Below are 126511 nucleotides of genomic sequence, written 5' to 3' on the forward strand. Positions count from 1 at the left end.
AGGGTTGACAGACGTTTGGACTTCCTCAGAGTCAAACAGGCCATGTTCTCTCTGTATGTAAGTTTTTGGTTGATTGTGTTCACAGTGGCTGAAATCAGTTTTCTCAGACGGGTGGCTGGCCTCTCCCTTAGAGAGAGGATGAGAAGTCATCCTCGACGGGACTCAAGAGTTGAGCCGCTGCTACTTGGAAAGGAGCCAGCTTAGGTGGTTCTAGCATCTGTAGTACGGATGCCTCCTGAGCGTCTCCCTAATAGAGAGGTCCTTGCTGCACGTCCCACTGGGAGGAGACCCCCTGGCCCCCAAGGACCAGATGGGGGGGATTATATCGCCACACTGGCCTTGGAACGCCTCGGGATCCCCCAGGAGGAAGTGGCTGATGTTGCTCGGGAAAGGGAAGTCTGGAGCTCTCTGCTGGAACTGTTGCCCCCGCGACCCGACTCCGGATAAGCGGTTAAAGATGGATGGATGTGTTTACATGTCTACATAATGCTTTCTGTTGAATGCAGTGTCACCGAGCCCAAGAAAAATTTACCCCAAAGGGTTTGAAACCTGGGTGTTAACAGTTGCAATGACTTCTGTCAGTCGGGAGAGGACAGAAAACATATTTAAGCACAGCCGTTAGCGTATTTCATACAGGAGATTTGTCTCCAGACTCCAGTAGAGCACTGGTTCTAAACGTTTTTAGATTGATTTTTTACCTCTGAGACCCAGTCCACACTGTCAAATGTTAACCCATTAAGACCTGGAACTGTGTCATTTTTAGATTTGAGCTAAAAAGCATTATTTTACACTTTAGGCTATTCAAAAATAGCAGATCTACAAGCTCATAGCGCGGCACCGAGTGCCGCGCTACGAGCTTGTAGATCTGCTATTTTTGAAAAATCGTGAAAATGTGTGCAAATCTTTGAATATATATATTTTTAAGGCGAACATTTTTAACTCAAATCTTTGCTTCTGGGGGGTCCCTGGAACAAGATATTTTGATGGGGGTCCGCAGCCAAAAACATATAATTTTGGGGGTCCTTGACATGAAAAAGATTGAGAACCACTGATATAGAAACATACGTTTTTCAGAATACTGTTGGGATTTAGGAGACATGTAGAATCGGCTTCAGGTCTCAATGGGTTAATTAAACTCTCAGAGTGTACAAATGGAACCTATAGGCCAGGTTCAGAAAGAAGTTGTTCTGCAATCATCATGATAACGACAGGGTGGCTTTAATCTATAGCGGGGGAGGGGGGGGGGTCACATGATGTATTGTCCCTATAGCAACTACACACGCGTGTGCTGCTGCTGGGTGACAAGTTTCCCTAGCAACCGGCATGAAGAAATCACGGGACTGACAGGTATATACCATTAACATATCCTATCAACAGAGAGAGACAGAGAGAGGGAGGGGGGGGAGAGGGAGGGGGAGAGAGAGAGAGAGAGAGAGAGAGAGAGAGAGAGAGAGAGAGAGAGGATTACAACCACCTTAATGACTACAAATCATTATGTGCATTCCTGCACTGTTCGTCATCACTTCCAATTTCACTTGTTTATCCTGTATCCTGTATGAGTTCTCTCTCCTGATTGGATACAATTTGTATCCCCGACCTGAAAATGCCTTTTCTGTCTATGAGACAGGGAGACCCCCTGTTAATGAACAAACACTCTATTATGATTGGTATCAGAATCTAGAGCCAATTAACGTTTGTCCTGCCATGGCCAGATGTATTTGATATTTTGCTCTCTAATATGGTGTACATTATTCGGCAGTGGCTCAGGGGTAGAGTGGCCGGGGAGAGTGAACTGGAAAACCGCAAGGTTCCCAGTTCGATCCCGGGCTGGGGCGCTCCCCTAGAGTTAGTGTCGAAGTGTCCTTGAGCAAGACGCTGAACCCCTAATTGCTCCCGATGAGCAGGTTGGTGCCTTGCATGGTTTCCTCCGCCATCGGTGTATGTGTGTGTGAATGGGTTAATGGCACAATCGATGTAAAGCGCTTTGGATAAAAGCGCTATATAAATGCACCATTTACCATTAGAGAGCACTTGCGGCCGCCATATTATATTCGGTCGCCCAATTACTTTGAATGGTGTGCTCGTTCACGATACAGTTGCCGGTATCGATAATGTTGTAGTAATGGGTTATTAGGCGGGCTTTTTAATATGTTATAGAGCTGTACGTTTTTCCTTGAAAATACATGATTTCAATGTTCCCTATTGACACCACAGTAGGGTATTTGGACAGAATTGGCCCAGTTGTATGAGTGTAATTACTGAGTCTTTAACCACTTAAGGCCTATTTTATATGATGTGTCGCATGGCAAAAAAATTGCAGATGGAGAGAGAGAGAGGAAAAGTGTGTGAAAGGCACAAACAAAGCCCTGGCGTTTCACTTTGTGTTTGCTTATTGAATCCAGATGTGTGTGTTTATGTAGTTTGTGATGAATTACTATAATTCAACAAATCATTGTAATTGCATGGGAGAAGGAGACGTGGCAGAGAGAGAGAGAGAGAAGGGGGGGGCGAGAGAGAGAGGCAGGCAGGCAGGCAGGCAGGCAGACAGACAGACAGACAGACAGACAGACAGACAGACAGACAGACAGACAGACAGACAGACAGACAGACAGACAGACAGACAGACAGACAAGGAGAGGTAAGAGGTAAAAATTTAATATAGAGGCAGAGTGATAGAAGTTTCTCTGACACAACAGGGTGATCTGCACAATGGAGAGAGAGAAAGACAGGTAGACAGAAAGAGAGAGTGAGACAGAACAAATGGAAATAGAACAAAGACAAGGGGGAAACCATAAAATCATCAAAGAGCCGAGAGAACAAGGGACAGATGGGGAGAAAAGAAGTGTATATATGTTTTTTTCAAAGAGCCATCTGTCACCATGTTTCCAATTAACCACTTAACCCTGCATCAGACTTTGTCGTACAATAGTGGCGCACAAAAATAGCAAAAAAAATGCCGTAGATCGGCTATTTTTTGCTATTTTAAAAGAATGTCACATTGAATAATGGTATTGATTTGAAGTCATATATCACCCAGCTCTAAAACAAACTAACAACAGGATACAGGGGACATGATGACACATGATTACAGCAGCAACCAGGTGCAATATGATGCAATGTGTGTGAGAATAGGAACACTAGCTACTGAGAAGTCAGTGGTGGAAGAACTACTGGGATGTTTGACTTATTAACCCATTAAGACCGGGAAAGGATCTGTGTCATTTTAGATTTTAACCACCTTAACCATTATTGTATACTTTGGCTATTAAGTCAAAGTAGCAGTACCATAATATGAAAACACTGTTACAAGTAAAAGTCCTGCATTCAAAATTACAGTATCAAAGTAAAAGAACAATTGAAAATAGCTGAAGTATAAAATAAGGCTTTTACAGTAAGTGGTTAATGCATGTTTTGTATTACTAATCTAATTCTAAACAGCCCAATAAGGAGTAAAAAGAACACATTTGGCTCTGAGATGTAGTGGAGTAGAAGTTTGAAGTATCACGAGAAATATAAATACTCAAGTAAATGTACCTCAAGATTTTACATAAAGCTGGACGATGTAACTTTCCTCTTCTACCCCGGATTTGAACCCGGTTTCCAGCGCAAGTGCTGACATTTTTACCCTTGAGAGTGTTTGTAGAGCCTGCCTGCTTGCTCAGGGGATAAATGTAATCTTGACCTTCATGTCAGTATTTATGTCAGAACCTGTGTCTAGGTGAGACATGACCTTTGACACGATCTAAATGTCTCAATAGAAGAGCAGGGAGACAAAATACAACCACCCCAAAAGTATAAGTTATAACATACTCTACCATACAGATTGGACAAAATGTAATTTATTCATAAAGAAAGTTGGATAGTGCCGCTTTAAGTACACTACAGTAGAGAGTAAAGGTACTTAGTTACTTCCCACCACTGCTAAAAGTGATGTTAAATAAATAATTATATGAAATAGCTGCAGTGGCAAAGTGTAAATTGCTGTGAGAACAGTATGACAAACACCCCTGGGGGTGTAAACCCTGCCTGAACAAACATCATGCTGTTGTTCTTTCCCAGAGCCATAATGATCGAAAAAGTTGCCTGATCTCTGTCCAATTATTGTTCAGCAACTGGCGGATAAAGTAAACAAAGAATATTCATTATAATAGTGACCTCTTGGTCTTGTTTTCATTACATTAATTTGTCGCACCTGTGCGACATGGCAGAGATCGAGAGAAGACAGAGAGGTTGCCCTTTAGCAGTGGTGTGTTCTAGGTTTTTTCGGAGGGCGTACTATAATTATTCCCCCCCCACACGCACGGCACGTGCACGCGCACATGCGCGCGTATGTGCGCGGTCGCCGAATTAAATAACCACTCTATTGTCAAGTGGTTAATGTGTGAAGTACTTCGAAACTCCAATGGCCAGTGGCCATTATCACCTCAAGACAATAGTCAAACATAAGCCTTCACCTCAGTGTCCAAACTGAGTATGGAAGTATTCACACTATTTTGGGATTTATTGGTGAAAGGAGGAGAACGTCAATGCAAATTATCCTCGGTGAAGCCCAGCACAGCTCCACAACACCGTGGTCACTCCGGTAGGCTGCACTCTTGAGTTTATGTTTACCAAACCAAATAGAAAGACAGGAAACCAAGGGCAAGAGAGAGAAAGGAGAGATAGGGGTTGGATTTGAACCCGGGTCCTTACACTCACAAGTTAACTACTAGACCATACCAGTCGGGGGATATGAGCACACAAAGTGCGTCATGGTCCGGTATATTGTAAAATCAATGTTAATTTAACTCTCAGAGTTACATACCCATAAGGGTCCATTTGGTTCCATTTGTACACTCTCATGAGTTACTGACCCATTAGGGTCCATTTGGTTCCCAACTATCTACCATTTAACTGGGGACCCCCTGGAACTCCCTCAAGGACCCCTGGGGGTCCCCGGACCCCACTTTGAGAACCACTGGGCCTACAGCTCTCCATCGATAGGCAAAGGCTGAATGACCCCCAGTCTCCTAACTCCTTCAGGAAGAAGCTGTGGAGAAGGCCTGTTGTTTAGCCAGAAAGTTGGTCTCTGTGTCAAACACACTGATCTGATGTTGTATACCTCTGGTCAACCGTACCTCCAAATACAAACATCTTTGTCCCGATGGTGAGGATGGCAGAGTGATGTGATGAAACAGGTGACAGAGAGACAGATGAAGCTCTCCATACATGACTATAAAAGGGACACTGACTGACTGATGGGTACAACAGGCATAACCAGAGGAGCATGCATGCGTTCCCAACGGACATTGTTCCCTTGGGCATCGTTCGCAACGGGCATCGGACTAGTAGCGGAAATTGTAATCTACAAGCATTCCATCGTAACACGTGAGCTTGTAGATCTGGTATTTTTGCTAAGTTCGAAAATTTTACAAATTTAACTAATTATAAAAATGTGGCAAAAATACGCACACCCCTATGTGTGTGCGTATCAGTGTTAAACTGAACTGAATTCTGAGATCAAGCGAAAGAAAAAGACACGAAACAAATACAGTAAACAGACCAAAAACATATCCAGAGAGAGAGAGAGAGAGAAGAGAGAGAGAGAGAGAGAAGAGGCGAGAGAGAGCGAGCCTGAGGGAAGACCCCCTCCTGTTGTTGTAAAGGTCATCTGGCGCAACACCATGGAGTGAGAAGCAGAGGGGGGTCGACGCATGATGTGTGGAGTCAAGCAGAACGCTGAACGTTGAGTCAGTGATACCTCCCTCCCAGCTGCAGTTTGTTCTGTCAGTGTGATTCTACAAATGGCTTCTAAATCCTAACAGTTTGTCTGAAAACTAAATGTTGCTATATCAGTGGTGCTCAAACCTTTTCATGTGAAGGACCCCCAAAATGATATGTATTTGGTCGCGGATCCACATTTCAAAATATGCTGTTCCAGGGACCCCCAGAAGCAAAGACTTGAGTTAAAAATGTTCGCTTTAGATATACATTTGAAAGGATTTGCACAAATCTTCGTGATTTTTCAAAAATAGCAGATCTACAAGTAAATATATATTTTTTTCCATTTCCTGAAAAGTAGTTGTTTTTGGACATACAAGGTTTCCTGCCGACAGCAACGATATGTAATGTCATCATTCTACATCAGCCTGTGGAGCTTTCTCCAGCGCACACTGCTCTACAGCGCTTTATAACAAGTGTAAACCATCAGATTTTAGTGATGTCGCTCGCCGGCACATCACATCTTTCACACTGCCTGAGTTTGTTGCCCCCCCTGAGATCGATACAGTTCCATTTAATTAAGTAGAGTTAAATTGAATCATCAGTTTCACGTGTCAGGTGTGTGTGTGTGTGGGGCGGTGGGGGGTGTACCGGAACGATCCCTCTTGATTCTGGTAAATTGACTCGCTCTGTCTTACTCACGGTCCAAATTGTGTCTGTCAGGCCTCCAGTTCACGCACGGTAAAATGTGTTCTTTGTAACTCCGAGAATGACTCTGAGGATCCTTAAGCCATTCAATATGGGGAACGCATCTCTGTCATATTTAGATTTCTTTGGCTATTCAAAAATAGCAGATATACAAGCTCATAGCGCGGCACCGAGTGCCACACTATGAGCTTGTAGATCTGCTATTTTTGAAAAATCTGGAAGATTTGTGCAAATCTTTACAAAATGTCTTCTAAATCCTAACAGTTTCTTTATTTTTTTAAACGTATGTTGCTATATCAGTGGTTCTCAAACGTTTTCATGTCAAGGACCACCCAAAATGAAATGTTTGTCCGATCCCCATCAAAATGTGTTGTTCCAGGGACCCCCCCAGAAGCAAAGATTTGAGTAAAAAAGTTTGTCTAAAAAAAATGTATGTATTCAAAGATTTGCACAAATGTTCAAGATTTTTCAAAAACAGCCGATCTACAAGCTCATAGCGCGGCACTCGGTGCAGCGCTATGAGCTTGTAGATCTGCTATTTTTGAATATCCTATAAGCATAAGATAATGGTTATAGCTCAAACCTATAATGACACAGATGCGTTCCCGGATTGAATGGGTTAACACTGAGGATTTTACCATGTACCATCTCTTGGGTTGACCCGCACCTGACTGCTCTGACACGCACACACACACACACACACACACGCACGCACCTATGCACACGCACGCACGTGCACACACACACCAGCAGAGCATCAAAGCGGGCTTAATATTACCCAGCTTTTTGGACGATTTCCAGGCAAATGATATACCTTTCCTTTTAGCTATTAAGCTATTATATTGACCCTGCTTCTTCAAAGACAGCCAGGTCTGGCTGCCATCTCAATCCATTCTACAATTCATACATAATACATTTTTAATGAGATATGTGAAATAAGAGTTGAGCCTAGGCCTACTTGAATTCACCATTATTACGTCTAGCCTGACAACCCTTTAGGTCACATAGAGGGTATAGAACCCTGACCGATGGGAGGTTTCTGGGAGTCTGACGTCATTGTTTGTGTCCTGGAGTCACTGGAATGAGTGTTTAAATATTCATAAACTGACAGTAAAATGAGATTATGGTATAATAGGTCTATCCATCTAGAATTTCAAATAATCACAAATAACCCTGAGCTCATACTAAGGTAGGAAAACGGTCAATATGAGTGTGTCTCTCTCTCTCTCTCTCTCTCTCTCTCTCTCTCTCTCTCTCTCTCTCTCTCTCTCTCTCTCTCTCTCTCATATTCTGTCTCTCTCTTTCTGTTTCTCTCTCTCTCTCTCTCTGTCTCTCTCTCTCTCTCTCTCTCTCTCTCTCTCTCTCTCTCTCTCTCTCTCTCTCTCTCTCTCTCTCTCTCTCTCTCTCTCTCTCTCTCTCTGGCTTCTAGTGTTACATATTTGATTAGACAGTATTGTCCCTGCCTGGTAACACAATAGATAATTAATTATCTAGTGCAATATTCTGAATAATAGGAAAACCAGTCTTGTATAATACTATTATTCATCAAGATCCTATTACACCCCCTCAGGGTGACCACTACAAAAAAAGAGGACTGTTTAATGCTTAAAGGGCCACTTCACCCATTTTCAACCTATATTCATATAAACGGTCCTCACTAAAGCTCATAAGATGGCACCATTTCTGTCTACTCACTCTGTGTTTCAGAGTAGGGCTGTGGACAGTGCAGAAACCTGCCTACCAGCCAACACCAAGCTGGCACTCAGTGGCCTCTGGAGGTCGACAACAAAAACCTGTCAGTCAGTGTGTCCTGGGCCAATGATGAACCTTTATTCAATGTATTGTGGTGTTATATTATGTAAATGTATTCACAAGTTATGCAATCACTTTGTCCAGAAATGCACATTCTGAGCCAAAGGCTGATGACCCCGAGCAAGTCCCTGCCATCAGCTGGACCTTCATACTGACCTTGTAAACCTGAAATTGGAATATTCTATATCAAGAACTAGGGCTGAGCGATAATATGACTTCAAATCAGTATCACTATTATTTCAAACTTTCGCCTCAATTACAATTAATGAATGTTTTATTTTTAAATAGTGAAAATAGCAGATCTACAAGCTCATAAAGTGAGCTTGTAGATCGGCTATATTCACTACCCCACCTTTGAAGAACGAAGTATAATACAGATTTAAGTGGATTTAATCACACTAATCAATTTAGTCTATTTTTTTTTTAATCGTTGATACTGTAGGCTATATCAACAAATTCTATATTATAAGAAAAAGAAAATGCTTCTTGATTATTCGATTAACCTACTTGACCTTAAGTCGACTTAAGTCGGTTATTGGATCTAAACATCTTTTTTTTGGTTAATTGCCCAGGAGGAGCGCACATCAGTACCTATAGTTTGCCTGCTCACCAGCTCATACAATCCCACAAATATGGCACCAGGTCATGCTCCACATATCTAAAACATCCAGAAATGTTCTCTTTTCCCAGTATCTCCTGAGTGTCACCCATTATAACTGGCAACCGAGCCACTGGAAAGCAGCTGGTGGTGGTTGCTGCTGCAATGCCTCTGACAGTTGTGTTACCAAGCAAGGTTAAGTATTGCGTTTGGCACCGTGGGCAGAGTGTGACATAACCATGGCAAAGGGTGAGCCAAGAGGCAACGAACAGGCTCATAATTTGCAAGTAACTTCACAAGGTGGTACATCATGTCCTTGAAATACTACTCCCTGCCTAACGAGATACCTTGCAGCAGCGGCAGCCAATCTTTTCTCCAGACAGTGCCTCACCTCTTTCTGCGTTTTAGACCATGGCTATGCACTTGATATTTATGTGTGTGTGAACTGGATTTTTGCTCTTGTGAATTGGTTGTAACTGCATGATGATGGTGTGCTTTGCTGGCTTGGTGGCAACTAAAGCTTTTCCAATGATTGAGCCCTTTGTGCAGAAGGGTCATTATTTTTTTCATTTTTCATGGTGTGTTCTTTCTTTCTAGTTCTGAAGTATGGATACTGACTGTACCAGTAATGGCTGGTATGGCTCAAGGGTGATACTTAAATGTATCAATGGAAGAGTAGGGAAACCCCATCCAACCACTGCAGATGTGTTATATTGAATTTGACCGATGCACACCTCAAGTATCTTACTGACAGGTGTGGCGGTGAGACCAAATATTTAAAAAAATATGACCCAGCCACGCCTGGGGGTTCCAATCCACCGGGGTGCATTTGGGTTTGTCGAGCGTCTCTATACGAACACAACTGGCCCGTGTTCGGGGGAGGGAAGCCAGTGGGGGCTCCTCACTGGCAGGTGAGCCAGTAGTGGACAATACACAGAAATGTGTGTGGGGAGGAATCAATTTGCATAACGACTACATTTGGGAGAAAAAGCTGGTAAAAAAATAGGGGAAAGGGCGAGTGATCCCGCACACTGATCTTGCAAAAAAATAAAAAAAAATAATGATCAACGTTTCCTTGATGACAGGACAAAATGGTTGTTTTTTTTGTACTGATGAACATCTAAGGCAGTGGTTCCCAAACTGGGGGTCGTAATGCTTACAATTCCAAGTGCTTGTCAGGGTGGGGGTCTCGGCCTGAAAAGTTGGGGAACCCTAAGGTATACTTTATTTGCAAGTTCATGTGTAGCCTGCCTACTCTGCACATTGCATAGGCCTGCTCTGCACATTGGTCAAATATAGTGATTTATTCATTAAAAATAAGTCCCAGATTGTAGCTTTATTAATGCCTGAAGCCTCCAAGGTCCATGTTGATCTCCTTCAACCAGCCCTATCTTGATTTCTAAGTTTCCTGTGTAATAAAATAATAGACCCTGTAGGCTATTGATGAATGAGACAGCCTACTTACATACGTTTTAACTTGGGGTCCCAATTATTTTTTAGTTTTAAAAAGCTATTTAGTGAATAGGATCTAATGAAACCAACCTGTTCTGATGTACGTTTTTTCTCTCCCTCCTATAATCTTTTCTGGTGGCATTGGCATGATAAACGTGTTGGGATGAAAATAATCCCCTTATGCTGCTGTGCACTGTGTAGGCAGGCACCAAGTGTAAGTTGTGTGAACCATTGGTTCTCAACGTGGGGTCAGGGGACCCCCAGGGGTCCTTGAGGGGAGTTTCAGGGGGTACTCCCCAGCTAAAGTAGTTGACATATAGCATCACAATAATTGTAACCGCATTATCCGTTTATATTTTGGCTATTCAAAAATAGCAGATGCATGAGCTTGTACATCTGCTATTTTGAATTTTTTTTTTTTTTTTAATAATTTTGAATGTTTTAAATACATAGACCTACATCTTCTCTTCTGGGGGTCCCTGGCTCAAAACCTTTTCAGATGGGGTTTCCGCGGCCAAATAGATATCAGTTTTGGGGTCCTTGACAATGACTTGAACCACTGGCGTGAACAGACTAAAGTTTAGCCCCTGGATGAATGAGCTACTGCTACATAGAATGTGAACTGACCACTCTGACAGTGATCAGCTCTCTGCCTCCCCCGTGTCTGGCAGCAGGATAAAGCACGTGATGTGGTGTGTGCCCCCCTCCCTGTCAGCCAATCAAACACTAGCAAGCCTAAATTGGTCGTCTTGGAGACATTAGCCACTGGGAGAGAGAGCAGCACATCTGAATGATCTCTAGCCTAACCATGACTTCACTCCAAAACACAATGCCAGCGAGATCTCCCCACATGTATTTGGTAGGGACTACAAGGGACATGTCCCTAACTAATGTCCATGCACAGTAGAAGATTCAGGCCCTCAATGGAAACAAGCCATAGTGCTTTCTGGTTTATTGATCCTTTTAGCATCTTTGTATAAAACTGTACCTCTGTTCTGTTTTTGGCGAACTGTTAATAATTGATATCAATCAATCAATCAATCAATCAATCAATCAATCAAGCAATCAATCAATCAATCAATCAATCAATCAATCAATCAATCAATCAATCAATCCATTGTTTGTTAATGTATCCATTTGTCAGAGTGTACAAACTAGTAGCCTACCGAAATGGACCATTTTGTACACTCTCAGAGTTAAAATAACACTTGGGGTTTTACTATAAGCAGCCTATGCTATGCTATGCCAACGGATACAGGATAGGTGGGCACTATAGGGACATCTGACATCTCGATGAAAAATTGGCTATTTTGTCCAAATGGCATTACTTAAGACCATTTTTCAAATATTATTTGAATATGGATTTCCCTGTATCCCCAGGTCACATAAATACTGACTCACCTTTTTAGAAAAGCAGAGTTTTCCCTCAGTGTCAGTGTTCCATTACGCACCGGAGGGGGGATGGATGGCACGTCCACGTGGGTGGGTGGGGGTCACCTTGGGGGGGCTAATAATTCCTTTGAATTCCCATGCTGGTCCGGATTAAACTGATCTCCCTGTTAAAGCCACACACCAGCCCTATACGATCGTCGACTGTAGGAAAAAAAACGATCTTTATAAGATCCTTTAAAAAACAAAGACTCAGTTTACTTTCCATGAAAAGCGTTATAGTTCCACAATAAAGCCTTCAGATCCACGTTGAAACCATCTTCTCTCACATCTTGATAACAACAACACTGATAACAACTGCACGGTCAGATCGCTCCAGCCATTGTTATTATTATATAAGTGGTTTATCTTTTACAACATCTAAACGTAAAATATGTTTATCTTTCCCATAAAAAAAAAAACAATAATACAATAATAATCGTTTGCGGGCAAAACAATGCGCGCGGGGCGTAAAGATCGAACACGCTCCTTCAATCACCTCGGATGATCGTCCGCTAAAAAAGCGCAACACGGGGCTAAAATAGACTAGGCTATGTCTATAAGTTTGGGTAATATTAATTTCCACGTAAAAGTTTGACGGCGAGAACTCCAAAAACACCAGGGGAAAAAAAACACGATCCGTTAATATTCCAGTATTCCCAGAAGTCTATCCCCCAAAAAAAAGGACAAGAACTTGACCCAACTTCCCAAAGAATACTCCAATTCTTGTTGATGTCTGTTGTCCTGGGTTGTATGGTGTTGACAGTTGTAATGTAGTTGGTTTGTAGCCTGTAGTCTCTACGAATAATAATGTCTCCTTTTCTCATGTGGAGAGAGAGAATCCGTTCATCCATCTACAATGACGTTAACCGCGCTGCCGTGCTTCCCATGAGTGGGAGGGGTGGGGGTGGGGGTGGGGGGAGAGAGAGAGAGAGAGAAAGAGAGAGAGAGAGAGAGAGAGAGAGAGAGAGAGAGAGAGAGAGAGAGAGAGAGAGAGAGAGAGAGAGAGACACACACACACACACACACACACACACACACACACACACACACACACACACACACACACACACACAGAGAGAGAGAGAGAGAGAGAATGTAAATAATGGATATCTATGTTATTATGAAGCAGTATAAAACGCTGTTTTCTTTAGCCTACAACACTTTTAAAACTAGCATGCAATGAGAGAGAGAGAGAGAGAGAGAGAGAGAGAGAGAGAGAGGGTGGGTGTGTGTGTGTGTGTGTGTGTGTGTGTGTGTGTGTGTGTGTGTGTGTGTGTGTGTGTGTGTGTGTGTGTGTGTGTGTGTGTGTGTGTGCGCGCGCGTGTGTGTGTGTGCGTGCATGTGTTTCTCATGTTTATGAATTGTGTATTTTTTTCTTTAGACTGGAATCAAAGCCCTGAGGGTAGATTGCACACACACACACACACACACACACACACACACACACACACACACACACACACACACACACACACACACACACACACACACACACACACACACACACACACAGAGGAGTGGGCAGTGTGCAGATGCATGCATAGCAAAGATGTTGCAGATGTTGGTGTGTAATTTCCTGTATTTACACTCTGGAACACGTTCAACTGAGATGGGAGAGAGAGAGAGAGAGAGAGAGAGAGAGAGAGAGAGAGAGAGAGAGAGAGATAGAGAGAGAGAGAAGAGAGAGAGAGAGAGAGAGAGAGAGAGAGAGAGAGAGAGAGAGAGAGAGAGAGAGAGAGAGAGACACACACACACACACACACACACACACACACACACACACACACACACACACACACAGAGAGAGAGAGAGAGAGAGAATGTAAATAATGGATATCTATGTTATTATGAAGCAGTATAAAACGCTGTTTTCTTTAGCCTACAACACTTTTAAAACTAGCATGCAATGAGAGAGAGAGAGAGAGAGAGAGAGAGAGAGAGAGAGGGTGGGTGTGTGAGAGAGAGAGAGAATTCAGATTACTCCTTTTCACCGACAACCTTGTTCATCATGCTGTCAAGAATCTACAGCAAAACTTGGCTCTGCTTTAAAAGTAGCCTAGGGTTTGAGAGATCATTTCCACTGGAGATTTTTACTTTTCTGAAAATTAACTGAAAGTGTACAAAAGGCCAGTAATCATTGCCCTCAGACTATATTTGTTACTTATTTTATGTTGTGGCATGTTCAGGCATTCTTAATTGGCTGATATCACCATGAACTCATGTCACCGTGACCCACAGGCCAGGTGTGGTCAATTAGGCCTCCTGTTTGATCAGTGCCTGCAGCCTGATTAGAGCCTGCTGTATGAATACGGTTGCACCATTCAATGTTAGTCCTCTGTTGGCAGGGACAGCGGCAGGGGGTTTTGGGGGGGCACAAGCACCCCCTGGCGAAGGCCTAGCCCCCCCCTAAGCACCCCCTGCCACAAACCCAATTTTTAAGAAAAATATTTATGGAATAAATAAATAAAATATATATAAATATGTGAAAAATTATTGACTGACTTCTATGTTACCGAATGATGGATCATGCTGATAAATGATCTTTGCTAGCCTATGCGTTGTGTGATGTTGTTTCAAGGTCTCTTGTGCGCTTAGCCGGTAGCCCAGACCCATAGAGAGAGAGAGAGTTATGACACGCTTTGATCTCGCCTCAGAGCGGGCTTTGGGCTCTGTAGCCTGTAGTTCCAAACAATGGAACTTCCATGGAACTTATCACGCTGGCTAACCTGGCAGGCTTAGCCTTGCCCATGATTGGTTTGCGATTACAACACATGGTTTCAAAAAATCTGTGGGAAGTTGAAGGTGGATTGAAAACTGAAGCCCCATCACAACAACAACACGTTCTAGTGCATGCTTAAGCTTAAGTGTGTTACTAGTGTAATTAAACGATATCATGGACATTAGAACATTTCTAATCCAGAAAAGGCGAGTGAGAGTGGAGGATGATGACGGCGGGGAAACCGCGGCGGCGGCCCCCGTTCCACAGAGCAGCAATGAGGAAGAGGGAGATATAAACACGGCCTTCGAGGACTGGGAGGAGGACGCTGTAATCCCAAATATAGAGGATAATGAGGACACAAACTCGGATGAAGAGGAGGAGGAGGGTGACAACGAGGAAGAGGGGGTAACGTTGACTTTAGTGGTGTCTTCTGCAGAAGAGTCAGAGTCAGAGAGCGACCAGGAACAGCCGAGGACGACAGAGAGAAACCTGCCTGAAAATGTAGCCAGAGTAGCAGCAGCTGGAGCTTTTACTGTCAGGGCGCCGGCGCAACCAGCTACTTCCACCACTAGTGGAAAGAAACCTGTCGGCCCTGTGGATTTAAGCCAGGATCCAGCTGAGGGGCCGAGGCGACCTCAATTAAGCTCTTACCCCTCTAGAAAATTTGGATCTCAAGCAAGGGCGTTTACTAGCTCACAGTTGATGCTGGGTCTCGGGCGTAGCACCAAATTCTGGGCCCTGGGGACAAAGATTCACTGTGGGCCCCCCTATGATTTTTTTTTCTTTAAAAAAGACCAAACATTTTTTTTTTTTTTTTTTTTTTTGGGGGGGGGGGGGGCCCTAGTAACTCAGTCCCACTTACACCCCCCCTGTTACGCCCCTGTGGGTCTGTAGTTCACAAGCTGTTTGTCGAGAAGCAGCGACAACTGGAGCCCACCAAACAGGTCGTGGAACTGAAAAGATTATCAGACACGCGATGGGCCTGTCAGTACTCTATTCTGTGGGCAATAAAAAAAACTCTGCCTGCTATCACAGAGACTCTGGCAGATGTGAGCGAACAGTCAGATGCTCAAAGAGCAACTGAAGCAAACGCACTCATTGGAATGATTAACGGACAGTTTGTTCTGCATGTCACTATGCTGGAAAGCATCTTCAGACTCACAAAAACCCTATCCGATCACCTACAGTCTACAGATCTGGAGCTGGCAGCTGCCAATGATCTGGTCTGTTCAGTTATCGATACCCTAAGCGAGAGACGCAGCATTGAATCGTGGAATGCAATATGGGAATCTGCCGGTGGAATGTGCACGTCACTGGGCATTGAAATGCAGAGACCACCACCGGTGAGGAAAAGAGTTAGAGCACAACCACGTCAGCTGCAGGACTTTGTGGTGGACAGCCAAGCAAGGGCAAAGAGAGGTTTTAGAAATGTCAGATGACTAATTGCTGCCACTGTTACTTCCCAGTAATCGACCGATTGGTGAGTGAATTGAACAGACGCTTTTCGTCTGAGACCTGTCACATTCTGAAAGGCGCAACAGCCCTCAACCCGAAACACAAGACATTCATGGATAAAGATTGCATTCGTCCAATGGCTCAACACTATGGGATAACGGAGGAAAACCTATCCGCAGAACTTCACCAGGGAAAACGACTAATTGAAAAGAAAAGACAAAATGGGCATGTCGTTAACACCACCCATGATGTGCTGGTGCTATTAAAGCCATACAAAGAGTCGCTTGAGGACTTCTGCAGACTTGTGTGCATCTCAATGACACTGCCCGTCACATCAGCTGCGTGTGAGAGGAGTTTTTCTTGCTTACGCCGACTAAAGACCTATCTGAGGAACAGAAGTGGAGATGCTCGAACCAGCAACCTGGGAGTACTGGCCATCAGTTCCATAAGGACCAAAGCATTGGACGTCGACGCTGTGATTGACCGCTTTGCTGCAAACCACAACAGCAGGCGGATCGTTCTCCTGTGACTGGTGAGTACATAATTAAAATAGGTATACAATGTAACTAGCAGCTAAAGTTTTCAGGTAATTGTAGTGGAGTAAAAGTACAACATTATTGGAGAAAAGTTGTTTTCGTTTCCTTCCCTTGCTGTTAGCCACAAATTGATTGGTTTAAATGACATGATGTTTGCATAGATACACGGGCAGCATTTAGCCTGTGTGTGAGTTGTGTATATTCCTGTGTCCATGGCAACCTAAGGTGGCGTAGTAGTATTTGATTCTAGCCTGTGCTACTGTTGTTTTTGCTCACAGTATTTTGTAAATCCACTTATGTGGTGTCCTCGTTTACATTCTAAGGTGGTAACTGTTTTTTTGTGTGTGTGTGTGACTGTGTGTGTGTGTGTGTGTGTATGTGTGTGTGTGTGTGTGTGTGTGTGTGTGTGTATGTATGCAGTGGTGGCTTATCCAACGGGCTTGAGGTGCTGAAGCACAGGGCACCAACCTTGGGTGCCCCCCCATAGCCCTGTCAGAATTATCTGGAGCCGTCACTGTCTGTTGGAGAAGCATCTCAGTTGTTAAAGTTCTGTTTGTTTTCCCCCTTGGATATTTTTTGTTACCTAGTGTGAGTGCAACTAATTGTAAGTATTTGTGTTACATGTCTTCAATCACTTTGCTATTTGTTTATGCAAATGTTGTTTTGAGTTTTATATTAATATTTCATGTAGCCAGAGGATGTGGGTGTGAATAATACATCTTCATTGAACGGACAGTTTTGTGTTTTTAATTGACACTCTGTGGAGGTTGCCACCGGTTGAGCAATCAGCTCCTAAGTTTAATTATTAAAATAGAACATTCTTTACAGAAAGATAAGACATATCCCAGTTAGTACCTGGCTTAAAATACTCCAATCACAGCAATTGAGGCAGTAGCGCTATATGACAGTGAGGTTTGTGGTCTTCTAACAAAAGTGGAAACTGGGGACAACATCCAATCGATAGCCTGCATGCAGAGATAAAAGTCTCCACAATGCGTACAGAGCAAAATTAGGCCAATACCCTCTGATATAAATAAATGAACAAATAAACCGATTACATTTTGGAAACGCCTCAAAATGAGTGAGCCTAAAATCATCAAATCCCTCGATGGTTGGATTTCATGAAAGGAAGCCAAGAGATCAACATATAGAAGAGTCAGTCAACTGGTCCTATGTTGCTCAACAGACTAACATTAGACCCTCCTAACATCACGAATAATAACCCCTGCTACCAGTTGTTCCTGGAGACCATAGAACAGCTGATTTCATACAGACAGACTGTTCTACACTTTAACCAACTCAACCTGTCGACCAGGCCAGGAATTTCAGGGAGGCCACGAAGGCCATGGCCGTCGTTGGCCCTCAGTTTGGCCTTGTGCCCCTTTAAAAAAGACCAGGAGACCTGGTTCTGCCAGAATGAAGTCCTAGTATGTAACACACCTACAAACCACTTTATAACTGAAGTTCATGATGTCATGAATAGTTCGTGACGAAAGGGGACGAAAGGGGGACAGACTTTTTTGGCTGGGGCCGGGGGACAAAGTGACCATGCCCATGTATGGAGAAAACAGATACAAAGCCTCATGTAAGCCAGACCCCCTGGGTCTGGCAAAAATGGCATGCCCTGAGGCCACAGTGGCCTTAATGGCCCAGCTGACTGCACCACCTTGTCCTCTGTCTCTTTCTTGTCGATATGGAGACACCAGTGTCTCTTTCTTTCCAGTGTCTTTTGTTGAGATTCTGAATTCTTAACTCCCCTGAGTCCCCATCTTTAAACCAATCCAGTGACTTTGATTGGTGCAGGGCTGAGCATGGATCAGATTGTAAATACCATCATTTATTTATTTCACTGCAGATAGTCTACATATTAAATTTTAAATCATCCTTAACCCTTAAATTCAATTAATTATTTCAATGGACTAAAATCTTGTTTTATTTGATGGCCCTCCTGCCCTGGCATTTGGCCTTTGTGCCCTCAAAACACCAAAGGCTATTACATTGGCCTTGCCTCTGAAATGTCAAAATTCCAGGCCTGCTGTCAACACTTAAACAAGTGTGTCAAACAACACTAAAACTTTCAAGAAAGGTAGAAAGAGATAGAGAGAGAGAGAGAAAGAAATTACAGGTCAGATATCAATGTATAGTAGGTAGTGCATGAATAATTTTTACATAATAGGTCCATGGTTGGGATTAGTCAGTGTAAATTGCAGTAGATGTAATAATAGATATACACTGTAGGCTGTGGTGTGTGTGGCTAAAATAGTGGGATGAGGCAGTGGAATAGCAGCAGATGTAATATATGTGCATATGGTGCATGGTTTAAGGAAAATATCAATCCTCATTATTAATGAATATAATACTTCAAGAATAGTGTCTAAGAGGCTCTCAAAGTGTGTTAATACAGCATCACAATCATTTTAACCCCTTTATCCATATTTTATACGTTGGCCATTAAAAAATAGCAGATCTACAAGCTTGCAGCGCATCACATTGTGCCCCGCTGCGACCTTGTACATCTGCTATTCTTGAACATTTTTTAAAAATCTTAAAAGTGTTTGAAAAATGTTGAATCATTTTTGCATTCTTCTCTTCTGGGGGTCCCCCATCTGAATATTTTCAGATGGGGGTCCGCGGTCAAATATCAATTTGGGGGTCCTTGTTTAAGAACTACTGGTGTAAGAGACACTGTAAGAAGTCTTTTAGATTGCTTTTTGAGGGGTTAGTACTCTAGGAGAACAGAGGAGGACACAGGTCAGTGAAGAGGGTTGGACGTGTAAAGGGCCTTGAGGTACTTTTTGAGCTATGCTGCGCACAAAGCTGTAAGCTTGATGTTTCTTCTACAGTCAACTTTAGTTTTATGCCTTCACCCTGCATGGCTATGAGGAAGAATTGTGGTAGAAATATATTATATTGTGATGGTTGTTTATATCCAACCTTCACTTCTAGTACCTTGCGTTGTTCATCTTTGTGCTTTATGATATTTTGCAGCTTGTAAGAGCCAAGATTTCCCGCTTCACAGGCCTGATAGCTATTGTTTTGGTACAGCCTGTCTTGTTATGGTTCCGCTTGTCCTTGTAGCAGCTAGAGTATGCTGTAACTAGGATCTGATCCCTGTGATCGTCGGCAGAACTTCTTTACCACCGAGATGAGTGTTATTGTACTTCTCCCCATGATATCATGTATAACCATCACCACCTAGAATATTGTCTCCGACTCCTCTTGCCTCATCAATTGATGAGACCGATTGATCAAGAATTCCACGACAGTTACTAGTATAATTTTCACTGTGGCAGAATATTGGCACTGTCAGGCAGAAACGTATCTTTGTTTCATCATGTTTGTTATTTCCTCCTCATAAATGAATGCCCTTTTTTAAACTTCATCATACAGTGTTGCACAAAATCTACAAGCTTAGCACAATTATGCATAGCGTCACAATTATTTTCTTAGAATTAGAAAATTTACCAAAATGTGCCCGCCAAGTTGAAAGTGGTTAAGTCTGTCTGTGGGTTTTATTTAACCAATTAAAAGTATAAAAACGAGCCCGTGCCTATACATAATAACTATATTGGATCCATTGGAAAAGCAACGGTTTTGGTTTTGGATACACAAGGTTTCCACCCAACAGCGACAGAGTCTAACCCACAGTGAATGAGAACAAACGGAGAAAAACCTCCACAATGTCCAGCCTCGGTGAACACAGCCTTGCCATAGAGAAAGACACATATAAGGCTTGGCTGGCCAGACAGGCTGTGTCCTCACTGCTCAAGGAGACAGAACTCCACTCCTTGAACATAATTTGACAAATGAAAAGATATTTGAACAGAATGCCACCTCAAATTCACAAAAATAACAAAGAACTGCAGACACATTTTGACTCTGCCCAGACAGACCCTTAATTATTAGGTGAGAAAGATGAATGTACAAGGTTGGCAGCAATTATAGCATTAACATGTTTTTTAGCTTGTTATGATATGTTATCTTTTTTGTTTCATTAGATACGTTATTAATGCTTTGGCAGTATTCAAATACTTGGGGAGAGAGAGAGAGAGAGAGAGAGAGAGAGAGAGAGAGAGAGAGAGAGAGGGATTGTTGTACTGGAAGTTTATCAGTGGTACCACGTATCCAAAATGTGTTGATGCATTCTCTGCAAATCACTCTGCATAACAACAGTGTCTGTCAGCCGTACAACTATGTAAACTGTAATCAATAGGAGAGGAGAGAGAGTCTTGTAAGAATGTTGTTTCTTAAATTGGGGTCTAGGAATGATGGACAGATAAGGACTTGGTAATGACCCATGGGTAATTTTAGGCCTGGGAGGGAGTAAGGAAATTGTTAAAATTAGTTTGTTTTCCTTACTGTTTATAGTCGGCTCATCTTTTGGGTAATTTTTCACTTTCTTTCTTTCTTCCATTCTCGGTTCTGTCTCTCTGCTCTGCTCTGTCTCTCCTCTTTAATTTACTGCCTACAGCAGTGCATCTTGAACACATCATGACGCTGTCTTTGCGTGAGCGTCTGCATCTGATGCACGACAGCTGTGACAAACACACCCCCCTAAAGACACGCACACATGCGCGTGCGCGCACACACACACACACACACACACACACACACACACACACACACACACACACACACACACACACACACACACACACACCACGCACACCACTACAACAGTAATCGTGTTGCCCCTGCCAGGTCACCATGCTGTTAAATCAGCTATGTCGTTATTAATTCTGAGTGGCTGTCATTCCTTCAATCTGTACTTTCTCTCTGTTATGCACCCCCCCCCCCCCCCCCCTCTCTCTCTCTCTCTCTCTCTCTCTCTCTCTCTCTCTCTCTCCCATTATCTGTTCACTCTACTCAGCCTGAGTGCATCATGGTGCCGCAGGCCAGCTTTTGCCGTGACAAGCATGTGAAGTTACGTCCTTCCAATGATCCCAAATGAACATTGAATTGGTTTCAGAGGACGTCAAATTGAGTTTGAACGTGGGAGCCGCAGTCGTTTTCCCCGTGCCCTTGCGTGCCTCCGCTCTGTGTTGCTGTGTTTCAGAGTCGGTCGGTTTTACAGACTGCCTGTGGTTGAAAACAACGGCACTTGAACTGATTCAAGAGGGTGCTTATGAGTCGGCTCACTCAGTGGGATGATTCAGGCTGGCGGGCCTTGTTTGGGACCTCTTTTTAACCTTTTGTACAGCCTGATTCATGCTTTGTTGCACGATGAAATGAGAATAGCCGATCACAACGTGTCACAGCGTGTCACTATGTGAGCTTGTTGCCTTTATTTGCCTTGATTACGATTAATGAACGATTATTAAAAAAATCATATATATAGCGAAAACATCTCGTCGTGATGAGCCCACATGGGCTAGCTTGTCGCGATGTGACATGTTGTGAGCTTGTAGATTGACTATTTACACAATTTTTGTATGGCATGATTGGCATCATTGTACAACAAAGTATAATACTAATCGATTTAGTCGATTCTAATAGCCTACGTTTTTTGTGCCGATTCGTTAATATATCGTCTCTGTCGGGTGGAAACCTCATATGTCCAAAACTGTTCGTTTTCACGATTCAAGTTCAAAAGTATCAAAAGTAGCAGATCTACAAGCTCAAAACACGTCGCTTCGCACCGCTTTTCAAGCTTGTAGATCTACTACTTTTGATACTTTTGTGAGACGCTGCAGTGTGATCAATTAGGGTGTTAATTTACGAAAAAACACTAAAAGTTAAAGTGTGGAGATAAGAGGTTTCTGGCCAACAGCAACAATATAATAGGAATTCTCTTGATTATTCAATTAACCATACGTGAGCAAGATTTTGTCGGTTACTGGTTCTAAATTATGAATTATTACTCTCTCTTAGTTATACTGCAGCTATACCCTTTGCTGTCTGCTGTGCTTCCTCTGACATCCAGATTTCCACTGCGGGATCAAACAATAAATCAATCTGTCTATCCAGCCAGGTTTAGACCCAGACACAGAATATCTGCCTCTGACTGACTGAAACATCTGCCAGTCTTTCCTGTCACGTCAATGTCAAGAACAATGACAGATTGACTGGACGTCGACTAGACTAGACAACTGTGTGCGTGCGTGCGTGCGTGCGTGCGTGCGTGCGTGCGTGCGTGCGTGCGTGCGTGCGTGCGTGCGTGCGTGCAGTGCAGTGCAGTGCAGTGCATGTGGTGGGGGGGTATGTCTTATCTCGTGGCAGCACAGTTAAAAAGTGCCTCTAAAATCCACCTAAACTGGTATGGAAATTCTATTGTGTGACTCCTCTCTCCAAAACACATTTATATCATAGGTCCTGCTGACAAACTCATTAGCAACTATAACAATGGAGATGTCATTTTGTCACACATGCGCGTATACATATTCACATGCCCACACACCTGCTGTTAAGGGCTGATATGCTACAGTGAAGACAGCTGTTGACACCACAGCCACCATGCTGTCAACGAAGTGTGTGTGTGTGTGTGTGTGTGTGTGTGTGTGTGTGTGTGTGTGTGTGTGTGTGTGTGTGTGTGTGTGTGTGTGTGTGTGTGTGTGTGTGTGTGTGTGTGTGTGTGTGTGTGTGCGCGTGTGCGTGCGCGGGTGTGTTACCATAACTTGTACTAGATCTACTAAGTTTAGTAAGTTGCTACTTTTGTATAACTTGTACTAGATCTACTAAGTTTAGTAAGTTGCTACTTTTGTATTTAGTATTCTAGTATACAGTATACTGCTGGTCCACTATACTGTATACTAAATGTACCAGATACTATTACATCTAGCATACTAGATCTAGTAGCCTACCATATTTAGCAAGCTAGATCAAATCAACTATTGCAGAACTTTGGCACACCAGGTGAAAGTGTCTTTGTGACCTGGTGTGTAAGAGGTGAAGCACACAATGATTAACCAGAATCAATGAAAGCACCCACCACACACACTGCCTTGCTTGCACAGTATTAAATCACATTTACAATATTGAGCGGAGTCCCTACAGGGCTCTAACACTGCTCTCTTTTTTGTTTTAGCTGAAAATAGCATATCTAAAAGCTTAGAACGCGGCGCAAATGCAACGCGTTGTAAGCTTGAGGATCTGCTATTTTCTGCTGGGATTCAAGTGGCATCTTTTGGTGTTTGAAGAAGGTCTTGGTGACCCGATAAAGTTAATATCTTGTACTGTACAAGTCAGGCAGTGTGCAAAATCAAATCAACTAAAAGCATCATTTTGGGAGTTAGTTAAGGTGTGTGTGTGTGTGTGTGTGTGTGTGTGTGTGTGTGTGTGTGTGTGTGTGTGTGTGTGTGTGTGTGTGTGTGTGTGTGTGTGTGTGTGTGTGTGTGGGTGGGTGGGTGGGTGGGTGGGTGGGTGGGTGGGTGTGTGTGTGTGTGTGGGTGGATGGATGGGGAGCTACTGTACATATGGTGGATAGAGAGCAAGAGAACGAGGCTCTCATCTATTTTGAGTTGATTGAAATTTGAATAGCACGTCTGTGTATCCACGTTGTTGATGTCTTAAGTGAACACACTGACACACACACACACACACACACACACACACACACACACACACACACACACACACACACACACACACACACACACACACACACACACACACACACACACACACACACACAGCCTACTGCACTACAAAAGGACGGACACACAGACGAGTCTTTCTTCACTGAGAGAGACAGAGAAGAGCAGAACAGAGGAGAGAAGAGAGGGATGGCAGGTTAGAGATACAGATGACAGGTTCACATCACAAAGGAAAGATGCAGACAGAGAAGAAAACATTCTCAGAGCAAAAGCCAAAATGTGTTCTTAAAATATTTCCCACGTCTCCTCAAGGCTTTGGTGAGAGTTATCAGGACAATTAGGGTGTGAAGGAAGGAAGGAGATAAAACAGAGATAGTCATCAGTAGATGTCTGTCACACACGCAGAGAGAGAGAGAGAGGGAGAGAGAGAGAGAGAGAGAGAGAGAGAGAGGGGGGGGGGGGGATAAGTTGTAATGCTGATGCCTGCCCCCTGTCCCCCGCCCTGCCTTTCCAGCTCCCGGTCACCATGGTAACAATGATGCAGGTTGCCGTGGCAATATAAGCTGAGCTGTCCATCTGTACGCACACACACACACACACACACACACACACACACACACACACACACACACACAGATGCATACACACGTAGGCTGTGACGCTACAGAGTTGTATTTGGAGTTTCTCGGCTAATTATGGACATGTTGAACCGTCGTCATCGTTCAGCAACATCTCCATCACTTCCTGTGGGGAGAAAACAATCTCTCTATCAAACACACAGAACCACCAGACTTTGTCAACGAATCACTTTGTTGATTCTGCAGTATGTACGAATCGATCCACTTAAGCCCTATTTTATACTTACATACAGCGGTGTTGCAATGGTGTCGCGATGCACCCCTAGTTCATTCAATCAATATGTACTGTGTGGACTATGTACCATCTTGTTTCCCTTCTCACACGTGATTAAAATGTAGAGTCTGGCCGTTGAACGTTACTGACTGGTAGACATTTCTGAGGAAAAATAAATCCCTGAATCTTAATTACCTGCCCTCGCCCACTTTTCCCACATGATAGATTTTATTTTATTGGATAGATTTTCTGTTTCCTAATATACTATATTGACGATCCTTTGGTACAATGGGGATTTGTGTTAAATCTGATGGGCTTTTCTCCAGCTGTCTCTTGCAAATGTCGGAACAGGGTTCTCTTCATTCCTGTATATCATCATCAGATATCCAACTCAGTGTCGTGCAGCCACACCCTCGTCTCTGGTCCCAGTTGGAAGAGGCCATCCTCATAAGGTGGTGTAATACAGGGGTGGTGATTATGTGGTCGGCAGTCTGCTCAAGAAGGCCCGACTTAGTCTAGGAAGAAGGCCCTATACTTCTTCATAGACGATTTGAAGCAGCCGACCCCATTACGGGGTCCATTGCCAGCATGGTAGATCATGGTATATCTTCTCCTTCGTCGCCATCGCCATCTTCATCTCCCGGGTGCAGTATTTTAAGGATGGATACGCGTGGGCCCAGCCAGCTCCTGCCTCCAGGATGTCGCCAGCCATGCAATGTAGAACAGGTCCTCAGTGATAGAACTGAGCCTCTCTTGTGTTGCCTTGTATTGTAGGGTCTGCTTGGGTGCAATGTTTTTGTTGTAGTGTCATGCTGGATGTTCCAGTCATGTTTCTGGGCTTTCCTTGCTAGGGTGAGGGTGGCTGCCTATCTATTGTCGGAGGCCGGCCGGGGTAATTCCCGCTATATTACACAGGGGTAGGCTTCAGGCAGCCAGTTATGATCCGGAGGGCATTTTTAATGGCAGAATCAACCTTCTTACCATTCGTTAATTCTGAGGGCCTAAGGGCCGAAACGTCAATGAAATTACTGCACATGGAGCCGGAGTGTGCGACTCTGAGGCTCCCCAGGCCGTACCAGCGAGGTGACGGATAAATGAGACCCTTGATGTCACTTTGGCCTCACTTCTTCTAGGTGTTGTTTGTAGGACATTGTCTATCCAGGAGTACTTAGGGGCTTGCTGTTCCTATGTGCTGCTTTGTTGTTTTTTCATGTGAAGCACATTGTGTTTTAATTTAAAAAGATACTGGACTTGACTGGACTAAGTCTTGGTCGACTTAAACCAAACCACCAGACCAATTAATTGCCTATGAGGGGGGACGGGCTAATCAGGAGCTGCCCTGTGTATTCATGAGACATATCTAATTCCTCTGGCCTCTCTTCTCAAACATTTTCATGTCAAGGACCTTCAAATTGCACCAGGATCAGCCATGAGAGAAGATTTGTATTTATTTTTATTTATTTTCAAAACTATAGGCTGTTTTCTAAATTTTAATATAAAACCTTTTTTGAAATTAGCTGATCTACAAGCTCACAACGGGTCACACGCGAGTGACGCGACGCATTGTGAGCCTGTAGATCGGTTATTTTCAAATAGCCGAAGAATAAAATAGTTAAATATGAAGTGCTTAAATTGCTCCTCATTTTGCTGGGGACCCTCTGGAACCCCCCCCTCAAGGACCTCTGGGGGTCCCCGGTCCCAACTTTGAGAACCACTGCTCTACTGGTACTACTAGCAAGGCCCTTGTTGATACTTATGCACTAATATAGCTATGATGCCATCTAGTGGCCAAATGATGTCAAACTAAAATGTATTTGACAATTATTTTAGTGTTGGGCTTCTCCCTTGAGATGAAAGAGTGAACAAATTAGTGCAAGTTGAGGAACTGAACTGTAGGCCTACTAAGTATTAAAGAAAGTAATGAAAGCTTGGAAGGTAGGTAAAAATGGAGAAGGGAAGGACATTGACGGAGAAATATAGTCTGTAAAATTGGACGATAAAAACGACATCCTTTCCTTGCCACTTTTCATAGTATTTCTGGTCTGAACAGAGATGGAATGGAACAACAGAGTGTGTGTGTGTGTGTGTGTGTGTGTGTGTGTGTGTGTGTGCGTGTGCGTGTGCGTGTGTGTGTGTGTGTGTGTTTAAAAGGGACATGTCGCCATGTTGGAGGAATTACATCAAATGGAAAGATTTTCTTTGTCCGCGTTTGCAGAAGCAATAATTTTGGCAATATCTATTGTGCGATCAGCAACAAATTGGATAAAAGAGCTGTGTGTGTGTGTGTGTGTGTGTGTGTGTGTGTGTGTGTGTGTGTGTGTGTGTGTGTGTGTGTGTGTGTGTGTGTGTGTGTGTGTGTGTGTGGAGGGGGTGTGTGTGTGTGTGAGAGTGTGTCAGACAGATCGGTTCACCTGAATAGGCCTATATTATCCCCTCCATGGGATTTACTTGTTAGTAGTAATCCCATTCCCACTAATCCTGGCCGTAGCCCCACACACACACACACACACACACACACACACACACACACACACACACACACACACACACACACACACACACACACACACACACACACACACACACACACACACACACACACACACACACACACACACTTCACAGTTCACACACACAGAAGGGCTACTCATGTATTCTCTTAGCAGCCATTCATGTTGTTGGACTACTGCTGCCGTTGTTTTGGATTCACCCTCATAAAACGCCATGGGCCGCTCTCCCTCAAGACCGCTCCCAGTGACACCTGGGTAAGGACGTTGTGTGTAGAACGTAGAAGGCTATTGTAGAGTAGATATTTGATGTCCCGGAGGGGACAGCTTGCCCGTGGATCAGCCCGTGACTCTGAGAAGCTGAGAGAGATGGAATTACTTTGCAGTGGTGTAAAGTAACTAAGTACATTTACTCAAGTACTGTACCAAATTAGGTTCCAAATTAGGTTCCATTGTGTTTTAGACATTCACTACAGCTACGAAGCTTATGTTGTTGCAGTTCATTGTTATTATTAACCACATAAGCCTTTAACTCTTTTAGCGGCAATAGCCGATGGCCGAAATACTGCTAGTTTCTATATTTTCAAAATGACAAATATTTCTGAAAACAAGATTTCTGAATCTTTCCCATTTCACCTAATAATGACATGCCCATGGCTTTCAACGCCAGGTGGAAGGTTAGCTATCTAAGGTGTTTATTTACTGTAACTCTCTGAGGGCATTAACAACAGCTCAGCCTCTTTCCTGCTTTCAGACACACCCACTTCCTCATGGCTTTCTGGACATAGATTCCAAATTAGGTTCCATCGTGTTTTAGACATCTGCTACAGCTACGAAGCTAAGAAGACGCGATTTCACAATACAGTTCAACATGACTCTAATCAGATTACTATACATGTGGATTCTTACTGTTTTGTCAATTGAATTGAATTAAATTAAATTAAATTAAATTAAATTAAATTAAGTTAAATTAAATTCAATTCAATTCAATTCAATTCAATTCAATTCTAGTGCCAAATCACAACACGGTTTCTCAAGACCCTTTACACAGCAGAGACCCAATGTTTACCTCCCTGAACAAGCATTTAGCGACAGTGGGACAGAGAGGGGGAGATGGAAAATAATAATGCAATACAGCGTGATAAGAATGGATATGCTATTGGCTACAACGAGATTTCCTGATTTATGTGAGCTGAGCTTGAGAATGGGGGCCATCCACAGAAATTCAAATTTAATTCAAGCACTCTTTTCCTTTGCTCCCTTGCTACAAGTGGAAAGTAACTTTAAAGAGATGCATGCAGGAAGCGGGAGGGGAGGAGACAAGGGAGCGAGCTGGCAGGGGTAACTTTGGGACACAGCTCATACACAACAGCTGAGCATCCATCAAAACACAGAACGGTTTCTCCTCACTAATGGGGCAATGATCTAACAACGGATGGCTTACACGTGTCAAACTGCCAGCGTCTCCTGTTAAAGGAGAATGTACGGCAAGTATTTTTAGGCAGGTTTTCCGCCACTAATGGGACTGGAGGCAACATCACAGCATTGATGCTTGTTGGCAGAAATAAATAAATAGATCATTTTTGTGAGGATTTCTCTCACTTCTCACTTGCATAAGTGGATCATTAGTTGACATCCTGGGATGTATGTATCGTGAAGTAAAAACAAAAGATTCTCTGTGAAATATTATTATTATTTTAAGTCAACAAGAGACTATTAATAGATTCAGTTAAAGTAATGAATTGCTGGTGAAGGCTGCATCTTTAGTTTTTTGGATTGTCATACATCTGAGACAACTGACATCCCATTGAACTGCTGGTGCAGCAGAATAGCTGTTCTAGGACAAGCCCTCCAGTGGTGTCTCTCGATCCTCCATACATCTGTCCAGCTCGACGGCAGTACTTTCTGCCCCTGGACTGTATGTTTCCTTAGTGAGTCCACGTAGGTGTGGTACGCAAACATGATTGTTGCCTGTGTGTTTTCTCCCATAGCAAGTTTGCTGCTGGGAGCTCCCAGTGATCATACTGGGTACATAACAAAACAAATCCTGTGTGCTCTACACCTCAAAACTGATGTGTTGATGATTCTACTGTGTAAGCACCCTAAGTGCCCTTGGGAACCGTTGTGTGAGTGGTCCCCTGGGGGTCATGAGTCATGACACTAGTACAGTGTCACATGATGTACAAGCAAACCCCGGCGGCAGTGGCTCAGGGGTAGAGTGGCCGGTAGAGCGGCCGGATGGCAACCACGAGGTTCCCAGTTTGATCCCGGGCTCCCTTGAGCAAGACACTGAACCCCTAATTGCTCCTGATGAGCAGGTTGGTGCCTTGCATGGTTTCCTCCACCATCGGTGTATGAATGTGCGTGTGTGAATGGGTGAATGTAATGTATAATCTATGTAAAACGCTTTGGATAAAGGCGCTATATAAATGCACCATTTACCATTTACCCCCTGGACATGACCCTGGTATGTCACAGGGACTTACCCCCAATCCAACCCTTGATGCTGGGTGCCAAGCAGGGATACATTGGGTACCATTGGTGTAGTCTTACTCTTTAGAATGAATCTGGTATAGATTGAACGAATCCCCGTCCAACCAATCTATGGGCGGACACTCTTACCATGAGGAAACTGGGCTGGTTAAATGACTGAGTACTGTTCAGTAAATCTTGACGTGATCTTGTGATTTCTGCACGTTTATATTCTAGATTCCCGACAGCTAACATACACCTAGAAAGTTCCTGTAGGCCGTAGAGGAAAGTGGTGGAAAGAAGGGACTGTTTCTGGACTGACCCAAATGTCTGGACGCTGTTTGTCGACTCCTTCATATCCTGTCCTCTCCTCTCCTCACAGGTCGTCCTGCAGAACCTCTTGATGTGCATGGTGGTCTTTTACTCTCTGTACTACATTGTGGTCAGTCTCTGCATTGGAGTGCTCAGGTACAGTATAATATTATGCACGCATACATGCACGTACACAGACCCACTCACAAATGCACATGCGTAATGGTGTGAACTTTGGTATGCCTAAAAGCTGCAATTCGTATGCTTTATCTCCTACCCGGGAATCGAACCCCAGTGGGAGACAGACCAAACATCTATACCGCTCATTCATGAGCCAATCCCCGCTTGCCCAAGGGATATATTGTGCTTATTGTCAGACACCAGGGTGTGAACGTCTCAATGTTAGGAGTAAGGAGACCATCTCCAACCACTGCAGGTGTAGTTATAAAGTATACAGATTGGTTAAAACATTGTATTAATTGAAATAAGTTACGGATTGCAGTGTTAATATATTGAAACATCCTACAGTAATCCTATACTGTAAAATGTAACACTGTGGTGGAAATCTGTGTACCCAGACTGTGCATCTCTGTACCAAAGACGATTTGATATCACCTCTTGTAAAAGGGTCTCATTTAGGGCTGAAACTATCTTGTTGATTTATCTAGCCTGTTTTCTTAGCGATTATTCTATTGATTACTTTTGCAATTAATCGAATAATTGAGATTTGTATACTTCATTTTCTTCTTTATATTTCTTGATGTGCAAACATTTTGAATTGATTTTTTAATAATCTAGTAAATCAATTAACCACTTAAAGTTACTTTGTTGTACTGTACAAGTGTGTTACGGAGATCTACGAGCACAAAACACAATGCAATTGTGGGCTTGTAGATCTGCTATTTAAATCGGCCGATTTTCACTTCAAATTACTCTTGTTCCCCTTACGCACAAGATCGGTATCGGCCGATCGTGAGAGGAAAAAAACTGTGAACGGGATCGGACCCAAAAAATCGGAGCAGCCCTACTTTACTCCAAAAACCTAAAAACAACAATTTGTTAGAAACGAACAAGATTAGTTATCCCAAGTTTCTGCAGGTACTCATGGATGATGGTTTTGTGTGTGTGTGTGTGTGTGTGTGTCTATACAGAGTGCACGAGGTTGACAGCTTACTAGTGGCTCCATTTGACTACACAACACAGCCGTCATGGCAGAACCCCAAGTACCTGGGTGAGTTGGGACCTTCTGATTGGTCGCTTGGTCCAGTCATTTTAAACCCTTTTCATTTCGAGCAAAAGCAAACCCACAGTTTGATATGAATCAGACCACCGATACGATCTCTGGGACCGCAATCTTACACTGTAAAAATGAATTAACTCTGAGTGTGCAAATGGAACCAAATGGACCCGATAGGCTTAGTAGATGATTGATCATTGATAGATGAATGTTTAAAACATCAGTGGACCGTGTTGGAAAGAGTTTATTCTAACTCAAATGTGCATGTATGCATATGTTGCACTTGTATCAGAATCAGAGAATCAGAATCAGCTTTATTTGTCACGTGACGTCAATTTTACATGTGGTTTACATGTGTAAAGAAGTGGGTGACTTTGTGTGTGATCCATACTTTGTTTGTATTCCGTGAGAAGAGAGAGGATAGAGGTCGAGTGAGAGCACAAGGGAACAAGATATATAAAGATACAGATAGCATATGTGAGCCTATAGCCTACACTGTATGTTTAAAAGAAATGGCAAACGTATGAGGTATAGATTTAGTTAACCAGAGAGGGATGATAGTCTAGGAGGCTAAGGGTTCATGTGGCTAAATTATTCTCTGGCTTGTGACCTCTGTCCCTCCACAGTCAGTGTCATATCCATGGAGGTCACCTATGTAGTGGGTGGCCTGCTGTTTGCCTGGATCGTGGAGGAGTGGGTGTGGGACTACGCCATTACTGTCACGCTGGTGCATATAGCAATGACTGTGGCAGGTGAGAGGCACGCACGCACGCACACACACGTGCACACGCACACACGCACGCGCACACATGCACACGCACACACACACACACACACACACACACACACACACACACACACACACACACACACACACACACACACACACACACATTACCCTCTAGGCTACTTGTGAGGATATCATAACTTTGGGATGCCAATTTTATAAATGCCATTTGTTTTTGGCAATTTTTTTTTAACCGAAGCCTGAGATATGTTATGTGCCGGTGTTGTCACACACTGAAATTAGTCAATCTACAAGCTCACAATGCATCACAGTGCGATGCATTGTGAGCTTGTAGATCGACTATTGTCTGTTCTTTTTGGTGTGTGACACCGGGAGGCAACTAAGTATAAATCATGCATAACTCCAACTCCAACCCTAACCCATAAACTTAACCTCTTATACTGTATAGTAATACAAGTGTGTACTTGTTCACACATATGCATACACACTCAAACACATGCATGTGCATGCATACTCATACATGCAGTATGTATACACTCTTCATGTTGAGTACAAACACATGTGCTAGAGGTAAACAATGAACTGGGTCTGCCAATGTAGTAGAAGTCATTAATGTGTTCCACTTTTCCTCCCAAAATAAATCCCACGCTTACAGTACGAGCTAAACCTGTTGCCTGCACAGTAGCTACAGTACACACTACATACAGTAGCCTACTAACCTCCATATAGCCTGCAGATTGTTTGCTACAGTAATTGCTAATGCTAATTACACGCCCACATAGTGTAGTATTCCTGCTTTGGGCACACCCACTTACGTACAGTACGCATGCACGCACACTGATACAAAGTGGATCAAGAGAAGGGAACAGCTGATAGGATTTGCAGCCCTGACCCTTATGTAAATTGTTGGCACACACACATGCACGCACGCACGCACACACACACACACACACACACACACACACACACACACACACACACACACACACACACACACACACACACACACACACACACACACACACACACGCAGACAGGATGGGATATGCTGTAAATGATATTATTTGTTGTCTCTGTGTCCACAGTGATGTCAGACTTCCCTTCTGCTGAGCACTGGTGGATAGCTCTGGGTAAGACTGTCTCTCTGTCTGTCTGTCTGTCTGTCTGCCTGTCTGTCTGGCCTGCCTGTCTGTCTGTCTGTCTGTCTGTCTGTCTGTCTGTATAATTTTTGGGTTATGGACCTATTATTTTTTATGGGTTGCGAGTAAATATCCCTTTTTTAAATTTCCTATTTTCACAATTTTTGAATTAGGGCTTGTGTGTTCAATTCACTTGTTTCCATTGTGGTCCACTCTATAAAAACGCTCAACACAGAATAAACAAAAACAGAACAACAGCGCAAATATGGACTAATAAATAAAACAGTTTTTTTTTAATAAATAAAACCGATTAGAATTAGAATTTTGGTGGAGCCATTAACATTCCACTGTGTGGTGGCTGTATAAATAAAAAGCATTTTTACCCTTGAGCGTCCTAAATTTGGGGGGTACGAGGTCAGGTACTCCACCCCCTGGTGGAGAACCTGTGAACATCTCTCACTCAAGAGAAAATAGCTGATCAAGTACCTGGGCACAGTACCATTAAGGATCTTTAAAACAAGGCACAATGATAGGTGTGAGACTCTCTCTTCCACTCTAAACGTGTGTTCTGTCCTCCTGTCTCCTCCAGGCTCAGGTCTGGTCATGATGATACTCGGAGGGCAGCTCCTGGCCTACAAGCTCTTCAATAACAACTTTGTCTATCCAACCGAACTGGAGAACTTCTGATAGATGGACCACTGATAGCTTATCCACACGTTTCCTAGGGCATGGTGGGCATCACTTCCTGTCGATTTGATCGCTGATCAAATCGACAGGAAGTTGATCAAATCGACAGGAAGTGATGCCCACCATGCCCTAGGAAACTTGTGGATACAGCCTTCAACCTGCTGGAGGGCTGGTGGGTGGGACGGGGTGGGGATCTCATTACTAGCCACTAGCCAGCCAAGTCTCAAACTGCTGAAAAACAACAACAGATGAGACAGTTTAACACACAAGACGTATAGCCTACATTTAACCACTCCCCAGCGTCCATATTCTGGGGTGAATATTCAGCGAAAATAGCTGATCTACAAAGCGTGAGATGGTAGATCGGCTATTTTCGGCAAGACTTTGGGGTAGAGGTTTTACTAGCAGGCTAGAATCCTGCAGGATTCTGGTTGGTTAACTATTTTTACATTTTTGGCTGGCTAACTGGTTAAGTCCACTTCACCTACTGTAATCTTTTATTTTGTGACAACGTTCTGTATATAAAAGTAGCAATAAAAGACCTTAGCCTGTTGGTTAATAAGCTGACAACCAAATTGTAATTAATAGCTGAAGAGTTGTGTCTGAACACCTTTTTTTCCATTGAAGATCAGTGAGACAGCGTGTTAATTGGCCAAAGATATAGTTAAACCATCATCATGCCCATAAACAGACAGCTCAACCTTTTGACTAACAACTTTTAAGGACAACAATGATCTTAGCGTTGAGAAACCTTTAAAACAGATCTCGTATTTTAATGTTTGATAATCCTGTACAGTCAAAGATATTGTTTTATATTCTGTTTTTACACCATACATAAGCTATGTACTGTATTCTTGCAGGCTGATTTTACACAAGAATAAAATAGAACCTTCAACTCTCTATGGCTCGGTTCTGACATCCTCATTGTGATCTATGTGTAGGAAGAGACCATGTGGAATCTTAACAGTAACAATTTGGCTGCATTCCTACTGAGAATGAATCTGATAGACAGAAATTATGAATTGAACTTTAAGCCACGTGTGGTCAAAGATTTTAATGTTTTTGGGCCATGATTAAATCCAGTCTTACTCATTGGTCAAGATAAGATCTGCCTGTTGACATGGAAAGAAACCACATGCAGTCTTACCTTCTATTTCTAATGGACATCTGAGCTGTGAAAACAATCTTAATTCTTCATATTGATAATGATAAAGTATGGTAAATGGACTGCACTAGTTCTAGTCTTCCTGACTACTCAAATGCTATTTAAAATATCCAATCCAATCCACTTTATTTATATAGCACATTTTAGAACTTTTTCAAGGTTTCCAAAGTGCTGTATAGAAAATCTATAAAAATATACTTCACATTCAACCCATACACACACAGTACACACTCACACACACCAGCATGCTCATCGGGAGCAGTTAGGGGTGCAGTGTCTTGCTCAAGGACACTTTGACACACAGCCAGGAGAAGCCAAGCCAGGAATCAAACCTTCTGTTTTCCGCATTCATGTCTAATTTAGTTGTAACTGTAATTGTATTCTTGCTCTGTAAAGCACTTTGAGCTGCATTTCATGTCATGAAAGGTGCTATACAAATAAGGTTTATTATTATTATTATAATGGCAGCCTCTGTTTATACTGTATAGCTGTGATTTAGCGTAGGCCTACTGTATATTACTGTATATTCTCCATTTGTACAATAAACATCTTGAAAAAACAATATGTGTTTATATGTTTGTTTTGTTTTGTATGTAGGCCTGCTATGTGTGCATGTATTGGCCTTGCCCATTCAGTTGCCTGTGTGTGTGTGTGTGTGTGTGTGTGTGTGTGTGTGTGTGTGTGTGTGTGTGTGTGTGTGTGTGTGCGTGTGCGAGCGCGCGTGCGTGCACACGCTCTTGTGTGTGTGTGATGTGTGTCGCATCATCACAACGGTAAGAGGATAGGTGGGCACCTCAGTGTTAAATTGCCATTTTTTTCCAAAATGTTAAAAAATAAAATATTTGGAAACAGTTTTTAAGTAAAGTATACATGATTAGAACATGCTTAAACATTCGACAATTAAGGTCTAATATTTCCACAATTGCTACAAAACCTTTATATCCAGTCGTTTTGGGGCATAAACAAGAAGTTGAAGGATAAAATTATGTCTCATGATGTACCATGCATCACATCATGTATACTTTACATTACTTAAGACCATTTTTCTCATATATATATATATATATTTTTTTTTACATTTTGGACAAAATAGCCAATTTTACATCGAGGTGCCCAGTTACCCTATAGTGCCCACCTATGCTGTATTCCCCAGTTCATATATGATTATTTTGGGGGGTTGTGGTGGCCTGAAAAGGTTGAGAACCACTGCCCTTGTACACCATCAAGTAGTTTCCTTGAAATTAAAAAGTCTGAGAAGCCCTGTACCCTATTGTTTGCCAACAGTGGGTACATTGTTGGCGTTCTGATGGGCCTTATAATAGAGCAATGTATGTGCAAATGTTCTGACAAACAATACCCCATAATGATAATAAAATAATAATAATAATAATAATAATAATAATAATAATAATAATAATAAAAATAATAAAAATAATAACAATAATACAAATAATATTAATAATAATAATAATAATTATAATTATTTGTATTATTATTATGATTATGATTATTTATGTTGTTATAGTTGACTTGTTGTTGTTGCAGTTATTTATTATTTAATGTGGGCCTATCTATAGTGCACTGAAATGTGGCTGGCTGTATGAATAACTGGATTTAAATTCCTACATTCCACATGGTCAGTCAGTGATAAACAGACAGGTACGGGTACCCCATGATGTCATGATGGATGTTGGTCACCTGACATGTGTGTTGTTGACTCCTGACCTGGCCCCAGTGGAAGTGCTTCCTCCTCCTCAGCTGGTTGTGTGTGTGTGATTGATTCCACCTGTTGTACAGTTGTGATCTAGACACTACTGTAGGCCTACTGTAGTTTACACTGTAGCAGCAAACATGGCTTATATTCTAAACGCCTTGACATCACTGAATGGGTTCAGGCCACGCATGCAGGTAAAGTTTAACCACAGACACCTGTTTGTCGTTGAGGTTTTGTGATCTGATGACACATGGTCATTAACGCGATGGATTAATCCTCATGTCGCTTGAAAGAACACTACAATAGCTTGTAAATGTGTTCTTTTTAACGGGCGACATGGATGTACTGTTAGCCTTGGATCAAGACTATCTACTATAGATGTATTTTATCGAGTCTGACTTTTACTTTCGTATCTATGATAGTCTTGGTCTCTACCCCCCTACTAGTCACTGTACATCCGCGAGCAAAGCCCGTACTTCTCCGTACATGTACAAAACAATGATATTAAGTGCTGACCCTGTAGCTACGGATGTTAACTCGACATTAGGTACCCGTGTGCACTGTATTAGCTCGTATTTTGCAATAAATTTGTGTTTTAATCCCGTGTGTGTCGGATTCTGTCGGAAGCTCAATAGGTGGTAGTGGCGGGGCGCATCAGGTGAAAGCCGGTATTACACTCAATGTAAACACGAAGAAAACGAGGGGGGGGAAATGGCGTTCAGCCACAGACGTGATTAAAACACTTCTTTATTGAAAACTAGTGACTAATAGAGTGCACACTGATTCCGGATGCCGAGTTAACTTTTGGGGCTACCGGTTAAGCACTTTATATTTAGCATTTTTGTCATGTTTGGAGAAATACGGACTTTACTGGTGAAAGTCCAGGGCACTCTGGGGGGTACTAGCCAAGACCATTATATGCAAATGTCGATAAAATGCACAGTATAATGTTCTTGATCCAAGGCTAGGATTACTGTAACAATTCAGCTAAATGTTTTCATCATCCCCTCTTGTCTATGCGTGGCTTCCCCCAAGTTCAACTTGTGATTCAAAAATGTTAACTTGAGTAAAAACACATGGCCATACGTGCATTTTGGTAATTAAGGAAGTTGGTCGACCTTTAAAGACATTTTTAATCAAGCTGTGTACATGGAGTTTTATACATACTGTAGTAGTTTTGACTTGGGTGAGGCTTGAGTGTGACTGTAAACTAAACTAAAGCAGTGATATTCTCAAGACTTTTGAATAACAACAAGCCCCGATTTGATATGCATAAGGCCATGGACCCCCATTTGGTAATATTTCCTTATTATGTTTCATCTCTGAGAGAGTGACCCCAATTTTATTGTTAGACAATAGGCATGTTTTGGTCTGATATGGTCTGTCACTTGGTCCAGAATATTCCTTTACTGTCTGTCAGTGTCTATCTAGTACAGTATATAGAGACAACAGTGAATTCAAATTGATCAAAATTATATATTTTTGTACAATATCTGGTTGTTTTTAGATAACTATAAATCATTTAGCTGTTGACCCCCTGGAACACCCTCAAGGACCCCCGGGGGTCCCTGGAGCCTGGACCCCATGTTGAGAACCACTAAACTAAAGCAGTGGTTCTCAAAGTAGGGTCCGCCGCCGTCCGCGGTCTTTCAGGGGGTTCCAGCAGGGGGTCCCAAGCAAAATTTGTTAATATGGCATCACAATCGGTTTAACCCCTATCAAAAATATCTAATTTAGATGTCCTTTTAATTTATACAAATATTCTCTTCTGGGTGTCCCTGGCACCAGAATATTCAGATGCTGGTGCGCGGCCAAATACATATAATAATTAATAATATATATATATAATAATTTTGGGGGTCCTTTTGATATGAAAACGTTTTGAGAACCAGTGAACTAAAGGATTTCTTGCCGTTAGACTCCATTCGACCGGCTGGCTCAGCAGATGGAGGATGTGATTGGAGACGGAGGAATACTGAAGGAGGTGATTCAGTCTGGAGGAGGACCGCCTGCACCTGCAAATGCCTCAGTATTAGGTATGTGCATATTATGCTTACATCCTTACATCCCTATCTGTATTTTCACTGTAACCTTGATAGGCCTGTCACGATCAAGACATTTCATTTGTTTTGACGATTAATTGTCATATTATGAGTAATTGTGATTAATGATTTGGTTGTATTTTTGGCATTGAACGTTGTAACATAATAAGGCCAGTCCGCACCAATGCAACCCCTTGCAACTCCTTGCGAACATTATCCCCAAATGACACAGGTCTGTAACTGGTACGTCCACACCGCTGCAACGGTCTCTAAAACTGTTTTGTTGCATTGGTGTGTGGACTGGCCTTCAGGCTTCCTAAAGAATGATGCACTTGGCAGATATATTTTTAATAATAATAACATTGTGAAAATAGCTGATGCAAGGCGTTGTGAGCTTGTAGATCTGCTATTTTAACTACTTCTGTGTGACACTCTTGTATGTTGAAGTAGGGCATTAAATAACAAAAAAATACATAGAAATATGGAGATACAAGGTTTCTGCCTGACAGTAACGATATACAAAGCCTATTACTGATTCAGAAATTACTGAAAATGACTGGTAGCAACAATGAAAACATTGGCACAACAAGGTGACATCGTTAAAAGAGCATGGACAACGACGTGGAAACAATGATGGAAATATGACATGTCTGATAGCTTCATCCAGCTGTTTTCATACAGATGAATGGAAGCGATTGACTGAATTGTCACTCATTCTATACCCAATCTGCGATCTGTCCTTACTGTCTCCACAGCCATGTTCTCGGGTTTCCAGGAATATTCAGATCAACCTTTTGTCAGCAACGTCAATCATCAGCACCCTCGGATGATGAAGTTGGGGAAAGGTCAGTTTCTTATGATGCATTGTAATCTCCGAATACTTGAAACAATTTTCAATTTAGGCGTTTAGCAGTCGCTCTTATCCAGAGTGACTTTACCATTAAAACCTGAGAGCGATGCTACAAATGCCTTCTAAATCAGTAGTTCTCACACTTTCAAGATTTTTCGAAAAGGTTTAGAAATAGCAGATGTATAAACTCGCAGCGCGGCACGAAGTGATGCGCTATGAGCTTGTTGATCTGCAAACAGTTTTTTTATCCCTGGCACAAAATATTTTTGAGATGTGGGGTCCGCAGCCAAATACATATAATTTTGGAGGTCCTTGACATGAAAGGGTTTGAGAACCACTGACATGTACGACTTGAGGATCCTTGAAATGAAAATGGTTCAGAACCACTGATCTTTTGGATATGTGCCCGCTCTTAAAACTGGCAACCCTGTTCTGACAGATGTGACTCTGCGAGGTTTGGACCTTGGTCTGATGACCATGAAGAAAGGGGAGTTCGCTCGTTTCCTCTTCACGCCAGAGTACGCCTACGGGCCGATGGGCTGTCCCCCGATCATCCCCCCTGCAGCCAGGGTCCTGTTCGAGGTGGAGCTCCACGACTTCTTGGACATGACCGCAGTGGACGACTTCATGGAGCTGCCCCTGGTAGGGAGGCTTTGGCTGCCTTTTTACTGTTGAAAAAAACTGTTTTCATTTAGGTTATCGTCGCTGTCGGGCAGAAACCTCGTCTCTCCATATTTCAACATATTATAGCACATTGGTTCTCAAAGTGGGGTCCGGGGACCCCCAGGGGTCCTTGGGGGTGGGTGGGGGGGGGTACCAGGGCATCCCCAGCAAAACTAGTTAATATGGCGTCACTATCATTTTAACCACTTTAACCATATTATTTTATACTTTGGCTATTCAAAAATAGCAGATCTACAAGCTGAGCTTGTCGATCTGCTATTTTTGAAAAATCCTGCACAAAAATATTTTTTGAGACAGGGGGTCCGTAGCCAAAATAAAACATCATTTTTGGGGTCCTTGACATGAAAAAGTTTGAGAACCACTGCTATAGCAGATCTACTGTACAAGCTCAATCTTGTAGATCGGCTATTTTTGAAAAACGTTGAATGGGAAAGTGGTTAGGCGTGTCTGCGGGTTTTATAACTATTGAACCAATGAAAAGTATTAATGAGAGCTTGTGACAAAAAAACATCTAGATTGGATCCATGGGAACATATTGTTCTTTTGTCCTTTTCCTGAAAAGTAACGCTTTGGGACATACAAGGTTTCTGCCTGACAACAACTTGTATTTGCCCTGTCTGTCTGTCTGTCTGTCTGTCTGTCTGTTAGCAAGACATCTTGAGTACTTGTGGGTGCATAATCTCTGATCAGGTGAACAGGTAACAGGATAGGTGGGCACCAAGGAAGAGAGGCTATTCTGGGGGCATAAACAAGAAGTTGAAGGATAAAATTAAGTCTGATAATGATGTACCGTGCATGTATACTTTACTTGGACCAATCAATTTTTCATATATTTTTAATCATTTTTGATAGAGGTGCCCAGATGTCCCTAGTGCCCACCTATCCTGTATCCGGTGAACATAGCGCCTCAATACTTTGAAACAGGGCTGCAACTATTGATTATTTTCTTAGTGATTATTCTATCGATTACTTTTTTTGATTAAACAAGTGAATTTGATCTCTTGAATAATCCCATTATGTTCTCTTCAGTGGATTTTAGGTACCGTAGATCACTGATTCCTTCACGTATCCTCTCTTGCCCCTCAGGTGGAGCGGAAAGACGTTCCTCTGTCCACGGTCCTCGCTGTCGTGGACACGGTGCGCAACTGTGGCAACCGTAGTTACACAAGGAAGCATTACTTTGAGGCCAAAGATGATTACAAACAGGTACGTCTCTTTTTAAATGTGTTAATTTAACCACACATTGTTTTCAGAAGGATGTAATTTCATCTAGTGTCCCGGGACTTATGTATGATGTACAAATTGTATTAATTGCAAGAGTGACAATCACAGATGAGTGTTTGAACATCCCAAAACATTTCTGACATTGCGCTGTAGTTCTGGGAAAACCTTAAGCTCAGCTCCTGTTGTTTGCCGGAGAACTACGTTATTGGTTAGCAAGGAGTAAATACCAGTGTTGATTTTGACAGCAATTTTTTTTCTTCGTTTTAGTCATAGTCTTTTGAATAAAATTGCATTTAGTTTTAGTCGTATTTTAGTCATCTGAAATGTTTTAGTTTTAGTCTAGTTTTAGTCGACTGAATATCATAAGATTTTTGTCGACTAAATCTACAGTTGATTTAGTCGACTAAAATGTATTTCGGCGGTGCCTTGATCGTGTCGTAATGCCTCATTTTACGCTTGGTTGCATGCTGAAAATAGCAGATCTACAAGATCACAACGCATCGCGCTGCGACGCGTTGTGAGCTTGTAGATCTGCTATTTTCAGAGTGCAACACCTGAGTGCAACCAAACATAAAATGACTTGTCTTAGTTCTACTGGATCTCTTCTCCACTAATCCCTCACTAACATTTTAGTCTAGTTTTTATTTGTTTGACGAAATTGACACTATATTTAGTCTTAGTTTTTTGTCATCATAGCTTAGATTTTATTTCGTTTTTATTTAGTTTTTGTCAGTGAAAAAAGGTAGTTGACGAACATTTTTCGCCATAGTTTTAGTCGACGAAATCAACAATGGTAAATACTTTGGAACTATAAAAAGGTAAAAAAATACGAACATATATGGGTTTTATAACGAATCGTCCACTGAAACTCAACAGGCGCTGAAGATCCTGTTGCACAGGGATGCAGCGAGCGACACGCAGGCTGTCAGGGAGGCACTGTTTCCCGTCTACAACAACCTGGCCCTGACCGAGCTCCAGCTGAACAGTCCCAAGAAAGCCCTGAAATACGGCACCAAGGCCCTGGAGATTAACCCTGACAGCGCCAAGGCCCTGTACCGCTGTGCTCAGGTACCAGTCATGCTGTGTCCACAAACCTGAATGTATAGGGGCTGGCAATAATATCCATAAACTTTATACTGTACTGTAGATCATTGGTTCTCAAAGTGGGGTCCGGGGACCCCCAGGGATACTTTAGGGGGTTCCAGGGGGTCCACAGCTAAATGATGGATAGGAACCAAATGGACCCTTATGGGTCTGTAACTCTGAGAGCGTAAAAATGGAACCAAATGGACGTTAACGGGTCCATTTGGTTCCATTTGTACACAGAGTTAACATTAATTTTACAACATGAATTGGGGTCCCAGAGATAGAGATGCCATTAAATGGGGGTCTGTAGCCTAATATTGCATGTCAAACTGGGGGGTCCTTGAAAGTAAAATGGTTGAGAATCACTGCTAGAGCCGTAAAAAACTTCTCTTATGGGGGTCCCTGGCATATCTTTTCAAATGGGGGTCCGCGGGGCTAATAAGTGTCAATTTGGGGGTCCTTGACATGAAAAAGTTTGAGAACCACTGCTGTAGATATCGTGATATGACACAAGATATAATCTTCGACGGTACAGGTTCAGTTTAACTATTTCATAGAACAGTCCTTTGTCGTTGCCCCCCCCCCCCCCCACAATCAATTATTCTTGTCGAGCGACGTGGTCGTACACTGAAGTATATATTTGCGTTCTTTAACCCATTTAGGGCTGGAACCCCTATTTGTAAATATACCTCTCAAGACGGGAACCCGTTTTGGGGTTGTTGTTGCTAATGTACAGTATATAGCAACATAATTTTTTTTGTAATTTGTGAATAAATATTTGAAGTTTTTCAGAAAAGGTCAGGATTCAGAAGGCGTTTTTAGAACCAGCCTCAGGTCTAAATGGGTTAACCCATTAAAACCGGGAAAGCATCCGTGTCATTTTAGATTGAGCTAAAAAGCGTCATTTGGCTATTCAAAAATAGTAGATATACAGTACAAGCTCATAACGCGTCACTTCGTGCCGCGGTACGAGCTTGAAGATCTGCTATTTTTGAAAATGTTTAACTCCAATCTTTGCTTCTGGGGGTCCCTGGAACAAAATATTTTGAGATGGGGGATCGGCGGCCAATTACATATAATTTTGGGGGTCCTTGACATGAAAAAGTTTGAGCACCACTGATATAGTAACATAATATTTTCAGAAAACTGTTAGGATTTAGAAGACATTTGTAGAATGGGCCTCAGGTCTTATTTGTTATTTGTGACTGAAGTGGTTTCTCCTACTGTAGGCCTGCATGGAGCTACGGGACTACGAGAGCGCTTACGCTCACCTCATCAAGGCACAAAAAGTGAAGCCATTTGACGTGGACATCAACACGCTCCTGAGGAAAGTGGCCATGTAAGATAACTGTCGCTATTTAAATGTTTTCATCATTTCTGGAAACAGGGTTATGGGTGCAGTAAGTGATATATTTTGGTTCTCCAAGGATACAGGATAAACAAGACAATATTGGAACACTAACAATTTGAAGCTGATAAATGGGTACACTCTCCTGAATAGATGAAATTGGCAACCTACCTGAACATTTATTTTAAGTTTATTAAAGAGCTGGAGAGTTGTGGACACCGCTGTTATCGAACACTCTATTATTATTATTATTATTATTATTATCTAAATATAGAGCTTTAACTTTTTCCACATACACAAACCTTTTTATTTTAACCAAAACATATCACTTACACGACCTTTAAGACTTCTGCAAATGCTTCAATGCCTAATTGCACTCAACCAGTTTGTCCATGACACAATGGTAAATGAACGTTTTATTCACAGGTGATTATGTACCTTAACTGCTTTAAGACTAAGTAAATCATTGTGATTTTTCCAGACATTACCAAGAAGGCATGGAGCAGCTGAAGTCTGTGTGCGTGAAGATGTTCAAAACCTGCCAGATAGAACCTGGCCCGGAGAAGAAGATGTAAAGGTGGGTTACAAAAAGCTGTATGCCTTCTGAAAGGTTTCTCACACAGGGAACTATTGACGTGCCTTGTAAGTCATTTTCAATGAGCAGGTCATTATTGAGAAATAAACCCGACAGGGTGATTAGACCCCGACACGTAGCGGAGGGGTCTTCATCACCCTGAAGGGGGTTATTTCTCAATAATGACCCGCTCCCCATTGATTATCCTGCTTAATACATGGCTACTTAACACATTGAGCGCCAGAGGTTTTTTAAAACAGGGTACAGCCAGTGCCAGCGCTTTTACCGTTTATTGGCGATCTTTTTAGAGCTGCAGAAGCCACCACGAGGACCCGGATGTAAACAAAGAGTGTCTGGGCGATGGCCGAGGGTCCCGTCTAACGACTGGAACGATAACATTTCAACTGCGATCTGCCATTGCAGAGAGATTGCCCGTTGAAAATGGCTTGTTTTGACCACTGTAAAAAGATATGGAGATATGGACCTTTTTCTCAAGATCCCATCATTGGGGCGGATGCACGTCCGTTTTTTCACATCCGTCCATCCAAATTAATCAATTGACTCAAAATTAACAACAAAATGAAGGATTTAATTGCTTACGGTAATACAAGTATTCAATTAATTTATGCCAGGTGCGTCCAGTGCAACACAGTCGCCTCGGAAAAACAGAATCTGTTACTGCATTGTCTATTTCTCTCTTCAAATGTTTTCAAAAACATTCTTGTAACCAATGTTTAGCTGTAAATGACATTGTGTGTTTGTTTACTTACTGTAGCTGCCATGTTGGATACGGCCAACAAAAATCAAGCGACGAAAATTTATATGAACCAGAGTGTTTGCCGTGTAATAAGAAAGTACTATTGTGCACACCACTTCTGCTTTGGTATCCATACCACCAGCATTTGTAAAAAAAAAATATTTGACCTAAAAAGCATTATTTTACACTTTGGCTATTCAAAAATAGCAGATCTACAAGCTCATAACGCTACACTGAGTGCCGCGCTATGAGCTTGTAGATCTGCTATTTTTGAGAAATCGTGAAACATTTTGCAAATCTTTGAATATATATTTTTCAAAGCAAACATTTCTAACTCAAATCTTTGCTTCCTGGGGGTCCCTGGAACAAAATATTTTGAGATAGGGGTCCGTGGCCAAATACATATACATTTTGGGGTCCTTGACATGAAAAAGATTGAGAACCACTGATATAGTAACATACGTTTTTTTCAAAAAACTGTTAGGATTTAGAAGACATTTTGTAGAATCGCCCTCAGGTCTTAATGGGCTAAAGGGAGAGAGAGGGAGAAATGTTCACATTTACGGATGGTATATTGTTTAATATTGATATTATGCGTTGCAGATGATGGAGAGTAACCAGATAAACGGCACACTCCAGGATTGCATTAATAACTTGCATTCATGATGTCACAGTTACTGTTGAAGTTGTTCATCGAGCCTGTTGCTCCAACACTAAGTTTACTTCCATTTAACGCTATACAAATGTTTACAAAGGGGGCGTACAGTATGTATACTTGTTATTTACTTTAATTATTTTCTTTATTGTGCATGTTTATTCCCCCCCTCACAAACCACCTACCCAGCTAAATCTATTTTTGAAATAATTTTGTTTAAAAGAAAAAAATTGCTATCTGTTCCAAGTGGGCATGTATATAGTTTTGAGTGGCTATTTCATCACATTCTTGTGCCAATATGTGTTTTGTTTTTTCCATCCCTGTTATATTTTCATGTCAATATTAAACAGTGTTACTGTTCATGGAGCCTGACTGTTGTTTTGTTAATCAAATACCGTTTGCATTACATTTTTCCTTCCTAGATAATGTAGTTACTAGATGTTCATAATAATTCATAACACATCAATTCACTTTTCTTGTGATGTATTGTAATTACACAGACACAAAAATCATTGTGTAGGTTGTACCTTTCTAATGCACACTCAAGGCATAGTATCGTTATATACATTCCCAATGTTAATTCATCCATTTGTACAATCAGAGTTACATGAACACTGAGGATTTGACTGTGTTGTTATTGGGGAGATGCAATTAAAAATGTTTGAGGGGATCATAAGAGGTTGTGTGATGATCATGGTGACTCTTGGTCATTTAAGAAGAATATTGTATTGTTGGTGATGATGATTGTGTAAGGGTCGCTGTTGATAAATTAAGAAGGGTGTTGTGTTGGTGATGATGGTTTTGTTACGTCGGTGACTGTTGGTCCTTTAAACAGGCTGTGTTGTTGTTGACAGACAACAGCTCTTGTATTGTTGGTGATGATGGGGACGGCGAAGCAGAGAACACACCAGTAATAATCACTTAACAAGATTATTTAGGTAGCAGAGGGGAGATGAGCTCTGGACACATTATGGTTGGAAAACAATGGTGACAGAATGACGTGTTGGGGGGGGGGGGGGGGGGGGGGCTAGACAGGTGGTAGAGTGGTTGACTGGCTGTGTGTGGGGGGGGGAACTGCTTGGTGGGCCTAATCCCCTGACCTGTGGAATGTGTGCGTGCGCCTGTGTGTGCATGCGTGAGTGCTTTAACACAGTCCCCCTGCCAAATGGTCAGTGTGTCGAGCCCTGAAAGACTCGGCACGTGCCTCACCATGGTCTCCAAACTCACTCACTACCTCCAGCTCAGGTAGGAACCATACCATTCAGCACCTTATGAGAGAGAGAGAGGGGGGGGTGTTTTGTTTACTTGTGTGTGGAGTGGGCCCTACATACACATTTAGCCTTTTTTGTGTATTAATGTGTGCAAAACTCCATGTGTAACTGCACACATTTTTGGGGATGATTATTTTATATGGTGAACTGCAGACATGCTCAATCATTTAATGTGTGTGATTTCAAGAGCAATCTGTGTCATTAGGTAGGCTACATGTTGTGACTGAAATCAGTTCAAATGGTTCCAACTTCCAGGAATAAAAAGAACCAGAAGTTGTTGTTTTTTGTTCTGTTCCATCATATTTGCTTTAGTTTGTAGAGAGCAACGTTAGAGCCTGTTTCCTGTCAAATATGACGATACATGATGAACTATTTGGCTGTACATTGTTTTATTCTGACATCTGACCACAAAGACATGGATCTTTGGGTTCAGTCATGGCAGTACCCGTTACATGCACTGGGGGGCGCTAAAAGCCAGAACATGTGAAACTCATGTCAGCTGAACTGTCCTTCCTTCTAGTTACTAATCTTCAATGCGATAGCCTATTATTATGCACCATGCACCCAACCAATATGTCTGAGTCTTTGCTCAGGAATGTGTCAAAAACTAAAAAAATCTCCATGAATTCAAGGCTTCATGGAGTGTGTAATTGATAGAAAATAAGTATTTTTTGGGGTGAACTATTCTTTTAAGTGTCTTGTTCAGGGATTCTTGACACATTGCTGAGGCCTGGGATCGAATCTGGGATTTATGGCTTGCCAGGCAGGCTCTCTAACCATTCAGCTATGGCCACATCATCAGCAGAGCTTCTAAGGCAGTTCTACTCTGTAACAGTAAAGGGGTTTCAGGGGACACCAGCAAAATGAGGAATAATATAATAAAAGACTGTCTTGCTAATAAAACGTCATGTCTCTAATTTTTTACAATGTATTTGATATTACCTTTATATTATTTAATAAATTATGCATTTCATCCTCTTTATATATTGTCCAGCAACCTTTTTATGGTTTTATGGTTTATTGGTACCGGTGCCCGTGGGAGCCAGATTGCTCAGATGCCAAGGTTCCTGTGCTGGGATTCGATCCCATGATCCTGTGGTCTGAAGTCAATTTCATCATGATTTGTGTGCTCAAAGTGGGGTCCGGGGACCCCCAGGGGTCCTTGGGGGGGGGGGGGGGGGGGGGGTCCGGGGGGTCCCCAGCAAAATGTTATTATTAAATATGTCTCTTTTATTGCTACTTTTAACTTTTTAATGGGTTCTATGTAAGTAAAGCCTGATAAAAGTGTCAAACTCCCCAAATCCACCAGAATACTGGAAATTACATCTACTCTGTTTTTAAAATCCTGGTGGGGGGGACCCCCAGCGTGGTCAAGAGCCCCTCGCGTCACACAGGCTTTCACAACCCTGTGGTTTCTATTTACCGTTCAGCGCTCACATCCGGTCTAGAGCTGGCCTGCTGTATCCGGTTATTTGCACAACCATTCACAAGGGCGTTTCCGTATCTGCTCTAGACCGGATGTTTCAAACTGTAAAGCCAAAGCGATCCCGGTGTGTAAAAATCCTCACGGTAAATCCCATGCCCCGCCTTCGTCTCCTTTCATCCAATCCCAGGGTTATTATTCTGCAGTGGTGGAAAAAGTACTACATTTTTTTTACTTCAGTAAAAGTATTAATACTGAAATGTGAAATAATCCGTCACAATTAAGTCCGGAATTCAAAATGTACTCGAGTAAAAGTACAAAAGTATTGCTATCAAAATGTACTTAAAGACTTTATGTACAATCTGCATAATGAGTACTTTTACTTTTGGTACTTTAAGTCTTAAAGTTTCACAAGTTCAAATGTATAAAATGTTTAAAAATCTTTTGACAATAGCAGATCTCCAAGCAGATCACAATGTGTCGCATCGCGACACATTATGAGCTTAGATCTGCTATTTTCAAGTGGCTAAAGTGGTTAATGTATGTTTTGTCATAACAATCAAAATCTACAAAGTAACTAGTAACTAAAGTTTTCAAATAATTGTAGTAGAGTAAAAGTACAATATTTGCCTCTGAGATTTAGTGGAGTAGAAGGTAAAAGTACTGAAAATTGGAAATACTCTAGTAAAGTAAAAATAAAAACTTTAAGTAACTGTAGTTGAGTAATAATATTCTGTCTGTGGCTCCGCCTCATGCCCCGCCCTCGCCTCCTTTCATCCAATCGCCGGGGTTATCATTCTGTGCGTGGCCCCGCCCCCTCGTCATTCTCTGACCGGGACAGAGGGAAGAGAGAAGTTGAAAAGAGGAGAAGAACAAGAAGAAGAGAGAGAAGGAGAGAGACAGAGAGAGAGAGAGATGCGTTGGAAGACAACAAGAAAACAGTGATGGATAAATTCATATAAAGATAGAACATAGACAGATGATAGGAAAGAGCAGCAATAGTAGCGTGGTGATCGGCCGATCCGAGATCAGCTGTTATAAATATAAAACCTAACGTTATAGCGGCGCCGACAACACGAGATCAATATAAAATATTTATATATATAGAGAGAGAAGATTATGAGTCGTCAGCAGCAGGATTCCAAGGGAGTGGTCCTGACGGGTTACCATAGCAACGCGGAAGTTTTACCTAAAAAAAACGGACTAGCTGGAGGAGGAGGAGGAGGAGGAGGACCCCCTGCCCAGGACCCAGAATCCACCCTGCTGAGGTAAGAGAGAGAGAGAAAGACTGTTCATTTAACTCTGAGAGGGGTGTGCAAATGGAACCAAATGGACTCAATGGGTCCATTTGGTTCCATGTGCGTTCCTCTCAGAGTTACAAGGGGTCCAGGAGTTCCTTTTGGAACCCCAAATGGTCACTTTCACTCTCTGACAGAGTCATATTGGGACCCCAAATGGTCACTTTCACTCACTGACAAAGGGTCCATTTGGGTCCATTTTGCATCCCTCTCAGACTTACACAGTGGTGGAAAAAGTACTCAAATTCTTTACCTAAGTAAAACTACCAATACTGCAATATAAAAATACTGTTACAAGTAAAAGTCCAGAATAAAACATGTATTTGAGTAAAAGTACAAAAGTATTGGCATCAAAATGTACTTAAAGTACCAAAAGTAAAAGTACTAAATATTAGAAAATAGCAGATCTACAAGCTCACAACGCGTCGCATCGCGACGCGTTGTGAGCTTGTAGATCTGCTATTTTCTAATAGCCTATGTATAAAATAGGGCTATTATGTTATTATGTATGTTTCATTATATTATAATTTACATCTGAAAAGTAACTAGTAACTAAAGTTTTCAAGTAAATGTAGTGGAGTAAAAGTACAACATTTGCCTCTGAGATGTAGTGGAGTAGAAGTAAAAATATTGGAAATTGGAAATACTCAAGTAAAGTACAAATACCTCAAAATTGTACTTAAGTACAGTACTTAAGTAAATGTACTTAGTTACTTTCCACCACTGGACTTACAAGGGGTCTAGGGTCGATTTGGGCTCCCTATAAGGGTCACTCTTATTTCACTCTCAACTTATTGTTGCCATGGCTCTAGCCTACACTATATGTTTCTCCCTTTCAGACTTACAAGGGGTCTATAGGGTCCATTTGGGCGCCCTATAAAGGGTCACTCTCTCACTCATTGATACTCTCCAAGGTGCAGAGGGCATACGGATTGTTTAAATATCCTATAACTTGTGTTTATTATAATATGTTGTTGTTATCGTTGCCATGGCTCTAGTCTACTACAGTTATGTGTTGCTGTTGACCACACCACTTTCACATGTCTTTAAAATACTTCCTATTGAGTGTGTTTGTTTGTTTTGTGCTGTGGTGTGTGAGTAATAACAGGCAGAGAGAGAGAGAAGCAGAAGCACTGTAGGGTGAGCAAGAGAACAAAGGTCAAAGACAGACTGTGATGGTGTGGTTGGTTGGTTGATTATTTTTCCAGGCTGAACTTGTAAACTAGGAAGCAACAACAGGGCTGTATATGTGTGTATGCACCGCTTCTGCCATGACACAACATGCCCAAATGTGTGCTGTTCAATGCATTCTGGAATTCTATTCATTCACCACCTGGTTCAAATATGCCCTCTTTCTAGAAACATTTCTTATATCCTTAAATGGCCTGTTTTGAAGGGCTTGTGTGTGTGTGTGTGTGTGTGTGTGTGTGTGTGTGTGTGTGTGTGTGTGTGTGTGTGTGTGTGTGTGTGTGTGTGTGTGTGTGTGTGTGTGTGTGTGTGTGTGTGTGTGTGTGTGTGTGTGTGTGTGTGTGTGTGTGTGTGTGTGTGTGTGTGTGTGCGTGCGTGCGTGCGTGCGTGCGTGCGTGCGTGCGTGCGTGCGTGCGTGCGTGCGTGCGCGCCAAAGCTGGGGCCCTCGTGCTGCCTATATTAGCAGGGTTAACAACAGAATGTGGGCCTACGGCCACTCGGCCAGCTCTTCCATTTGACTTTATTTAATGACTTTGCGGGACAAATTTTGCTTCCAAGGTTTTATAGATGTGTTGTTGTTGGTGTTGTAGGAGGTATGCTCGTATGTTTGTGACTGAATATTTCATCCATCTATCTATCTATCTATCTATCTATCTATCTATCTATCTATCTATCTATCTATCTATCTATCTATCTATCTATCTATCTATCTATCTATCTGCGTGTTCTATGCTCATTGAGAACAGCAAACATCAAAGAACTGCTGTCAACAACCATGGCGTGGGTTAACAACAGAAGTAAACGACATACTGCTCATGTACGGTACAGCTGGTACACAGACACACCTGTTTGTGTGTGTGTGTGTGTGTGTGTGTGTGTGTGTCCTTGCGTACGTGCACGCGTGTGTGTGTGTTCCAGATGGCTTGTCCAGCTAGTTAGAGAAAAACAGCATCACGTTACAACCAACCTTTGTCTCGCTTCCCACAGTCCTCTGTGTGTGTGTGTGTGTGTGTGTGTGTGTGTGTGTGTGTGTGTGTGTGTGTGTGTGTGTGTGTGTGTGTGTGTGTGTGTGTGTGTGTGTGTGTGTGTGTGTGTGTGTTTGTGTGTGTGTGTGTGTGTGTGTGTGTGTGTGTGTGTGTGTGTGTGTGTGAGTGTACGTGTGAGTGTACGTGTGTGTGTGTGTGACTGTGTGTGCATGTTTGTGCGTGTGCGTGCCCCGTCTAGGTTGACTTGTGGGCTTAATGTTATGGTCATTGTTTCCCCCAGCCAGGAAATGAGAGACAGAGACACCGTTGGTTAGTTAGACACACAGGGAGACAGAGCAGCGGAGTGGCTTGCTGCTACTCATGCAACCCAAGGAGCCTTAAGGTTAACTTATGCTTAAATGATGTATCCACCCCGTGCCTAGATGCTCACAAACCCATGTCACACACTGTTACGGTCAGATTTGTATTTAAACACCCTGTTATATCAAACATAAGACAATAATTATGCCCCTAACGGTTCCTCTATAATGTAGAAGAAATGTCATATTGATATAGAGGCTATATCATCCAGCTGCCACATATGGTTCCATTTCTTAACACTTTTTTACGCAGTTAAATTAACACTTGCAGTGTACTGTAGTGTACACTTCCTGTCAACTCAGATGGTCATGGAGTTTACATGTTTTCTACCCGTGTTTGCCTTGGGTTTCCTTTCCTCCGGGTACTCCGGTTTCTAACCACACCAAAAGACATGCATGTTAGGTACACGGTATTCCTGGACGACAAAGGAAACATCCGCACTCACGAATAAATTAGAAAAGTCTTTTATTAGTCACGTTTCAGCCTGTTGGTCTTCGTCAGCGCTTTCACGAAGAAGGCCAACAGGCCGAAACACGTCCGCCATTGAAGGATGCTGCGGCTAATTAAAGACTTTTCTAATTTATTCGTGAGTGCGAATGACATTCCTTTGTTGTCTATGTTGTCAAGAATCTGCACCCGAGTTTGACCTCCAGTTGTTGGGAGTTGAGCGCGCCCAGCCTTTTGAAGTGGGTTGCTTGGGTACATACTTCTGCCAGTGTCCTTGACCAAGGTACTGGCATTACAGCTGGTCCCTGAGTGCTGCACTGTAAATGGTAAATATGGTGCATTTATATTGCGCCTGTATCCAAGGCGCATTACCTTCACCCATTCAGGCACACATTCACGCACCGACAGCAGAGGGAACCATACAAGGCAGGCAGCAATTAGGGGTTCAGTTCAGTGTCTTACACTTTGACACCATCTCTGGGGGAGCCCGGTTTCGAACTAACGGCCGCTCTACCTCCCCACTGTGGCTGCTCACTGCTCAGTGCTACGATGGGTTCAGTGCTACGATGGGTTCAGTGTTGATGACACATTTCCCCAAGGGTAGGGTTGGGCACTTAACTGAAAATATATCGAAACCGATATTTAGGAACTTTAACCGACTTAAGGTTTCTTTAAAATAATGTCTTATTTATTTATGATATATTATCAACAAATCGACACAAAACAAATTCTAGTCGATTTTTACTAATTGGCTAAATCGATCAGATCAGCATCCTTGCACAATGGCGGCGAGCAAAAACAGCGAGCCCGTAATATTTACATTACAGAAGTATATGGGGTAGTGAAAAAAAAGAAGAAATAATAGACACTAATCCATCTTAGTGTGGCTTCTTAATAAAGATACTTGGGAAATTAGTAAACAACGGGTAAAAGACATGGACACTTAATAATGAGTGATTCCTCACATCCTTGTTTTGGTGTAGTTATGAGCTTTCGCCATCAGGCCGAAACTCTGCAGGCTAATAGCTGAACCTCTGTGTGTGGGGATGTGCCACTTTGTTAACGCTGCTAATATTGTTGTTGTTGTTGTTGTTGTCATCATTGTTGTGAATTTAGTAGACCCTCCATGTGGTCTAACTAAGGGTGGTGAGCGATGGTTCAGTAGAGTCACAGAACAAGATGACACCAGGCAGGCAGTATCACACACTGGCTGCGGGTACATGGACAGTTTCATTCGGAATGAATACACTTCTATTCGGAATGAATGAATGGATGAATTCATTCAGAATAGAAATGCTCATGTAAACACCTCAATTGGAATAGAATATTCCATTCCAGTCTGACCCGAATAGAGGGGTGGTATAGACCGTTTGAATCGGGATATACCAATCGGAATTGACCATGTAAACACTTTATTCCAAACACTCCTCTCTGTTTGGAATACATGCATTACTTTGCGCATGTCCGTGCTTAGTAGTGCTGTCAGAATTGTCCAAAAATGACCTATCAAATCACTAATTCGGCCATGGTCGCTCCTGCGGGATAAAATGAATGATTCTATTCTATAGCGTCATTTAATAAGCCTGTAATGGTTAAGCCCAGACTTGTCCAGTAGAACGGACGCTCCGAGGATTGCTGGGCTAGGCTACACTTATATGGATCTTTTTCTAAACGGGTATTTTAGTCCTCAGTTTTTAAAAAGAATCCCTGGCCACATGACAAAGATTTTTTTTTTTAAATCCCTGTCCACACGTAAACAGAGAAACGCATTGATCAGCTGCAAGTTTCAATTTTAAATCAGATTTTACATTTATTTTATATATGAGGGGCCAAATATGTATACATTTTTAAATATTAAGGCCCAATACTGCAATAGCTGCATTGTTTTAATAGCATACGTGAACAAAAATAAATGAAAACAACATTATTAGGGCGCAGCTGCAGCGAAAACAGATGAGTTTTACTTAATCAATTCATTACATGGGCAAAAAAACACCACGCCCCACGCACCTTTTGAGCAGGCCATCCACGGCCGCTCCATGGTCGCTGGATTTTGACCCGGGGCAATTTGTTTTAGGACGACAGACCCCGCATTCACCCGTGTGCGCACCGCACGCTACTCTGCGCAGAAAGAGGGTTTTCGTCACAGTGAATGAGTTACAGCATGTTTCAAAGCTTTTTCATAATAATACAAGAAAAAACGTGACACTCGGTATAATGAGTAGCTTATACTTTCTACTTAAGTATATTTTGATGCCAATACTTTTGTACTTTTGCCATAAATGAGCGTGCCTTGTTTCATAGACTCTCTCTCTCTCCATTTATTATTATAATGACCATGAGCGGTCCGGTGTTTATGTATTATTATTTATTATTATAATGACCATGTGCGAATGCACGATGACGTCATCGTACCTACATGAGAAATGTGACAAATAGTATAGGTTAGCCTACGTTTTACCGTGTCTGGTACCAATACAAAAAAAAAAACTGGTCTGAACTTGTAGATCTGCTACTTTTGCATTAAAACGGCGATAACAAAGGAACACAGGCTTGTACCGCATACAACGCTGCCTGGCCAGGAGTCGGTGCGGAGGCACAAGGGGGCTATTGCCTCCTCCCATGCCCACCAGGGGAAGCTCTGCTCCGGGTAGTGCCCGTAGTGGCTCCTGGTCCATGCCCGGGCGTAGGCGGGAACCACTTTGCGCATGTCAAAAGTTATATTCCGAATGAATGCTTTGGTCATGTAAACGAGGAATACTTTTATTCAGGTCCCATGTAAACAGGTGAGTGGATCAGATTCCTCTATTCAGAATGAGTTCATTCGGAATGAATTCATTCTGAATGAATACATGATGGTCCATGTACCCGCAGCCAATGAGTTCTGAAGTTTGTTTCCCACATACGAGAATATATCGTTGCTGTCGGGCAGAAACCTCTTCTCTCCATATTCAAACCTTTTGTGTTTTTTCGTAAATGAACGCCCTACTTCTACTTGATCATTCTACAGCATCACATAAAAAGTATCAAAAGTAGCAGATCTGCAAGCTCAAAACTGTTTTTTTTTAGCTTGTAGATCTGCTACTTTTGCTGTTTTTGAATTTGAATCCTGAAAAGTAACAGTTTTTTTTGGACATAATGAGGTTTTTCCACCCGACAGAGACGATACACTGTACTGGACACATGATGACGTGACCAGAAGATATGAGACGTGGAAAAGAACAGAATGAGTAGGAGTAGAACATGCATCTCCTATCATTGTGCACAGACGTCAGTCTATCTGTTAAAGTATAGTTGATGGTCATGGCGTCAAGTCAACGCATTCAACACATGTATGTATGTATGTATGTATGTATGTATGTATGTATGTATGTATGTATGTATGTATGTATGTATGTATGTATGTATGTACTGGGTCAAGCAGATACATGTCAGTCCTATAATCATATAATAATTTTTGATTGATTGAATACTTTATTAGACAAAAAAAGTCCCGGGGATGTGTTTCCATTGTGGTCCTATGCATTCCTATGCCCATCAACAATAACAATCATCAATCAATCATCATTATTATTCTGTGTGGCATTTTGATTGTTGTTGTCTTGTGTGTGTGACCTTGGTTGTTGTCTGTGTTGGTTAGTCGTTGTAGTTTGTTTTCCTGACATTTGTCACTGGCGGCGCGGAAGGAATTTTCCGAAGTCGTCCATAAATCAGTAAGCGACACACAGACACCGAGAGAACGGGAGACAGAGGAAAACACACAGAGAGGGATCAGTGGCTTAATATCCATTAAGACCGGGAACGCATCTGTGTCATTTTAACATTTCTTTGGCTATTCAAAAATAGCAGATCTACAAGCTCATAGCTTGTAGATCAGATTTTTTGGGGAAAAAAAATTGAAAATCCGTGCAAATCTTTGAATATATATATTTTTTAAGCGAACATTTGGAACTCAAATCTTTGCTTCTGGGGGGTCCCTGGAACAAAATATTTTTGAGATGGGGGTCCGTGGCCAAATACATATCATTTTGGGGGTCCTTGGCATGGAACGGTTGGAGCACCACTGATATAGCAACATACTGTTAGGATTTAGAAAACATTTTTAGATATGTGTATTTGGCCGCGGACCCCCATCTCAAAATGTTTTGTTCCAGGGACCCCCCATGAAGCAAAGATTTGAGTTACAAATGTTCGCTTTAAACATTTAAAGCACAGACAGACAGACAGACAGACAGGCAGACAGACAGACAGACGGACGGGTAGGCTCAATTCTAATGAGGATGTTTGTCTTTGCCAGCTAGCTCTCTGTGAAATCCACAGTGTTAATGAGAGTGTACGAATGTAACCAAATGGACCCTTTCTGGTCCATTTGGTCACATCTCATACGCTCTCAGAGGTACAAATGGTTAAATGAACACTGGTGATTTTAGGTGTGTATGTAGTGTACCCATTAAGGCCCCGATGGGACTGTGTGTGTGTGTGTGTGTGTGTGTGTGTGTGTGTGTGTGTGTGTGTGTGTGTGTGTGTGTGTGTGTGTGTGTGTGTGTGTGTGTGTGTGTGTGTGTGTGTGTGTGTGTGTGTGTGTGTGTGTGTGTGTGTGTGTGTGTGCGCGCTTCACCTAGTTTGATGTGTCGGGCAGAGAGAGGCAGATCGTTTATCCATTCAAACAGCATGTCACAGCTGAGGTCGGTAACTGTAACTCTGTGTGCGTGTGCGTGTGTGTGTGCGCGCGTGTGTGTGCGTGTGTGTGTGTGTGTGTGTGTGTGTGTGTGTGTGTGTGTGTGTGAGGGAGAGAGAGAGGGAGAACAGAGGCAAGCTGTCTCTTACAGATGGCAGCTGGCACCTGTTGATCTGAATGGAATACAACACACACACACACACACACACACACACACACACACACACACACACACACACACACACACACACACACACACACACACACACACACACACACACACACACACACACACACACACACACACACACACACACACACACACACACACACACACACACACTGTTCCTCTCCTTCGTGCACACTACACACACAGTTCCTCAAGACAACAAAACACAGTCTCTCTCTCTCTCTCTCTCTCTCTCTCTCTCTCTCTCTCTCTCTCTCTCTCACACACACACAGTTCCTCAGACAACACAAGACAGTTCCTCTCCCCACTTTCCATGTACTAAAACTCGCTGAGTGGACATCCTCGGCAGGCTGTGGTTTCGTCATGCTGCTATATCATTATTAACATGATAAATCAGATGCTCCATCCGTCTCTCTCTGTTTGTTTGCAATGAATCTTAAACAAGCCGAAATGAGCTGTCATGCCATGCTGTTAAATGTCGCTTGGTGACTCGAAACCAGTGGTGGAAAAAGTACTCAGATATTTTACTTAAGTAAAAGTGGCAATACCACAGTGTAGAAATACTCTGTTACGAGTAAATGGCCTGTGTTCAAAATGTTACTTGACTAAAGGTACACATGTATTGCCATCAAAATATACTTAAAGTACCAAAAGTGAAAGTACAAACATGTTTGAAAATAGCAGATCTATAAGCTCACAACGCGTCGCATCTGTGAGCTTGTAGATTGGCTATTTTCAAATAGCCTATGGATAAAATAGGGCTAAAGTGGTTAATGTGTGTTTCATAATATAATGATTTATATCTGCAAAGTAACGAGTAACTAAAGTTTTCAAATAATTGTTGTGGAGTAAAAGTACAATATTTGCCTCTGAGATGTAGTGGAGTAGAAGTAGAAGTACTGAAAATTGGAAATACTCCAGTAAAGTAAAAGTACCTCAAAATTGTACTTAAGTACAGCACTTGAGTAAATGTACTTAGTTACTTTACACCACTGCTCGAAACCATGCATGAATGGAATGATACTAGGACACTCACACACACACACACACACACACACACACACACACACACACACACACACACACACACACACACACACACACACACACACACACACACACACACACACACACACACACACACACACACACACACACGCCCAGGTCATGGCCTCAAATAGCCCATTGACTTTCCTTCCTCGAAACTTGACTCAGCCATCTACTGATTAGCCTAGCGCCCGCAAGTTGCAGGATGGACACTTCTTGCACCAGTGTTGTTGTACAGGCACTTTGTAGGGCCTGCCTGTCGCCATTACATAACTGCTGGACCGGCAATTATTTTTAGGAAATCCCAGTTAGTTTATGCATAATTATTTTCCATTCATCTGTATGAAATGATCAGAAATGTCATGTTTCCTTTAATATTTCCACGTTTTTGTCCAAGCCCTTTGAATCACTTTAAACACTTCAAACCCTCTCTAGACTCGGTAAACTGGACCTGAGTTGGTTCCGTACTTGGACAGTTTTTGTCCCCGTACGCACCAAATCTCTTCGCCAAAAATAGCCGATCTACAAGCTCACAACGTGTCACATTTGCGACACGTTGTAAGCTTGTAGATCGGCTATTTTTGGTGAATGCCCCCCCCCCCCAGAATAGGCATGCTGGGGTCCAAGTGGTAAAACCTGGCATCCATATTTTGAGCATTTAGGGCAGAAAATAAATATGAAAAATGTATTCATGACAATAAGCCGATCTACAAGCTCACAACGCGCCGCACCGCGACACGCTATGTTTCAGTATTAGGCGTTGCATATTCAAGTGATTTATGTACGTATGTCATGCCTGCTACCCAGTGCAATCTTTGTTTGCAAAGCCCAAAAGGCAAACAGAAATGTCATTTTTAGATATATAACATGTTCTAGTGTTCGACGCCTCAAACACACTTAAATCATTAATCACAATTATTTCTTTGACAATTAATCGTCAAACTGAACCCATTGAAACTGTGTCATTCTCGATGTTTGCGTTGGCTGTTCAAGAAATAGCAGATCTACAAGCTCACAGCTTGTACATCTGCTGTTTTTGATTATGTTTGAAAAATCTTGAAAGTGTTTGAAAAATGCTGAATAACTTTGAATTATGAAAAAGTTTGAGAACTACTGGTTTAGAAGGCATTTGTAGAATCGGCCTCAGGTCTTAATGGGTTAAATGTCATAATGGTGACTGACAGGCTAAGATGTATTGTACATGTCAGGTCTAAATGCTTTCATTGGTGTTTCAACACACATTTGAACTGTCTTGGAAGGTTAGTAGCTTGGAGCTGATGTGATAAGAAAGGCGTGTGGACAAAGGTACAAAGAGTAGAACACAACACATGCTCACACACACACACACACACACACACACACACACACACACACACACACACACACACACACACACACACACACACACACACACACACACACACACACACACACAGGTCATCATGTGGCTTTACCCTTGTTAATAAAACAAACACACTCTCATGCACACACTACAGTGCAAAAATAACCTTGAGGAGAGAAGCATTGCTACACGTGTGTGTGCGTGTGTGTGCGCGTGTGTGTGTGTGTGCGTGTGTGTGTGTGTGTGTGTTCCTACCTCAAACCATATTTGGGAACAAAACATGTGGCCTATGTCAGGAAATGTTGTCATTGTGGACAGCATGTGTGTGTGTGCACCTAATTGGGTTTTATTGGATTTCATAGGGTTGAGGTTGAGGTAAGGAGATATGAAAGGAATGTAAGTCAGTCCAATGTATCCAACAGTTGGACTCACTGACTCACTCACTCACTGTGTGTGTGTGTGTGTGTGTGTGTGTGTGTGTGTGTGTGTGTGTGTGTGTGTGTGTGTGTGTGTGTGTGTGTGTGTGTGTGTGTGTGTGTGTGTGTGTGTGTGTGTGTGTGTGTGTGTGTGTGCATAACCACAGTGTTTGAGAAATCAGAGTGGTTGATTGAATGCTGAAATGTCACAGGAACTTGTGCATGTTTCACATTTTTGTAACATCATGGCTGTGAGCAGAATGTCTTGTAACAGAGAGTGTTGTTGACTCTGTCGAGCGGCTCCCACCCTTTTCTGGACCAGGGCCCACTTGAAAATCTCGAAAGTGTTTGTGGCCCACCCATATTAAGTGGTCTATGGGTGGGCGGCATGCATTTTCAGAGCATGTTTATTATTGTAATGATATATCAATCTGTTGTGTTCCAGCTTGGATCAATAGGGCGTAACATAGTAGCCTATACTTTAAGTTCATATTTATCTATGAACTTCATTTATCTATGAAAACTCAATACTTCAGAGTAACTAAATAACACAAATTGCACACATACTGTATGGGGCGTTACAGCAGTGTTGCAGCAGTTTATAACATTTCAAATGGCCATAACTAGGTGACCAAGCGCAAATAGAGTAGTACCGCCTGAATACCAGGGCCCACACATCAAATAGAGTAGTACCGTCTGAATACTCAAGCAGAGTAGGCACCGCTTACTCACACTGTGTGATTATTTTTTTTAATATTATTTGACATAATTTTTTTATTATGTTATATTATGATTACAATCTTATTGTTTTTCCAATTATTTGGGGGCCCTCTTGCAAAATCCTCAGGACCCCTCCAGTGGGCCCCGGCCCACATGTTGGGAAGTGCTGATTTATCTAGTCCAGTGACGTAGAGTTGCTGTTTGGTTTGCTCCGCAGCCCTTTGGAGACGGTCAGTAATATCACCCTCCTCTCTCTAATCATCTTTGGCGGTTTGGTTTGTTGGGTGTCTGACAGAGTGGAGTTCAACCAGAAGCCCCTTGGCCCACTATTCTCTACACAGTGCAGTCCTCATTTAACACAAAGCATCTGTGTCACTTTAGATTTCTTTGGCTATTCAAAAATAGCAGATCTACAAGCTCATATCGCTTGTAGATCTGCTATTTTTGAAAAATCTAGCCATTTTGTGCAAAACTTTGAATATATATTTTTGAAAGCGAACATTTGTAACTCAAATGTTTGCTTCGGGGGGATTCTACAAATGTTTTTTATATCCTAACAGTTTTCTTAAAAACGTATGTTTCTATATCAGTGGTGCTCAAGCTTTTTCATGTCAAGGACCCCCAACATGATATGTATTTGGCCGCGGACCCCCATCTGAAAATAATAGTTCCAGGGGCCCCCCAGAAGCAAATATTTGAGTTAAAGATGTGCAAAACATATATAGATTTTTGCCACGCTATGAGCTTGTAGATCTGCTATTTTTGAATAGCCAAAGTATAAAATAATGGTTATAGCTCAAATCTAAAATGACACAGATGGTGTTCCCGTGTTTAATGGGTTAACCAGGGAAGTGGTGCATGGCTTTGTGTTGCCATGAAATAGCCCAGGATTCTGTGTACAAGGGTTAGGGGTCTGTACACACAGAGGGAGGCCAGTACCAGGGTCTCTAAGACGTTAAGGCCTTTTCACGAGAAATGACCTCATTAAATGACCTCATTTCTTCTTGTGAGGACATCTGGACCTTGACATCAGACACACACACACACACACACACACACACACACACACACACACACACACACACACACACACACACACACACACGCACACGCACACATGTGCAGATGCAAGACTTGTTAATCATTAACTCTCATAACAGAGTTATAAATAGATAGTTTTGATGACAACTGTAAATCAAAGATTGACAACAACACACACACTCATTTTAACAGCTTTTTTTAATGGTCACGTGTTACATGAGAAGAATCACTGAAGCAAAAGCTTTTTTAAGTTTTAGCATCACACGCACGCACACACACACGCACACACACGCACACACACGCACACACACACACACACACACACACACACACACACACACACAGTATATCGTACGTCTTTGTCGGGTGGAAACCTCATATGTCCAAAACTGACTTTTCAGGATTCTAATTCAAAAGTAGCAGATCTACAAGCTCAAAACGCATCGCTTTGCGCCACGTTTCAAGCTTGTGGATCTGCTACTTTTGGTGCTTTTCTGTGACGCTGTAGTGTGATCAAGTAGGGCGTTAATAATTTACGGAAAATCACAAAAAGTTAGAATATAGAGATACTGTAGGAGGCTTCTGCCTGACGGCGACGATATCTACTCTCAAATGATTTAGCAAGGGCTGCACTGAAAAGTGACTGCACTGCTTCATGTGTTGAAACACAGGGCATCATACTCTGTGTTTTGGGGGGTTAGTCCATTATTGTTGTTTTTCTATTAGTTAACACGCAACAGATGTGTTTGTATTGCCATGAAATAGCCCAGGATTCAGTGTAACAAATGAATTCGTAGCACTTCTTCCATCACTGGATGTGAGGTCGCCCACAAGTTTAGTATCACAGTGTAAACAGAAAGAGGAAATTCGAGACAGAGAATCAGGAAGCACGTTTGTCCTTTTTGTCCTCACAGCGAGCCAAGAAGAGCAGGAGGAGTGAGAGAGAACCAAGAGGAATAGAGCACAGGGCTGCTACAATGAATGGAACGAATATGAAATAGCCGATCTACAAGATCGCTACATGTTGCATCGCAAGCTTGTAGGTGATCTATTTTCGTTATTTTGGTGTTGTACGACAAAGTGTAAAATAGGGCTTAAAGGGATATTTCACTTTCAAAAAAACTTTTGGTCATTTTATCGTCTACTCAGGCCTTTGTGAACCCCCCAGACAGTTTTTAACACATTGACTGCCAGAGTTTATTCATAATGTACTCACCCCTGTGCCAGCAATTTGCGTGTTTTTTAATTTTTTTGTTTTGTAATTTTTCATTCAAATAAATTCTCTGATTGTGTTGTCAAGCACGTACGACAGTTCCACCAGTAGAGAGCAGCAAATCCACACATTGATCACCTCGCTCGCCCCCTCCCAAACAGGCCCACGTCATATCCTGTCATTCACCGGATGTGACGTTTTTGACAATCCCTGGTCCGCTGATCGGCCTGAAAACGATGTGATACACTACGACGATGACTGTTAGTCACCCGGACCAAAGAAAATAGAAGTTGAGCTGTCCGTAAATTACCGGAGAAAAACAATGTGGCCCGGAAATGAATTTTTTTTTTTACATCCGGCTCCGGGTGAGTGTGACGTAAGTGGAAAACGAAAGTGTTGATGAGAAATAAACAGGACCGTGCGATCACAGATTAAACAATGAAAATTCAAAAGAACGCATCAATGCGTTCTTTGGAATCCTGGCACTCAAGCGATGTATTTGAAAGAACGCATCGATGCGATCTTGGCACTGTATGTGTTAAGTTGCTTGATTCAGTATTTAGATATTTGATATTCATTTTAACAGACACGCCCCCTTCCTATACAAACCCATTGTAACTTCAAACTTCATTTTAACCATATTGGATTCATCAAAAACACCCGTCCTTGGTTCTGGTGACTCACCCTGCCCTCCTAATGCGTGAGGGGGCCGTGTTTTTCCGTATTTTTTTTTTCATTTATTTTATCTTATTTTTTTATTGTATTTTTTTTTTTTCATTTTCCAAAACATTTTTAAAAATAAATGAAAAAAGTATTTGAAAAAAACACGGGCCCCTCGCGTATTAGGGGGGCGGTATAAGTCGCTATGAGGTAGTATGTCTGCTATTTTTGAATAGCCAAAGTGTAAAATAATGCTTTTTAGCTCAAATCTAAAAATGACACAGATGCGTTCCCGGTCTTCGATCTTTTAAAAACCTCATAGAATAATGGCTAAGATCAATAGCCATAGCCCTAAAAGAGGGCTATGGCTCACAGGAGGAGAGAGAGGTCCCTTGCGAGGAGGAGGTCGAGAGGAAGTGGAGGGCGAATAATAGAGGAAGTAGTAGAGGACGGGTTTCCACAGGGTGCATCCACACATGAGATGCAAGTTGACGCTCGGAAGTCGGAAGTCCCATCCACTCCCATGTTATAGGAAAAAAAACGGAAAGACCGTCCCGATGCGTGTCTGAAGCGCTTATCCGGGTTCCGCTTTTCATTGAGTAACGGCCAGAAATGTCCGGAACCGGAACGAGGGCTTGCGACCCTAGCGTCAACTTGCATCTCATGTGTGGATGCACCCATAGCAGTCCAAATGCCAAACGTTACTTCCTAACGAGCAGCAGCTGCGGCTCAGGAGGTATACCCGGCTCTTCCTGGCTTCATGTCGAAGTGTCTTGAGACACTGAACCCAGGCCCTTAACTGCTCCCGATGAGCAGGTTGGTTCCTTGCATGGTTTCCTCCACCGCCGGTCGGTGTGTGAGTGGGTGAATGTAAAGGGCTTTGGATAGGTGCTATAGAAATGAGAAATGCACCATTTACCATTTAGCCACTTTCAACCTGGCATCCATATTTCATGGCTGTCATTATAGGCAAAAAATCTTCATGTGACACGTTGTGAGCTTGTAGATCAGGGGTCAGCAACCTTTTTTAAATGATTTTATTGACTTGATAGTCAGTGTGTCACATCAACATTAAATATAAATATCATGCCACATCAAACTAAAATATTTCCAACATATTATCGTGATAATAAAAATATAACAATGCCTTTAGTTTTAAACATTTATATTTCACATCAGGACATTGTAATGATCATTAGACTCAGACCCCACCTCAGACTCCCACCGTATCTTATTCATCAGTCAGGGGTCGGAGGTCGCATACCTGAACATTTGATTCACGTTTAGTCTCAAAGTGACACTTAACACTGGGTGGTCAGCAGCAAACAACATTTTCAAGACAGGAACATAAACAAAACAATGAACGTCAGAGAAAACAGAACAACCAGGTGCTCACAAGAGATAAAATAAAGTATCGATGGTGCTCACGGATCAAATGGGATCAAACATGAGAAAAAACAAAGAGATGATCCGAGCACTAGGCAACTGCCAACTTGTTTCGACCTCGAGCCCGAGGTCGAAACAAGTTGGCAGTCGCCTTATAATAATAGAGGCTGTTGTTTTCTCTCATAAACAAAACCATATTTATCCATTAGGGCTGTTATACCCAACCATCTATTGAAGCTTTCTTTGCCTTTTTCGCCTTTGTTCTCTGAGCAAGAACTGCAGCACAGGGTGATCGCAATCATTATGAGCCGGCATGTGGCGTAGGCTGTTCACCTTAGAGCATCCAAGGTGAACACACAAGTAAATAGCTATAGGCTTGTATTTTAAAAGAAAAATCCTTTCTCTCACACTTATGCCAGAGTGCCAGTGATAATTACCATCGCCTGTGCTAATGGTGGCACCCCTGCCTAAGGTTGCTTACCCTTGTTGTAGACCATTTATTTTAGTATATAAAATAGGGCTTAAGTGGTTAATGCTGGAGTGTGCGTGCGTGCATTTGGTTTTCTGGATCTGTATAAGCTTGTGTGAGCAAGATTGTATGACTGCTTGACCATGCTGTATGCATTCGTCTGCACACACTCGTGTTAGTACATGTCTTGGGAGGTCTGCTGTGGTATGTGTGGGCTGCTTGGAGTTAACTGTTGATGTTAAAGCTCTTTTTGCTTAATCCTGAGTTGATGAACATAAAGTGAATTTTGATGGTATTGTGTATTAGCCCACTTCTCTGTCTACACAGCAAAAAAAAAGAGGAAAAAAAATAAAGAAGCCGGTCCATTTTTGCAGACTCAGAGAGATTAATGTGCACTTTTTTATGATGCAGGAATGTGTGCGGTTTATCTGAGGAGGGAGGATTTTTCACCCCACTCATTTTTGTCTGATTCGTCACCTTTACACTGTGTGCATGCTGCAATATGCCAAGAATGCACAATCTTAACTGAGACCAACAATGGACAGAGAAATGGAGACCCCCAGAGACTGACGGTTAGTGGTTCTCTAACATTTTCATAAGGCGGAAACCTCAAACCCCAAAAAAAACCAACCACCTAGCCGAACGACTCGACGCCGGGTACCGCAGTCCCTCGAGTCCTTACCAATGTGTGCTTGCAAATTCAAAGTTGGATGTTTGTTCCAGATGTCCCGAAATTCCCTGAGATATCACCTTCATGAGAATGGGGCGTACGTGAGGTCATGGTGACCTTTAACAACCAAAATCTTCACTTCATCATTTCTTCCTATGGGGAGGTCTGTCTGGAATTATGTCTTAATGAGCTCATTCATTCTTGAGTCATGGCCAAAGCTGAGTTTCAACCAAGTTGTTCCTAAGATATTGCAATTGCACAGGCGGACAGATGGACAGACAACCCAAAAACATAAATGCCTCTGGCCATGGCTATCACGGAGAGAGAGCGAGCGAGAGAGACTGTGTGTGTGTGTGTGTGTGTGTGTGTGTGTGTGTGTGTGTGTGTGTGTGTGTGTGTGTGTGTGTGTGTGTGTGTGTGTGTGTGTGTGTGTGTGTGTGTGTGTGTGTGTGTGTGTGTGTGTGTGTGTGTGTGTGTGTGTGTGTGTGTGTGTGTGTGTGTGAAAAAGAGCGAGAGAGAGGTCTTTCTCTTTTGTCCTATAGTAGCATAATTTGTCACAGTAAGACGTGTGACCTTTTAAGAAGTGGGAACAGTGGAACATGTGTGTTCACACCTTGCTGCTACACAGGAAGCTGTTCCACACTAGAGAATTAATTCATTATTTCAGGTCTTCTCATCCCATCTTATCTCAACTGAGAACAATTTTGAAGACGACATGAAGCGATTTTCTTGGGAAGATGAACGGTTCTCAGTCCGCTGAACAGAGAACAAGATAAACCCCATCACGACGACATCCTGTTTTGGACGAAGGTCGTTAACAATGAGGTCCCATTCATTTTCGTTTTTTTATTGAGTAGCTGCCACTCACATGACAGTATGAGTATGAATGACATCGGGGGTTTCAGCTGCACGACGCAGTGATACACGCCGGGACAGGCGCTGGGTGACTGATGGCCACGTCACCAGTGGTGGAAAAAGTACTCAAATTCTTTACTTAAGTAAAAGTACCAATACTGCAATATATAGAAATACTCTGTTACAAGTAAAAATCCAGAATTCAAAATTTACTTGAGTAAACGTACAAAAGTATTGGCATCAAAATGTACTTAAAGTACCAAAAGTAAAAGTACTGAAATGTTTGAAAATAGCAGATCTACAAGCTCACAACGCGTCGCATCGCGACGCGTTTTGAGCTTGTAGATCTGCTATTTTCAAATAGCCTATGCATAAAATAGGGCTAAAGTGGTTCATGTATGTTTCATAAAATCATAATTTATATCTGAAAAGTAACTAGTAACTAAAGTTTTCAAATAGTTGTAGTGGAGTAAACGTACAATATTTGCCTCTGAGATGTAGTGGAGTAGAAGTAAAAGTATTGGAAATTGGAAATACTCAAGTAAAGTACAAATACCTCAATATTGTACTTAACAGGGTCCCCACGGTCATGATATTCCTGGAAATATTTTGAAATTAGAAAAATCTTTTTCCAGTCCTGGAAAAGATTTGGAATTTGTCTAGGGTCCTGGAATTTATCAAGGGTCCTGGAAAAATATTTGGCTATGCATTGTTTTTGGCAATTTCTTTCCAAAACATCTATAACATTACACAAAATATGTATTTTCTTTCCGAACGGGCTGCGTGATTGCAGCCTAATGTATACCGGACGTGACAAAAATAACAGATCTACAAGCTCACAACGTGCTGCAGCGTGATGCGTAGTTAGTCATTTTTTTAGTTTTTGGTTTATTTCTTTATTTTTGCTACACTGCCTGTCTTTGGGCATTGCACATAAGAGTAAGAGACTCATTATTGCGCTGAATGTTATATATAATAATGTTATACAGGCCTGGAAATTGGGTTAAATATTCTGGAAAAGTCTTGGAAAAGTTTTGGAAATTCATTGGTAAAAATGTGTGGGAACCCTGACTTAAAGGAGCATTACACCCCTGGAAGAACTTGCAGTCACTCAATGTTAATCATATATATATTAATGATCTATTATAATATAGTAGATAACAGTAGCAAAATTTCAAATTTGCACCCTATGGCCAGAAAAATATAGAAGTCTTGACTTTGACTGGATGACTGGGGTTTGGCTGCATTACTACAATGACCACAATGCTTTGGGGCACTGCCCTTCCTTGAGGGGAGGAGGCTGCGTGGGGGCGTGGTCTACATTGTAACTTTCCCCTCCCAGTTCTCACTACAACAACATCAACAAACACATACGGCACATTGGCCAGTGTTGCCATGTCTGCTTATTATAAGCGGCTGGTTTCTAAAATGTAGTTGATATTTGGGCTCGTTTCCAAATGTTTTGATTGTTGTTTAAACCAGTGGTTCTCAAACATGTTCATGTACTTTTCCACGGACCCTCATCTGTGCACTGCGCGGCAACATATTTGCCAGGGAGACCCTACCAAAAATGTGTTGTTAAAGGTAGGGTAAGTGATATTTTTTGGTTAAAACAAAAAGTATTTTTTTTAAAGGTTAAAATACTATATTCTGATAGTAATCATTGCTATAGAGTGTTTGTTCAGTAACAGGAGTCTCCCCGTCTCTCCAGCTCTTTAATAAACAGAAAATACATTTTTCGGTAGGTGTCAAAATCTCAGCCAATCAGGAGAAAGTACCCATTTTTAAGCTTAATTTGTATAGTTTTCAGTTCTAATTTTGCATGCTCATTTCATAGTGTCATCACTTCCAATTTCACTTGTTTAATCTGTATCCTGATTGAGTTCTCTGTCCTGGTTGGATAAAATTGGAAATGAAACTACAAAAAAAAAAAAAGAAACTACAAAATACATTTTCTGTTTTATAAAGAGCTGGAGAGACATGGAGACTCTTTATATGGACAGGACACTCTATAGTAACGAGCACTATCAGAACATAGACCCATTTTGCAATTATTTGAAACTTTGCAAATCACTTACACTACCTTTAAAATGTTTAAAAAATATTCCACATTTTGCACTTTTTTCCCCTCAAGATTTTTGGGAAAATAGCAGATCTACAAGCTGACACTGCGTCACATCGTTACGCGTTGTGAGCTTGTAGATCGGCAATTTTCAAATAGCCCATGTCTAGGTTTAAAGTGCTCTTGGCACAGGTATTTTATTTTGGGCTTGTTTTCATATACCTGATTGCTTATTTCTCTCACAAGATCTGGCAACACTGAATGATGAATGTTTCGTTTCAACTTTTCCGACTTTTTTGTCTACCTTTGGATCACAAAACACGACATCGAAGCCATGTTCTTTCTTGGACCACGTGAAATCTGCCTCTGTTGAACCAGTACAGTTGGACCAGTAGCCTACCCATTGCAAGTTTGCTATACCAGGATGTCAGTCCCATCATCACCGTGTCTTTGTTGCGCCAGCAAGGTGAAACTAGTCTTGGCTGCTGTTGTATTGTGTTCTGTATTGAGTTGATTGTATCTTATAGTAAACTAAATATATCATGTATAAATTAGCATAGTAACACTAAACGTGTGTGTGTGCGCGCGCGCGGGCATCAATTTTTTTTATACATTCCCACCATGTAGACAGTCCGGTGCTGGTGACGTGACGTCCATCTTCTACTTGGGAGTCGGGACATCCATGGAGAATATGCAGCATAGTCAACAATATAATAATAATAAAACAAAACGTTTCATACTCATGTCATGTGTGACTCCTTATTTCTGAGAGCATATGTTTCACTGTCATTTCCAGTTATATTCTTTGGACTAAACTTATAGAAAACATGGGCATTACTTTAGAATGACATGCTAATGTTCAAATACTCTTGTCATACACAGCCTAATCGTTTTTTGTTTTTGTTTTTCAACTGAGACCGTTTCATGCTTTCAATTGGTGTATATGGATAATATTAGGTTTTACTATAGCCTATTGTATCGAAGACCAGTAAAGTTGAATCCAATGTGCTGGGGTCCCCAGAAAAATAATGATTACATGTAGAAGTAAAGAAGTAAATAGGCTACTAACAGAATGAACAAGACTTTTTCACTATTATATCTGTAATGCTTACAGTCATGTAATTATGTACCATTCTGCCAAATGAAAGACCATCTCCTATATCATGAAACAGTATCAACATAAACAACCCTTATAGAATTGGGGTTCACATTTTGTCATTATGAATGCTTATACAATGTAGAATGTACCGTGATCAATGAGTAGAGCAAGCAGGGTGTAAATGTAATCGTTTTATTTAGAAAAATAATATGGTTGTATCTCATAAGGCGAGTCCCAGGGGTCTTCATCAGCCGAACGTTACTCCATTTCCACAGGCAGGCGAAACAACATTCTGTCCTGATGAAAAGAACACATTAGATTACACTTGTAGATTAAATAGATATCATCCCACGTGAAGCCTAATCTATACTAATATTGCATGTAAGCCGCAGATAGCAGACCTACAAGCTCACAAAGTGTCGAGTCTGGCGCGTTGTGAGCTTGTATCTGCTATTTTCGGGACCCGGCGACGTAGCCCTGAAACATGACTGTCATGGGGGAACTTCAACCTGGTGTTTGCACTTTCTACATGTACAATCCGTACATCTACATAAGCGTTCGGATTTCAAATAAAAAGTGCTTATCCCATGACCACGGATGTTACAATTTGAATCGGGTGGGTCTAAGTACCAGTATCTTCCGTATTGTTTAATAAAAAAGCATTTTAATCCGATCAGTGGCCATTTATTATGCGACCCTTATGCGATCGGTTGGGAGGTTTATGAGAAAATGGCCACCGATCAGATTAAAATGCTTTTATTTAAACAATACGGAAGATACGGGTACTTGCACCCAGCCGATTCAAATTGTAACATCCGTGGCCATGGCATAAGCACTTTATATTTGAAATCTGACAAGAGACAAAGCATAAATTTGGCTTGTCACACAAGTGGTTTAGCTTTGCATTTGGCTAGCTATGGAACGACAATGTAAACAACACTGCTCTGCGTGCATGCGTCTATCAGAAGTCAACTACACATTGTATACTACTACCCTAACTTTATTAATCTCTAACATTAAAGCAATCAAGTACAATTACACTTGGATTATTATGTCAAGTTGGCATAACGTTTACAGCAATCATTACTTACTCTATAAAGTAATTAATCCAAGCTGTGTCCAGCATGATTTCAGCATACAGCCTGTTGAATTCCTCTGCGGTGGAGCTGCTCTTCTGTGTTTTATGGTTCAAATAAATATCTGTTGTGTTAGTATTCCTCCCACGGAGTGTTTACCGACGCGAGCAGGGAGAAAGAAGGCTGATCCCACTATTTGGGAGACACCCCTTGGGGTGTGTGTGGGGTTGGTCTCACTGAGACACCATGTAGTGCGGACATAAGTGAGAACCCGCGGAAAACGTCATTTGACGCTATGAGTAGCAAAATCGGCGAAGTTCCCCTTTAAGTAAATGCACTTAGTTACTTTCCACCACTGCATGACAGTATGAGTATGTATGACACCGGGGGTTCCAGCTGCATGAGGCAGTGATACACGGGACAGGCGCTGGGTGACTGATGGCTACGTCACACACAGAGAGAACAGCCTGTGGCCACAAAATATATTAATAGCTGTGGTGGCTCCTTTGATTGTGTTTTGCCTGGAGCGTTGCCCACTAATAGTGGCTGATGAATGAAAGCCCTTTTAGAAGAGAGTTTGTCATCTGTTCATCTATAGTTTTGCTTGGCCTGGACTATACGAGTCGTTTTGCTTGATGATTTGACTTGTGCTTGGATGATATATCTGCCATTATTTGACTTTTTTTATGTAACTGGTATTTGCAGCGGTTCACCACTCACCACGATGACTCCCCGACACGGGAGGGCATGGGAGTGATCTATGGCTGTGTTGTTTATGCCATTGCTTCTCAAAGTGGGGTCCGGGGACCCCCAGGGGACCTTGAGGGAGTTCGAGGGGGTCCCCAGCTAAATGATAGATTAGGAACCAAATGGACCCTTATGGGTCTGTAACTCTGAGAGTGTACAAATGGAACCAACTGGTTCATTTGGTTCCATTTGTACACTCTCAGAGTTAAATTAACATAGATAAAAATGCCATTAAATGGGGGTCCGAACCCAAAGCATGTCAAACTTGAGGTCCTTGAAATTAAAATAGTTGAGAATCACTGCTAGAGCCGTAAAAAAAATCTTCTCTTATGGGGGTCCCTGGCATGTCTTTTCAAATGGGGGTCCACGGGCTAATAAGTGTCAATTTGGGGGTCCTTGACATGAAAAAGTTTGAGAACCACTGTTTTATGCAATATGTGAAATGTATGTAATATCACAGCCATTCTAGGCCTATTGGCATCGAGCAAAAGACGTGACTTCAGTCAGGCTCTAGTTTGGACTGCTCTAAAGTCATTAGGTGATTGGCCTTTGTAAATGAGGGTTATCTGTTGCTTTCTGTGTGAAGTCGGTCATTATCTGTTATGTAACCGCTCTTAATGAGTGCTCCTTTACAGGTGGTAGGTCATTAAATATTTAACACTGTGTGTGTGTGGGTGTAAGTGCTGGTTATGGAGGTGTTTGGGTATGGTGCGTTTCCTGTACCCTTTTTAGTAACCTAGGTTGAGTTTATATTTATGACACACACATACATACAGTACAAAAACATAGGCTGACATTCTAATCTCTAAGGCTGGAAGTGGAATCGATTATTTTATAGATGAATTAAATAACCGGGACGCGCTTTTTAATGTTAATTATTTTTAATTTGTATATATGTTACAGGGTGAATGGAGAACCAGGGTGATTGAAGAAGGCTCGCTCGTTTTTACCACCCACCCAGCAATTTTGTAGAAGGAACACTAGAGGGAGCCACAAGCTAGGCTTGTGCACAAGCATTATGGCCGCGACCACACACACACACACAGTCACACACACACACACGCGCGTGCGCGCACGCGCACGCACACGCGCTCATGCTTTCAATGGACTGTTAAGATACTTTTATTGTGTTCTGCTGGCTTTTGTTTTAGTTTCTCCCTGACACACACACACACACACACACACACACACACACACACACACACACACACACACACACACACACACACACACACACACACACACACACACACACACACACACACACACACACAGTGATCCATGAAAAGAACTATTCTGTCCCTATCGGTTTACAACTCGAACGGCGCTGTGTCGACTAGTAGAGCATCGGCCGGTCAGCGCGGGCACTCGCGCCTCCTCGGCCTCAAGCTCTACTGAGTCGGCGCGCCTCCGTCATGGACAAGCGTGTGAACGTGTGTTCAGCGTTCCCCTAGCGTAGCTTCCTGGTTGCTATGTGGGGGGGAACAACAAAAGACAGGTCCGCGTCGCATCAAAGCCCCGCCTCTTGGCGCCGCGTTCTCCTTCTCCTCCTCGGAGAAGGAGAAGGAGAAGGAGAAGGAGGAGCTCCTCCTCCTCGCGAGCCTCTCGTAATAAACCCCCGCCTCGCAGCGCCGCGTCCTCCTTCTTCTCCTCCTCCTCCTCGCGAGCCTCGCTAATAAACCCTGTCTCGAAAAGCCCGTGCCTAAAAACAAGCGCTCTGTCTTCAATCACCCTGGCTCTCCAAACACCCTGTGACATATATATATCAACAAATCAATTAACCACTCAAATCTAACAAGCTCACAATGTCTCACCATGTGATGCGCTGTGAGCTGGCAAATCGTCTATTTTCATCAGTTCAGAAAGTTTTTGATATTTTTTTGAATATTTCGCTCATAATGTCATGCCTGAAATAGGGATATATTACCATTTGATTTTTGGGGGTAACCAATTGCACCCCTACTAATCTTCTTTCGCTGCTGAGGATGAAAATGGAGAAGTAATGTCCACACACCAGAAAATACCACCACAAAACCTCTTCTTTTCTACAGTTTTTCTGTCCACTTCCTAGAAGTTATTGTTTGCCTTTCCAGTACGGTTGCCATTGCCAACGGTCCCTTGAAATAAGGAACCGTCCCTTATTTGGAAACTAAAAGACGTGTCCCTTGTTAACCCATTAAGACCGGGAACGCATCTGTGTGTCATTTTTAGATTTCTTTTGGCTATTCAAAAATATTTTTTAAATATATATATATTTTTATAGCGATAATTTTTAACTCAAATCTTTGCTTCTGGGGGGTCCCTGGAACAACATTTCAGTTGGGGGTCCACGGCCAAATACTGACTATAGCAATATATTTTTTTCCCCCCAAAAAAAAATATTTAGAAGAGATTTGTAGAATCCCCCAGAAGCAAAGATTTGAGTTACAAATGTTCGCTTTAAAAAATATATATTCAAAGATTTGCAAAAATGTTCATGATTTAAAAAAGAATTTGCAGATCTACAAGCTCATAGCGCGGCACTCGGTGCCGCGCTATGAGCTTGTAGATCTGCTATTTTTTTAATAGCCAAAGAAATCTTAAAATGACACACACAGACGCGTTCCCGGTCTAAATGGGTTAAACTGACTAATGGACACACTATGTTTGGGAATCAGTCAATGACACATCTTACAAGTTCAAACAGCCTCATATATTGTCGGGCACAAACCTCTTATCTCCATATTTTAACTTTTTGTGTTTTTTCATAAATTAACGTCCTATTTGATCATACTACAGCGTCACACAAAATAATCAAAAGTAGCAGATCTACAAGCTCGAAACGCTGCGCGAAACGACGCGTTTCGAGCTTGAAGATCTGCTACTTTTGAATTTTAATCCTGAAAAGTAACAGTTTTAGACATGTGAGATTTCCACCCGACAGAGACGATGGTTATTAACCACTTAAACCCTAGTAAACTGGACCTGAGTTGTCTCTTTACTTGAACCGCTTTTTTTCTGTCTACACCAAATCTCCTTGCCAAAAAATTGCTCACGTTGTAGCTTGTAGATCTGCTATTTTTGGCGAATGTTTCTCACCTGAATATGGATGCTGGGGTTCAAGTGGTTTTAATATAATATACAAAAACTGTACAATAAATACAGTTGGATTTAATTTTTTTATTTTTTTGGGACGTCCCTTATTTTTTCTTGGAAATAAGGGATGCCCGTCGCCCGCCAGGTGTCAAGTAAGCCAACAGGCACCCTGACTCTGGTTGACCAGAATGGAACACAACCTTAATTGCGAACGCAGCGGAAGGAGGCCTCCGCGCAAGTGGAGCTTACTATGAAACCGTGCTCGGGTTGTGGGTGTGTCTGTGTGTCTGTGTGTCTGTCTGTCTGTGTGCAGTATGTCTGCAGCCTGCCCCTGGGTGAAATATAGCAGCTACAGTCACGTACCATACATCAAATGAAAGCTCTTTGAAAACTGAACACACCTGTCAAGGTTGCGTTTAAGCCCGCCCCTTCCCCCGGAAGCCACGCCCCGGAGAAGGCTCCTAAAAATCCCCATTGAAACCCCATGTTAAATGAAAAGTGCCCGAATCGCTCCCAAACTTTTTCTACCCCCCCTAAGTGGGGGTCTACGAACAAATACTTCGGGCTCGGATTTTGGCTCCGCCCCCCGGAAGTGGGTGAAACAGGCACTTCAAACACTTTGTTGAATTGTTCAAAAACATTCAAAGTTATTTTTTTGTGAATTTGTATTTTTCTAAGATGCTCCTTTTAATGCAGAATTTTTTGTATTTTTCTTTTGTTGTTATTGTTTTTTAATAAAAAAAATTCATTACATTTTCTTTTTGCGTTCGCTTCCCGCGTTCGCGCGTCTTACTTGTTAGTATCATTGGCAACACTTGTGGCTATCCTACTATTTCATGTCAAAATGGCCGCTGTGAATAAATAAGGTCCATTTAATTTCTGCTTCGTTCGCAAACTGCACACCCAGTAACTTTCTATCCATGGCTACAGATTACACAGGGACGCCAACCGAGCTGTTATTAGAAGAAGACCGTCTTGTTTAGCAGGAGTTTAGAAAGCGCAGCCCCACCTTAGCATAAGAGTGCATCTGTCTCTCACTTTGCTATTTGTTTTCCTGTATTTGCATTCCCCAAAATGTCAGCAGTAAACACTAGTGTGCATAGTCTTCCCCAATATGGAAACGGCACCGACAAGGGGAATTAAACAGCTGTGTTGTTGTTGTTGTTGTGTTTCTGTCTCCATGCATGCATATACACACACACACACGCAAGCATAAAGGCAAAGGTTCTATTCAAATATTTACTTGTTGATTAAAGCCAAATTGCACAAATTATGACTTGATTCATGCCAGCTGTGCTTCATCTCATCCTGGCTAGGCTGTGCCAGAGCCTTGTATTAGAGAGTTGCGTCAACGAGGGGGCAGAAACAGCGTCGGTCACGTGGTTCATGTAAACTGGAAATAGTGACAAGGAGCCGTAGACTTCAATGCATTCCATGAACTTCCGGTTCAGGGCTTTGTCACTAGTATTCGCCAATAGACGGCTATGTAGAAGACCTGGCCCGAAGAAGTGAACGCAAGTGTCAGAACTCTCTCTCTATGGGTCTGGGCTGTGCAGTGCTTCTGGGCCAGTGGAGTCAGAGTGTTGGCTGTGTGTAACACACACTACCTACCAGCAGCTATTCTTAGTTCACCGGCAGTGTTTTCCTCATTAGTTGTCAAGCTGGGAATTCAGCATGTTGCTGCTGGCTATTCTATGGTTAGAGGAGATGGGTTTTACTTACTCTGTGTCTGCATGCCTCTCTGTCTAAAGCTTGATTTTACTTAAAGGGATAGTCCACCCCCAAAATGACACTTTTTTCCTATCGATTAGTCACCCCATGGAGACTTGAAAACAAAACAATATCCATGAATTCAAGTCTCCATGGGGTGACTAATCGATAGAAAAAAAATGTTTTGTGCCAGTGTCGCATGCCGGAAACGGCTCGTAGATATAGATACTTGTAGATCGGCTATTTTAGCGCACAACTGAGTATAAACCACACTTAAAGGGATACTTCACTTTCGGGCCGGGGACACATTTAAAAAAAATATTAAAAATAAATGAAAAAAGTTATGGAAAATTCATGGCCCCCTCACGCATTAGTAGGACACTGCGTGTCGTGAGGGGGCCATGAATTTTCCATAACTTTTTTCATTTATTTTTAATATTTTTTTTAAATGTGTCCCCGGCCCGAAAGTGAAGTATCCCTTTAACTGCCTGTCTGTCTTGAAGGCTTAGTTGTCTACCTGTCTGCCTCATTCTCTGCTAGTCATAACAGTTTAGTCTGACTGTTGTTTATCTACCAGACTGACCACATCTCTCTCTCTCTCTCTCTGACGTTTACCATATATTTGCAGAATAACCCACTGAATCTTCCGCCTGCCTGGCTGTCTATCCATCGACCTATTTAACGTGTTTGGGCCTTGTTTTTTTCTGTCCACCGTCTTTTCCCCACAGCCGCAAAACAGGCCATTACAGTGTGCAGCAAACCCAGAACCCACTGCATGGAGAGAGACCCGGAGGAGGACCCATCACCATCAGCGGCGCTTCACCATCGCTCCCCCGCCCGGTCTTCGCCGCCACCCCGTGCTCCAGGTCTCTGCCCAGCGGCTCCAGCCCCAAGCCAGGCTCCAGCCCCAGGCTCAACGCTAACTGCAGCCCCAGGCCTGGATCGCGGCCTGCGTACCACCGCTGCAACTCCCAGGTTAGGAATCTGGATGATTTGTTAACCAACTGACCTGAGGCCGACTTCAAGGGCCTTCTAAATCAGTAGTTCTCACACTTTCAAGATTTTTTTCTATTTCAAAAAAATAAACAGCAGATGTACAAGCTTGCAGCACGGCACGAAGTGACACGCTTGTGAACTTGTAGATCTGCTATTTTTGACGCTAAAATCTAAAATGACACAGATGCTTTCCCAGTTTTAATGGGATACGGTGAGTCTGATTTTATACTTTGTTGTGCGATGGGGTCGCACATAGCTGATCTACAAGGTCAAGTTTGTAAATCGGCTATGTGAGCTATTTTTGTAAATTTGACAGCAATTGAAAGTTGGTAAGAGGGCGGCAATGCCACAAACACCCTTATGTTCATTGGTAAATGGTGCATTTGTATAGCATTACATATTTATCCAAAGCGCTTGTGCTTTGGAAAGTGTCTTGCTCAAGGACACTTTGACTTAAACTCAGGGGGAGCCGGGGGATCAAAACCTGTTGCCTCCTGATCCATCCATTGCATTTTTTCCTGCATCTATGCATCATGCTGTACTTCATGTGTATTTGCAAATGTCTGTACACATGTCTCTATGCGTTCGTGTCGTCCAGGACTCCCTCGATGACCTAGCGATGGACGACTACTGGAAGGAGGTGGAGAACATCAATCGCTCGGGAGGAGTAGAGGGAGGAGCAGGAAGGGGCGAGGGAGGCGGAGAGGGGGAGGCGCAAGACGAGGAGCAGCAGAAGATTCCTGAAGGTAGGATACACACCGTAAAAGGACAAATTATTATACTTGCCGTGTTCACGTTGCCTCCAGGGTCCGCTATGATCATATAGTATGATGATGATGTCACCAGCCCTGCATCCTCTCGGTGGGGGCTCCTCACTGGCAGGTGAGCCAGTAGGGTAAAACAGCAGTGGCAACACATAAATGTGTGTGGGGAGGGTTAATTGGCATGACTAATCTGGGAGACGAAAGTGGTAAACAATAACAAATGACATTGTGACTGGGATACCGGACCCTTTCCGACGCTCTTTTATTCGTGTATATAAAACATATATCCCATATCGAATCTCTTAATTACATTGTTCATGTGAAGCAGTTTGTTTATGATTATTTATTGAAGTTCGTATTATACTTGCTGTTGTCCTACATGGCCATAATTTGGCCTCAAGGCCTCTGAACCCAAGTGTTTCCTTAACGACTAAAAAGTTGTAACTATTTACGTTCTCAACAGATAATCCTTTAATCTCTATTAGAGATCATGTGATGATCAATTGCCACTTTGCTTAAAATGTGACCTATCAAAAGCAGAGGCTGGATTCATTCCCCCAGCAGATTTAACCTGGGACAACTCATTACAGTCAGACAGGGATTCAAAACGGCACCCCCTGGTGGCTTAACCGATCACTGAGAAGACACAAAACAGAATGTGGCACAAAGATCAAATTGCATGTTCATTATGATGCGACTCTTTTTCCTTACTCTCTCTGCTTTACTGCTTAATAGAACACAAGTGTCTTAACATTTATTATACAGATTATTAGAGCGTTGACGCACTCTCGCTTTTTATTTTGAATCATAACCCTAAGAATCACAATCAATCCTAATAATCACAATCAACAATACATGACGGGTTCACTTTTGTGAAAGTTGTGGTTATAATATTATGACAAATTAAAACGGCAATGAATAATTTAAAGAATAACGTCATGCATACACCGTAAAATCCTCAGGGTTCATTTAAAAATGTTGAACTCCCGAGAGTGTGTACAAATGTAACCAAATGGACTATTTTGGTTACGTTTGGGTTACACTCTCAGTTTTAAAGGAAATTGATGGATTGAGGGGTGTGATGTGGTAGTGTTGGCGTTTGTATATAACGGTATGTATATTAGAATGTGTTTATATGGGTATATGCACGCATTCGGGTGTATATATAGATACGTGTATAAAAATGAAGACATGAATGTATATATTGTATATTTTCGAGTGTTCGATTACTACGAACAATGTAAGTAGTCTTTGAATGTAATTACGAAATATTTTGAGTGTTCATTCAATATGAACTTTATAAACAATGTAACTAACTTAAATCAACATGTAGGAAGGATAGGCATAAATAAGCTTTGAGCTTCAGCCTATGCCTTTTCGATCAAACAACATGAATTATTGGACTACAGTGTGGTACGTTTTGTGTAACTGCTGACGTGGATCGAAATAAACTAAACTAAACACTTCAGGATTTTATAGTGTAATCTTAAATCACAAAAAGGTACAGAATGTCCAGATTGTCCACTAAGTTGAAACTGTCAAACGTTAAAAGCCTTTCTGTGTATAAAGAAGTAAGTGATGCAGGCAGACAGACAGACAGGAAGGTCTATTGTAAGCTCTGTTGTAAATGTTAGTCGCAGCAGTTTATAGTGTTTATACGCCGTAAAAATACTGCTCATCCGTTTGTAACTATTGAGAGTGTAACAAATGTAACCAAATGGACCCGCAAGGGTCCATTTGGTTACATTTGTTCACTCTCAGAGTTAAATCGACACTAAGGTTTCTTACGGTGTTGCGGGGTGTTTAACGTTGTTCATGCACTATAGCTATTGTTCTGTGGAACAAACACACACATCCTGTGCGTCCAAATGTTTCTCTCGTCCCTCCTTTTCCCTTTCCTGCACCTGGGTCAATGTCAACTGTGTCTCATTAGGGGAGGATGAAGACTCCTCTTGTCCGCTCCGTTCTCCCCCTCCAATGTCTTTCTCTTTCCCTCTTCGCCTAAAATGGTCAAAATAGTAGTTGGAGTCCGTTTTATTGCTTGCATCAAGAGAGAGAGGATAGAGTGAGCACAAAGGGAAAGAGATTTAAACAGCTTAAATGGAACAAATAAACATACATATGATAGATGGCGTATGTGAAAGCAGATATATGATACATGACATTTAGAACGTTGGCATTGTGTGCGGTTGTGTACACGGTGCTTTCATATAGCACCTTCCTCCAAAGTGCTTTTACAATCCCCCATTCTCACACACACACATTCACACATCAAAGGCAAAGGAAACCATGCAAGACACCAACCTGCTCATCAGGAGCGCCAGCCATTTGAGTGCACGGAGTGATTTAATATTCTATCGGTAAATAACTGGGACGGCGCTGAGTCGGCTCAAGCGACGTTCGGTACGGCGACTCGCTCGCTCGGCGGTGCCTCTCGTGGCTCAAGTTTGCTTGAGACGGCGTGCCTCCAAACTATAATTTATCGGCGAACAGAAATTGTGGCGGCGGCGGGATTCGATTCCAGGAGGTTGGGCTTGGTAGTCTAATGATTAGCGAGGCACGCCACGAGGCCGGAGCTGAAATAGGGGTTTTCTGGCTGTATTAGAATGTGACAACGCCCCCACCGAAGGGGTTTCCCAACTCCTGTATAGTGAAAGCCCCGACCAGTGGCGATGGGGAGCCCCATATAGCATCAGGAGCAGGGGGCGACTATAGCTCTAATGGGTAGAGAGGCCGTCTGGGGAAACGGAAGGTCCCCGGTTCGAGTCCCAGCCCTGATCTGTGTGGAGTTTCCTTAAGAAAACACTTAAACCCTAACTGCTCCCCGGGGCGCTGCCCCCGTAGTGCCCACTGCCCCCGTAGTGCCCACTGCCCCTGATACTTAGGATGGGTTAAATGCTTAGGACACAATTTTGTGCAAAATATACAGTATTTTCTTTTTTACTTTTTCGCACTCTGTAGGTGCCCCGCGGGGCCTTTGCGCCACCTCTACCGGGTCAGGGAGTCCTGTGTGGTGCGGGCCCCCGAGGGGGGACAGCGGCCCCCGGCACCATTTTGGGTCCCTCCTAGTAAACATTTAGGTCAATTTTTTTAGGGAGGCAAAATGGTGCTGGTGTTGAAAAGACAAAAGTCTCTCATCCTTCTCTTTGTTTCTTTCTTCAGATGGAGAGCAGGAGGAGGCGTGGCTAACAGAGGCGGGTCTAGCCAGGCTGTTTGATGATTCGCTGGGAGTCGACCAGGATCAGGTAAGACGCAGATCAAACATAAAACCTTTTTTTTTTTATTATTATGTTTTGCCTATGACAGGGGGTCTTCAACGTTTTCAGGCCAAGGACCACCTAGCTGAAAGAGAGATGAAGCAGGGACCCCCTCTATATTGTATAAAATGTGTTTCAGATGAAACTTTTTTTGTTTACTTGGTCTGCTCTTTTTTCCCTCTACACCTAATACCTCTTTGCCAAAAATAGCAGATCTACAAGCTCACAACGCCTCTCAGTGCGAGGCGTTGTGAGCTTGTAGATCTGCTATTTTTGGCTAAAGTTCTCCTCAGAAAGGGGATGCTATGGTTCAGTGGTTCAACGTAAAAATAAAATCATATCACACAAAGATTTGGTGGCCCCCCTGTAGTAACTCTGAGGACCTCCTAGGGGTCCTGGACCCCCTGTTGCGGACCCCTGGCCTATGACATACCCAAAATAGGGATTGATTATTCATTAATGATCAAATTCAATCTGTTGTGCTGACTGACAGGAAGAGGACAGCGCCGTGTTCCTGTCCACTCTGACCCGAACGCAGGCTGCCGCCGTGGAGCGCCGTGTGACATCACTGCAGCAGACACTGAGACGACGGAACCGACAGCACGCCCCCGATGTCAGGGACATATTCAGACCCGAAAAGGTCAGGACAACATGCACACACACACACACACACACACACACACACACACACACACACACACACACACACACACACACACACACACACACACACACACACACAGACACAGATTGTGTACATGCACATGGATTGATCTGTAGGTTTTAAGAAAACATATTACATTCAGACCATGGTTAGCTTTTTTTTGTGTGATTTTATTGTGTATGGGAAGCTGTTTTGGATGCAAAGCAATTTTCTGCGCCAGCAGAACAATAAAGCATGATCTCATCTTGTGTCATAAACAATATACACAATCCAGAGGAAGTACTCGCATCTATTTGCATTTATTATACGTAGCCTGCGAGTTAGCTCAGGCAGCACACAGTACACTCAAGAGGTTTCATGCATGCTCATTCTATGTGGTTGCATACAGCGTCATGCAAGACCCATACGTCATACACGACGTGGCAATCGGCTGTCCAATCGGGCAGGTTATTTAAGCTCACCCAAAATATGTGTTCCATCCGCTTTGTGTGTCATGGGTGTTGTCATGCGGCGTTTGCTCCCACCACCACCCCAGCACCACCAGTAGGCTCTGCTATTGGTTCTGTTCCCCATGGGGGGTTGTTATGTATATATATATCTCCCTGCTCTTAAAGGTTAATGACGGTTGTCTTAATCGTGCTGAGCAGGGAGGAAAATGTAGCAGAGCCTGAACGCCAAAATAAAATATTACATCCACACTTGTATTCTCATTCTATAATATTGGTTCAATCTATTCGTGAGTTATCTGACTGAACTGGGTGTCTTTTAAAAACTTTGTATTGTTGAATAGTTAGTGTAGTACTGTATCTTCTTCTGTCTATGATACAGTTGATATGTAGCACAAATATTGACCACAAATGTGCAGAATGTTATTTTGATAGCATATTGTTTACAGATGCCAGATGCAAGGTTCATTGTTTACCTGGTATGCTAGTTTCTTTGAGGCACTACATTGTTCTCTCTGCACTCTACTCACAGTATGTGGCTATTTACCTTGTTGTTTATTGATTACAGTTCATTCTTACTCTGCTTAAGTTTATCTTGTGCTTGTAAGTCACTCTGGATAAGACCATCTACCAAATGCATAAATTGTAATTTTAAAACGGTTAATATTATTACAAATCCTATAAAATACTCCTTTTAATTTACTGGTTCATCTGTTGTGTCCGGGTAACTCAGTCGGTAGAGCTCTCGCCTTTGGACCACAAGCAAGGTCAAACTCAGCGCATGAGTAGCATGGCTTGGGTGTGGCAAGTCGTGCGGTAAGTACAGGGAGCTGATGGTAGGTGTGGCGCTCCACCTCAGAAATCCATGTCCCGGGGGTCTAGCGCATTATAACAGAGATAGGCTCCCGCGTTCTCGGCTGATACCGACATTACGACAATAAACCAAACTACTGTATTCTCTCTGAGTTACTGTGTAACTGTATGTAATCAGCAGAGTTTCTCACTATGAAAATGAGGTGATAGCACAGTGTAATAAAGGCACTCAGCTGGGTTAACCCATTAAGACCTGAGGCCGATGAGAAAAATGTTTTCTAAAACGCTTTAAATATATATTCAAAGATTTGCACACATTTGCACACGGTGCCACGCTATGAGCTTGTATATCTGCTTTGAATAGCCTAAAGAAATCTAAAAATGACACAGATGCGTTCCCGGTCTTAATGGGTTAAGGGTAGATGTCTGTATGAATGTGTTGAGTGTGTGTGTGTGTGTGTGTGTGTTAATGTGTACATGTGTGTTGTGCTGCAGGTGGAGGAGCCTAACAAAGAGAGAACTGAGAACGGCAAAACAGATGTGAATACAGCTGGTATGACACACACACACACACACACACTCACTCACTCACTCACTCACTCACTCACTCGCCAAGGTTAATTAAAACTACACTAATAACTAAACCTTGCTGAATCGGTATTGTGTGACATGCATACACTGTACATACAAAACTAATACTACTAAATATAATAAAGAATCTGCAGAACATGTTTTTGTCAATATGGTCAAAATTGTCAATACCACAAGCATGAGGAGGTGCATATGATTATCATCTAGACCAGGGGTCTTCAACATTTTTCAGGCCAAGGACCCCTTAGCTGAGAGAGATGAAGGAGGGACCCCCCACTACTTTTTCATAGATGGCTTCATAGACTTGTTTGTAAAAAAAAAAAGAATCCTATCACACAAAGATTTGGCGGCCCCCAGTAGTAACTCTGAGGACCCCCTAGGGTTCCTGGACCCCCTGTTGAAGACCCACTGGTGTGCCATGAGACTAATGCCAGGTGTGTCTTGGGATTATGTAACAACCACACATTGTTATCGCTGTACATAACAGTACAACTATACAAGAAATTATGAATTATCTTTTAAATTAAAATCAGTAGTTTGTGTGCACTTATTTCCCAATACAGAGGCAAATTATATACCCCAAGAAAAACATATTTAACCACTTTCAACCCGACATCCGCGTTTTGTCATTTATTAGATCGTATTTGCGTCATTAGTGTTCTTCTGCATCGGTGCACGTATTTAGAGAAGATAATAAATGCAGATTTATAGAAGGTGAACAATCTATATGGTGGACACTAAAACTTCTCTCTTTCTGTTCCTCTTTCTTTTTAAAACGTTGCTGTTGGGCAGAAACCTCTTATCTCCATATTCTGACCTATTGTGTTTTTTTCCCCGTAAATTAACGCCCTACTTGCTCATACTACAGCGTCACACAAAAGGATCAAAAGTAGCAGATCTTCGCGCCGCGTTTCAAGCTTGTAGATCTGCTACTTTTGTTATTTCTGAATCCTGAAAAGTAATAGTTTAGGACATATGAGGTTCCCACCCGACAGAGACGAAAACCTCTGCACTTTAGCACCTGTAACTGTGTCTCCCTGTATGTCGTTAACGCATGTCTGTGTATGATTTGTCCCACTTCCACTTAAGACATGTGTGTCAGTTACACAACCCCAGAAGGTGGACCCTTGACTTGTGTGTGTGTGTGTGTGTGTGTGTGTGTCTGTGCGTTTGTGTACCTAGAAAAAGAGACGGAGTTGAATGTGGAAGTGTCATTTTCAGAGCAGGCACTCAACTACAGAGATCACCATCAAAGATTAAAACCCGACAGTCCACAATCACCTGATGACAAACTACCGGTGAGACATGCACATTAATTAATAACACACACACACACGTTTGTATTACTATACTTGTAAGGACATCACCTTTTTTGTACAGCGATTTTATGAACGCTTATTTTTAATACATTTTACCATTTTTAACTAAGCCTACAGCCAAAAAAATGCAGATCTACGTTGTGAGCTTATACTGTAGATCAGCAATTTTTCGGTGCATGACCGTGGCACGTAACTAATTATAAAAGATGTTTAACTCTAACCCTAAATCTAACCTCTAAATGTCAATAATCCTAATCTTAAACTCATCCAAAATCTTTTTCTAATTGTAAATCTAACTCCCCAAATCTTTTTCAAGCCCTCAAAATGTCTATTTCTCATATTCTATTAGACTTGATTGGAAATTAAGGACACACACACACACACACACACACACACACCCCCCCCCCCCCCCCGTTCTGGTGTTTGTGTGTGTGCTTGCAAACATAAGCAAAGGCCTTTTTGAAAAGCCGCCTTGTAAACCTTCACCTTGCAGGTGGAGCTCTTGTTTGTGAGGGATAATATAACAGAGTGTTTGAAAATTAGACAATGCATCGATAACTTATTAATTGTCTTGCAGGCTTAGGGTTTATCATTGACAGAGGGCAGTAGACGGAAGCCTGATTTATACTCTGTAGTACGACAGTGTTGCTCGGAAAAAGATAACTGATATACACAGGGATGTGCTGTGGATTTTTTAGCTAGTGGAGCGCTACATCGCCGATTGAAATAACCTCTTTAATATGTAGGCCTATTTATTAACCCATAATTTACTGTATATCAAATTTTATTCTATTTACTTGCATAATGGGGAAACATTTACCTTGCAGTCACCTCTGTAATTGAATTTGTTCATGAATCCATCAGCCACTGTTATCCAACTCTTTTGACTGCTTCAGACAGAACATCTGACACCTACAGGCTACTTAGCAGGTCACATAGTGGAGCATTGATATGCATCCAACCAGGTCGGTCATTCCTGTTCATTCACGCTGTGACACTCGGTGTCGATCGGCAGGTTTCGTTAGCGAGGTGAGAAAACTGCAAATGCATATATGCATGTGCGGGCGTGCATGCAGCTTCAAAGCTAGTGGAGCTGCGCTCCAGTAGGCTCCACCGGCAGCCCACCCCTGGATTTACACTGATAAACGTGTTGTTTGCTCGTTTATCAGCCCTTTTCGGCAACCGGCACCCTCGTGCGATGGAGTATACATTAAGCTTGCGAGAAAGGGGAATCACAACATCATCAAAATGTGGAAATGTACATTCAGACTCAAGAATCAGAATCAACTTCATCGTCACATCACAGGTTTACAGGTGTAAATCTTTATTGTAGTTTCCAGAAACAGAAAAAGGAAGAAAAGAAGAGTGGGGACAAGTGAATTGGGGAATCTTGAAATGCTGTTGTATTTATTTATTCATCAAAAAAACACAACAGAAAGAACGGACCATTTAACTCATTACCTCAGCATAGAGCTTTAACATTGAAGTGAGAGCCCCCTGTAGCAGCTTCTGATTGGTTCGACTTAAATGGCAGATGATCTAATTGGTCAGATCATAGGCCTCTGTATGTAATTGTCTGTAAGGAATGCTTCTGTTAATTTGAGTGTATTTACTGTTCATCAAAATGTTTGTCATCTATCTGGTCAGCTGTCAGCTGACATTTATTAGCATTTATTTTGTACGTAGGAGAAATGCAGCAGTTCATTAGATTGATTCAAAACAAAGAATGTTCACCTGGAATTTGGCATTGGCCTGCGGTATCAAAACAAACCGCTCTCTTTTCACTGTGCTTTCCCCATAATTAGGAAGTGTTTTGGTTCAATTAGTTCAATTATTGAACACATAGTTAGACTTAACGCAAATTGCAGGTATGCGGCAGCAGACCGGCCCCATCTGAAAATGCTTTGTGCCAGGGACCCCCAGAAGAGAAGTTTTGAAGGGAGACTCTAGTGTCTATGATGTTGCTCCAATGCTAATCCTCTAGTGACCTCTGGTGGTTGAAGGTGGTACTCTAGGTGGCCTACAGGTGTGCTTAATTTTATTGTGTTGACTAGAAAAGGGCTGGATTCATTTCACTTAGAATTCAATCAAAACCACGGTTCATTAACTGACAGTAAACATGGTTTACAGTTATCAGTCGCTATTTGATTTGGATTCCATACAAAGCATTCCATACAAAGAAAATAGCCAATCTACAAGCTCTGCTATTTTCGGTTGTTTGTTATTTTAAGATTGAAGAGGTATTTAAAGTATTGTATAAGTACACATTGCGCCCAATTGTTTATGAAACTCTGGTGTGGGTTGGCTCCTTTCATGCTGTTTCACGAATCAGAGATTGGCCTGACAAAACTGTCATGAGATTGTATTTTAGCTTTAATCAATGAGCAAAGCATTTGCAGTGGGTTATTTATAGATTGTACTAAAAGACGTTCTCTCTCTTTCTCTCTCTCTCTCTCTCTCTCTCCATGTCTGTCAAGAACTTTAAGTTGCTCCGGGATAAAACGGGTCAGACCAGAATAGGGGATCTGTCTCCTCTGGATATGAAAAAGGTGAACTGAACATCAAAAAAACAACAACAAACAACAACAACAAAAACATGTTTCCATAAAACCATAGCATTCTTTTTTAAACATATTTCTGTCTTATTTCATGGCATCCGTTAGGTACGCAGACTGGTGCTTGTAGAGATGACGGCTCTGTTTGACACGGCTGGGATCGACTTCAAACCTCACAAAGCCGTCAAAGGCAAAACTAAAGGTACACACACACACACACACACACACACACACACACACACACACACACACACACACACACACACACACACACACACACACACACACACACACACACACACACACACGCAGTCTCTCTAATACCTTACTTTACCTGTGCACACAGTAAATGTTCTCGTTAATGTATGCATTTTTAACTCGGAGTGTGTGCAGTGCAAATGTAACCAAATGAACTCTTTACGGGCAGATCGGTTGAAATGGAGAGTTACGACAGTCCTTAATAATTTATCCCATTAAAACCGGGAAAGCATCTGTGTCATTTTAGATTGTTGTGTTAGTTATTCAAAAATAGCAGATATACAAGCTCACAGCGTGTCACTTAGTGCAGTGCTGCGAGCTTGTACATCTGCTATTTAAAAAAATAAATCTTGAAAGTGTGAGAACTACTGATATGGAAGGCATTCGTAGAATCGGCCTCAGGTCTTAATGGGTTAATATCACCATGATGTGGTTCATGTAGCGAGCATGCTTCATCAAACAGTAGTGTATGAAGCTATGTTGTGTGTGTGTGTGTGTGTAGAGAGTGGTCTGTTTGGCGTTCCACTCGCCACGTTATTGGACCAGGACCAGAGACGGGCTACTGGAACCAAGGTGCCATTCATACTACAGAGAGTGAGTAAACGGGCCAATCACAACCATTCATACATACTGCACTGATTTGAGTACACCAGCCAATCACATCTATTCGTACTGCAGAGAGTGAGTGAACCGGCCAATCACCTCATCCCTCTCGCCGAATACAAGAATGCGACCATCAAAATATTATTATAACATAATCAACATTACAGGAATTGTTTATTCCAGATTATATATCAACATTACGCCAACCGTTTACTCCAGATTGAAGTTGCGATTGAAGTTGCTTTCTGACAGCTTCTCAACGAAGCCCGAAAAACCATTGGAGACATTTTTAGTAAAATACATTTTAAAAGAAAATGGATAAATACAGTATGTTGAGAAATATTGGCGGATTCAATAATTTTCACTATCAGTATTATAAAACAGACCACCTGTCCTACACAGTAAATTGTATCCACATGTTAATGTTGATTTATCCATTTGTTACTCGGAAGTTAACTGAACACTCAGTGATTTGACAGTGTATAGAATGAATTGTGTGACGTTGTGTCTTGTGATGTATGAGTCGGTCAAAGTCACTCACAAAGTCCACTTTAGTGTTTTTTTTTGTAAATCTTTGAATCATCGATCATTCGGCGTCTCTCTGTTTTCCTCTGTCTAGCTGATCAGTCACATAGAGCAGGAGGGCTTAGACACAGAGGGGTTGCTACGGATCCCTGGAGCGTCCACCAGAGTCAAGGTCAGTAACATCTACAACAGTAGCATCTGTGTCGTTTCAGATTTGAGCATTGGCTATTAAAAATAGCGCGGCATCGAGTGCCGCGCTATGAGCTTGTAGATCTGCTATTTTTTGAAAATCTTTCTATATATATATATATATATATATATATATATATATATATATATATATATATATATATATATATATATATATATATATATATATATAAAATATATGTTTTAAAGCAAAAAAAAATTACTCCGATCTGTGCTCTTGGGGAGTCCCTGGAACAACATATTTTGAGATGGTGTGGGGATGGGGGGAGATGGGGGTCCACAGATGCGTTCCAGGATTGAATGCGTTAATAATGTGTTTTCACGTGCGCGCGTTTGTTCTTCTGTCCCCTTATCCCAGTCGGTGTGCCAGGAGCTGGAGTCATCTTTCTACGACGGCCTGTTTGCATGGCAGCAGCTTAAACAGCACGACGCCGCCAGCCTTCTGAAGCTGTTCATCAGAGAGTTGCCTCATTCACTGCTGACTGTGGAATATCTCAACGCCTTCATTGCTGTCAACAGTAAGTAGAGTAAACTATCTGCTGTACTAGTACCAACGTATAAGCGTTTTGAGCTTGTAGATCTGCTTCTTTTTGCATTTTTTTTATTTGAATCCTGGAAAGTAACAGTTTTGGACATATGAGATTTCCACCTGTGCGACACTTTTCTTCTTCTTTTTAAGTGTCTACACACCTACCTGTTAACCTGCCTAGTACCTATCAACCTATACTTATGTCTTCCTACCTGCTTACCTGCCTGTCTACCTATTAACCCTGTTATCAGGGTTTGTAATAAAAGGGTTCTTGGTTTGATAATGTCTTGGTGAACATAACTGTGTTTAGATAATTGATACATTTTAGTGTAATAATTAGTAAGATTTAGGTATGGTTGTGGTGTGGGTAGGGACGAGGAGAGCATTCAAAGGTTTTTTGTTTTTTATTTTTTAACTAAAACTCTTAACAAGTCCTTGTCCTATTTGTTTTGTCTGTGTCTATGTGTGGTCCCAGAATTCCCCACGAAGAAACAACAGCTCCAGGCCTTGAATCTGCTTGTCCTGCTTTTACCAGAGGTCAATCGGAATACTCTGAAGGTACGCACTCACCCACCCTCCGCACATAAGTAAAGGATGTCATTTTATCATTTACTATTTTTATCCCAGTGACATATTTCACAGACACAGAATACTGTTATGAATGCTAATGAAAACCAACTAACCATACATCAAAATGAGGTTATAATTTAAAAACCTTTAATCCTACTGTATACTCTGCAGCAGTCCAGTGGAATGGTTTACCTTCCAACCTTAAGTTGATCAGTTCCTTTTTAAATGTTTTAATTCTCATTAAAAAAGATGATTGGCCAATAATATGACTGATCATTTCGATTTAAGACGGAGAGAATAACATAAAATGTTTCTTGCTTTTGTTTGTATTTAATGTGAAATGACCTATTAGTTGTATAGTTTGTTTTTGTCATTTTCTTTTATGTTTTTGTATTTAGTTTTTTGTCTCTTGTTTTGTATTTGTGTTGTTGCTCCCTTCCCCAAAAGGACCACAATGGAAACAAGCCTTCGGGCTTTCTTGTGTTTTTTTTTATCATTTTGAATTAATTTTCAGTAAAGTGCTCAATCATTCAATCTACAATATCTCTGCTGTCGGGCAGAAACCAGCCATGTCCAAAATATTAACTTTTCAGGAAATGAAAAAAAGACATTTTTAGAACAACACAATACCGTCTGTATAAAGTCACCATACCGACTTTGATGTGTCCTTATATTAACACATTGGGTGCCATAGGTTTATTCAAATATTATACGTTCAGTGCCGGCTATTCTGCCATCCACTTACGTTAATACAGTACGTTTCGTGCTGTAGAAGCCCCGACGCGGAAGTGCATGTAAACAAAGCGTGTGTGCGAGACGGCGGAGGGTCCCGACTAACGCCTGGAACAATAATATTTCTAACGCGATCCTCCATTGCAGAGTGATCGCCGATCGAAAACGGCTCGCTTCCACCACGTTAAAAAGAAATGGAGATATTAAGCTTTTAGTCAAGGAGATAACATTGGAAAGGCCGACAGGAAGGATTTTTGACATGGATCCACATCCGGCCTCTCTTTCTCAAACTCCTTGGATGATCCCAAAGTTTCGTTAGAGCGCCCCACGTGGGCCCTGCGTATAAAAATAAAATTGGGTCAAAAACGGTCCGGACCGTTTTCGGTACTCCTCGTTTGGATTCTCAAAAACGGTCCGGACCATTTTTGGCACCCTATGTGTTAACATCCCTTTACCAAAATACAGCTCGATTTTTTTTCCTTCTGACTTACTCATTCTAATCAATGATGGAAAAAACGACTATCGCCAAAGTTTGAGTTAGTCGTTTTGAGGATCCAATGGAGTTGGGAGGTTTAGTCAGAAGTGCTTTTTAATACCTTTCATTGGTTCAATATTTGTAAAAACCCACACAGAGACGTAAAAGGGTGTTCAATAGCACTGATTTATTTAAAAAATAAAAAAGTAGAAAATGGAGATAGCTGGTTTCTGCCCAACAGCAACGATATGTTGACGCCAGGCTGCATTTTAATCAAAGCTGTGCATTGCTCTTTTCCATGTGCAGGCGCTGGTGGAGTTCGTCGAGCGGGTGATCGACCACCAGGCCCAGAATAAGATGACCCTCAACAATGTCGCTGTTGTCATGGCGCCCAACATCTTCATGTTCAAAGGCTTCCGCTCCAAAGTCACCGAGCAGCAGGAGTTCTCCATGGCGACCAGCACGGCCAACATCGTCAGGCTGCTGATCAGATACCAGAACCTGCTCTGGACGGTGAGGACTCATTTATACGTGGTTACAATTTAGCGGACGCTCTTATACGGAGCGACTTACAAGTGCGAGGTCAGACAGAATAAGCAGACTTAAGCATGATCTCTACTCGACAAACGACAAGGTAAATAGTCAAATAAGTAAAGTCTGATTTCAGATACTGCAACAGGGAGTTTATTCCAGGATCAGGATCAAGGAGAAGAGTCTAGGACACCTCTTCAGACTCCACCTTAGCCCGTAGCACTTGCCCTACGGGCTAAGGTGCCTTAACGACCTTGCAGGCTTATGCAAAGGTTAAAATGTAATTTAGATAGCACGTTATTTATACAGATGCCAGGTTCATTTGTTGACCTGGCATCCTATAGTTTGTATAGTTTCAATGTACAGATCATTTGTTGTATATATTTTTATACTGTTAAGACTGATGATCCTGTTACCTATGATGTTACCTATGATCCCACATTATTTTCTCTATGCATTTGATGTTTTAACCTGTGTTTACCTTGCTTACCGTAAACCGCTTTGCATTAAGACTGTCTACTAAATGCCTAAATAGTAGGACGTGTGGTGCGTCGGCCAAGGTGTTTTAGGGAAGCATTTCTGTGTTAGCTGATCTGAAGTGAGTAGGAAGTGGTGTAGGGTTTTATCATGCCCATGCCTTTGATTTTATGCCAACACCAGTGTTTTGCACTGGGTGAGAGGGCAGCAGTACTGGATGGGTGCGCGCTGTGACGCACGCCAAAAATAGCCGATCTACAAGCCCACAACGTTGTTCATGTTATGAGCTTGTAGATCAGCTATTGATCCTGTGGAGGTGGGCTCGTAGGCTATAGAGCACCGAAGTCCTGACGTGACTAGTTCATCCCCAGGTTTGCGGAAGTAATTTCTCTATGGAGAATAACATTGGGTCATCTTAGAATCGTCTCATATAAGAATTGTGGTCCAAAAATAAACACCGCGTGTCAGCGTTATTGTCAGGGAGGGGGTTCTGTATCGTTTATGATAGTCAGTCACTTATATTTGATACAGTCTGTTTCTGGCGAAAATGTAACTAATTCGGCGGAAGTAACATTAGCGTTTTCTCACCGTCAGTTGATGCTTCATATCCATAAGAGTCAACACGCCGGGGTCATTTGTTTATTTTTGGAACACAGTTCTTATTTGACGCGATATTAAATACGTCTATGGGATTCAGAACGGGGGTGGAAAACTGCGAACCAGGTAGACAAACAAAGGATGTGTAAATGACGTCAGACTTCGGCGGTCTATAGATTTTGTAGCTGTAGTGGAGGTGGTGGTGCTGGTGGTAAAGGAGAATACAATGAAGAAGCTGGTGGCCATCATGGCTAACCCATCCCACACCCAACACAGAAGACAGACAGACTGGATCAGTACTTTGTGTCAGCAACCATAAAGCTATACAATGATGCCAATGGCTGCCCAATCTGTAGCCGTGGTCGAATGACCAATAATAAGACTTGTTCTTCTGACTCTTTTCTCCGCGGACAAATGTGAATAGTACTACTAATAAGAAATGTCCCCTTAAGTACAGTTTGTGTTAAATTTCACTCTCGCTCTCATCTAGATCCCCAAGTTCATTCTGACTCAGGTCAGACAACACAACATGGAGAGTCAGAAGAAGCAGCATAGAGAGAGAGCTGTACGGAAACTACTGAAGAAGATAACCACTGATAAACCAGTAGAGAAACCACTATATGAGGTAACATTTGACATGCATTATATTGTAGGCCTACACTGTAAAATTCTAATGGTCATACAAACATTTTCAGTCGTGAGATTTTCTTTTCTTTAATCCATGTAGTCGCAGTAATACGTACAACACCAAAGTTAAAGGAAACGCATAAACAAATATAGCTACTCTAACAAAACCCTTCTCTCTTTCTCTCCCGCTTTGCTTTTTTTAAATGAAGGAGATTTCCCAGGGGTTCATCCGTGTCCAGGCTCCCCAGTTCAGTAAAGTGTCCATGGCTGTTCAGCTGACTGCTGAGCTGCAGGCCGCTGACGTCCTCGCTCGCTTCATCAGTCAGGACAGGTGCGGGACATACCGGTGTTAATTTTGACAGCAAATTCTGATTTAGTCTTTTGAATAACACACCATTTAGTTTTAGTCCTATTTTAGTCATCTGAAATTGTTTTAGTCTAGTCTTAGTCGACTAAATATCAAAATCTTAGTCAACAAAATGAACACGTCATACGTCAACATTTTTTTGCCCAACCAAGTGGGCAAGTAAAAACCTGTTTACAAGCTCCTTAGTACATTGTGTTCTCATACTTTTTAAATTTCAAGGACCCCCCCCCCCCCCCCCAGTTTGGTATGCATCCGGCCACGGACCCTCATAACTCTGAGAGTGTACAAATGGAACCAAATGGACCCGTACGGGTCCATTTGGTTCCATTTGTACACTCTCAGAGCTACATACATGTAACGGTCCATTTGGTTCCTAACTATCATTTTTGCTGGGGACCCCCTGGAACCCCCTAGTGGACCCCCGGACCCCACTTTGAGAACCTCTGCCTCAGTAAACAGAAAATACATGTTCAGGTTGGTGTATCAAGTGTATCCAATTGGGAGAGAGAATTCATACAGGATAAACAAGTGGAAGTGGTTAATCAAAAAATACATATATCTTTGTGAGGTTCTCTCTCCTGATTGGATAAAATTGGTATCCCAACCTGACCATGTATTTTCTGTTTACTAAAGAGACGGGGAAGACCCCTGTTACTGAACACACTCTCTGTAGCAATGATCACCATCAGAATGCACTCCCACTTATACTGTATATTTCTGACTGAATGACATGTATCACATACATACAGTGTGTTTTTCCACACCATTGGTTTTGTCATATTTGCATAATTTACATTAAAAAGTGTCTGTAAAGCTGTTAATGTGTGTTTCTCTGCCCTTCAGTTCAGTGCTGGTGAAGAGAGAAGAGCTTTGCCTCTTTGAGATCGGTGGAAACATCAGTGAGTGTCGCTTTCCTCTAGTAAACAGCAAACATATTTTTTTTTTTGTAAATCGTCCCATCCTCCAGTAGGATGGGACGATAACTGGTTTTAATCATTTATCGTGATTTAAAAAAAACCGCTCTCAATAGTAGTATCGCAGAGATTTTAATTTATCGTGGAAATTGTCCTCCGTCGTAACCCTGGGATCAATTCGCTTTTGCCGAGCTGCATGTTCGGTACCACTTACACCCAGTGGTGTCAGTTCAGCAAAAGCTAAGGTATGGCAAGGTCAGGGTTGGCAACTCCCAGAGATTAAAATAAGGGACACCTATGTTTTGGGGCGTCAAAACCCCCGAAATGCATAGAAAACTATGCATTATACCTATAACACAATACAAACACAATGGTCTTACTTACACCTGCATGAGGCTACTATTCATGATTTCTTTATTATTATTATAATTTTTTTTAAATCATTTTTTTCCCTCTGGAGCCAAGGTATGGCACCTGCCATACCTTGCCATACCCAATTGACGGTTTTAAAGGGTTAAACCCCAGCATCAGTATTGTGGGGAAAGCTTGCACAGAACATAGTCGATCGGCTATTTTCAGCGAAAGCTTTTCCCCCACGATAACTTTTCTCTCTCTCTCTCTCTCCCTCTCTCTCTCTTCCTCTCCCTCTTGTCTTTTTCCTCAGAGGAGAGATGTCTGGATGAGGAGACGTTCATGAAGGACCTCCTGCAGCTCAACCCGACAGCAGAGTGGGTCATCAAAGTGGTCCAGCGATGATGAGCTCGTCTTCTCTGCTGCCGGACGCCTGCTCACTGCACCCAGGTGCCGTGCTATGTATGGGTGGGCCCTAACCCGGCCTGGGCCCACCCACTTGTACAAACTGACTGACACAACCCTAAATGACTTGGGAGAACATTTTATTTTTTAATTTGTACTTTTTTCTATTATTAAAATTAACATTTCAATATACAATTAAAAACGGGGCGGAAAAGTGTCCCTTTAAAATACATTTTGGTAATGGACCTAAAAGCTGTTTGCCAACCATCATTAAGAGAGAGTGAGAGAGAGGGAGACTTTGTGGACTTCCAAGTAGGTGGAAGTCAAAATAAAACCTGTGTTCACTGTTGACTAATCATACAGTATACTACACGTTTCCCCTAGTATTAATCAATGCAAGTTTTATTTTTAAGTCCGCCTAGTATCTACAAGAAGTCAGATTTTTTTTTTATTGACGCTGTCTTGACGCTGGTGGGAAGAGAACAGAAGAGATGCTGGATTAAAAACAAAAATAAGCGCTTTACAATGTGCTTTACAATGGATGGCAGAGGAAACCATGCAAGGCACACTAAACCTGCCCATCGGGGGGGCAGTGTCTTGCTCAAGGACGCTTCGACAGTGACACAGGCGGAGCCCGGGATCGGAACGTGGAACCTTTCTGATTCCCAAGGGGACGTTTCTAGCGCCTGAGCCACTGCCTAGTTGTGTCAGTCATGCACAGTGATTCAGCCCACCCTCCGCTTTGACGTCCCTCCACTCAAAATGTCAATCCTGGTGCTGCTGCTACACTGACTGCGCACCCGGCTGGACGCAACACTCCACTACGTCATGATTGACAAAATAGTCCTACGGTACTGCGCCTTTCGCCCTGGTTCAGGAAGTCTTTAGACAGTCTCATTTGTAGCTTACAGTCTTCAGCTGAGGCCTCGGTGTATTCCGTCAGTGGTTCTCAAACCTTTTCATGTCAAGGACCCCCACATTTATATGTATTTGGCCGCGGACCCCCCCCCCCCCCCCCCATCTGAAAATGTTTTGTGATGCTATATTAACTACTTTTGCTTGGGGACCCCCTGGAACCCCCTCAATGACCCCTGGGGGTCCCCGGACCCCACTTTGAGAATCACTGGCTTACAGTCTTACAGCCGAGGCCTCTTGTGTATTCGACGTGCTTCAATATGAGTCCCTTCTGGAATCGCTCGGGCAGCACAAAATGTCAAAATGGTGTCTTACTGGGTGTTTAAAAGAAAAGGTGCACTTGTTATGAACCTCTAAATCCTGTTTGTGATATATGTATACTGTATGCATACTATTAATGGTCAAATTATGAAATGCCTCTGATGTGACTTTTCTGCTCTAGTGGAGGACACTGTTCATGTTTATGTCGCAAATGAAGACGGACTGAATGAATGAATGAATCTCGACCCTTTTCTGCATCTGTGGACGGTAACCACAGTATGGCAGTGCTAATAGCTTTCGCAGCAACCAGAGGCGCAAAGGCATTTAGAGTTTGCCACATAGTCGACACATAGTTTTAACCACATGAACCCTAGCGTCCCTATCCTGAGCATTGGCATCATAGTATAGTCGCTCATTCTGTGAAGAGATAAAGTGTGGAGGGAAAAAAGGAGGAGGACTTGAAGGCTGTGTGGATATCTTTGCGCCTGATGGCAATGACTATGAACACAAGTGGAGTAGACATTTATTTTGGGAGTGTTGGCCTTGAGAACCTTGAAGTTTAAAACCAGTAAAGGATCCTGAAAATTAATTTGCGGAACATTCCACAATGAATTTGAAGCCTTATAGAAATACTTTTACTCCAAAAAAAGTGGGTCTTGTCATCACAGGGAGTTACTAAAACACTAAACGGTAAAGACACTTTTCTGCCGAAGCATTAATTAGGACTGAAGCGCAAGTCAAGAAACCAGGACTGATTTGCACCTTTTTATTTATAGAAACGTTTAAGGATCAAAATTATATGATAAAAAAAAAACACTGCCAGAGGAGAGTTGTGCAATTCAACCAAAGATAACTTGGTAGAGGAGTCCTCTGTTTGACCCTGTCAGACCACTAGTTTTCAAAGTGGGCGGGGGGTGAAAGAAAAAAATTATAATTAAAAAATATATACAGTACATGTTTAATTTCAATTCAATTAATAGGATTATTGTGCCAGTTGAACAACTTTACACCTGGTGTCCCTATCATCATTTTTTCAGGATGCATAAATATTGTATTAAGTTGGAGCCGGCAAAGGATGGAATGATTCCGTGCTAACCAGCTCTTAATGTTTTAGTCGGTTCATGTACATGTAAATGCAGCATTTCACACCATTTAAACGCGTTCAAATAGCCCATACCATAATGTGAACAACTGCATAACCACTATATTCACAAGATGTCTTGTTTGGCTCCTGTGAAATCTCATAACGGAATATACATTTCTTCTACATCTTTTATTTTTTTAAGTCTTGCAAAGTCTTGGCAGCCATTTTGCAAGCTTGCACAGAATATGTGGAGTAATTGCACTTACGATTTATGTGTTATAGTCTGTACTCTCTGAAACATTATGTACGATGACACGTGACTGAAGGGTCTTAATTGGTAAATAAGCTTTAAAAGTGTTTGTACTGTACATCCAAAGTTTTCCTTTTTTTTTAAATATTGATGTGTATACAGCAGGGGTCTTCAACGTTTTCAGGCCAAGGACCCCCTAGCTGAGAGAGGGATGAAGCAGGGACCCCCCACTAAATACTGTGTAAAATGATGTTGCAGATTACGCTTTTTTTCATACATTTCATAGATGATTGGATTCATGTTAATTTGTATTTTAAGATAGTTAACCTTTAAATCCTCAATGTTTAGTCAACTTGACCGTTGGCTCTGTACTTGGTCTGCTCTTTTTCCCTCTACACCGACTCTCAGAAAATAGCCGATCTAGAAGCTCTCAACGCCTCGCGCTGCGAGGCGTTGTGAGCTTGTAGATATGCTATTTTCAGCTAATGGTCCCCGCGACACACAAAGATTTGGCGGACCCCCTGTAGTAACTCTGAGGGACCCCTAGGGGTCCCAGACCCCCTGTTGAAGACCCCTGGCATACAGTATATACCGACCAAAGGTTTTCTTTACGTAGCAGCTGAGGATGTTTCTGTTAATCATTTTTTATCTCTGCGTCACCGAAACAGGAATCGGACAAAAAGATGTGATAGATTATTATAGATGATCAGATATCGTTGCTGTCGGGCAGAATCTCCATATTTTTTCGTAAATGAATACCCTACTTGATCATACTACAGCGTCGCACAATAGTAGCAAGTAGATCTGCTACTTTTTGCTACTTTTGAATTTTAATCCTGAAAAGTTAACAGTCTTGGACACATAATGAGAGTTTCCACCCGACAGACGATGATTTGTACCATAAATGCATCACGTTCAATCACATCTTCTATTCCTGTGGAGGCTTATGGACTTACACCACTGGAACCCTTAGCGTCCTCATTCTGGACCAAAACATTCTGGGCGAAAATAGACGATCTACAAGGTACGAGCTTTGTAGATCGGCTAGTTTCAGCCAGGATATTTGGTGTCGCGAAAACAGGAGGATGCCTATTATAGAGCTCTTTGTTTTTTCTTTTTGCTGACTCTTGTCACTCATTGCTATGTACTGTATTGTCATGACTGTGAATAAGTTCCCCCCCCCCCCCCAAAAAAAATATCTTTGCCTGCCCTTATTACTGCTTATGAAATGACCACTAGAACTGCCTGTAAATAAACATGGGATTATTGAATATCCGAATCCATGTACTGCAACTTTATTACTGTGTACACTATATGTAATGCCATTTATTACTGTAAGCTGCAATTGTGAGGCTATCGAGTTAATGGTCTGGCCGCGAAAATGGCCGAATCTACAAGCTTGCAACACGTCGCATTGGAGAGGCATTGCATGCGCCCCTTGTTCCTTAATGCTTAGGAACACACATTAGAAATGTTTCGAGTACCCTACTCTGTGTGTGTGTGTGTGTGTGTGGTACTGTTGGACTGGACATAGACTGGCTTCTAGCCTCCAAGTACTCTGATAACGCTTACTGAACAGTTATTGCCCATATCTAATTTAACTCATTAAGACCTGAGACCGATTCTACAAATGCCTTCTAAATCAGTAGTTCTCACACTTTCTGGATTTTTAAAAAAATGTCCAAAAATAGCAGATGTACAAGCTCGTAGCGCTGTGAGCTTGTAGATCTGCTATTGTTGAATAGCCAAGGAAAACATTTAAAATGTAAGTCAGCCAGAGCATGGACTCTCTCTGACCGTACAGGGTAGTGCAGTGGCTTTCAAAGTTGGCACTGCAACCACCAGGGGGAGCCAGGGGGACCAATTTGAGAGGAGAGGAAAAATAAATGATTTAAAAAAAGAATGAACTTTAAATACATAGGATTATTGTTTTAGTTTTATTTAACCACTTTCAATATGGTGTCATTGTCAAGAAATGTAAAAACTAAAGAAAAAAAAGCATCTTATCTATCTATCTAATCTATCTTATCTATATCCATGACATGTTGTCCATCGATGTTAGTAATTGGACTCGCATGGGGTTGGAATCTTGACAAATGATTGTCCTCACACGTAGTTCACCCCAAAATTGTTATTTTTTGTTAGTTCACCCGAAAACATGAGGCCTTGAATACATCACCTTTTTTGTTTTTGTCGCATTCCTAAGCCAATAATTTGATGACCGGCGGAGTGAGTCTCCAGTATGGGACTCATTTGACCCTCTCAAGGACCCCTGGGGGTCCCCGGACCCCACTTTGCGAACCACTGCCATAGAGTTCCGAAGTCCTGACGTCACTCCGACTACCCCTGGGGTCACGGAAGGTATTTTTCTTCAAAGGGTGTTCAGGTTCCAATTTTGTCTGCTAATTTCTTCGTGTCACCACTTCCAGTTGCACTTGTTTATCCTGTATCGTATCCTGTATGAGTTCTCTATCCTGATTGGATAAAATTGATATCCCGACTTGAAAATGCATCGTCTGTTTACTAAAGAGCTGGAGAGACAGGGAGACCCCTGTTACTGAACAAACTATAGCAATGATTACTGTCATAATATAGACCTATTTAACACTTATTTTAACAAAAGAATCTCACTTACCCTACCACTTAATCTTTTTTTTAAATGTATGCGCTAGTCTTGACTTTTCCATATCAGATCTTTCTGATTCAGGTGACATAATTGAACTAGGTTGCATGTAAGTCTATATATGAACAAAACTAAAATGTAGCCTACTGCCTTTATCATTTGTTGGTACAGGAGAGTGATAGGGACCGATATGAAAGCATTCACATACTGAGGGTTAATCTAAAGTTCCAAAGTCCGGTGAATGTTTGGACTTGATTGGCTAATCAGAAACTGCTCTGTTGCTGTGTGGCCTACTATTACGTTCTAAGTATTGATTGATTGACTATTTGGATTCAGGGGGAAAAAACAGCTTCTCATCGCAACATGAGACCAAAAATCCAAATGATGACACTTTAAACTAAAGCATTACTTAAAACACTTACTTCCAAAGTGATCCTCAGAAGTAAGGTTGTAAGTAAGTAGCTTGGTCAGTAAACCAACCGTTTGAGGAATGTAGCCTATATCAGGGGTCTTCAACTGGGGGTCCGGGACCCCTAGAGGGTCCTCAGGGATACTACTACAGGCGCCGCCAAATCTAAGTGTGATATACTTTATTTTTGTATTAACCACTTGAACCCTCGCATCCCTATTCTGGGGGGAACATTAGCCGAAAGTAGGCGATCTACAAGCACACAACGCGTCGGTTGTAGATCGGCTATTTTTGAGTATTGGTGTACAGCGAAAAAAAGAGCGGACCAAGTACCGAGCCAAAAGTTGAGTTTACAAAGTATTGAGGGTTTAAGTGAAAACACACATTTAACATGAATCCAAAATTGTAGTGGGGGTCCCTGCTTCATCTCTCTCTCAGCTAAGGGGTCCTTGGCCTGAAAAAAGACCCCTAGCCTTAGTGTACTTGTTGTGTCTTGTGTTTGATTACTATATATAACTTAGTACTTGTTTATTATTTTAGGTGTGAACCTTGTTGTACAATGCGGCCCCTGGCTCTCACACTTATTTCTGTGTCTTTTAATAATAATACCTTTTTGTATTGTTTTTATTGTGCGAATAAATAAAACAAAACTAAAACTAGACTATTCTATAAGATAGTTGCTGACAACAAGGAACCAGTGGTGGAAACTAAGTAAATTTGTTCTACTTTTTACACAGCTTTAGTTACTGGTTACTTTGTAGTTTGTAGATGTAGATTATTCACACAAAAATACATTAAACACGTAGGCCCTATTTTATGCTTTGGCTATACGAAAATAGCCGATCTACAAGCTCACAACACATCATTGTGAGCACAACTTAGCTTACTACTGCCAGGGGCCGTATTGTACAACATTACATTACAGTAGCGGATGCTTTTATCCAAAGCTACTTACAATAAGTGCATTCAACATAGGTAGGCAAGGAAACTACTAATCACCAGAAGTCTTAAGTGCATTCTCTTCTAAAACAAGCAACTAGAGCGCTAAGGTAAAAGTGCAATATATCAGCTACCTACGGTACTTTCTTAAATAGATGGGACAAATATGATATAGATGGGACAAATAGGAAAATCAAAGTGCAAGAGCTAAAACAAATAAGTGTATCAAATAAACAAGATCCAATAAAGCAAGAGCGTACAAGTAATTGACAACAAGTAGGCAAGGCTAAGAGGAAGGGTCAGGGTAGTGTTTCCTGAAGAGGTGGGTTTTCAGCCTGCAGCCTTGTAGGCTACAACACAGGGACACATCTTATCAAGGCACACTGTAACTCCAATCTGCACCAAAGTTGGCAAAAACACTGTTAAGGGGTCTGCCATGAAAATAGTGACTTTACGATGTGTACACTGTATAATTTGTGTTGAGGTATCTAAAGAGCACAAAATATATTTCTGAACGTGCCAAAGTATCGCCAGACTGTCAATCCTTGACAGCCTGACCCATGCCCCCATGCCCATCTGACCCATGCGTGTCAATTGGCGCCTGGCCCGTGGCCTGACCCGCCCCTTCTATCATAGCCTTGAATGGCTTCACATCCAGCGGAGCTTCCTTGACCAGCTGGTGGAGAGTGGGAGGGTCCTGGTTATGTAAGCACTGTTCTGTGTGGATCTGGGAGTGTTAATCCAGGGAGCGGAGAAGAGGAGTATAGTCTACTCTGTTTATCAAGTCACCATTACCGACGTCCTACTGAACTCGAGACGATAACATGTCGGCAAGTAAAGTCGGATCCGTAAAACCGGGCCTCGAATATCGACTCTCAAAATGGACTGAAGATGAACTATTTCGGGTTTTTAAAAGAGACATGTCGTCCAGGTTTTCAACTGCGTCAGAGGAGGAACGGCGAGAGATCTACCAGACAGAGACGTTGATGCCTGTGATAAAGTTACACAGAATAGGTGTGTGCTGTTTTTATGTCACTTTACAGTTTGATTTCATCTTCAATACCAACCAGATACAGAGATGTTGTAGGTACTCTATGGAGTAATGCCAGAGGTGTTAAGTTACTACGTACTACGTGTGTGATGCACTTAATACTTCTGGTGATTAGTAGTTTCGTTCCCTACCTATGTTGAATGCACTTATTGTAAGTCGCTTTGGATAAAAGCGTCTGCTAAATGAATGTAATGTAATGGTGTGTGTGTGTGAGTGTGTGCGTGTGCGTGTGTGCGTGCAAATCACTCACTCACTCACTCACTCACTCACACACACACACACAATTTGTTTTACCCCCTTTAATCCTATTTTATGCTTATGGGGGTCCCTGGAATAACATATTTTCAGATGGGGGTCCGGTAAGAGTTGTTTTATGGCTTAATCCCCCCCCCATATACATTTGAAAACTTGACTTGAAAAAATGGGACATTCTGCATAATGAGTACTTTTACTTTTGGTACTTGAATTAAATGTTGATTCCAATACTTTCGTACGTTTACTCAAGCACATTTTGGATACCAGACTTATTTACTTGTAACAGAGTATTTCTACATTGTGGTATTGCTACTTTTACTTAAGTCAGGGACGCAGAGGGCATTTTAGAACCCAGGATGACACACACTTGCATGCGTGCCAAGAGTGCGTGTGCCCAGTGCGTGTGCGCGAAAATTTCAGTATATTTTTTTGTCCTTCGGGTCCTTCTTCTCTCCATCACACACCTCTCTCCATTCAGAAATGGAATTGAAGAACCTAAAACACCCTCGTCCTAAAACACCCTCGCCCCCGGGTCTAATCCGGCGGCATCGGTCCGCGGAAAAAAATGGGGCAGTGTGTTTTAGGACGCGCGTTCCTTTTTCCACCCGGAATGGTGGAATGGCTCCTCGGAGGTTTTTTCTTTTTTCCTCGTCCCAAAAGTGGGGGGGATTTCACCCCCCCCCTCCCAGTGGAACCGAATACGTCTAAACCGCCATCCCCCCTTCCTGTGTCCCTGACTTAAGTACAACATGTTCTTCCATCACTGGCAATATGCCTCCTTCCAGCAGTAAATCAATGTAGATAAGAGCTGTGGGTGTACACACACACACACACACACACACACACACACACACACACACACACACACACACACACACACACACACACACACACACACACACACACACACACACACACACACACACTCTCACTCATCCCCCCCATTGCAGCCTATTAGCCCTGGCAGTACTCCCCTGGGTGTTACACAATTACACTGTTTTACAAAATATATTCCATTCATCATTACCAATAGGCTCTATGCACAGCAGCTAGATTGGAAAGAAATCATGGGCCTCTTCTTACTTCCTTCACAGGTGTTACTTATCAATGATACTAATTAAGGCTCTGTTCTATTCGGGTCAAACAGAGTCAGGGTGCTAATATTGTTCATGTTGGCTAGTCTACTGGAAACACACTGCTACACCAGTGGGTCTCAAAGTGTAGACCAGGGACCCTCATGGTTCCTTTAGGGGGTTCCAAATGGCTCCTTACGGTTGTGTAACTCTGACAGTGTACAAATGGAACCAAATGGACCCGTAAGGGTCCAATTTGGTTCCATTTTACGCTCTCAGAGTTATGGGTCCTTGAAATTAAAACGTTTGAAAACCACTGTGCTACACTAAATGGAACAGAGCCTTCAATTTCTTTCCAATATGGCTGCTGTGCATAGAGCCTACATCCTACTGAACTCAAGATGATAAAATGTCAGCAAGTAAAGTCAGATTCCCAGTGTTAGTTTGAGAAGCACAGATACTGGTCCTAGGTATAAGGATAAATAATCACTAGCTGCAGAAAAAACATCACTCATGAGGCAGGCCAAGAATCGGCCTAAATGTAATGTTCCTCTGCCTGGCAGTTGCTGTTGCCGGCTTGCCACCCCAAATTTAAAACATTATCAGTTGGTAATACGACACAGCTTGCATGTTATTTCAATACATTTGATGTTTTTTCTCTCTCTCCTCATTCTCCATTCCAAGATGTCTTTCCTGAGATGTCGTCCAGGTTTTCAACTACGTCAGAGGAGGGACAGCGAGAGATCAACCAGGCAGCGACGCTGAAGCCTGTGATAAATTTACACAGAATAGGTGTGTGCTGTTTCTATGTCACTGTACAGTTTGATTTCATCTTCAATACCAACCAGATACAGAGATGTTGTAGGTACTCTATGGAGTAATGCCAGTGGAGTTAAGTTACTACGTACAGTACATGTACTCATGTACCGTACTTAAAGGGTTAGTTCGGATTTTTGGACTTAAAGCTGTAGGAAATACTTGCCATGAATGTAGTCGTTGCAAAGGTATTAATTGATTGCCCGAGTCCCGTGGTCAGAGTTCTGGTCTGGTTCTGATGAATATTAAGTAGTTCCGTGATTTGGTGGGGGCTGCTCATTAACCAGACCCAGAATAAGTACTTTATAAGATCAGAGCACTACGTCACGGCTAAGCCGGACTTCACATGACGTGTCAGCCTGTGTCTATGCCCATGCATAGACGAAAGGGGGACAAAAGATGGACAGACATTTATTCCCATATATGGACGAAATAGGGACAAAGCCTCATGTAGGCAGACCCTCTGGGTCTGGCAAAAAATAAATGTATCAAAAAAAAATAGCGTCATTTGTATTGTTGACCTACTTCTACCATATAGTGCAGGTTTCGTTAAACTTCGACCCCTCTGTCACATGGTACTATTTTTTGTGTAACTTCGACCAACTTTTTTGTGGGAGAGTAGGCTGTGGCGTGATTCTGGACAAAAAAAATAGTAGTGCAATTTTAAGGTATCTTTTTACTTTACTTGAGTGTTTCCAATTTGCAATACTTTTACTTCTACTCCACTGCACCTCAGAGGCAAATACACTACAATTATTTGAAAACTTGAGTTACTAGTTACTTTGCAGATTAAAATGGATATATAACGAAACATACATTAATCTCTATTTTATATCTGAAAATAGCAGATCTACAATCAACGTGCCCTGAAGCGACGTGTTGTGAGCTGGTAGATCTACTATTTTCAAAGGAATTCTATACATTAGAAAACTTGACTTGAACAATTGGACATTCTGCATAATGAGTACTTTTGCTTTTGGTACTTGAATTATATGTTGATTCCAATACTTTTGTTCGTTTACTCAAGCACTCTTTGGATACCAGACTTATTTACTTGTAACAGAGTATTTCTACATTGTGGTATTGCTACTTTTACTTACGTATAAAATGTGAGTACACCTCCCATCACTGGCAGTATGCCTCCTTCCAGCAGTAAATCAATGTAGATAAGGGCTGTGTGTGTGTGTGTCTCTCTCTCTCTCTCTCTCTCTCTCTCTCTCTCGCTCTCTCTTGCTCGCTCTCTCTCTCTCTCTCTCTCTCTCTCTCTCTCTCTCTCTCGCTCTCTCTCTGTTATTTGCTGTTGCCGGCTTGCCGCCCTAAATTTAGAACATTATCAGTTGGTAACACGTCACAGCTTGCATGTTATTTCAATACATTTTATGTTTTCTTTTCTCTCTCCTCATTCTCCATTCCAAGATGTCTTTCCTGCCAAACTACCCCTGAAGAAACATATCTACAGCAGTAACAGTCATCTTAAACATCATCTGAGAATTCATACAGGAGAAAAGCGCTACAACTGTGACCAGTGTGGGAAAAGGTTCAGCCAGAGCAGTACACTAAAATGTCACCAAAGAATTCACACAGGAGAAAAGCCCTACCACTGCGACCAGTGTGGGAAACGGTTCAGCCAGAGCAGTCATCTCGAACGTCACCAGAGAATTCATACAGGAGAAAAGCCCTACCACTGTGACCAGTGTGGGAAACGGTTCAGCCAGAGCAGTTTATTCATATCTCACCAGAGAATTCATACAGGAGAGAAGCCCTACCGCTGTGACCAGTGTGGGAAAGAGTTCACCATAGACACTAATCTCAAAAGGCACCAGAGAATTCATACGGGTGAGAAGCCCTACCACTGCGACCAGTGTGGGAAAGAGTTCACCATAGACACTAGTCTCAAAAGGCACCAGAGAATTCATACAGGAGAAACTCCCTACAACTGTGACCAGTGTGGGAAACGGTTCAGCGATAGCCAAAACCTCAAACGTCACCAAAGAATTCACACAGGAGAGAAGCCCTACCACTGCGACCAGTGTGGGACAAGGTTCAGCCGTAGCAGTCATCTCAAATGTCACCAGAGAATTCATACAGGAGAGAAGCCCTACCACTGTGACCAGTGTGGGAAACGGTTCAGCCAGAGAGGTTTACTCATAACTCACCAGAGAATTCATACAGGAGAAAAGCCCTACAACTGTGACCAGTGTGGAAAACGGTTCAGCACAAGCAGTAATCTCAAAATTCACCAGAGAATTCATACAGGAGAGAAGCCCTACCACTGTGACCAGTGTGGGAAACGGTTCAGCCAGAGCTTTGACCTCATATCTCACCAGAGAATTCATACAGGAGAAAAACCCTACAACTGTGTCCAGTGTGGAAAACGGTTCAGCACAAGCAGTCTTCTCAAAATTCACCAGAGAACTCATACAGGAGAGAAGCCCTACCACTGTGTCCAGTGTTCCAAACGGTTTAGCCATAGCAGTACACTAAAATGTCACCAAAGAATTCACAGAGGAGAGAAGCCCTACCACTGTGACCAGTGTGGGACAAGGTTCAGCACAAGCAGACATCTCATATGTCACCAAATAATTCATACAGGAGAAAAGCCCTACCACTGTGACCAGTGTGGGAAACGGTTCAGCCAGAGCAGTCATCTCATATCTCACCAGAGAATTCATACAGGAGAAAAGCCCTACAACTGTGACCAGTGTGGAAAACGGTTCAGCACAAGCAGTAATCTCAAAATTCACCAGAGAATTCATACAGGAGAAAAGCCCTACAACTGTGACCAGTGTGGAAAACGGTTCAGCACAAGCGGTAATCTCAAAATTCACCAGAGAATTCATACAGGAGAGAAGCCCTACCACTGTGTCCAGTGTTCCAAACGGTTCAGCCATAGCAGTCATCTAAAATGTCACCAAAGAATTCACAGAGGAGAGAAGCCCTACCACTGTGACCAGTGTGGGAAACGGTTCAGAACGAGCAATCAGCTCAAATGTCACCAAAGAATTCACAGAGGAGAGAAGCCTACCACTGTGGCCAGTGTGGGAAAGGATTCAGCCAGCGCAGTCATCTCGAATGTCACCAGATAGTTCATACAGGAGAAAAGCCCTGCCACTGTGACCAGTGTGGGAAACGGTTCAGAACGAGCATTCAGCTCAAATGTCACCAAAAAGTTCACAGAGGAGAGAAGCCCTACCACTCTGGCCAGTGTGGGAAAGGATTCAGCCAGCACGGTCATCTCGAATGTCACCAGATAGTTCATACAGGAGAAAAGCCCCTACCACTGTGGCCAGTGTGGGAAAGGATTCAGCCAGCGCAGTCATCTCAAACGTCACCAGATAATTCATACAGGAGAAAAGCCCTACCACTGTGACCAGTGTGGGAAAGGGTTCAGCATAAGCAGTAATCTCAAATGTCACCAGAAAATTCATACAGGAGAAAAGCCTTACAGCTGCGACCAGTGTGGGAAACGGTTCAGCCTTAGCAGTGACCTCATATCTCACCAGAGAATTCATACAGGAGAAAAGCCCTACCACTGTGACCAGTGTGGGAAACCGTTCAGCCATAGCAGTGACCTCATATCTCACCGGAGAATTCATACAGGAGAAAAGCCCTACCACTGTGACCAGTGTGGGACAAGCTTCAGCCGGAGCAGTACTCTCAAACGTCACCAGAAAATGCATACAGGAGAAAAGCCCTACCACTGTGACCAGTGTGGGAAACGATTCATCCAGAGCTGGGAACTCACATGTCACCAAAGAATTCATACAGGAGAGAAGCCCTACCACTGTGACCAGTGTGAGAAACGGTTCAGCACGAGCTGGCGTCTCAAATGTCATGAGAGAACTCATAGAGGAGAGAGAACCTAACACTGACAGTGGGAGATTTTGAGGGAAAAGTCTCACCTCTTAACAACACTACATCTTAAGCTACTTTGGGCAATGCAGTGGCGCACACACACACCGATGCAACACGCGCGCGCATACACACACACACACACACACACACACACACACACACACACACACACACACACACACACACACACACACACACACACACTGATGATGATGATGATGATGAAAATATTGACTTCTGGCCGGTGGTTGAGGTGTAGTTATAGAAGTTGCATTGGTGGCGTTCAGTCCGGGCAGTGAAGGATCTAGTTCTGTACCTCCTCCGACATGTAGGCCTGTCATAATTCTATATTAATATTCGCCAATGGGAGGGCTGGCGGACCTATGACTCAGACATAACCCTGTCACTATGACTCAGACATAACCCTGTCACTATGACTCAGACATAACCCTGTCACTATGACTCAGACATGACCATACGTAGAGGCACTGACTGAGACATAATGCCGTCGCCCATATACTGATGACATCAGGGATCTCCATATATGGGCTTATCGGCCGCATGGGCAGTGCGACGTAGTTGTGAGGGCCGCATAGTTAGAACCTTATAGTTATATGTATAGTTAAATAATAGTATTATGTAATTAACCGTATTACATAATTGCCTAATCGCAATTTATTTTAGATAATCACAATTATTTTGCATAATCATCAGAATATTTTTTCTTCATCTGTATAAATGTATCTGTTGAAAAATGTTCATACATATTTTTTGTGAGGTTAAGGTTAGGTTTAGGCTTAGTTTTGTGAGGCTAAGGTTAGGTTTAGGCTTAGTTTTGTGAGGTTACGGTTAGGGTTCTGGTTAGGGTTCGGCATAGTTGCAAAGGCATAAGGAAGAAGTTGGTTACAAGGAAGAACAGGGAAGAACTTGGCCATGCCACGCCAGGAAGCATTGAGGGCAAACTTCTCCCTTGTGCCTGTGTCATACCACTGCATTTACATCTGACCTGCTTATATATGTATATATACTGTATATAATACAGATTTTCTCTGATATATTCATGCCATGTTACTGATTGATCAGTCTGAATTGACTTTGGTTTTCTTGTGATCATTGTTTATTTCTCAGTTATGTTTATAGGTTTGTCTCAAAGCCAGCTTATAACCCTTGACACAAACTTGTTGATATTATCCGTTAACTCTCTCAGTGCCAGACCCCGAGTTATCCCGAGTTTTATGGTTATACCCCTCAGTGCCAGAACGAGAAATCCCGAGTTAAAAAAAATAATATATATATATATATATATATATATATATATATATATATATATATAATATATTTTTTATAGTGTTCAGAACCCAAGATATCATTATCTGAAGATTTGCAGCTCCATCCACTCTTTGTTTAACCTATAACTGAAAAAGGCTGTATCTCGCTTCCTAAGCACTTTTTTTTTTCTTTGAAAAAAAGAATAAAAAATTCTGGCAAAGTTCGCAATATTTTTTTTATTTTATTGGCACTGAGAGAGTTAATGACGACCTGATCTGTGAGCAGGAGAAAGGGATTCAATCTAGGATTGAGGTCAAGACAGAGACTGCCAATATAGCCTCACGTGTTCAATTATGTTTAGTTTTTCATGATTACTGTACATATGTCTTTTTTTTTTATCATATACATCTTATCGTACTCATTTACCATTATTTAATGCTGCAGCATATTCACCGTTCCCTTATTTTATTACTGCAACAGATCTCCATTACCTTTTGTTAGAGATCTCCTCCATTATGTGTTGTCACAGCCTCATGGTCAGCACCAAACACCTGTTTGCTACAATACAATGCTATGTTATGCTATGTGGGTAATCAGGGAGCTTGTATTCACATCTTGACCCGGCTTACATTTTACACATCCATTTAATTTCATATGAATTCATCTTACAAACGACACAGGTACAATAGTTGGTTGAAACATACACCTTTATTAATCTCACAACAGTTTAAAGCTCATCATTGTTATTGCTAAATGAATAAACATACTTACCATATCCTCACACATGGGCACAATGCTGCTGGGGAACTCTGCCCTAAACCCAGTCTGTTAGAGTCTGTTTAGCTCAAGACCGTTTCCTTGCCTGGGCTTGCTGAAATTTTTTTAAACACTATTTTAAACATTATTTTTGACACTTTATTGAAAATAAATCTGCATAATTGCAATATTTGGTTTGTCCATTCTGTCCACCAAGCCCTCATCAGAATGAACTCTTTTACAAGGATTTACACACATGTCTGTTTAAAGGGATACTTCACTTTCGGGCCGGGGACACATTTAAAAAAAATATTAAAAATAAATGAAAAAAGTTATGGAAAATTCATGGCCCCCTCACACATTAGTAGGACACTGCGTGTCGTGAGGGGGCCATGAATTTTCCATAACTTTTTTCATTTATTTTTAATATTTTTTTTAAATGTGTCCCCGGCCCGAAAGTGAAGTATCCCTTTAATGTTTACTGTGATTACAAGCAATTGATGGTGGAGTTTTACATCGTAAGCATGTTTAATTATGACTCCTTGTTATGCTATACCGAGAGCAAATCGTGCTCTCAGTATGCTCTCACTGAAGTGCTTGGCCCCTTAAAAAAAAAGAATAGCAGTTCTATGCTATTTTGGTGCCACACTGTATTATGAAGAAGTAGCCTAAGCAGGGCATTAATTCACAAAATAAGTATGGAGATAGATACAATGTTTCCACTTGACAGCAACGAAAAACAGTCAGCTGGGGTCACTGACTCAGCAGTATCTTTGATAAAGTAGAGTGTATGGGGTCACACGCATTGAATCAATCAGTATAGTACAGATATAGTTAAGAAACTGGGGTGCAGGTCAAGCTTGCACCATCTTGTTTGGTCGCCTCCTTCTCTGTTACGGGAAACAAATGCAACTATCTGTATATCAATAGGATGATCATTGATCAGTAAGTCAAAGCCTTTAAAGAGCAGGGACTATGTCCCCTGGATAAGCATTGGCTCTCAACCAATACACTAAGTACAGCTGAGCTTGAAGCATCTTGACTGGTTTCAGGTGGACTTCAGCAGAGACGTCAGGATGCAGGTTTACTGATTAGTGGGTCTGCTCTGTTTGTGTGGACTCTCCCTCAGTCAAGGTATCTTTTTTTTGTTTCTCCATGTGTGTGTGTGCGCATGTGTGTGTGCGTGTGTGTCAGGGTTATTCTAGTTATTCTAAATAACTAAAACTTTGGGGGGGGGAAAACAACACAGAAATAAAAGTAAAACTGAAGCTTTACAAAAAAATGAAAACGATCTGAAACGGTGTTGTGTGCTTACGAAAAAAAAAATCATAGAGAAAATGTCCTTATTTTTGGTTTAAAAATAAATTGGCGATCTTCAACCTCACAAGCTTTGAGCTTGTAGATCTACTACCTTTTGGAATCTCACCCCTGACAAATACCCCATATTACAAAAAACACAAACTAATTTCAAAAACTAAACTTAACTAGTAAATTCAATTTACAAACGAATCAAAACTAACGGAAATTGATAAACAAAGTCAAAATGAAACGAAAAATGTCAAGACTATATTAACCTTATATGCATGTTTTTCATTGTGTTCAGAGTGTGAGCGAACCCTGCTTGAGAACACTGAGTTTACAGGAAAAGACACATCAGTCGTGGCTTCTCCTGATGTGGAACATTGCCAGATGATGTGCACTCAGCATCCATCCTGCCTCTTCTTCACGTTCGTACGACCTGACCGGATACAGTACAATGACAGGTAAGTTACAGGAAAATACCTAGACCCAGACTGCAGGAAATGTGAAAAGTAATGTATTCATTCAATATAGAATTATTTTAAATACAGCTAAATTGAATTTTCATGATTCCACCTACCCATTAATTCTACCCATTAATCCTTTAAGACCTGGAATCTGTGTCACTTCTTGATTTGAGCTAAAAAAGCATTATTTTACACTTTGGCTATTCAAAAATAGCAGATAATAAGCTCTATATTCTGAAAGGAATCGAGAGTTTGCTCAGTAACAGGCGTTGCCACGTTTCTCAAGCTCTTTGGTAAACAGCAAATACCTTTTCAGTTGGGCTGCCAATTTCATCCAATCAAGAGAGAGTACTGATTTATCAGCTTCAGTGTTATAGTGTTCCAATTCCAATCTTGTCTGCTTATTTCTTGTTTCATCATTTCCATATGTCACTTGTTTTATCCTGTATCCTGTATGAGTTTTATGTCATGGTTGTATGAAATTGGCATCCCTACCTGGGGGGATTTTATTTTCATTTATTTTCTGTTTGCTAAAGAGCTGGAGAGATGGGGATAAATCATACATAGCCTACGTCTTATTTACATAGACTATTACAGTATGTATTTTAAAGGTTCTATGACATTCATTTTCACTTTTTAATTTTTTTTATGTTTTTTGGGGGGTTTTGTGACCTCAATTACACCCCAAAAATCGGAACTTTGAACATTCAGTGGATTTTCTGTGGTCTGGGGTTTTCTGAATAATTAGGCTGAAAAGTAATCTGAGCTTGGCCCTTCGGCAGTGAGGTCACAGCCGATTAATCCCGCCCACTCTCCTCCTCGCCCCTCCCCTCCCCTATCCTTTCCTTTGGGGGGGGGGGGGGGGGGGGGGGGCGGAGCAGAGGCGATGATTGACAGGCAAAATCCTTCACCAGCGACACCCGCAGGCCAAGATTTCTTTTTTCATTGCAGTTGAAAAGGCTTTAGAAATGTGAGAGAAAAACACCTGCCATGGATCAATGGAGTGGAATTTTTTGTTAAAACTTTCTATACACGTTTGAAGGACAATGACAAAGACTTTTAATGTGTGGTAAAACTGAACGTCATGAAACCTTTAAAGTTTTTCTGTTCCTGAAATGTGTTTTATGAGAAAGATTGCAGGCCAATTACACCTTAACTTGAACTACTGTAGATCTACATGTTATGGTCAGTACTCATTACTGTCTGCAATACTCGGTTCCATTGTGAAATCTATATGTTGTTGCAAAAATGTCTCATTACTGTTTGTGATATTTACTCACCAGTTTTTTTTAAGTCTAGGAGTCTAGGAGATTTTGACCTTTGATTTGCGAACCTTTTCATGCTCCAGGCATTTCAAATGCTTCCTGAAGTCCAGTACCACTGGACAGAAGCCACAGCTTGGCCTGACCTCTGGCTACTCTCTCAAACCTTGCAGCCCTGGACTTGGTATGTGGTCATAAACACTGAAGACTCCTAAACGTCTTCAGAGAAGTGTATCATATGTTGTCAAGAATCTGCACCCAGTTTAACCTCAAGACTATAGCTCAAGACTGACCTTTGAGTTGAGCGTGCCTTTCCCTTGAAGTGAAAACGCTAAGGTCAGCCATACCAGTGTGCTCCATTTTAACCACATGTTTATTTTGATGATCAATCGATCAATTGCTTGTTCTGCAGTGTCCTATTCTGCACAAAATGCAGGGCTGGATTAGCCATTGGGCCGCCGAGGCCGTGGCCCCAGGGCCCTGGGCTCTTAGGGGCCCTTCGATGGAACTGGACCGCGCGGCCATCGACAATTTACTAAAATTAAATGTATAGGTTAATCAAATATCAAATGTGTGGGCCCCTCCTCTGTATTTACAGCAGTGATTCTCGTTGGGTTTGAGGCCCTTCAAGGGCTCCTGGGGCCCTTCCATATAATATGATGGAATATGATTAAGGATCATTCATATTTCATGAATGATCATTTCATATCATACACACCATACCTGTAACTTTCACTAGCCCCCCAAAAAGAAGAATTGGCGGGGGCCCCAAAAATTGGCGGCCCCAGGGCCCTTGCGGGGGTTAATCCGTCCCTGACAAAATGCGTCCCGTATGTCTGTGTACTTTGTCTGCAATTCTAAGCCTTGAACCCTGGGCTGTAAAAGTATCTCCAGTGCTTTCCATTTCACACCATCACAAGCAGTCCATCGCTAGGATGGTGTTTGCCCTTCATACTGTAATTATTTTTGCCCTGCTCAAGCACCTGCTCTCATATACACACAGACAACTAAAGGCGCCAACTGGAACCAAAACTTGTTCTTCATAGTGATGCCATAGAAGAACCATTTTTGGTTCTAGAAAGAACCTTTCAGACCATGTATTTGAATGAATGGTTCTATAAAGAACCAAAACCCCTAAACCGTATAAACTTCATCAACCGGCTGAAATGTGTTTGTCGAAAATAGCAAGCTCACAACGTGTTGCGTTGTGAGCTTGTAGATCTGCTATTTTCGATGAATGTCTGCCCATTAAGACATGGTTTAAGAGTTCAAAGGTTCCTCAAAGAACTTTGACAAAAAAAAACTTCTGTAGAACTAGATGAGGAACATGAAGAATTTTTCTGTGTGTACTGTACTGTATGTCCTGCAGAGACAGAAGAGAGCTTCCCGGAATGTGCTCGGGCGACCGCACCCCCTCCCACAGCGGTGGTAGGTCCTGGGAAGAACTCTGTCTGTTTGCCTAAGGTGTACGAGAATATTGACTTCTCTGGAGCAGACTACCGCCAGCTGTTCACAGCAGACTATGAGCAGTGCCAGAGATACTGCACCCAAGACCCCGGCTGTGCGTTCTTCACATTTCTGAATGAACGCTGGTGGGACGAGGGTTACAGGTAAACCAGTTCTGCTGAACCACTCTGGACCACTAACATATTTCAAACAATCCTCAAGGACCTCCCCACCTGTGGGCGCTTTCTTGTTAGTTATTGTTTTTCTGTATAGTATTTCCCTGTCTTATTTCTTTCATTATTTGCTGCTGCTGTTGTTTTATTTTGTTCGCTCGTCATCACTGTAAATGAGGGTAACCTCAGTGCCTTTCGAGCAGAAGTAAATGTTTGAAATGAAATTTAAAAAGTGTGATAATTGTAAAAAATATGTATATATCTGAAGGGACTGTATTCAGAAAACCATTTGTTAGACGTTTTTAAAAAAAATTACAGATACAAGTGTTACCTGAAATTCAGCTGGACAGTACCCAAGCTTTCAGTGGTATATCCAGAAGCAGGTGTGATCGCAGGATTCTCCCACAAACTGTTCGAAGCCGAGCAGAGTCTGCCACGTATGTTGACACGCACATAACGTACACAAACAGCTATTCCTTCACTGTTAACCGTAAAGTAGTATGGAGCTGTAAAAACGCTGTGTAGTTTAATATGTGTGTGTGTGTCTGTGTCTATGCGTGCGTGCGTGTGTGCGTGTGCATGCAGCATGTCAGACCCAGATGTTTCCGAACACTGAGATTCCAGGACAGGATCTTGAAGAGCTGCGTGCTGTCTCACCTGAGCACTGTCTGAGCCTGTGCTCTGCTCACCCTCTCTGCACCTGCTTCACCTTCCTCACCCACTCCAACAGAAGGTGAGAGTACATTAGGGGTGTTGGAAAAATCTCGATTCATGTAAGAATCGCAATTCTTATTATCAACGATTCACAATTTCCAAAAATTGATTTTAAATTTTAAAATAAATGCTGTTAAAGTTACAGGATTTTACTCTATGGTGTTCGTGATATGAAATGTAAGCTTACCATAATCACAGTAAACACTACCATGCCTAATCTAAGATTCCATCAAAGCCAATGATTTTTACACAACCCTCTGGTATTATATAATTTTTTGTTTGAGCTGTTGGAAAACCTAGGCTAGAAGTGGTTGTTAAAGTCCAGATGAAAACAATATGACTGAAATCATTTGGATTGGATTGAGAATAATTATTTTATGAGAATCTTTTTTTTTTAAATAGATTTTTAATCGAATCGTGACCCCAAGTATCGGAATCGAATCGTGAGATAGCAGAAGATTCACAACCCTAGTGTACATAGCAGGCCTGTCACAATTATTACATGATCGCCTGATCACAATTTTTGAGATAATCGCAATTATTTGAGATAATCATTTGTTTCCATGTTGAAAGATGTTCATACATTTTCAAACATTTTCCAAAATTAGCGGAAGTAGCAGATCCTGTAGATCGGCTGTTTCTGCTAATTTGAAAATAATAGAGGTTCAGACTGCATGAGTGAGTCATAGTGTCAGAGTACCTGTTGTACCTGTCTGTTCCTTTAATGCCCATTATGGAGATCTCTGGATCTATCTGTCTACCTGTGTCCTTTTTATGCCCATATGTAGATCTCTGTATCTGTCAGTTCTTGTCCCTTTTATGCCCATATATGGAGATCCCGATGTCATCAGTATATGCCCATGGCATGCCAAAATGTGGCCATATAAGTCGGATATTCGGTTCTGGACTACCGCCTGTCTGAACCATCGGCTTTGTTTAAGGTTATGTCTGAGTCATAGTGACGTCAAAAGTACAAAGTACATTTTATTTTTAAATATCAATGCATTAAGTAATGTAAATACAAAGAAATGTAAATAGAATTTCAGAATTTTCCAATATTCTCTTCCTCCCTTTTCTCCTTCTTCCTTGTCATTATGATTCCAGGTTCCATTGCTACCTGAAGAACAATAAACTTGGAATGACGACCAAAGCTAACGAAGCAGCCATCTCTGGAATACCAACTCGTTTCTGTCAGCCTGATAACAGTATGTACTTGTCAAACTGCAAAAAATAAATACTATTCCTTCCAATAGATGTAATCGTTTTAAAGTCCCAAGCCACGTAATGTTGTCCCTGTCATGTTCCACTCCCAGGTTGGGTCAAGGCAGTTTATGAAGGTGTACATATTGAGGGTCCTTTTTTGCGTTTCGTGTTGCTGGATGATCCAGAAACCTGCCAGAGAACCTGCACTGAAGATCCCAACTGTCAGTTCTGGACCTATGTCAATAAGACCTTTCATAGCTCAACCTATTGGTATGTTTTATGGACACACACACACACACACACACACACACACACACACACACACACACACACACACACACACACACACACACACACACACACACACACGCACACAGCCACGCACATGTGTACTATGTCAAAATAAACACTGCAATCAAGGAAATATCCTTCAACACCCATTTTCCATATAGCTTCATGCAATTGGTCCTCAGTAATGCTCATGATAATATAGTACAATTTTTGTCTACCCGGTCTGTCTACCAGTGACATCATCGATGGAGAACGCAAGCTAATAGAAACTACAGCCTTTCTATTCCTGGAAAGTTATCACGCTATAATTGAAGCCATTGTTCTCGCGTTAAAATAAATGTAATAAAACATTAGAAATGTTGTTTGAAATGACCAAACCTGCCTACCGATGATGTCACTGGTAGGCGGGTTTCTGAACTGTCCACAGACCTCCTCTGAGACACAGACCGAGTAGATACAATTGTTATCATATTATCATGGGTATTAGTGAGGACCAATACTACTGATGCTTTTGTGTGACGCTGTGATGAAGTAGGGCATTAATTTACGAAAAATATAGAGATAAGAGGTTTCTGCCCGACAGCGATGATATATAATATCAATATATTGCCCACTCCTGGGTATGCTAACGTTACACGCCCATATGCACATGAATATCGAATGGATCTGATATTACTGTCAGTTGTTTAAGCCTTATTGCACTGTGTTTGATTTGGTTGCATTCCAGGCGTCACTGCTACCTGAAGCGTACCATTACAATGCCTGCTCCTCCCAGAATTACCAAGCAGCAGAATGCAGTGTCTGGATTCTCCCTGAGGAATTGTCCGGCTTCTCCCTGAAGAACTGTCGGCCCCAGAGTCTTTTCACACTTCTACCTGGCAGCCTATTTCCACACACTCTTTGTGTAGGCGCCAAGCAAGCGTCACATCTGTAATAACCACACCACCAGGAAATAAACTTGAGTGTTGGAAAGTGAATTCTCCGGTCTAACTTTATGTTTACATGAGATTTTTTTTACTAAACTTGTCTGTGACAATCTTTAAGGTTACACATGTTGCATATGGCCTAAGCCCAACAACAAGACCACAAGACATTTTTTAACCATGGTAGTGTCATGAACTGTCTCAGGAACTACAGTATAAACGTTACTTATTGACCTTCTGCCACCTTCTGCACCTTCTCGCCGTGTGTTTTTTCAGTGGTTTTGCGATAGAAGGCTCTTCCGCAGCCTGTGAATGATTCTGATGATGAAGAGTACACCCATAAATCACGTGATCACAACTAAATTAAGCTGGTGTTGTAGGATTTTTAAAAGTATTTTTTTCTCTGCTTTACAATACATTCCTAAGCTCTAAGTTAACCGTTTATTGATGTAATTAATTCTTATCTGACCGATAGATATGGACCGGTATTTACTAGGAAAAATAAAGCTATCACCATATATGGAGCTAACCGAAAAGTCCAGGATTGACATCATAGTCCCATGTTTGGGCATAACTGACATAGCCCGCTCCATATATGGATATGACTGACATCACCGTAATGACACCAGGGCCGCAGCCAACGGTATAAAAGGCAATGGAACTCCCTGATTAATTGAGTTCCATCAGAGACCCCGAGCGACATGACCTCCCTCCAGAGAAATAAGCATCAATACAACTCATCAGTAGTTGGTTTCACAGCCTAAAGCATTACATATTGGTTTACCTACTTTTTGGATAATCTCATAGCGGCTTTCGGATCTGGTTAAACAACCATCTGTTTTACATACTTACTGTACAGTAGTTACTTTCCACAACTGACAAACTCCATGGGGGCCAGCACAAATTGGCATTGTTAGACATGTATGGTGACTGTTTGTGTTGTGTAACGTCAGACCATGTCTGGTCAATCAACATTCCCTTTAGATGTTGACAGAGAGAGATATTGTATATGTAATCACATAAACAGACAGAGAGACAGAGACATTCCTCTAAAGGGCGCTCAAGAAATGGCAGATGCTCAGAATACAAATGGTGTGTGCAACCCCAGCTCCCACAAGAGACCCTTCACGGAGTCGTTCGAGAAGACGCCTCTACTGGTGGTGGTGCTCACCTACATGGGCTACTTCATTCTTACGGTCTTCGGGTACTTCCGGGACGTCCTGCGCCGCTGGAACATCGAGAAGTGTCACGTTGCCCAAGAGAGAGACGAGCAGAAGGACTTCGTCCCCTTGTATAAGGACTTTGACAGCTTCTACACTAGGAACCTGTACATGAGGTGCAGGGACAACTGGAACCGACCCGTCTGTAGTGTCCCGGGAGCAAAGTTGGACCTACTGGAGAGAGTTTCCCACGACAATAACTGGACCTTCCAGCATACCGGTAAGGTAATAAAGGATGTGATTAACATGGGATCTTATAACTACCTCGGCTTTGCCGAGAACACCGGGACCTGTGCCGAGGCTACTATAGAAGCTACACACAAGTACGGAGTTGGAGTTGGCAGCACCCGCTCCGAGATGGGGAACTTGGACATCCATGAAGACTTGGAACACATGGTTGGCAGGTTCCTTGGTGTCGAGTCGGCCATGGTCTTCGGCATGGGCTTTGCAACCAATTCCATGAACATTCCTGCTCTCACTGGGAAGGGCTGTCTTATACTGAGTGACAAGCTGAGTCACGCGTCCTTGGTGCTAGGCGCTCGCCTCTCTGGATCCACCATTCGGGTCTTCAAACACAACAACATGCAAAACCTGGAGGAGCTACTGCGGAATGCCATTGTGCACGGCCAGCCGGAAACTCGCGAACCCTGGAGGAGAATCCTCATTGTTGTTGAGGGCATATACAGTATGGAGGGCTCCATTGTGCGTCTGCCGGAGGTAATTGCCCTGAAGAAGCGTTACAAGGCTTATGTGTACCTGGATGAGGCCCACAGCATCGGGGCCCTGGGCCCCAACGGAAGAGGTGTAGTCGACTACTTTGGCCTGGACCCCAATGACGTGGACATCATGATGGGAACGTTCACCAAGAGCTTCAGCGCTCTGGGAGGATACATCGGAGGAAAGAAGGAGCTGATCGACTACTTGCGGAGCAACTCCCACAGCGCCCTGTACGCCACCCCCATGTCGCCCCCCGTGGCCCAGCAGATCATCGCCTCCATGAAGATCATCATGGGAGAGGACGGGACCAAGCTGGGCGCCGATCGCCTCAGACAGCTGTCGGAGAACACCGCCTACTTCCGCAGAAAACTCCACGCCATGGGCTTCATCGTCCACGGCAACGACGACTCCCCCGTTGTACCGCTGATGCTCTACATGCCTGGGAAAATGGCGGCGTTCAGCAGGGAGATGCTGAAGAGGAACATCGCCACGGTGGTGGTCGGCTTCCCCGCCACGCCCATCGTCGAGGGTAGGGCACGCTTCTGCGTGTCGGCGGCCCACACCAGGGAGATGCTCGACCGGACACTGGAGGCCATCAGCGAGGTGGGTGACCTGCTGCAGCTCAAGTATTCCAGACGGTCTGTCATGGCGGGGATCTCTGAGGACAAGCTGCTTCAGCACTAAGCCACTTGTGCACTCCGCCAGTAGCTCTCCATGCATTTTCTTTCACTTATGGTCTAGATTTTTTTTAGATTTGTTTAACTTTAATTCTTATAATAATAATAATAATAATGGGAGCTAATAGGTTCAGGATGAAACCTCGCCCAAACATGGAGTCATACATTTGTCATAGATCTGTCATAGATGACTGATGTCTGTCATGGCCACATGAAGTCCGAAATCCAATATAATTGTAATGTCTATCTGCTCAATGACACTTGAAACTTTATGCCTTGAACAGTTCTATATGCTACCCAGATAAATGTGATTGATTTTCCCTCCATTTTTATGGCATGGCTGTGAAAGAGGCAAGCCATCTAGCCGTCTGTCTGTCTGTCTCTCCAGAGCTAATCTAGCGAACCGCTGGACTGATCAACGCCAAATTTCTTGTTCACACTACTGAAAAATATGTTCTGTACTGAGTTTTTTAAGTGAGGTTTGGATATGTGTACAAAAATGTACCCCGCCTAACCCTGCACCGTGATTGGCCAATCACAGTCTATTCAGGACTGTGATTGGCCAGTGTCACATGACACATGTGCATAGCCCTATATAAGAAACCATAACTTTAAAAAAAACATAAATTAGTTTTTTTGAAGTTATGGTTTCTTCCATCATAAAGAGTGTTTCAATAAATGTATTTATTTTTTGTACATGATTGGTTGACTCCATTCAGTATTGTGATTAGCTAGCAAGACACCGCCCACTTCACACAGGGTGTGATTTTTATAATATTATAATGGATGTCAACCGGGCTCACATTGGCCAAATCTGGACACGGGTGACATAGCCTATATGTTGCCATAATAGATACTGGGACTGTTTGACTGTCTTCCGTAACTTTTGTTAGTCTCAGTCAGAGCTAATCCATCTATAACAGAAAAGCCTTGTTCAAATATGGAGTCATACGTCATAGATACGTCTTACTTAATAGATGAGTGACGTCATAGAGTGGCCGAAGTTGAGGTCTGCATGGGAGACACATAAACACATACAGTACAGATGTGTGGCTTCTACACAAGCATATACAGTAGCATTGTTTTACAACCACATCACTCATGTCAGTGTTTCTTAGACTTTCATTTCAAGTACCCCCAGTTCGCTAAACATCAGGCCAAGGACCCCCATTTGATATAATTGTCTATCTCTGGGACCCCAATCTACACAAACTCCTAACTCTCACAGGTATAGATCCATAACTTCTCAAGGACCCCTGGGGGTCCCTGGACCCCAGTTTAAGAGCCACTGGCTCGTGGTAAGTCTATATTGGATTGTTAAAACATTAGCTGATAATAAAGTTCTCTAATGTCTTAACAATCCAATGTAGACTTACCATGAGCGACGTGGTTGTAAAACAATGCTATTCGCTTGTGTAGAAGCCACCTCTGCACTATGCAATCAATCTAAGTTTGAAGACAAATGTTTCATTCGCAATGTAATGGGGAAATACTTCACTACCCACAAGTGTAGCAAGGACATCTGTGGAAGATTACCATGGAAATGTTACTCCCGCCGCAAATGTCATGCGAGTTTCTGCTACCCAGTGTCTCATAGCCCGGAGACACGATCTTACATTGTCATGGCAAATCATTTTAAATTCTACAACAACATTTTACAATACTATAATGATCAGAAGTTAAGAAGACGCAAGCTAAACGATTGTTTGATTGGAAGCATTTGAAAGGCTTATGGCATGAGTAGTTCGTTCCTTCACTCCTGAAATATGTACACATTTTCCAATTTCTTTTTATTAAGAAATAAAATATTTTATGATCAGGATTCATCATGCATTTTCTATTGAATCAGTGTCAATGCCAATACCAAAAAAGAAAAACTGTTTCTCTACATCACGTCCGGGGGACCACCAGGGCTCCAGATGGAACCTTACAGGTCTGTAACTGTGACATTTCACTGTCAGAGTTAAATTAACACTAGAGATTGGGGTCCTAGAGATAACAAACACATTGTATCAAAATGGGGTCCGATGGCCCTAATAGATATCAAACCGGGGTCCTTGAAATCTAAAGAGAATCAGAAGGATGAGACCATCATGACATTCTGCCACCACCCACATGATGGCACTGCATCCTTGCTTATCTGATTATTATTGCACCTAAGGAAATATGTTTAGTCACCCTGATTAAGGCTGTGTGCTGCAACTTATAGGTGCACATTGGGTTGTTTTCTTTTCTTGCCTATTAGCCATACAATAAAAAGCTTTTTAATTTTCCACAAAAATGCCTAGTTCTTCCCCTTTTTTGACAGGAATGTTAGACACTAATGTTAGTAATTCAAGTAGATATAGCTATAGGGTAGATGAGACAGCCAACAGTTTTCTGTGTGAGAAATGTATGTTTTGTGACTGAGAACATCAGAGACAACATAAGCCAACATCAAGATTTAAGAGACTTTGTCATTTGCACAAATGCATTGGAATTCTTGGAGCGCATGCAGCTCCCAGAGCCAGCATTTAAAAGCATCAGAGACTATATTGAATATAACCTAAAAAGATTTAGTAAAATGATGAACTGCTAAAAATCTATCTAAATTATCTATCTATCTATAAATTCCACAAATCTCTGTGTGTAGTATGTGAGTGTGTATTTATGTTCGTCACATATCTCTAGAACCTTTAACCCACTGTTTCTCAACGTCCGGTCCGGGGTCGACCAGGAGTCCAAATGGAGCCTTATGGGTCTGTAACTCTGAGACTGTACAAATGGAACCCCTTTTTTGCCGGACCCAGGGGGTCTGGCTTACATGAGGCTTTGTACCTGTTTTCTCCATACATGGGCATGGTCACTTTGTCCTTAGGCCCCAGCCATAAAAGTCTGTCCCCCTTTCGTCCATACATGGGCATGTTTTGTACCTGTTTTCTCCATACATGGGCAAAAAACAGGTTTTGGTCACTTTGTCCTTAGGCCCCGGCCATAAAAGTCTGTCCCCCTTTCGTCCATACATGAGTATGTGTTTTACCTGTTTTCTCCATACTGTACATGGGCAAAAAACTGGTTTTGGTCACTTTGTCCTTAGGCCCCAGCCATAAAAGTCTGTCCCCCTTTCGTCCATACATGGGCATAGACACAGGCTGACACGTCATGTGAAGTCTGGGTCTGGCAGAACCAGGTCTCCTGGTCTTGTTATTTTAATTGTTACCCCAATCTATACTGTAAAATTATCAGTGTCATTCTCAGAGTTACAATCCCATAAGGGTCCATTTGGACCCCCTGGTGGTCCCTGGACCCAACGATGAGAACCATTGCTTTAACCAGTCAACATCAAACCTGGAGTGTATTTTGCTGACGACCCATGAGAAGTGCCGTGTTGAATGTGAAGTCGGTCAGACTGGCAGTTGTCCAGAACCGGCATGCAGCAATGTTGTAGTCAATTTTGGCGTCGGACAGAGCATGACGTGTCTGTCCTCACCCAAATGTGCCCAAATATGAAGATGACTGGCAATATAGTTTATGACTTCACCAATTACTGCCATTATTTGGATCAACTGACCCAAATAATGCC

The 126511-nt window shown here is 42.2% G+C and overlaps 4 protein-coding genes and 1 long non-coding RNA gene across 5 annotated transcripts; all 5 read left to right on the top strand.

Annotated features, from left to right (window-relative positions):
• Window positions 1-27467: 27467 nt before the first annotated feature.
• tmem244 (transmembrane protein 244) lies at window positions 27468-33897 on the top strand (the record flags this gene model as incomplete). The annotated part of the gene is made up of 6 exons (XM_080452567.1): window positions 27468-27560; window positions 30157-30242; window positions 31238-31317; window positions 31950-32075; window positions 33157-33201; window positions 33800-33897. 6 exons carry the CDS (start codon window positions 27468-27470, stop codon window positions 33895-33897), a joined length of 528 nt encoding a protein of 175 aa, XP_080308693.1.
• Window positions 33898-37112: 3215 nt separating this feature from the next.
• fkbp6 (FKBP prolyl isomerase 6) lies at window positions 37113-44585 on the top strand (the record flags this gene model as incomplete). Its single annotated transcript, XM_080452820.1, has 8 exons — window positions 37113-37118; window positions 38695-38812; window positions 39574-39663; window positions 40108-40310; window positions 41439-41558; window positions 42453-42644; window positions 43892-44001; window positions 44492-44585. The coding sequence occupies 8 exons, from the start codon at window positions 37113-37115 to the stop codon at window positions 44583-44585; spliced, it is 933 nt and encodes a 310-aa protein (XP_080308946.1).
• A 4991-nt stretch (window positions 44586-49576) lies between these two features.
• Window positions 49577-100786, top strand: arhgap18 (Rho GTPase activating protein 18). The gene is made up of 18 exons (XM_080452561.1): window positions 49577-49958; window positions 78154-78400; window positions 79020-79167; window positions 82348-82430; window positions 82936-83082; window positions 84861-84918; window positions 86139-86254; window positions 88753-88824; window positions 88939-89032; window positions 89591-89682; window positions 90311-90388; window positions 90785-90944; window positions 91431-91513; window positions 93039-93245; window positions 94828-94962; window positions 95174-95295; window positions 96175-96230; window positions 96910-100786. The coding sequence occupies exons 1-18, from the start codon at window positions 49810-49812 to the stop codon at window positions 96999-97001; spliced, it is 2139 nt and encodes a 712-aa protein (XP_080308687.1). The 5' UTR covers window positions 49577-49809; the 3' UTR covers window positions 97002-100786.
• A 3506-nt stretch (window positions 100787-104292) lies between these two features.
• LOC308102729 lies at window positions 104293-108362 on the top strand. Its single transcript, XR_013934685.1, has 3 exons — window positions 104293-104496; window positions 106546-106653; window positions 108094-108362. It is a non-coding gene; the product is annotated as an uncharacterized lncRNA (long non-coding RNA).
• A 13040-nt stretch (window positions 108363-121402) lies between these two features.
• LOC308102969 (serine palmitoyltransferase 2-like) lies at window positions 121403-122956 on the top strand (the record flags this gene model as incomplete). The annotated part of the gene is made up of 1 exon (XM_080452821.1): window positions 121403-122956. The coding sequence occupies one exon, from the start codon at window positions 121403-121405 to the stop codon at window positions 122954-122956; it is 1554 nt and encodes a 517-aa protein (XP_080308947.1).
• Window positions 122957-126511: the final 3555 nt, after the last annotated feature.

Source organism: Gymnoscopelus braueri, assembly GCF_963280865.1.
Source record: "Gymnoscopelus braueri genome assembly, chromosome: 16".
Taxonomy (NCBI): Eukaryota; Metazoa; Chordata; class Actinopteri; order Myctophiformes; family Myctophidae; genus Gymnoscopelus; species Gymnoscopelus braueri.

Bases quoted from the DNA above. Each gene is read 5' to 3' on its own strand.
- arhgap18 (XM_080452561.1), top strand. From the start codon at position 49,810: ATGAGTCGTCAGCAGCAGGATTCCAAGGGAGTGGTCCTGACGGGTTAC. The intron at 78,401-79,019 runs GTTAGGAATCTG...CGTGTCGTCCAG, and splicing joins ACCACCGCTGCAACTCCCAG to GACTCCCTCGATGACCTAGC. The intron at 89,033-89,590 runs GTACACACACAC...GTGTGTGTGTAG, and splicing joins CGTCAAAGGCAAAACTAAAG to AGAGTGGTCTGTTTGGCGTT.